The sequence below is a fragment of the Stylophora pistillata genome, chromosome 7, assembly GCF_964205215.1.
Source record: "Stylophora pistillata chromosome 7, jaStyPist1.2, whole genome shotgun sequence".
NCBI lineage: Eukaryota > Metazoa > Cnidaria > Anthozoa > Scleractinia > Pocilloporidae > Stylophora > Stylophora pistillata.
The window spans coordinates 25305485-25448502 of record NC_142525.1 but is presented as its reverse complement, the minus strand read 5'-3'; the positions used below and the strand labels follow the sequence as shown (position 1 = coordinate 25448502).

The 143018-nt window shown below is 38.3% G+C and overlaps 7 protein-coding genes, 2 long non-coding RNA genes and 5 pseudogenes across 30 annotated transcripts; 7 read left to right on the top strand and 7 right to left on the bottom strand.

The window, feature by feature from the left end:
• Positions 1-5607: 5607 nt before the first annotated feature.
• Positions 5608-18085, bottom strand: LOC148727244 (uncharacterized). 8 transcript variants are annotated; one of them, XM_088728294.1, is made up of 5 exons: positions 17927-18085; positions 11831-12507; positions 10386-11033; positions 9366-9554; positions 5608-5986 (listed from the first exon to the last, which is right to left on the bottom strand). In XM_088728294.1, exons 2-5 carry the CDS (start codon positions 12492-12494, stop codon positions 5916-5918), a joined length of 1572 nt encoding a protein of 523 aa, XP_088584420.1. In that variant the 5' UTR covers positions 12495-12507; positions 17927-18085; the 3' UTR covers positions 5608-5915. The 8 variants fall into 8 exon arrangements, with proteins under 8 accessions (XP_088584420.1, XP_088584424.1, XP_088584422.1 ...); XM_088728298.1 differs by having other exon boundaries at positions 10392-11033; XM_088728296.1 differs by having other exon boundaries at positions 10386-11027.
• Positions 18086-23722: 5637 nt separating this feature from the next.
• LOC148727243 (uncharacterized) lies at positions 23723-28499 on the top strand. 2 transcript variants are annotated; one of them, XM_088728136.1, is made up of 3 exons: positions 23723-24093; positions 24224-25624; positions 25960-28499. In XM_088728136.1, exons 2-3 carry the CDS (start codon positions 25473-25475, stop codon positions 27731-27733), a joined length of 1926 nt encoding a protein of 641 aa, XP_088584262.1. In that variant the 5' UTR covers positions 23723-24093; positions 24224-25472; the 3' UTR covers positions 27734-28499. The 2 variants fall into 2 exon arrangements, with proteins under 2 accessions (XP_088584262.1, XP_088584261.1); XM_088728135.1 differs by having other exon boundaries at positions 23723-25624.
• Positions 28500-34173: 5674 nt separating this feature from the next.
• On the bottom strand, positions 34174-37423 carry LOC148727242 (uncharacterized; annotated as a pseudogene).
• An 8182-nt stretch (positions 37424-45605) lies between these two features.
• On the bottom strand, positions 45606-46394 carry LOC148727241 (uncharacterized; annotated as a pseudogene).
• A 6935-nt stretch (positions 46395-53329) lies between these two features.
• LOC148727240 (uncharacterized) lies at positions 53330-61872 on the top strand. 3 transcript variants are annotated; one of them, XM_088728349.1, is made up of 4 exons: positions 53330-54326; positions 54511-55018; positions 60595-60751; positions 61022-61872. In XM_088728349.1, the coding sequence occupies exon 4, from the start codon at positions 61252-61254 to the stop codon at positions 61837-61839; it is 588 nt and encodes a 195-aa protein (XP_088584475.1). In that variant the 5' UTR covers positions 53330-54326; positions 54511-55018; positions 60595-60751; positions 61022-61251; the 3' UTR covers positions 61840-61872. The 3 variants fall into 3 exon arrangements, with proteins under 3 accessions (XP_088584475.1, XP_088584476.1, XP_088584478.1); XM_088728350.1 differs by having other exon boundaries at positions 54471-55018; XM_088728352.1 differs by lacking the exon at positions 54511-55018 and having other exon boundaries at positions 53331-54326.
• A 1345-nt stretch (positions 61873-63217) lies between these two features.
• LOC111318858 (uncharacterized) lies at positions 63218-65509 on the bottom strand. The gene is made up of 2 exons (XR_002693673.2): positions 65375-65509; positions 63218-65269 (listed from the first exon to the last, which is right to left on the bottom strand). It is a non-coding gene; the product is annotated as an uncharacterized LOC111318858 (long non-coding RNA).
• A 310-nt stretch (positions 65510-65819) lies between these two features.
• Positions 65820-68921, top strand: LOC148727239 (uncharacterized; annotated as a pseudogene). The gene is made up of 4 exons (XR_015989873.1): positions 65820-66057; positions 66944-67301; positions 67564-67674; positions 67969-68921. The product of XR_015989873.1 is annotated as an uncharacterized LOC148727239 (transcript).
• A 180-nt stretch (positions 68922-69101) lies between these two features.
• On the top strand, positions 69102-97939 carry LOC111318859 (uncharacterized). Of its 7 annotated transcripts, none has more exons than XM_088728238.1 (19): positions 69102-69218; positions 71803-72524; positions 76270-76917; positions 77366-77548; positions 78724-79899; positions 80824-80883; positions 81254-81373; positions 81590-81700; positions 82122-82244; positions 82427-82537; positions 84137-85312; positions 86237-86353; positions 86525-86644; positions 86861-86971; positions 87441-87518; positions 91204-91271; positions 92071-92202; positions 93071-95534; positions 96255-97939. In XM_088728238.1, the coding sequence occupies exons 2-18, from the start codon at positions 71816-71818 to the stop codon at positions 95501-95503; spliced, it is 7476 nt and encodes a 2491-aa protein (XP_088584364.1). In that variant the 5' UTR covers positions 69102-69218; positions 71803-71815; the 3' UTR covers positions 95504-95534; positions 96255-97939. The 7 variants fall into 7 exon arrangements, with proteins under 7 accessions (XP_088584364.1, XP_088584363.1, XP_088584368.1 ...); XM_088728237.1 differs by having other exon boundaries at positions 77354-77548; positions 82128-82244; XM_088728242.1 differs by having other exon boundaries at positions 77354-77548; positions 86297-86353.
• A 5411-nt stretch (positions 97940-103350) lies between these two features.
• LOC148727238 (uncharacterized) lies at positions 103351-105796 on the top strand. Of its 2 annotated transcripts, XR_015989883.1 has the most exons (4): positions 103351-104046; positions 104157-104257; positions 104575-104718; positions 105167-105796. It is a non-coding gene; the product is annotated as an uncharacterized LOC148727238 (long non-coding RNA). The 2 variants fall into 2 exon arrangements; XR_015989884.1 differs by having other exon boundaries at positions 104575-105796.
• Positions 105797-114394: 8598 nt separating this feature from the next.
• Positions 114395-118927, top strand: LOC148727237 (adhesion G protein-coupled receptor D1-like; annotated as a pseudogene). The gene is made up of 7 exons (XR_015990016.1): positions 114395-114415; positions 114978-115271; positions 115381-115545; positions 116216-116409; positions 116876-117035; positions 117322-117458; positions 117943-118927. The product of XR_015990016.1 is annotated as an adhesion G protein-coupled receptor D1-like (transcript).
• Positions 118928-124419: 5492 nt separating this feature from the next.
• LOC148727236 (uncharacterized) lies at positions 124420-126714 on the bottom strand. The gene is made up of 3 exons (XM_088728355.1): positions 126615-126714; positions 126242-126334; positions 124420-126017 (listed from the first exon to the last, which is right to left on the bottom strand). The coding sequence occupies exons 2-3, from the start codon at positions 126298-126300 to the stop codon at positions 125714-125716; spliced, it is 363 nt and encodes a 120-aa protein (XP_088584481.1). The 5' UTR covers positions 126301-126334; positions 126615-126714; the 3' UTR covers positions 124420-125713.
• A 2151-nt stretch (positions 126715-128865) lies between these two features.
• LOC148727235 (uncharacterized) lies at positions 128866-132998 on the bottom strand. 2 transcript variants are annotated; one of them, XR_015989879.1, is made up of 3 exons: positions 132008-132998; positions 131111-131213; positions 128866-129301 (listed from the first exon to the last, which is right to left on the bottom strand). XR_015989879.1 is itself a non-coding variant. In XM_088728353.1 (2 exons), exons 1-2 carry the CDS (start codon positions 131311-131313, stop codon positions 128917-128919), a joined length of 588 nt encoding a protein of 195 aa, XP_088584479.1. In that variant the 5' UTR covers positions 131314-131440; the 3' UTR covers positions 128866-128916. The 2 variants fall into 2 exon arrangements, 1 of the variants encoding a protein (XP_088584479.1); XM_088728353.1 differs by lacking the exon at positions 132008-132998 and having other exon boundaries at positions 131111-131440.
• Positions 132999-134249: 1251 nt separating this feature from the next.
• On the top strand, positions 134250-136571 carry LOC148727234 (uncharacterized; annotated as a pseudogene). The gene is made up of 5 exons (XR_015989889.1): positions 134250-134429; positions 134530-134719; positions 134800-134998; positions 135088-135314; positions 135935-136571. The product of XR_015989889.1 is annotated as an uncharacterized LOC148727234 (transcript).
• A 479-nt stretch (positions 136572-137050) lies between these two features.
• On the bottom strand, positions 137051-139857 carry LOC148727233 (uncharacterized). The gene is made up of 6 exons (XM_088728641.1): positions 139724-139857; positions 139143-139375; positions 138467-138642; positions 138323-138399; positions 138047-138128; positions 137051-137558 (listed from the first exon to the last, which is right to left on the bottom strand). Exons 2-6 carry the CDS (start codon positions 139367-139369, stop codon positions 137323-137325), a joined length of 798 nt encoding a protein of 265 aa, XP_088584767.1. The 5' UTR covers positions 139370-139375; positions 139724-139857; the 3' UTR covers positions 137051-137322.
• Positions 139858-143018: the final 3161 nt, after the last annotated feature.

The following is a 143018-nucleotide window of genomic DNA, read 5'->3' as shown; positions in this document are numbered from 1 at the left end:
ACAATTGACATGTGGAGCGAAAAATATTTTTTTCATGATCATCAAGTCATAAGGTTTCCAGGGATATATAGTTTGCCTAAGTTTTGAATTAAATCCTAGCCATGAAAAATGGTTGAAAAATGGGCATTTTTTCTGGTTTACCCCCGCCTTAAATCTACAATGGATTCAGCAGTATTGCGCCGAATTACGTGGCTTATGGTCGTTCCGAGGAACTTAGTTGGCTGAGGCTGGTTTCGCTCGATGTCATTTAGTGTCGACATGCCACCACTGAAGTACTATCTAACATCGACCGAAACAGAAACGGATCTCTGCAGTGGTTCTAAAAAAATAGTAATAAATAAATAAAAATTTAAAATCCTAAATAAAATCGAGCAAGAGTGTACTTATTGCCGTCGTTAGAGTCTCAAACAGTTGTATTTCAGCTTTTTCGACTTTCAGCTTAAAAAGTTTAGAAAGTTCGGAAAATTATTAGTAAAGTTCTACTTTAACAATCAGGTGTTAACATTTGGCACGAAATCTAAAATTTTCTGTGAGAATTGTTCTCTGAGAAGGACAATGGTGGGAGAAGAAACAGCCCATACATCGTGGGCATCTCTATTCTCAGTCGCTTTCGATCCTTATTCGGGATACGTAGAGGACGAAAAAGAGCAGAGGAGCTTATTAAAGCGTATGAAATTGCCACTACTACCCGTTTCACGATATTTAAACAGACGGGGATTTTCCAACAATGGTTAGCATTTTGTGCAAGTGTCCTCATTTTTATTTTCCACGAGTTTACAGTTTAAAAATCACGTTTGCCGACCATCGTTATTCTTTAATTCAGGCCAGAAAGGAAAGACTCAAAAGCCACAAAATCACAAAATTCAATCTGAATGGGCCGACTCGCAGGAAACGGCAGGGCTGCAGTCTGAGGTTTGATGGTATTCCATTTCAAATTGTTGGTGTAAAGATCCTGGAATGCCAAAATTGACCGAACCGAAACAAGGCACTAAAACGAAGAAGCGAAAAAGAAAATGGAAGAAGATGTAAGCACCGGCACAATCCAGGGGAGGGTACTTGACAAAGTGGCATAAGGAGAGATCTCAATCAAAAGCCTTCTGGTAGTTAAGGTCTTTGTGCATAGCCCCACGATATGAATGATTAGTCAGAAATGTTTTGGTAAACATTGACCTCAGTTGACAATAGCCATTAAGCAAAATATTCACTCCACTTGTGGGTTGGTATTTATTTCTGACTAATTATTCATATCGTGGGGCTACCCGTTGGGACTAATTTTGTTAGTGTCCAGGCTGACCGCGTCGTAACGAACTTTTGACTGCACATGTTTTGACGGATGCGCATTCTATCGGCGTTGAAATGGCGGTCAATTTGAGATTTTCGCTGGTCTGGTTGCTCGACAACCCAACTATGGTGGGATTTGTTTTGATGAACTCGAAGGGCAACTATTTGGTTTTCGTGCTGCCAAGTTTCGATTCAAGGGGAAGTATTTAAGTGTGTTTTTCGAGCGATTTTGGCCAACGTGTGCGAGACACAGATTTCCTACCTTCCCTTTTACTTGGTAGTAGTGCTAGGACGTTGAGCTAAAACACAGCGAAACGGCCTCAAATCGCGACAAGAACTGCACAGACTACTATGTATGAAGGTAAGACTTTATTTCTTTTATTATTTCACACAACTTTAGGTTTACGGAGCTCAAAAGCAAGTCCAACTAAACCACTATACAAACTCTATAATAATCTACCGTGAAAGAGCCTGTGACAGAGCCTGGGCGGCTTGTGCTGACAAAAGCAGTTCAATCGATTCGGCTCTGAAGACACATTTTACAGCTCGTAACCCAGCAAATCTAACCAAATTCGACAAAATGGAAACGAATAAGGCAAACAACATCACAAACTGCTGAATAAAGAGATAGCAAGTAATGCTATGTGCACCAATTCGCAAATGCTTCTAAAATACAACAATGTCTTCATCTAAACGTGCTTGCGCATGCCGAAACCCAAGTCACGAGTTGAAACGATTTGGCATTCAAAACACAATCATAGCTGGTTAGTAGTCAAGCGATTCCAGCCATATCCGGCAAAGTCGTAACGAATGAGCGAGTCAACATAAAAGATCTGGTGAATATAGAGTTATTAGTATAAATTTGAGCACCGATAACGAACATGTCTTCATCATGACCGAACAAAAGCTCTAGCACTAAGCCACGGGGATTAACAATTCAGCTTTTAAGAAACAAATTCCCCGCTAGTAGATATAGGAATCAAGCTGAAAGTTTATAGTGCATGGGTGAGTTTACCTTGGCAAGGATCAACCGCCTAGAGACGTCGAGTAGGTCTTTCAAGAATAGTTGAAACAAGACCAATGCTAAACTTGCCACAGCCCGATGAGCGACAGCCACGTCAGAGGGTATGCGGTCATCAACGCGGGCTCAAGTGTTACTGGTACAAGCTTTTCTCTTTCTTATACAGTAAAATAACAGTCAAAGCAAAATATATCAAATCGCTCAAATTCGCCATTTAGAACCACAGAAACGACAATACACAGCAACTGAGGTAGGTTTACGTTTATTTTGAGCCTTAACATAGACATTTCTCGATCTAAGTTTACGATTTTACAACTCTTCAATATTCTCCCAAACATTTCTTTATATTTCGAACAGACGACCAGACGCCCCGCTTTTGTGGGCACCCTGTGTTTCAAACCGAGGAACTTTGTTTTCGTCTAAGGCATTCTCCTATTTCCAGAGGTTTTAAGGAGATAATTAATTTTCGAAAATTTTTAGGGGATGTACCAAGCTCTTGGGGGTTGTTCTGTAAAAGAAAAGCGGCAAGGAAAACGACGCCTCGAAGCAACAGAATAGGAAACCAACCCTGCAAACTGCTCAAAAATTCGTTTTCCGCGGCAAAACCTGGTGCATGCGCATACGTTATTCAGCTCTGTCGATGTGGGCGACATCGTACTGGGGTTAGAGTGAGCGCTGAGATTGTAGGACCCAGTACCAGGTCGCTTCTGGGGTATGGTGTTTCCTGCGGCCTCGATCTTCGTTGCTGCTGTACAAGATGTAGGGCCAATAAAGTACCAAAGTATCGATAAAGTACTTTAAATTTGTTTGTTTGCAAGCCTTTACTTCTTTCCACGATGTGTCGAGGTGATCATCAGGAACGAGTCTAAAAATCAAACATCTTGGGAAAATTTTTAACCTCCCTTCAAATTTTGCAAGCCGCTAGGCACTCAGCGGGGATACACGTAAATGTCCTTTTTAAATTTAGATGTATACAGCATTTTTTAAGGGTATTTTTGGAAAACTAACTTTCAGATATTTGTGAAGGTGTAGTGTGATCGTCCGGGTGAGTGTAGTCCTGAGAAGGACTGTTGTCGGTGGCAGTGACTGACGTTTCGACAACCTGTGCGGAAGTCATCATCAGAGTCAAGTGAGTGATTGTTGTCAGTAGAATGTTCTTATTCCAGTTCGTGTGAAATGATCGGTTGGTTTTGCCGTGATGTTATTGGCTGTAAGACTCAAGTGACGTAAGTCGTTCGTGATTGGTCTGTTTCGGTCTGTCGGTAAAGCTAGGTTGTTCTTTTTCGGTCGTTTGTGATGTTTATGTCGTGAATGAGTCGTTTGTATGGGGCGGGTAGTTGTTGACATCTGTTTAGAGGGGTCTGTTCTAAGTTAGTAAACCAGCTTTCCAGAGTCAGTCGTTGAAAATAGTCAGTGCTGTAGGTTAGGCATTGCGCAGAGTCCCAGTCAATGTTGTGGTTGGTAAGTCGATGGTGTTCAGCAATGTGATTGCTGACATCACCTTTCCTCGTCGCCCGTCTGTGTTCAGTCAGTCTTGTTGTGAGGTTTCTGCCAGTCTCACCGATGTAGGAGGCTTGGCAGTCGGAACAATTGATCTTATAAATCGTTCCCTGTCTGTTCCTCGGTTCGTCTTTGTCTTTAACGTTGGTTAGTAACTGACGTAGTGTGGTGATAGGTTTGTGGGCGACGCGGATATTGAAGGGTAGTAAGATGCGCGAGATGTTTTCAGACATACCTTTTATGTACGGTATGGTTGCTGTAGTCGTAGGGGTTGCGGTGTCGTTTGTTTCGGTAGTGGTAGTGGGTCGGTGAGTGTTTCGTCGGATGAAGTCGTTGTTGTAGTTGTTCTTCGTAAAAACACGGTGAAGGTATTTGTTCTCGTCGGATAAGCTGTCTGTCGAGTCACATACTAGTTGTGCGCGTCGTGTTAGAGTTCTGATAGTTGTGGCTTTGTGTGATGTAGGGTTGTAGGATGACTCGTCTAGTAATCTGTCGGTGTGTGTCGGTTTCCTGTAAACTGTCGTTCGTAATGAGTTGTCGTTGTGGCTTACCAGGCAGTCTAGAAAAGGAAGTTTGCCATTTTCTTCGACTTCTCTGGTAAACTGTATGTCAGTGTTTTGTTCGTTAAGGTGGTTGTGGAATGCGTCAATTTCGTCGTGTCGAACGGCGGTGAATGTGTCGTCAACGTAACGTAACCAAAGCGGTATCGTTTGTCGGCAAGTCGAAAGGGCGCGTTCCTCGATGTTCTGCATCACAATTTCTGCTATAACAACAGAAACTGGAGACCCCATGGCAGTGCCGTGTAACTGTTTGTAGTGTTTACCGTTGTACTGAAAGTAAGTAGACGTTAGGCAAATGTTTAGCAAGTCCATGATGTCGTCTGTCGGTAGCGGTAGTGGGTCGGTAGATTGTCGGATTGCAGTCTCAGTGCATTGTAATGCTAATTGAAGTGGAATACTTGTGAACAGTGATTTCACATCAAATGACACTAGTTTGTAGTCGTCAGGTATCTGAACAGTCTTGGTAGCGTTAATGAAGTCTTCAGTGGATTGTAGTTTATGTCTGGATTTGTCGGTTAGCGGTTGTAGTATTGTCGTCAGGTACTTGGATAGTTGGTATGTGGGAGAGCCACAGAAAGAAACAATAGGTCGCATCGGGAAACCAGGTTTGTGTAGTTTCGGCAAACCGTAGAGTTTCGGTGGCTGTGGTACCGAGCACCTCAGTCGATAGTACCGTTGGTTGTCAAAGGCGTTCGTTTTCTTGAGTGTCAGTAGTTTACTGTTGAGTTTACGTTGAAGGGCAGGAGTTGGGTCACGTTTGAGTTCTTCGTAGGTTCGTTTGTCGTTAACTAGTGCGTCCATTTTGTCGTGATAGTCAGTTTTGTCCATAACAACAGTAACTCGTCCTTTGTCGGCTGGTAGGATAACTATGTTCTCGTCGTTTCTCAGTCGTTTCAGTGCGCGTTGTTCGTCTTTAGTCAAGTTGCTGTCATGTAGTGACGTTGATTGTATAGTGGAGGCAATTCTGCTTCTGATGTTATCCTTGGTCGGCTCAGATAGTTCTCGTTGCCGAGAACATGTTACCCCCGGGTTCAAACCATTTACTGCATTTCAGATATTTGACATTTTAAATTAAGCTGAAAAGCCTTTTAAAAAATGCTTCAGCTTCACGACCACATCACCTCCGCTTTAATTTTTATCGTGTTTAAATATATGTTGTTGTTGTTCAGCACTCTTGTTGCCATGGTAACATCGGCTGCTTGTTCGAGGCCTGCGGCCTTATTTTCGTACAAAAACATCGCAAAAAAAAGTGTGAAATGTTTATTTCTCTATCTCAAGTTAAATACAACATTACTAATTTGTACTTCTACCATATACACAGTAACATCATTCGCATTTACTTTGATACATTCAACTATCCCTGAAAATGAATGTGAACACACCCATAGATGATATTATTCGGTACTGTTTCAGTTATTTTTGTCAAACAGGGTGAGCGTCCATTGGAAATTACGAAATGTTTGCTAATTTTTGGCTCACAGAAAATGAGCACACATTCTTTCTAGGAAAGCCGATGAAAGCACGACTGAAAGGGTCCTTTAGGAGTAAATGACTTAGATAATTGTACAATTTGACTCTCCCCGTTTATGGTCAGAGGCTGTTGATACTGTAGAGGCACTTTCGGCTGAAAGATAAAATAGGAAAATATTTGATAAATAATCTGAACACGTGGAAAAGTCGTTTAGGTATTTTTTTTAAAAACTCTCTACTCTACGCTGTTTCGCTGTATTGAGGACAAGGTAATTCACAAGAGCTTTAGCTCTTGATCTTATTCTGATTGATAGCAAACGCTCATAGACCACTTTCATAAATGGCTGCCGGATTAATATTCTTTTGTTTAAATTTAAATTTGCCTGGGTGGCCTCGCTTGAGATAATGTATTCTTTTGAATTTTGTACTGGAGAACGAGGCCACCTAGGCAAATTTAAATTTAAACAAAAGAATATTAATCCAGCAGCCATTTATGAAAGTGGTCTATAAAGGCGTCTTTCGTATGGATCATTAACGACTGCATACCTTTTTCGTTATCACTTGTACACCGTGAAGTATTTTTCACAATTCACTTAGCCAGAGGTTTAATTTAACAGATAAAGAAGCGTTGCCTGTGCTGTTCTGTTGTAAAACACGCAGGAAGTGGCTTGAGCATGATAGAAGTGTAGGAAGAAACCCGAGACTTCACTGCACGAGTGATGTGTGCAAACAATATTTTATCAAGGAGTATAATAAACTGAGGAGATAACTTGCCCGGAATCAGAAATAAATAACGAAGTGTCCGCTTTCCATGAATGTCGTATGATTAATGTCTTATTTATTATTAAAACGGAAACCCCTGACGCCGGATTTAAAACTAGCAGGAGCTTGTGCTTGCCGCAGATTGGTAGGTATGCTGTTCCACATCACCGCACCACTATGGCTTTAACTGTTTTTTAGAAAATCGGTGTGGGGGAGTGGAACAGCTAGTTCGTCCTCACAATTCCTAAGAGAATAGGTAGATACTGCACTCCCATCGGTAAACATTGATTTCAAATAATCAAGGGCGAGACCATTAAGAGATTTATGGACCATAGTGGCTGTATTTAATTCTCGTTGAGGATTAAGTTTTTGCCAGCCTAGTCTAACAAAGAGATCATCCGCACTGGCATCATATGAAGAAGAGGTCAAAATACGCGCAGCGCGATTCTGTAGTTTTTGTAGTTTAATGGAAAGAGATTCATTGCGATTCCCCCTTACGACACTACGGTAATCGAAGAGGTTGAACAAAAGCATTATAGATGTATAAGAGCGTTTCAAAAGGAACAAAAGATCTGCTTGCTTCTCTTCAAGATGCCAAAGTTGGAGGCAGTTTTTTTGGATATATGTGCGATATGTACGTTCCAATGTCGTGATATGTCGTGCTGCTGTTTCTATTTTCTTCAAATGATGGAATTCCGTTGTCATCTAACTTCTTTTCTTCGTTCGATTTATCTAATTAACTTAGATCAACATTCGCCAGCCATTCCGACTCATCGTCGTTAGAAAAATAATTTAAATTGTCTGCCATTTTTTTTCGTAACTTCAATCCAATCCGTCGCTTGAACGATGCAAGAAAACCTGTCTGCCCGGTTCTCTGGGAGTACAAATATCGCGAGATATTTGTACTCGTTTTGGGCGTCATTGGTAATCAACGAAGCACAGTTAAATAATAAATACGCGGACATACATAGGAGTGATATACGGACACATACGAGAACATATAGCTACGTACGAGTAATATTCGGATACATCCAAGTACACACGGGTTAAAGTTTGCCATTTTTCTCTTTATCTTGCAAGAGAACCGTTAGAACTAGTTGCGTGCGAAGTATCTGTACAAAGACATACTAGTGCTCGGCATTCATCCCCACGACGACAACGCGCGTGATTAAAAATAGTGATACCTTTTTACTGAGTGGTATGAAAAGTGGTGTACGCATAAAAGATGGAAATTTTCGCGTTGTAGACCTCTTGTTAATCGCTTTTGTTTGGCCAAATTTGGTAGAATTGTCCATCGTGATCGCGGGATCAAAGAAAGTCGCACAGCGTAGAAACCAATTTGACATAATAATAATAATAATAATAATAATAATAATAATAATAATAATACTACTGAAACGCTTTTTATTTTTTTTTGGTGTGATATCACACCAAAAAAGAAAAAAAAAGAAAAAAAAAAAAAACGTTTCAGTATGAGCGTTCTACGCCCGGGAATAACGTTGAAGCCTTAAGCAACGCCAGCTAGCGAGAGGCTTGCAAGAAGTCATGCACTAATTATAGGTGCCAGATATTTTGGAAACCTCTTGCCAGTTCATTTGCTTCAGCAGATCATGGCCTTCTACTTCCTCGCGGGCTTAGAAATGCTCGTGCCACAGCACTTATGAGTGATAAACCTGTTTGCAGGCTAAAATCAAAAGTGATCTTGTAAAAGAGACTGTAATATATGAAATTCATATGTGTGAACTGTGGTTTAACAAATGAATATGAAAACCATCTTCGCAGGAATGAACAATACATACGCAGAAGTGAAAATAAGGCCTAAAAAAATTCAGGGCTGTACGGGATTCGAACCCACGACCTCCGCGATGTGCTTATGGGTGGTTTGCACGTTACGTCATTGCCGCCATGTTGGTGGACGTAAACAATAGATATCTCATTGGCTCCTTTTGTTCGTCGCATTTGTTCCTTTCACCATTGTTACTCGTGTCTCTAGAGATTGGTTGCAAACCACCACAAAATGACCAACACAATGACCACAGTGGTAATGGTTCAAATCCCTTACTGGCTAGAATTTTTTCAGGCCATATTTTCACTACTGCTTAAGTTTTGTTCATTACTTTATTACATTCATATTCATGCTCTTTTAAGTCACGACAAGGGCTGCCCTCATTACTTCTTTTGTTAACGAGCAAAAAACGAGAAAGGCCAGAGCAGGCGCCACAGGAGCGAGTATGTCGCAAAGTTGACGAGGAATCTAAGGACGTATTTGGAAAACTTTACACATGAAGCTCTAGTAACCTTGACTGTCCTTATTGTTTCAGTTTATAGACAAACTGATTCTGTTCACGTTTGCATGACTTTGATAGTATATAATCACATTATGACTTGTTTCACGCGATCAAGAAGTAAAGAAATACAATTTAGATGATTTCCTCTGAACTTTGTACATCGCCTCAGAATATTGCCACCATTTATGTGTCTCGCAATAAGTTGCAATTTTAAAACCTGAAAGAAGTACTGAGAGTATTGTCGATTCTTAAATGGATAATAATACATGGGCGTGTGAAGGAATTTCTCCATAAATGTTCCACTCAATAGCTCACGAGTTATAGAGTTGAACACGATTTACTTGATTTCAATTTGCGTCCTTTGTACAGAATGAATCAATCATCTTGATTTGCAATACATACAAGGATATTCTGTGGGAACTTAGATCTAAATCAGATCTATCCCTGTAAGAAGAGAAAACAATTTGAGGCAGAAAGTAATACCTGGGATAAAGTGTGGCCAATCTTGAAATATGACTGAATCATTCAGATTGTGGAATACAACCGATGCCGCCATCACACTAGCGAATTCCTTCCACTTCTCATTTGAAGACTGCTTTTCATCTACAAAGTCTTCGATGCCCTTGACCACCACCCATTCGGTTTTAAAGTCATGAGCTGCTATGAAAAGACCTAGATAAGAGAAAAACGTTTGTTTATATTTCTTTTTTAAATTTTTTGCAAGTGGCGAAATATTGTAATATTCAACCAGGAAATTCATCAATAAAAAACTATAGTTAAAAAAAATTTTAATAACGGTGACGTTTCGACGTTAGCATAACGTTATCATCAAGTCAAAATATGAATGAAAGGAGTATCTAGACAAATCGTGAAACAGAGAAAGCTAATTACACAATAGGTTATATGTATATACAGGTGACAATGAAAGATAAAAACAATGATATTAAACATAAAAGATACAAATAAATGGTTGGAAAAAGAAAGAATAAACGCAAAGTGACTCTATTTAAGTGACAGGAGGGTTCTTTCGTGCTTAGCAACCCCTGCGTGCATCCATAACTCAAAAGTGTACGCTGTGGTGTTCACTATTTGCTAATTATTTTTACTTTACATTTGTACGTTTAGGTAGATATTTAAGCCAAATGTTACAATTAATACTGATGCAACTTTTTATTCATCTACCTATTTATTCATGACTCCACAAACTGCAAAGCTTTAATCCTTATCTTGTGTAAAAAAAGGAAACAGTTATTACTATTATTATTATCATAATTAACAGCAAAAATATCTTGCAGTCTGACACAATCACTGTTAAAATACACATTATAAAGTTGTTGCAAAGTCTTCATTCTATAAAGTATGCAGTTTCTTGGACCAGCAGAGACAATTCCAGAACACTTTTTCAAATCACTTCCTTCAGGCTACATATGCGAAAAGTCAGGAAAATTTGACACACTGCTGAAATATCTTTGGCCCATCAATTATAACCATCGTGATTCTCACCTTCACCTTCTATTTCAACCGCATCTGCTTCACGTTGTTGGTTATTTTTGTCCTTGTTTGCCTCTGAGACACACAGAACCACTCCATCGCAGTGCACTTTGGCATTGTAACAAGCCCCATTTTTCAAAGGTGCCTCCCACCCATCAGCCATGCTTCTTACCAGATTATTCATAAATTTAGCGGGGGGGAGTTTATATTTAGCTGTAATCAGCATTGATGAAACAACAACATCCCCTCGCTTGACCCTTCCTTTCACACCACTGAAGGCACCAACAGAAAAAGTAGCCTTGGGTTTCAGTAACAAGATGGCATCTTTTGCAGCAGATAAAGAGCCCCCAGGAACATCAGAACCTTTGCTGCACCTCATCAATGCAATTTTCATTTTCTTTCCTTGACCATCACCCGTGCACCCAAAGTACACATGGCCAATACTTCCGTGGTAACTCCTAAAGGGTTCCTTCAGGTAGGCAAAGCAGCTTAAGAACTCACAGTCCTCCACTGTTAATAACAGAACATCAACAGGGAGTTCAACATTGCACCAAGGAGAAGAGGTTTTGGGAAGATCACTCATCTGTGGAAGCGTAACACTGAGCTCTGGTGGGTTCGCAATTTCTTTGTATGCTGATCTTTTTACCACTGGGTCTATTACTATCTCCAAAAAAGAAATAATGAGGTTAACATTTTCTATCATTTACATAAGGCAATAAATTAAAAATTATTTTGAGGGTGCACTGAATACCAGATGAAAAATTCCCAAGGAAGTGCATGGCCAATTTTTAGTTAACACAGTTTAAGAACTGTTTTGAGTAACAACACTAGTCTGACTGATAACTTTATTGACTTCTTGCCAAAAAAAAAACAATTTGGAGAAAGTTCCTTCACTTTAACTCCGAACTATGCCTAACAGGAATCAAGATAATTATGATTTTTATCTCCACTAATAAAAAGGATAGATGTAGATAAAAAATTTATACCATTTACCATGGTTTGAAATTTCAAAAAGTATCATTGCCATGCAGAATTTGTCTACATAGAAGCTTGTTGTTTGACCGAGAAGGTTTGCTATCTTAACCTCAAAAAATATATATTCTGGTTGAGAATAAGTTTTATGTGTAGCCCTTCATTGTTGAAACAGATTGCCATATCATGCAGAAATAAGGAAGGAGACTTTGTTACGAAACAGATAAGAAGCCATGTTATACCAAAGAAGGTTTCAGCACATTTGTAGACAACTCTCTAAAAGTTAGATTACTGTTTTGAATCTCAAAACAATGTTTGGTCGGTGTCACAATTTCAAACTCTTTTTTTAAATGGCAAGAAAAAGAACCCTCTGGTTTCTAGAGCAGACTTTGCCTTAAATACCTTTACTAAAATTGACAAATACTGTTGACACTACAGAGCAAGTTTAAGACTCAGTATCAACAAAAAAATTGCACATAGTGTACCTTTAATACCTGATTTTTTCCTCCAAATGTCACTGGAACCATCCATGTCCTTTTCCTTCCTTGCTTTTTTAACTGTTTCATCTTCATGTGATTTGTCTGTGAAGCAGTTATCATCCTTAAACCACTCTCTTAAGAATTCTTGGTGGTATTCAATGAGATGTCCATCCATACAATCATTTTTGATCTCATTGATAGCATCCTCACACCAGGCTCCTCCTATACGCAGAAAGGTGTCTTTGATGTCTTTCCAGTAGATACTAAAAGTTTCATTGTCCACTGAAGCATTAGTAGCAAGACTGTAAAGCCTGTCTCGGAGGTTCTTAATGCGAGTGATGTCAGCTTTTGAAGAGGTGTCTGTTTCTGAAGGAATGTTTTTCCCTAGAAGAAGTAGCAGTAGTGAAGTCTCAAAGTCCCTTGAGGAAACTAAAGATTTGATAACAGGATACAGTCTGCGCCACTGGGGGTGACTCAGGACTCTTTTCTTTCGCAATGTTTGTAATTCCTCTTTTATTTTCGAATCAGTCAGAGCTTTGTAAATTTTTTCTTCTGGACATACCTTGTCAAAGATCTCTCTTAACACCAGGCGTCCAACTCCAACAAAAAGTTTACAAAGTTTGGTATAATTTTGGTTTTCATTGGTAGAAGGATTGGTGGAACAATCCATAAAAACCTTTCTCCTGTAAATTAAGAGATAGTTCTATTTATTATAGACAACTTACTAAAACTCTAACTGTAACAAAGCTTTGATGACTTTCAATCCAAAATACTAAAATATCCTTCATCATTCAGCAAATGCATGAAACCTCAGCCAGCATATGTTATAGCCCATCCATTTAATTTTGTGCAACTACATTGGCTAACTTACATCATGTGGAGCAAATTCAAATAATTATCTTCTGATTATTTATGTGAAAAAGAAACAAATGGGAAAAAGCTAGCTCAAGAGTTCTCTTTTTCATCTTTAAGAGCTGCTGACTGTAAATATCGAGAATCTGCCAACAGTTGCAAAATTGTGTAGTTCATTTTCAATTTTCTACAGGACCCTTATAAGGAGCCTTTTTTGAAAATTATATAAAAAAGTTCTATCCTCCTTCTTTTCTCCAAAAAATTGCAAAGTTCAAAATATGCCTAGATGGTCCCCTCCCCCATAAAGCAATGAAAAATTATGCAACTTTGTATGCTACAACAATGCAATCCCGCTTTTTAATTTTGTGTGCTAGCAGATTGCCCTTTTATCTCTTGGAAAATATTAGTATCTTGTTATAATGTTGCATTAAGTCTGAATAGTGACACGTTGAGATAAAGTACTTCATGTCTTTTTTTTTCAGAGATAAAATAGAAGTCAACTTCAGTGGCCTATGAAGGTCTGCCATGTATATTAATTTTATAAATCATAATCTACCCCCCCTTACAGTCAAACTAAGTGAAGCGTACCCCTCAAGATTACATTAATAAATTGATCATCAATTGCATTACATTTTTTGTCACTTTAACCCAAACTATTTTAAAGCTGGACATGCTGCTTATGGCAGACCAAGAAAGAAACTTTGAGGAATTACACTACAAGGATGAAGCTTAAAGAAGATATATATTTTGATTTGTAAATATATCACACCAGACTTTTTTAGAGGCCTTTAAAAGGCTCATGACAGCTGTTCAGCAGTTCACATTGCATTTTTCACAAAGTAGCCCAAACTCTTTTAAACCTGGATGCACTGCTTATAGCAGGCCAAGATACAGACTTAGAGGAATTAAAATACAAGGATAAAGCTTAAAGATGTATATTATGATTTGTAAGTATATATGGCAGTCCCCTTCATAGGCCACCGAAGTTGACCTCTATTTTACCTCTGTGAAAAAGACGCAAAATACCTTATTTCAATGAGTCACTATTCAGACTTAACGTAACAATATAACAAGAAACTAATATTTTCCAAGAGATAAAAGGACAATCTGCTAGCACACAGAATTAAAAAGCAGGATTGCATTGCATTGTAGCAGACAAAAATGCCAAAGTCACATAATTTTTCATTGCTTTACAGGGGAAACAATGGCCATCAGATCTAGATGTATTTTGAACTTTTCGATTTTTCAGAGAAAAAAAAGCGTAGTAGAAAATTTTAATATAATTTTCCAAAAAGGCTCATTAAAAGGGTCCTTTAGAAAAAATTAAAATGAACAACAAAATTTTGCAACTGTCAGTGGATTTTCAATATTTACCGTCAGTGGCTCTTAATACTTTACATGGAAGAAACATAGACTTGTTTCACAGAATCTAGTCGTGTAATATTAAAAAGCTTACCTAAAATGCAGAAAGTATAGAAAACTTAACACTAATTGCTGTAATTCACGACACAAAAATTAAACTGTGGGGTAATAAAATAATTACCCTCACCCCACCTTTGGCTTGCTAATATGTTGGCTGATAATATCCTTTGCAAGGACGCTGTCCTCAAAATTTCACATTTGTTCTCAAAGTTTCCCCTCTTGGCCAAATATTAATTTTTTGGACTATACCTTGGCCATGGACTTTATCAGCCAGCATGCCAGCCACATAAAGAGGTCTATTTACAGAATGATAAACAAGTTGGAGACATTCTTCAACTGATAGTCATTAGAGGCCCTCAGTCATAACATTTACCATTTGCACAGTTTGGTGAGACCTATGCGACTAAAAGTTATTTATTATCCATCAACATCAACATCAACATCATTAGAAACTGTTTGGAAAAAAGGTGCAGCATTTTTATTTGAGAATAAGAAAAATGGTAAGTTTTGAGCTCAGTAAAGAAATATAGAAAGATGTTTTTTCATCTAGTCACGAGAGTGGGGCAAAGAAAAAAATTCTGTGTCCCCATGAGAAATTGAACCTCAGACCTTTGGATTCTGTGCTCCAATGCTCTACCAATGAGCCACAGAGACTCTATGGTGAGCAAGGCCCATCAAGAAGTATGTATGAGAAAGAAAGTAAGGTTGAAGACTCAACACAGACATACTCACTTGCTACGTTATCAAATGGTAAATTGCTGAAAATAGGGATACGAATAGCAATTCTGAGAATCATTTAACAAATGGTTAGAAAATAAGAACATCTCCAATATCCATGCAGGAAGTGCTGACAGGAGTACCAAGCCATGAGTTTGATTTATTTTCTTACTATTGCTCATGCAGAATGCAACATGAAAGTTTAATACATTTGGTCTATATATATGTTATAGTTTGCTTTATGTTTCAGGTCAAATTTGTTTCAAAAAGTTTTAATTTATAGCTTCCTGGAATATCTTAATTAAATAAATCTTCAACATAGCAATCATTCTTAAATAGAACAAGCTTTCCCTCTGTGTCAGAGTATTTACATTAAGCCAATTGGATTTCAAATACAAAGAATCTGGCTGGTGATATTTTCTAGGTCATTCAAGATCATACCAGTCACAGAGTCAAGACATGAGAGTATGAAAATACTCCTGTAGAGTAATTCTGAGGCATTGTCATAGGTGACAGGAATTTGCAGAAATATAACAATACCAAATCTTTGAGAGCACTTAGGCTAAGTTGACTTTGTATATACCAGTAATCTGTCCTTCTGACTGGTTGTATTTCCCTATCCATCCAAGACCCCACCAGCCAAAGAGAAAAGACCATAGAGAAAAGACCATAGAGAATGAAAATATTCCTGAAGAGTGGTTCCAATACAGTGAAAGACAAGAGAAGGATGTAGAAAAGTATTCCATCAATCCAAATGTTAGTGAAATTGGACTACATATGAGCTGTCCCTTTGTCCAGTATTAAATACAGATCAGCGCTCTAAGCTCAATTTTTCAAAATGTCGCCGTTTGGTCACACCCCTCCCCCTAGAGAAAAAAACACGGAAGGGGAGGACACTTCATGATACATTACACGATGGGCTAATGCACCAAACGGCACGTTTTAACACTTAGGTTTGCTACTGAAAGAGAAAGAAAAGGAAGAGACTGTCTAGTAGCAAATGCGATTTAATTCAACATTACAAAGCTGCTGAGACTGTGCAACATTGCCAATTGCCCCTTCAAATCGATTCAATTTGCCATTTTTTTACGCAGTTGAGTTTCTGAACGACGAGAGGCGAAAAGAGAAACGCAGGTGATGCCACCGCTTGTACTATTGACTAAATTTGTCCTATTGTTGATAATTTTTCAAGCAAGTTTCTCTTTGAATCTGTTGGTCGCCAACTGGCGACTTTCGCCAAAATTTTAGTTGCCAAATATTTTTTTCACTCGCCATGGCGACCACCACAGCTTAGAGTGCTGTAGATATACAGATCCTACCAGAAAGAGATAAAACAAAGGAACCTTTGATTTTGAGGATGTTTTGCAGCAATTTTGCAACAAATCAATGCACTCTCATGGTAATACAAAGTCTTGTTTATATTTGCAAGCATAAGTCCACACCTCTAGGGTAGTAAGCTAATGCTCTGAATATAAAAATTCCGATCTACAAATGTGAAGGAAACAAGAAAAGAATTAATTGATTATATCCTTACAACAGTGTGAATCCTCCCTCTTAGAAAAGTTACTGCCATCAGAAAATGTAGTGCAGCTCTCCATGAGGCCAAGTCAAATTAATTGCTTTCATTACAATTGAGATGTTACATTATTAGTGAAAGATGTCCATTTCACAATCTCACATTGTTAAAAGAAATTAGGGCAGTTTTCTATCTAGTGTTAATATAAGTCAAGGGACTGTGAGTCGAGTTCTTTCAGCATTTAGCAGAGCAATCAGAAGGAGTGGCCAACTTATTGTGAAGTGTGGTCTATGGTCAATCTCCTTGATGTGAGGTTTCTTTTAGATCAAATAATTCTCATTTGATATTGTGCAGTTTGGGATGGTCATTTGAGCTTACTGGTTCCTTAATGATGGGTAGCACAATCATGACTCCATTTTGCGTTACAAGGGCCAAAAATGCTTTCAATGCTAAAATGCTCTAATTATTGTTTCTCTATGTCCACTTTTGCTCTTAATGTTTGTTTCAAGCAAATTCATGAAAAATAGCCATTAAAAGCTGATATATTGGGATTAATAAGAAAGAACCCACAGAATGTAGTCATGACCATGCTACACATCAATGTAAACACCAAGAGCAAGGAATATCAGGTAAAACTCTGCAGACCTCATTGTGGGCTGAGAGGTTGTTTATATTCTATCATTACACTTACTCGCTCACTCAACAGGACAGTGTAATGGCTTTGCCTCAACAGGAGGCAGTATAAGCATAATCAAAGTAACTGTGAGCCACTGGACTTGAATAACGATTAATGAAACGCTGGGACTGGACTTTTTGTGTATTAATTCATAGCTCAAGGGGTCCACTTCCAGGAAATGTTTTTACAATGCCTTTTTTTCATTCTTTTCACAAGCACCAGCACAATTTTCTAGGTTTATTAAGGTTGTATTTTGACATTTTTTCAATGACAAGAGTGTTCATGCAACAAAAATTATCGAGGGGTTCTTCCTGATGCAGAAATTTAAAATAGGAAGATAATTTTGCTTAAATAACCATTGTCCACAGACTGAGATATCAATTGTCTGCGTATTGCCTCCATTTCAGTTGTTTAATTGTAAAATTTTCTTCTCTGAGTATGTGTAAATGTGGCACAGTGGATTGGCTAGTAGCCAGCCAAGAAAGTGAGAGGCTGTGAGTTCAAATCCTACAATGCACGATATCTATTTATTTTTTATTTTTCTTATTAACAGCGTCGTTTATGCATAAAAATATGGGGAAAAACAGCATTTGCCTTTCTAAAGTTTGTGTTTAAAAATTATCAGGAGTATATTAATTATTCGAGAATTGGTCCAGCAGCCTTTGTCGGGCCTTAAGTTATCACTAGTGTCATAGGATTACGAAGGGAAAACCATGACAACTTTACCTTACAACAGAATCGAGGAGGGAAAATCTTGAAGTGTTGCGCTTTACGAAACACTAGGCCACGATTTCTAACAATTTGGTTCTAAATCAGTCTTTCAGAGGAGAGATCTGCGTTGGCAGCCAAAGCGCACCGACCCTCGGGCCATGTTAAGCTAGACTTCCTGCAAATATAACACACTTAAAGCAAAGTTTACCTTCTTTTCCCACAATCACTTGCTAAAATCCATCCTTCGGCTTCTCTCTCACCCCGCTACCGGTTTCAGTAGCTTTGATTTGCCAAATCATCCACGGCGAGTTCCACAGCCGCCATGTCTCTCGGGTGATGCTATATCGAAGGCGCTCGTCGAGGGTCGAACTCACAAATTTATAGTACAGCGGTTAACTATAAAATATGTCATGTAAGCTGTACCACTTATTCCCAACGAAAAGTTCAAACCCGAAATGTGTAAGATCGCACTGAACAAAGTATAAAGATATACAAAAACTAATACAAATGTTTTCAGTGTGTTTGAGCTAATTTACAAGGTTGTCAATGCGCTAATAAACCTAACATTCACGTTTGAATTTTAGACGGTAGCTTCATCTCTTAAAAAGTAAAGTTTGAGAGAGATTCTCCTTGGAGCGTTAAGTCAAGTTTTTTAGTAATGTAATACGAAAAACTTGTCAACACTGAAACATCAAATGATTCGTAAAATAACGAACAAGATTTTCAGGAATTGTACACAGCCTAGCCTAGTCTTAAGTCAGTCCCACACTAGGAAGAATCTTCTCCAATATCAATTTACGTCACTAATCTGCAACGATTTTGTAAAATGAACTAAAATCTAGAATTAGGGTTTTAGATTTGCCATTCACCTTTCTCTTTTCAGTATAGTTTTAGATATGCTTTTACTTATCAGATTATTAGACTTTGCATCTGTTCAGATTTGACTCCGTTATTCATAGTTTTCCAGACACTTTGACAAAAAAAAAAGGAGTAGATGTGAGCCGAAAGGGAGTTATTTTGGATCGTTTTTTACGCTGTTAATATTTTGTATTGTAGAGGATTTTATGAAATTACTCCTAACAAGGGCAGACAAAGAAGTTAGAGAGAGTCTCTGAGAAATCCACTTTTATGCAGCTTGCGTGTGATTTAACTCCTTTGAGTGCAATGCCTTCTTTACAAAGCATGTGGAACTTAAAAGGAGAAACCTCTCGAGCATATCCTCGAACTCGTCACTTTTCCCATCGAAATAACCCAAAAAGTACTGGTTTTTAACAGAACAATTTTCAAGGTTTTCCTCAAGGAACTCAATCTCCGATTTGTTTAAAGACAATTGAATAGTCGCCGCCATGATTACGCATTTTAGTGTCTCACTGAAAAACTGTTTTCAGTTTTAAATGTCATCCTTTCGCGGGCTTTCGCAAATATTCGCGGGTTTCATAATTTCCCCGCTGACCAAACTTACCGTTTACTCTTACCCTCGACGAGCGCCTTCGATATAGCATCACCCATGTCTCTCGCATACACTGGAGCAATGGGGCATTCTGTCTACGCATGCGTTAAATCTTTGGGAATGAAGAAACTATCGACTAAATACAGGAATGGCTCCGACCTGTGATTGGATGATAAAAATAGTAAAAGTGCATTTGTGAAAGTTAATAAGTTACATCTTAACTCCTTGCACGTGAGTATTGTTTAACCGTGTGTCTCCAAGCGGAACAGGGAAATATCAATGCGACTGAAAACTCCGATGTGTCAAACAAGAAATGGTTACTTACATAACGAAGGGGAGACCTCTCTAGTTCAGCGGTATTCCGGAGAGGACTTAGTCATCTGCTGACTCGTTCCGCTGAGTAAACTCATTTAGTCAGTGCAGACTCAGTTCAGGTGGACGACTAGAGACTGGAGCCATTCCTGTATTTTACCGCTGGCAGGAATGGCTCCGACTCATGCGTTTATTAATTTTCTTTTTTTTTTTTCCTTTTGGCCAAATAAATTTTAAACTGAAATTTAAATCGAAAGAGCTTTTTATTAAGTTCTTCTTAAGTTGAACATTACAGTGCTTGTGAATGGAGCCCTCATAAATTAATACAGGGCCATCTGATGTCTAAAGTTTCATGCAGCAACTGCATGTAACGTTTCGAAAATCACGCAATGTTACGTGACGCTCCGACCGATATTTTTAATTTACAGTATGCTCTGCTGGAGAAATGTGGCTTGGCAGGAATCGAGGGAGTTTTCTTCGTGGAACATTGACTGGCAAGAGTACCATATCACCCCATATATTAATTATGCATTTAGACTAGTAGGCTTTGTTGTTGAGTTATTTAAAAAAAAAAAAAAAAAACTATATGTTAGCGTATAGATTGGTGTATTGTGGTGTGGTGTAATCTGATCAGCGCAATTTGGTGTATCTCTAAGCAATCTGATTGGCGCATCTTTTTTTTGGTGTATCTCAACGCAATGTGATTGGCCCAATCTTTTGGTGTATCACAAACCAATCAGATTGTAGTATTTTTCGATGTCGCACCAATCAGAGCGTTCTTGCTAATTTGTGGTTTGACAGGTCTTCAAATTTCAGCGAATCAACGCTTGAGTCGGAGAGAGCGGTTCGCGAATTAAGGAAATGTATCAGTCGTGTTGGGAAAGTGGTGGAGTTGTGATCGTTGTACGACTACGCTTATTCTTCCTTCTGAAGGAGACTGAGTGGAACATGAGAAAAATTTTGAATCAAATATTACTTCAGATGTTGATAGGAGCAACTTCAGGATATTTCATTGCTATATATGAGTTAATCAGCGATTCCAGTTTTGAATTTCGCTCAAGGAACGAGGTAAGATGACATCGACAAGAGTTGTAAGACCATCTATTCAGTGTAATGGCTCATGTCCTCCGTGAGGATTTTATCGCTATGATCTGTCTGGATTTGAAAGGTCGTCAGGGAACTTTTTCTACCGATTAGCGAGTTAAAACGTGCATGTTTTGTGTACCGCTCCTTCACTTACGACGCATACACCGTCAGCTGGAGGCCTAACACGAATTTAGCGCTATAGCGTGTTGTTTCGGAAAGGCTAGTTGAGTTATTTTTTTTTTTAAAAAAATAACTATATGTTAGCGTATAGATTGGTGTATTGTGGTGTAGTGTAATCTGATCAGCGCAATTTGGTGTAGCTCTAAGCAATCTGATTGGCGCATTTTTTTTTTGGTGTATCTTAACGCAATGTGATTTGCCCAATTTTTTGGTGTATCTCAAACCAATCAGATTGTAGTATTTTTCGATGTCGCACCAATCAGAGCGTTCTTGCTAATTTGTAGTTTGACAGGTCTTCAAATTTCAGCGAATCAACGCTTGAGTCGGAGAGAGCGGTTCGCGAATTAAGGAAATGTATCAGTCGTGTTGGGAAAGTGGTGGAGTTGTGATCGTTGTACGACTATGCTTATTCTTCCCTCTGAAGGAGACTGATTGGAACATGAGAAAAATTTTGAATCAAATATTACTTCAGATGTTGATAGGAACAACTTCAGGATATTTCATTGCTATATATGAGTTAATCAGCGATTCCAATTTTGAATTTCGCTCAAGGAACGAGGTAAGATGACAGCTACAAGAGTTGTAAGACCATCTATTCAGTGTACTGGCTCATGTCATTCGTGAGGATTTTATCGCTATGATCTGTCTGGATTTGAAAGGTCGTCAGGGAACTTTTTCTACCGATTAGCGAGTTAAAACATGCATGTTCTGTGTACCGCTCCTTCACTTACGACGCATACACCGTCAGCTGGAGGCCTAACACAAATTTAGCGCCATAGCGTGTTGTTTCGGAAAGGCTAGTTTTACTGACTCTGGTAAATCTTGCGCAAGATATTTGCGTAAATCATATTTGATTGATAATCTTTTTTTTTTTGCCATATGGTTGGTCTTTTAGCAGCGGTTGAAACGACCACCAAGTTACATTTACTTTCTGCGTCGACTGCCATGTCATATATCCGTTTCTTTGCTTCTAAAGGTCCTCCATGAATTAAATATTGTTTAAACGATACTTTCCCGTTACAATTGCGTGTTACTTTTTAATCGCCAGTATGGATTTGATTATTTTAGACGAAATGCCATTTTCCAGTAAACAACGCAAATTTTATGACATAAATCTACCTCAATAAAAAATATTTCACAAGGGACAGAATGATACGGTCGGTTAATTTTCCACGCAACTCTCACGTGCTTAGACGTTTTCTACCAATAAAATTCGCTTATAGCTAACCTGGACTTTACCCCATTTCGTGTCAATTTCCTGTAAACAACCTGCATTTTATCACGTATTTCGCACGCAAAGGGCAAAGTCCAGATAGGCAACAACCAACCAAGTGGCCCACCTTATTATCCTTTGAAGAATGATACTTTCTCTTGGTTCAATCGACTTTCACTTGTTCGAAGAACGGAGACCGGAAAATATCTTTGTTCAGAGGCTGTAAGAGATAAAATAGAGCTTTCCACTGCAAAATTATATGGAAGAGTATTTTGAGGCAACCATCTGTTACTGAACAAGAAGCTACACGGAGCCTATATTTGGGCCGGATTTGTGGATCAGCGGATTGAATTGAATTGGTTGGAATTGAAGGCTTTGCTGTTTTAGCAAAATCGCTGTCGAGTGCGTTTCATGGTTTGTTAACATGGAGAGTTATGGAGGCTAAGACTTCGGAACAAGTTGATACCATCCATGAAAATTTGGAATAACTAAAATCGCCGGAGGAAAGGCGGGATCACTCAATAAAAAGTTGTATTTGAACGCTATGACTTTATTTACTAGGATTTCTCTTGCTTACATCTAATAACAAACCTTTGAAGTATTTTTTGCCTCGGAACGATATATCACAGAAGGCATTTTATAGACCTCAAGTTTTTTGACTGATTGAAATTAAAGGTATGTGGCAGTGACTTCCACAAGTTTTTTTTTTTTTTTTGGTGAGAAAAGTACAATTTTTTTTTTCTCAATATTTATTTGCGGATGGTTTCAATCGCCAACGTTTACATAAGATGGTTGTATTACTGTTCCCAAGGGTTGTTGTTTTCATCAGTACGTTAACAATAGTAGTGATTTACAGTATTAGGCTTGTACTATAAATAAATATATTTAAGTTCACTCGAAAGATGACTATAAACTGTAACAAGTTTATCGTTGATGCGCGGCCAGTACTTCAAATCTGACTGACACTCGATGCCAAAACTCAACCTCGTTCCCTGGATATGCCACCACATTACTTAACGCCAATTAAAAACTACGCGCTATTGTGCATTTTCTTGTACAGGAAAAACCAAACAGAATTTCTGATTCTGGCCCTTAATGGTCAAAATAATAACTAGGACTTTGTCTCTGACGAAGGAACGGCAATAAGCACAATTTTAACCTACTAACAGGTTGTTGTTTAGTCTCGTCATGAGAGATAGCGTTGCGTGACAAGTTCAAATTAGGGCTGTGGAGGGGACTGCAGGAAGCGTTGTACCAGTGCAGTTTGTTTTTGCCAACAATTATTCAGACACCAGCATCAGTTATATAGTGTCCCATTTCAACCTGCGTATCCGAAAAAATAACTCCTGCATGCGTAGCATGCCTATGTTTTTACTGACTCTGGTAAATCTTGCGCAAGATATTATAGAAAAATTCACTGCCTGACGAGTGAATTCCACGTTAAATTTCACGCGAAAAACCGATATCGCACGAATCGCGAAGCGATGAGTGCGATATCGATTTTTCAAGTGAAATTTAACGTGGAATTCACGAGTCAGGTAGTGAATTTTTCTTGAATCGCATAACAGAATAAAAATAAGAAAACAAGAAATTAAAACGGCAATGTTATTGTTTGTTTTTATTCCGTACGCGCGCCCTAAAGAAAGCCATTTTAAAGTCAACTGTCAGAGCTGTCATTGTTAAGGGAATGGAAAGCAAGGTAAGTCGCTCACGTTTGAACCATCGACAATTTTAATTGTACCTCGAGAATTTTCCTTGCATCACATAGCTAAAGCCACCAAATCACTTGGCGAAACCAGATGTTTTGTATTTTTGTGCGCCACGCCAGTGCGCAAACAATGGAAACCCTTTCAAAGTCAGGTGTCAATATCTAGCGAATAGAGGGAACAAGATATTTTTAGAATGAAAACCACTTTTATTTCAAACTCGTGGAGAAAGCGGTGCCTCACATTTTACAATCTTCAGTAAAAAAACTTAAAGTACACAATACGGAGTTATTTAAGACAGAGATTTGCCTGCTACCACTCCCCTTGGCAGAATGTGGCGCCGACAATCAACAACTGAATGGTCAAATCCTCAAGCGAAATGAAAATTTCAAGCGTTCCGGTATCAAAGCAAGATCTACAAAAAACCGGTAAGTGCTTTACAGTTGTAAAAAAAGTGTATTCAAAATATAATGATTAAGACTGGAATTTCTCGGTAAACTCTGGCGAAAAACAGTTCAGTTAAAAGTCACAACTTTAACTGTTTTTCTTTCATCGCAGGGAGTCGCTCGTTGGTGTCAATGCTGTACTGAAAGTTTATGGAAATATTTACTGGAGAATTATTAAAAGTTACTCCAGTAAACATTCCGCCAACTGCTCCTGCCATCAGGTAACTAGAACGACTGGCATTGCTGTCAAGTTCACTAGTAGCTGCTGTGTTGCTTGGCGTGGCTGAGCTATTGAGAACAATCTCCCGTAAAGCATGACTTGAATAGCCGTTGGTAGTTGTCGTGCTTGGCGTGGGTTGAAACCGGCCAACTTATTCGACATTCGCCGCTGTTTTTCCAGAGGATTGTCGCTGTATCTGGATATGGATTCCGGATTGGAGTGGCCAGTGAGCTCTGATATCTCCACTGGATCGAAATCATCACTGAGCGCTTGGATGACAGTTTTGCGACCACTCGAATTCGTGAATTTGCCGTCTAGTGTTTTTTGAAACCACGTTGTATCTAAAAGAGGCCAGTTCGTCGTCTGTATAGGCTACAATGGTTCGGATTTCGGGAAAAGATGCTTGACCCTTTTCGGCATTGATACCTGTTTTGGTTTTCTTTCGTAACGCTTGACATGTTTGGTTTTCCTCGGCGAGAACTGTCGTTTGGCTTTCTTCCCTCGTCTCTGGCAGTTTGATTTTTTGCTATGCGTTTTCTCGTACTTTTGAGCGTGAGTGGTTTCCTCCAATTTTCTAAAAATTTCAATTTCAATTCAAAATTTGGGAGACATTCGTTTTCTATAAATTTCTTCATATTTGTTCATATTTTCGTAGCACTAGTTGTATTTACGTTCGTAACAATAATTTTTGCTCGCGACTCACGTCAGCTATATCGCTTTATGCGTTAGGGCGATTCCACGCTAAATACCCTCTCTTCCGGTTGACGTATTGACCAATCAGAGGGCGTTTTTACTTTAAGCTATGCGATTCTTGCGTAAATCATATTTGATTGATAATCTTTTTTTTTTTTTGCCATATGGTTGTTCTTTTAGCAGCGGTTGAAACGACCACCAAGTTACATTTACTTTCTGCGTCGACTGCCATGTTACATATCCGTTTCTTTGCTTCTAAAAGTCCTCCATGAATTAAATATTGTTTAAACAATACTTTTCCGTTACAATTGCGTGTTACTTTTTACTCGCCAGTATACACCGAATCTAAATATGGCGGACGGCGCGGGGAGAATGGGCCGTACGTCACGTAAACGAGGCTGGTCAGTCATCTAGTTTTCCCGCCGTCTTTGAAATTTTTGCTGAAAACATGGAAACTGAACTTGCTGAGGAAGATATTGTGGGAGCTAGCCTCTGTGGAAGACAGCCCTGTTCTCTGAAGAACGACGAGCTTCGTTTCTGGCTCAAATGTCGTGGAGATTCTTTGAAAGGTCTCAAAACGAAGGCACAACTTGTTAAGCGGTAGGTGAGACAGACTGATAAATTCACTTTCACTTCTTTTTAAGCTTTACTTTCGGAGATAGTTGAAACATTCGAAGCGATTGCAGTTTAATCAAAAGAAAAATAAAAGGAGATTATCACTTTATAAAAGTCAGCAATATTACAGAATTGTTATAGTTGGATTATTAATAAGAAATAGGACCGTTTCGCGCTTTTCGACTCGTCAAACTTGTCAACCTTCTCTTAATACGAGTTTGTTAGTTAGAAATCACTTAATATCAGCAGTCATTTCAAATGTGCAATGTTATTTATTGTTTTGCTGCTTTAGATTTATATAAGGGAACTTTTTTTTTCAGAGTCGAAGAATACATTAAATCCGGCAGAGATAAAAATGTGATCGACCCAGATGACGACAAGATATACACAAAACGTAAACGATTAAAAACAGCACACAACAATCCAAGTGACAAGTCAGATTTCTCTCTTACACCCTTGTATCCTAAAGATGGATGGGGTAAAAGTCTTCAAAGGATGCCGTTTTTCACACGAGCTGAAATGAATTTGCATATTGCCAAGACAGGGAAGAATCTTGACCCAAGTAAAAATCATTCTGTGCCGACATGTATCAGGAAAGCGACGACATTCGAAAAAGATCGCTATTTGAAAGACATTGAAACTGCTAGTGACTCAAATTTCTTTTATTTTAAAGCACGTTGCTACCATAGCTTTAGAAAAAACGACCCACCCCATGACATAAAAGTGGCTTTGTCGATCATTTCTGGAAGTGTTATCCATGCAATTTGCACCTGCATTACAGGAGAACTCGGATATTGCAACCACACATTAGCATTGATGCTTATAATCTGCAAATACAGTTTACATGAATGTAATCATGTGAACGATCTAGACAATGAGGATGAAATGAACCCTAAGGAAGCCTGCACTTCAAGATTGCAACTTTGGCATAAGAGAGGTAGAGGAGCTGTGATAAAACCGCAACCAGTGATGGATGTCTTTGTGTCTAAAACCAAAAGTGAAGCTAAAATATCTACTACTTCAAGGGAACCAGGAGTCAAGTGTCTTTTGTATGAGGCTAGAAACTCCATAAAGAATCAGATACAAGCTGAATCTAAACTTCAACTAAAACTTGAGGCTATAAATCCCAAAATGGCCCTGGCACAAATCATGGCATCCAATACTTCCAACCAACCAGATTGTATTGAATCAAAATTTGGCAGTTGTGCTCAGGGATCATATGGGAGCTACCAACTAGCTTTTACTGAAGACAACTTTAATGTGTACATGGACATATCTTCATTCTCAAGAGTACCTTTACAAGAAATCTATGAATATCCATTATTTCCTTTGATGGATAACCAAGATGATGTTTACACAATACCAGAAGAACTTGAGGAAGCAGAGCAGAGATTACTAAGAAACATTAAAGTGGACAAATCTCAAGTGAATGACATTGAAACTAAAACAAGAGGGCAATCAGGCAGTGAGGAATGGAAAAGGGAAAGGTTTAGATTTACTGCTTCCAATTTTGGATCGATTGTGAACAGAAAAAAACAACATGAGTCCCTTGTTAACAACCTTCTACATCCAAAACCTATAAATAACAGATTTACTAGGCATGGGAATCAGTATGAAAGTATTGCAATAAGACAATACCAGAAGTACATGCATTCAGTAAAAAAGCCAGTTTTAGTTTACAAGTCAGGTCTTGTTGTTTGTTTAACCTCACCATACCTTGGTGCCTCCCCAGATGGCAAAGTTGTAGACAAAGGCTGTAACTCACCTTTTGGGCTTATTAAAGTCAAATGTCCAGAGAGAAAGTTTATGGTAACACCCCTTGATGCCTGTTCTCATGATGGGTTCTTTTTAGAAAATTGTGATGGCCAGCCAAAGCTGAAACGAGACCACTCTTACTACAAACAGGTACAGGGCCAGCTAGGAATCACAGGAGCCAAGTGGTGTGATTTTGTTGTTTATACAAGCAGAGGAATGAGCATTGAGAGAATCCCATTTCAGGAACAGTTCTGGCTCAATCTACAACAACGTCTGAAAGATTATTACTTCACACACTTTATCTCCAAAGCAGCCAGTGAGTTTAGCAAAAGTCAATGACTTGTTTCAAAACCTTTTATGCAAAACATAAAAATGACATTCTAATTCATGGATACAGCAACTTTTCTAGTAAATAGGATAAAATCATGTTCAGAAAATATGGAATACTATTTTGCATAATAAACCATAAACTGACTGCAAATTGAAACAATGGGGTGACAATTAGTTAGGTTACATTTAATTTGGCCTGATTATATAAAGTGCCAGGGTTTACCAGTGTGTTTTGTCTCCCCTGCTAGTTAAAGGAAAAAGAAAGCAGCTTGGTCAGCCCACTTCATAATAATCAGGACCTTGTGTCACACTTTAATTAAGTTGTATCTTTCAATTGCACTGTGTTGTTCTCATTGTGATCTATCTATGATACCCTTGGATGGCTAATTTAATCACTTATATCAAAGCTGTGCAACTTCAGCAAATTACTGAAAAGAGTAATAATTGCACGATTTTCCTTCTAATTTGTGAGTGACATTTAGCAAAAGAAAACAATGAGTTTTAACACTAATGCTATTTAATAGTTAGGATATTCGTTTAATGACGAGGAAAAAGACACTGTACTTCTAATAGCCATGTATTGGCACTACATTTTAATTACCTTTGAAAGAAATGAAACTTAACAATTACCAAATGTACCTGTGTATCATAGTTACAGGCTTTAGTACAATACTTGATACAAATGAAATTTAACAAAAGTTTGTTTTTGGTTAAGGATGAAAAGTAGATTTCCATATGGGTATGTTAATAAAGGCATTATGGTTAACACATTGAATATGTAAAATGTGTACTGATTGTCATATTGATATACATGCTTGACCACACAAAGTATGGTTGGGTCATTCATTCTGATATGAGAGGGTCATGTGTATTGCATAGGAATGCACATACAGACCACATTTGATTAACCACTCCAAACATGCTGAGGGGAATCACTTTGTCCCAGATATGAAAGTTCTTTATTTTGTTAATAGCCCTCTCAACATGAATTCTTACGCTAGCTATTTGCTGGGTTTTGACAACATTTTCAGCAGACATTTGTGAATCACCTCCTAAAAATGGTGGGATGTTGTTCTGGACACCCAAAGGTAACAAGTCATCAATTTGAAACCCTTTGTCTGCCATGACCTGGTCACCACATTCAAAATCTTGAGCCAGGAACCCACTCCTCGTTACAATTTCTCGGTCACTGATGCTCTCTTTGTAAAGCTGGCTGATAAATGTTATTGCTCCGCTGGGAGCAATACCGATCAAGGCCTTTAAGATGACGTGATTTTTATACGAACTAAAAAGTTCACTGTTTAAAAGCAAACTGCTAGGCATTTCACATCTCACCTCTGTGCAGTCTATTATGACTCTCGTGTGAGGGTATTTTTCTTTGAATATAGCTGGCATAGTCTCATCAATAGTCCTCCTTGAAGGCCATATGCATATAGGAGCAAATTTAAGGTACATGAAGTTTATCCAAGTAACAAAAATTCTGCTAATGGTTGACTGCCCAACACAATACAGATGAGCCAGATGTAGTTCTGCAAAGCCTCTCCTGAGTCGGCATATTACAATGAAGAACTGGTCCCTTGGTTTGATTTTGCATTTGGGTCCCCTCTTGTTGTTCACATATTGTACAGTCTGTTCACTCCCTTCTTCATAAAAGTCATCTGGTAAGTCTTCAATTGCTTTTTCTTTGGGTCGTATGTTTTCACAATCTGTTCCTGGATCAAGGTATTCCAACATCGCGTTAAAGACGTTTATGTTTGGAAAACCAGTATAAAAAGCAACATCTTGGTCACGATCGAACCGATCAACACAAAATGTTCTCGATTCTAGGCTCGAGTTGGTGTCTTCGAGGCTCCTTACTTTTGATTGGAGACTTTCGTTTTCTTTTAAAAGTTCCTCGGAACGTCTCTTTTGTTCAGCTAATACTTCCTGAAGGCACACCAATTTGTCTTGTAATTCCTTACAAGAAATACAAGTGTTATCATCCTCCATACTATCTCCAGAATGTTGCTCTTCTTCTACAGCCGATTCAGCAATAACACATTTCTTCTCAGTACTATATCCAGAATGTTGCTCTTCGTCTACAGCCGATTCAGCAATAACACATTTGTTCTCCGTACGATCTCCAGAATGTTGCTTTTCTTCTACAGCCGAATCAGCAATAACAGATTTGTTATTTTCTGCTGTTTTGTCCAACTTTCGCTTCCTGGACGACGATGCAGTCGAACGCAATCGGTTTTTGGGCGGCTTTCTCTTCTTTGGAAACACTCCAGATAAATCTCGACGGAACTGACGTTTCCAATGGATGAACCCGTCCAGTTAATGTTTTTCTCAGATCAGACGGCTTGAAATGTAGTGAGCAAACTTTAGTTTTGTCAGTTACTTGGAAATCCCTCTCTTCGTCGCGTCGAATGGCGTGAATCCATTGTTTTCTCCTTGAACACTCCTTTGGGAAGTTGAAAAACGAAACTTTTTCGCCTTTTCCCGACTTGTAACCTCTCTGAGTGCAACCAACAACGCAGCAGTGTGAAGGCATAGTTTGAACGAGGTACAATATCGATGCAAATTAATAAAAAGCTTCGTATAAAAACTAGTTCAATGAATATAAACATTTGAGTTTGCAAAGCTGTCGACTGACCAGCCTCGTTTACGTGACACAAGGCCCAATCTCTCCGCGCCATTCGCCATATTTAGATTAAATTTTTTTAGATGAAATGCCATTTTCCAGTAAACAACGCAAATTTTATGACATAAATCTACCTCAATGAAAAATATTTCACAAAGGACAGAATGGTACGGTCGGTTAATTTTCCACGCAACTCTCACGTGCTTAGACGTTTTCTACCAATAAAATTCGCTTATAGCTAACCTGGACTTTACCCCATTGCGTGTCAATTTCCTGTAAACAATCTGCATTTTATCACGTATTTCGGTTCTGTCCTCGTGTACCGGTTAACAAGAGCCAATACAAAAGACCAAACAATACACAATAGCTAACCGATAACTCCTAAACAAAGAAAGAACAATGGTAATTCCCTTGTGAACCGGTACACCAGGACAGAACCCGTATTTCGCACGCAAAGGGCAAAGTCCAGATAGGCAACAACCAATTAAGTAGCCCACCTTATTATCCTTTGAAGAATGATACTTTCTCTTGGTTCAATCTACTTTGACTTGTTCGAAGAACGGAGACCGGAAAATATCTTTGTCCAGAGGCTGTGAGAGATAAAATAGAGCTTTCCACTGCAAAATTATATGGAAGAGTATTTTGAGGCAACCATCTGTTACTGAACAAGAAGCTACACGGAGCCTATATTTGGGCCGGATTTGTGGATCAGCGGATTGAATTGAATTGGTTGGAATTGAAGGCTTTGCTGTTTTAGCAAAATCGCTGTCGAGCGCTTTTCATGGTTTGTTAACATGGTGAGTTATGGAGGCTAAGACTTCGGAACAAGTCGATGCCATCCATGAAAATTTGGAATAACTAAAATCGCCGGAGGAAAGGCGGGATCACTCAATAAAAAGTTGTATTTGAACGCGATGACTTTATTAACAAGGATTTCTCTTGCTTACACCTAATAACAAACCTTTGAAGTATTTTTTGCCTCGGAACGATATATCACAGAAGGCATTTTATAGACCTCAAGATTTTTGACTGATTGAAATTAAAGGTATGTATTAATGACTTCCGCAAGTTTTTTTTTTTTGGTGAGAAAAGTACAATTGTTTTTTTCGCAATATTTATTTGCGGATGGTTTCAATCGCCAACGTTTACATAAGATGGTTGTATTACTGTTCCCAAGGGTTGTTGTTTTCATCAGTGCGTTAACAATAGTAGTGATTGACAGTATTAGGCTTGTACTTTAAATAAATATAGTTAAGTTCACTCGAAAGATGAGTATAAACTGTAACAAGCTTATCGTTGATGCGCGGCCAGTACTTCAAATCTGACTAACACTCGATGTCAAAACTCAACCTCGTTTCCTGGATATGCCACCACATTACTTTACGCCAATTAAAAACTGCACGCTACTGTGCATTTTCTTGCACAGGAAAAACCAAACATAATTTCTGATTCTGGCCCTTAATAGTCAGAATAATAACTAGGACTTTGTCTCTGACGAAGGAACGGCAATAAGCACAATTTGAACCTACGAGCTGGTTGTTGGTTAGTCTCGTCATGCAATGTTGGAGAGAGAGATAGCGTTGCGTGACAAGTTCAAATTAGGGCTGTGGAGGGGACTGCAGGAAGCGTTGTACCAATGCAGTTTATTTTTGCCAACAATTCAGACACCAGCATCAGTTATATAGTGTCCCATTTCAACCTACGTATCCAAAAAAATAACTCCTGCATGCGTAGCATGCCTATGTTTAAAGTTTTGCCGTGAAAGACAACGAAGTGGAATGCATAATTAATGTTGGGGTTATATGGTACTCTTTCCACATTGACTTTCTGGGAAAATTGTTCACATGAAAGACAAATCCATTCATCGGGCTCCTCGTCTATTTTTGCACAACATCGAAAGGAAGAAAGTCGCGGATTACTTTAATTTCGCTTGGCAATTTTTAACAACTCAACCATACCTGAAAAAAGGAAATACTCACGTGCAAGGAGTTAAGATATAACTTATTAACTTTTACTATTTTTATCATCCAATGACAGGTCGGAGCCATTCCGGAGCGACTAAATACAGGAATGGCTCCAGACTCTGATCGTTCGCCTCAACTGATCCCAGACTGACCAATTGAGTTTAGTCAGAGGAATTTGTCAGCGGATAACTTAGTCATCGCCGGATCACCGTTGAACGACCTTGCAGAATAAGAAAGGCCCTCCCCTCGTTATGTAAGTAACCATTTCTTGTTTGCCACATCGGTGTTTTCGCTGCATTGTTATTTCACTGTTCCGCTTGGAGACACACGGTTAAACAATACTAACATGCAAGGAGTTAAGATGTAACTTATTAAATTTTACTATATTTATCATCCAATTACAGGTCGGAGCCATTCCTGTATTTAGTCACTAGTACTGAAAGAATCATGGCGCCATTTTGATTTCTCGAGCTTGCGATTGGGGGTTTCTCTGGGCGATCTACCAATCTTCTAGGGGAGATCATGGAACGAGATGAAAGAAAGTTAAATACCTACATACATTTCTAACGCTCTGGGTACTTCTGGAGTTTCCTTCGACTTCCCATGAAAGGATTTTATACGATCAAACTGCCTAAAAACAGCTAAGAGATTGGCAAATTGGATTATCCACGGGATTTAAATTAACATCAGCTGATTTCCGGATGTTCCCACAAGTGCCTAAGCAATTAAGGTGAGTCTGAGGACCTTACAATTTGTGTTGTGATAAACTTGGTGAGTGTATTTTAAGACGATCGTAAGGCAGAAGGCCCCTTTTAACGGGGGAATTTTGATGTTATTCTGAATTTGCATTAGCTTTGGAGTCAAATTTCTCTAAATCCTACGGGTGCCCCAACTTAAAAATATTGCTATTAATTGTGTCTTCACCTTTTCTTTACAGCCGCTGGGGATTGCAGTCTTTAAAAAATGTACAGCAACGAGGATTAAAACTTTATTGCGAGCACTTTTGGTGCATTTCAACGGAGCAAATTATGGTAGTTTTTCCAAGTCAAAGATCGCAGCGAACATCTATGGGATATGTCGTTTAAGTCTGCTTTAGAGGTACTCCTGGAGTCCATTTCATTTGTGATAATAGTCTTACCCAGTAGATCTTCTCTTATTGTGTTGTATTTTATCATTTTTATTACGTACGGCGTGGATGATGTTTTTGCCCTTCGAGTGAGTGTCCCGGCAGAAAATTGACGAAAACTTTGTTTTGGTATTTTGCCCCAACTCAAAAATATGTGAAGCGAATACTTTATTTATCCCTTTCCGAGCTATGCAAGTTCCTTAACCAGAAAAAATGCGTGCTTTTCGCCGCAAATATTTCTATTAAACGTATTTGCGGTCGAAAATGACGTGTACGTTTCAGTTCTTCAGTGGAGTGTTCGAACGACCCCAAAGTACTGTTTAGTACACTTGTAGTACTTTAGGTCTATCACGCGAAATGATAGTTGTTTTTATCGAAAATCCTAAGCTTATAAGTTAGCGTCAAATCACAACAGCTGTATGACTGCTTTATTTTGACTAAAATCTCTATATAGTTTGGAACTTCACTTACTTGCAAAGAGAAGTAAATATTTATTTAATATATATCTGAAGCTGAATATGGGATTTGAAATAATTTAACCAGCATACATGTTCTTGGAATGTGTTGTACACCTTGCATTTCACTCATAATGTGTATGCCTGAGACCATGTTTTTTGCTACTTATTTCACCAAATGAATGAAACACTGCTGAGCAACTTACTTGGAAAATGTAGAACAATTATAATGTTCGATACATACAGTAGCTGTATCAGGTCTAAAGTTAAGTTTTCAGAGTTTACTTTAGACCTAATACAGCTATGTTTGATCCCTGCAACTGCGTTTCGCAGTCTCTCACTACCATCCTTTCAATGTATCGCACAAAATTGCGGGCATTTCCAGAAGAGCTCAAGGCTATAATGCCTCCTTGATGGCCATGTCTGTGACTTTCAAAGAGGCAAATACTTGCATTCCTGAAGCATAACACCATTGTCTTGTCTGGGGGCACAATCAGGACTGCAGCAAATGTTGGCTGCTGGCAATGGTAGCTTGTAAGATAAGATTCAAGGTCTTCAACAGTGAAAAAACCCAAGTCTGCATTTAGTTCAATTTTCTGAAATTCTTCATTGTTGTACTGAAGGACCTCTTTGACTTCCAGGTTTGGTTGTTGCATAGGCACATGAAACAAGCTGTAAATATGGTTCCCCTTGAGAATTATTTGGCTGTAGAGAGGAATTACCTATGGTAGATCTTGAAGTTGTTGAGGAATGAAAATTTTACCTTCAAGAAAATGGCATCCAGTTAGCATAGCAATAACCGTACAGGCATTACTTCCAATCAGACTCCCTGCTATGGTTGATTGGCAAATATTTGGAGGCAAGAGCCACTCAGTCACATCCACAGGCTGGTTTGTGGTTACAGTTATTTGGTATGCTGGAGCTGGTGGAGTGTCTCTCTGTGTGTGGTTTTCCCTGTGCCATGAACAGTTGCATCTCGAGAAACTATAGCCTGAATTTACTGTGCAGACATTGTTGGGACAAAAATCACATTTAACCTGTGAACTGTTTGACCTTTTGTATCCACAAACAGGATGGTGGCATTTTCTGCAGTGTGGAGGGACCTTAGTGGTAGTTTCACTGGTGTTGGAAGCAGCTTTTGTGAGTCTTTGGTTATTGCTGGAAATTGGTAATGGTTGTGAAGTCGGATTAAGACTTGCAATTTCATGATTAAGCTGTCTTATAGTATTTTCAAATTCATCCTGCTCCATTTCTCTTGCAGTTGTAGTTTCAGTGGGTGAATATAACCCTGAATCAGATCTTTCATTTTCATTGTCCTTTCTCACAGCTGGTACTTCAGTGCTTGAATTAGGATTAAGAATTGCTTGTTTTGCAGTTTGACCAAGTTCTTGAACTTTCTTTTTCAGGAAGTCCTTACATAAGGGACATGAATTTAAGCCATTCAAACAGGTATTGTGGAAGGAATGAAAGCAACCTGTTAAAACTTTCCACTCATCATTTTGGCCAGACGTACATTCAGGTAGATCACATTGCTTAGCTGCATCAGGTTTAACGTTACCTTGACACCCAAGAGGTAAAGCAGTACTCTTGATGGGATAGTTGGCACAGATTGTTGGAAATTTTACTTGAAAAGTTGTATTTCCATTTGACGAGAGTGAGCTTTGTCCTTGTGTTGAAGCAATTCTTCTTAACATAGAACTAAGTACTTGAGCACATTTGACTTTGAGAAACTGTAGTTGGTTCTGGGAAAATGAAAACTGTGATGGTGATGTGAAAGCTGATCTAAAGGTAGCTTGTTGTTCCTTTGATTCAAAAACTTGTTTGGCTTTATTTCTTAATTCATCGGCACTGTCAGGGCTTCGTTTGGGCACGTAGAATGCTGTGGGTATTTTTAACAGGATACTCATCAAAAATTGTTATGCAGTTACGAAGAAGTTTATAAAGTTGGGGTGAATGCTTTCCCCAGTGTGAGCACATGTTAAGCCAGACAAGTGGAGGTTTGTTGTAATGACGACGCTTAAGGCAGGTGAAAATAATCCACATTCGAATCATTGCTCTGAAGTATTCTGAGAAATTGTTAAGTTTAAAAGGAGTGCTGTAAATAGAAAGAACTAAGGGTATGTAGTTGTCCAGAAGATTAAAAAGTGTTCCATACTCCGGATCTTTAAATCGCCAAAACTTTTTCATCACAGATTCTCGTATTAATGTCCATTCTCCATAAACAATTTCTAAGAGCAAGCTGATCCTCCAGGGTTTTGGATTGTCTGCCAGTTTTGATAGAGTAAAAATGCTTTCATACACTGTTTTGAAAAATGGATGAAAGGAAGTAACAATGTGTTCTCTACTGTTCAAGGAGATGTGAAGAGGACCTATCATTGGAATCACAGAGAGAATGGAGGGCTGAGAAGACAAGTTTGATGGCAAACTTTGCTCATTGTCAGAACCAGTGAAGGATGGATAAGAATATGCCAAATGAACTGATGCAGCCTGAGTGTTTTCACAGTTGACTTGATGAGGTTGCTGATAGCTGATAAACTTCTTCACACACTGATATATTATTTGGCATGGCCAATCACCAGGCTTAAAAATAATGAACTGTTTTGCATAATCACCCAAACCAGCTCTAAGTGCTATGTTATATGCTGTATTAAAGTCCTCTTTGGACTTAAGTTGTAACTCCACAAAGTCAACAAGGTGTAGGTCATCCATTTTTCTCATTATTTTCACATTGTCATTTTCTGAATACTGATGGGTGTTGAGTCACTGGCATTGAAGTTCTTGGTTGAAAAAAGCCTCGGTAATCCAGTTTGGCATTACAGAAGCGTATGAACTGCTCATGTTTTGCATAGATGATGCAGATGTTATAATTTGTAGGCATGTGTTTATACTGATGCCATTTACATCATGCATGATACCGGCCTGCAGCACACTTACAGCAGGTATGTTCTTAAAAGCTTTAACGACTATTGTACACATTGACTTTGTTTCAGATGTTTTATCTCTCTTTGGTCTTCGTTTGGTGTGAATTGAGGTGAAATCATCTATAATCAGGACTAAAAGCCACTTGTTTTCAATGGCATCTTGAATGAAATGTTTGGATGATTTGCAATGATTTTCAGACAACAATTTAGCAATGGTGTTCACTGTCCTTCTTGCACAAGAGAGACCCATAATGTGTTGTGTGTCCATACCTTCTTAATTTAGATTACAACTCCTAAGGTAAAGGGCATGGTCAGTTTGAAGTGCATTGCATGCCTGACTCAAACAGTAGCAAAGGTTATAAATAACTGACACAGCCCTTCTCTTAATGAGATTAATATGCTCTGTGGAGTGCCTTGCTGATGTAATTGCATCAAGAATGGCATCAAAAATATTTGTTGCCCCTGCTGAGATGCAGAATTCTCTGAACATTTCAGGCTAGTAGATGTGGATTCCCTTGTTAGCAATTAACTCGCTGTATAGTTTGTTTTTGACCAAGCTGAGTTCTTGCTTTATGTCACATCCTACAGAATACATGGAAGAATAAAACTTATCTCAGATAAGTATAATGTTCAAAATGTGGCTTTCAAGGGTTAAATATTTGTGAAGAGTTGACCTTGTTGTAATGCATTAGATGAAGATTCTTGTCATGTACATGGAACTAAATTTACTTTTATGTACAGTCACTTTTTGAATTGAAACAGATGATAGCTGTTGCTTTTCTTATGTGAATCAGGTTGTCTTTCAAAAGTAGCCTTTGTTTTCATTAATTCCTCATGAAGGGAAAAGCGTTGTTGTGAGAACAAGGTCAAAACTAGGCTTACGTTCATCAAAAGCTAGTTTACGAAGCTCCATACACAGTCAACCTTAAAATAATACTGCAACTATTGGTTCAATTTATTATTTATTTCTTTGAACAGTGAACTATAGACTCTGGATGAATAATGCTTGTACATGTATGTAAGCTTGCTATTGTGTACTATTGTTTGTACCATTTTAGGGTTTAGTAAAATTATACATGTTTGGATTTTTATTCAAATGTATCTTTATTTATTTGTTTATTTCTTTGTTTTATCAGTTACTTTGAAGCTAATTCATCTGACTGAGCCTCCTCCATCAGTATTTCTTTATTTGAAATCATATCTTTGGAGACTGATGCATGGCTGGAAGGTTACTTCAAAGTGCATTCCGGAAGTAAATTGTCTGCCTTTCTGTTGACTGATTAATTTCCACTACTACTCCCCTGCTACTTATCAAAGAGGGCTAGTGATATGAATGGGACAGCAACAGTTTGCTTGGTGTGTGTGTGTGTGTGTGTGTGTGTGTGTGTGTGTGTGCGTGTGTGTGTGTGCGTGTGCGTGTGCATGTGTGTGGGGGCAATTCGAACATACTTTGAACAAAAGATAAATACCAAATTTTAGAAGGATTCTACTCTTCAAGCCCATGTTTGTTTTACATTTTCAGTGACTTGTTTACAAATTAAGTTTGGCAATATCAATGAAAATATAACACTTCTGTAGTTCTGGCTCCACGGGGCAGCGTTCGATCTTTATTTCAGCATCACAAAGTGTACGTGAGATAAGAGAAATTAAACGCGAGAAAACACTAACGCGATGACATGTCTTCCCATTGCTTCTGTACTGTTCGAGGACACCGCGGAAATACGTTTTGGTGACGTCACAGTGGTCAGTGGTCATCAACATTAGGCTGCCAAGGACACCGCGGAAATACGATTTTTAGGGCACGATACAGTATTTTACTGGTCAGCGGATACCTCAACAAAACCATGAAATGCCGAGAACTTTTACAATGTTTTTCGCCGTGAGTCAAATCGACAACGTAAAAAGTCAAAACTTAGAAAGAATACTGTAAACTTAGCTTTGAAACTCGGCTCACCTTTTGGATAGTTCTTAAGCTCAATTATATAATTTGCCAAAGCCGAACTGAAGTTTCACACGATATGAAATTGTTGTTTTTCGCTGGCGGCTCCGTGGCAACTAAGTTTTGTTTATAATAGAGCTTATGCACCAAGGCTAAAAATGAGACGATTTTTGAATGGTTGAAGCGGTGATCCGAGGACGCTGCACTATCAGGTTTGTAAAGCAGTGGCTTGAACCGTATAAATGGGCATGTCAACGGCATTTCGGTCAGATTCGCCGAAAAGAAGACAAAACATGCCCGTGTAGCACGGCCACCCTATCCCCACTAGTTACTGTATGTATCATAGTTGGCCAAAAAACCTACGACTGTAACATGCATAGGACTGAAGCCCCCAAAAGTACAAAGACTGGCTCAACTAGAGGAAGAATAAACCGAGGTATGCTTTAAGTACAAAATGTCCATTATAATGATAACAAAAAAGTTTTCACTTTCCATCTTAGTTTAATTTTTTTTCTGAGAAGCTGTAATTTTATTTCTGAGCAATAGTTTTACTTTCCCAACAAGTATTTCTCATTACAATTATGAATTATTTGTAGTATGTCTATTTTTTAAGCTGCTTTTCCCTCACTAATCATTTTATTTTATTTATTTTTGCTTTTTCTTTTCTTTCTTAACTAACTTAATGCCATCTGCAACATAAAATGTACTGAGCTAACAGAATACTTCTGCTTTATTTAACTCCCTGATTCACAAAGTAACATTACCATCTTGGTACTACTAGAAAACAAATTTTTAAGAAACAAAACTACGGTAAGGTACTGAATAATTATTATAATTTAATCGATGTGAATAAAGCACTGCATTGTCTTTTCTCATATTCCAACAGCCTTGAATAAATCAACTATCTTCTAAACTTGATTTCTTATATTCAGAAGCTGCATGCCTGAGTTATAAACAAAGAATTCTTGTTGGTTGTTTATGGAGGTGTAAAGAACATAATGATTATGATGATTAATCTTCCAAATTAGAAATGTCAGAGGGAAATTATCTGAAGTATTTTCTGAAGTCGAACAAATGAAGTTAAAAAATGTTCAGGAGAAAATTGATTAGATTAAGTCAGCTGTCAATTCCCAGTTAACAGTAAATCATGAGGAGTAACCAAAAGCTTGTAATTAGCCTTTTACTGCTGTACCCATCTAGTCAAATAAAAATCAGTGATGGGATATTCCCAAACATGAACAATGATAGCACCATGCAGATGTCCTTTTCCCAACTTATTACAGGGAAGGGGAGCACTGGTATGGCTACGCTAGTGGTAGTCAATAAGAAATTCTCAACAAGTTTCAGCAATATACATATATTTTGCCACCTTGAAAAAAAATGGTTACAAGTCAAATAGGAATGTTTCATAATGATGTTCTCAGTGTGGGGATATGATGTAATATTACTGATGGGGATCATAAATATATCTTATTAACCAAGTGGGAGGGTCATACTGGGAGAATATCGGCCCGAGGTCTTAACAGTACGGACCGGGCCGCGCTCAGTCCGTACAAAAAAGGCCGAGGGCGGATATTCTTCCAGTACGGTCCCAAGCAAGCTTCGTTAATAAGAGATTTATTATACGACTGAAGTTCAAAGGGACACAAGTGTGGTATCATTCGGGACCATTCAGGACAGTGCCCGGTCCAATACTGAGAGAATATTGACCGGCAATAGAGCATTTTCATTGGTTGATTTTAGTTATTGGCCCTCTCACTGCCCGAGTCGTGTAATAATTATCCTTACAGTGCTTCAGAGCATGTGATGTATATGATTCCTTAAGCACATGGAAACTATGTAAAGCTATGCAAAGCTAATCTAAAAAAAAATGAATTGAAGAAAAAAAGTGGTTGATTATTTGCATAAATTAATGCAGTGCACATGCAAGGTAGTGGAATATACTTCAGGTAAACATACATGTGCCTGTAAAAGTTTCAAATGACTGAGTTATAAAAATATAATAATAATAATCATAATAATCATAATAAAAAAGTGGGTTTCATTGAAAATGCATTCGTGTTAAACAAATACAGCTGTTTGGGAAATTAAAGTAGAGGTTGTAGTAACAAGTACAAGCAAACGTACGAAAGACAAGTAATGGAGATCTACAATCGATTAATATTAATAAAGACTTAATTCAAGATAAATTGTAAATGAACCAATCATGCTGGACGGTCTCAAATACAAACAAATCACAATTTCTTCGATTTCCACTCCCTTTGTAAACATCACCATTATATGAGCTTAAGTCAGGCGTTATTCTGTTCATGAGAGATAAGTTGTTGATAAAACTGCAAGTATATGAAATGAACAAATGTTTTCATATTTTAATTTGGATCTATCAACAAAGTTGAAATGGTAAATTGGCAACCGTAACGATTACAAAAGCTGACGTTTCGAGCGTTACGGACACTCGTTCTTAAAGGCACAGAAAATCAGAAAGGTGGAATGGCGAAAAATCACTCTAGAAAGGTAAATTCTCAACCAAGCGAATGATTTCCAAAAGGCAAAGGCACCGCACGTCGGCGCAAAGTGAGTGTGAATATTTTCACAACTCAATAATTACGTGTATCGCTTCATGCCAATAACACTTAAAAATCCAACCAGTCTTCAGACTCGCTGGAAAATTATCTTACAGAACTAATCTCTTGCTTTGTCTGGATAACTATGGATGTACCGCTGTTTGTTAAGACGTGGTTTTAGTATCATAACTCAGATCTCAAAGAGAAAGTGGAGATGGATAGGTCACATCCTAAGGAAACCGGCTAACAACATCACCCGGCAGGCACTACGTTGGAACCCTCAGGGCAAGAGAAAGAGGGGTCGTCCCAGGAACTCCTGGAGAAGAGGTGTAGAGTCCCAAATGAGAAACTGGGGCCACACTTGGGCCACTTTAGGAAGATTTGCCCAGGACAGAACCCGATGGAGGACGGAAGTGGTTAATGGCCTATGCTCCAACCGGAGCTAAGGGAATATATATTATGATTATTATTATTATATTTTTATAACTCAGTCATTTGAAACTTTTACAGGCACATGTATGTTTACCTGAAGTATATTCCACTACCTTGCATGTGCACTGCATTAATTTATGCAAATAATCAACCACTTTTTTTCTTCAATTCATTTTTTTTTAGATTAGCTTTGCATAGCTTTACATAGTTTCCATGTGCTTAAGGAATCATATACATCACATGCTCTGAAGCACTGTAAGGATAATTATTACACGGCTCAGGCAGTCAGAGGGCCAATAACTAAAATCAACCAATGAAAATGCTCTATTGCCGGTCAATATTCTCTCAGTATTGGACCGGGCACTGTCCTGAATGGTCCCGAATGATACCGCACCTGTGTCCCTTTGAACTTCAGTCGTATAATAAATCTCTTATTAACCAAGCTTGCTTGGGACCGTACTGGAAGAATATCCGCCCTCGGCCTTTTTTGTACGGACCGAGCGCGGCCCGGTCCGTACTGTTAAGACCTCGGGCCGATATTCTCCCAGTACGGCCCTCCCACTTGGTTAATAAGATATATTTATGATCCCCATCAGTAATATTACATCATATCCCCACACTGAGAACATCGTTATGAAACATTCCTATTTGACTTGTAACCATTTTTTTTCAAGGTGGCAAAATATATGTATATTGCTGAAACTTGTTGAGAATTTCTTATTGACTACCACTAGCGTAGCCATACCAGTGCTCCCCTTCCCTGTAATAAGTTGGGAAAAGGACATCTGCATGGTGCTATCATTGTTCATGTTTGGGAATATCCCATCACTGATTTTTATTTGACTAGATGGGTACAGCAGTAAAAGGCTAATTACAAGCTTTTGGTTACTCCTCGTGATTTACTGTTAACTGGGAATTGACAGCTGACTTAATCTAATCAATTTTCTCCTGAACATTTTTTAACTTCATTTGTTCGACTTCAGAAAATACTTCAGATAATTTCCCTCTGACATTTCTAATTTGGAAGATTAATCATCATAATCATTATGTTCTTTACACCTCCATAAACAACCAACAAGAATTCTTTGTTTATAACTCAGGCATGCAGCTTCTGAATATAAGAAATCAAGTTTAGAAGATAGTTGATTTATTCAAGGCTGTTGGAATATGAGAAAAGACAATGCAGTGCTTTATTCACATCGATTAAATTATAATAATTATTTTACCTTACCGTAGTTTTGTTTCTTAAAAATTTGTTTTCTAGTAGTACCAAGATGGTAATGTTACTTTGTGAATCAGGGAGTTAAATAAAGCAGAAGTATTCTGTTAGCTCAGTACATTTTATGTTGCAGATGGCATTAAGTTAGTTAAGAAAGAAAAGAAAAAGCAAAAATAAATAAAATAAAATGATTAGTGAGGGAAAAGCAGCTTAAAAAATAGACATACTACAAATAATTCATAATTGTAATGAGAAATACTTGTTGGGAAAGTAAAACTATTGCTCAGAAATAAAATTACAGCTTCTCAGAAAAAAAATTAAACTAAGATGGAAAGTGAAAACTTTTTTATTATCATTATAATGGACATTTTGTACTTAAAGCATACCTCGGTTTATTCTTCCTCTAGTTGAGCCAGTCTTTGTACTTTTGGGGGCTTCAGTCCTATGCATGTTACAGTCGTAGGTTTTTTGGCCAACTATGATACATACAGTAACTAGTGGGGATAGGGTGGCCGTGCTACACGGGCATGTTTTGTCTTCTTTTCGGCGAATCTGACCGAAATGCCGTTGACATGCCCATTTATGCGGTTCAAGCCACTGCTTTACAAACCTGATAGTGCAGCGTCCTCGGATCACCGCTTCAACCATTCAAAAATCGTCTCATTTTTAGCCCTGGTGCATAAGCTCTTTTATAAACAAAACTTAGTTGCCACGGAGCCGCCAGCGAAAAACAACAATTTCATATCGTGTGCAACTTCAGTTCGGCTTTGGCAAATTATATAATTGAGCTTAAGAACTATCCAAAAGGTGAGCCGAGTTTCAAAGCTAAGTTTACAGTATTCTTTCTAAGTTTTGACTTTTTACGATGTCGATTTGACTGACGGCGAAAAACATTGTAAAAGTTCTCGGCATTTCATGGTTTCGTTGAGGTATCCGCTGACCAGTAAAATACTGTATCGTGCCCTAAAAAACGTATTTCCGCGGTGTCCTGTTGGAGAGGCTTTCTGCAGGCTTAACAAATGTCTCCCGATGTTGTCTCGAGGAAACCAAAACAAGCTTCCAAGTCGGCGTTTGACTGCCTGTGTACACTACGAAATGGAGCTTTCTGAGACTTTTTCCCGCAAATTATACACCCATGCTTCGACCTTTTTACACTTTCTGTCACGTTTACGATAAAAATTAGTGCACACACTTGCAAAACGAAAAAAAATTTTGTTTGCACCGCCATTGCACACAACTTCGCGTCAGTTTTCGAAGAAAGGCGGGAATTTCGAGCGGGAGTTTGCGAGGGCGCGCATCAGCGGCTAAACTCATCGAAACTCAAATCATGTGCATGCACAGACAGAATGCCTCTCTGCTCTGGGGAGGGAGTTTGGAAAAGTCGACAGAGCAACAGTCGACAGTCATAGTGAGGCGCATCCTGACAGGGATGAAAAACGTCTGCGCGTGTGCCAGAGACCCGCGGTATGAAACGCGGGCTCAGACGCGCACTCATTTAAATTCAATAAATTTTGCGGGAAATGGACAGCCATCGCAAAAGTTTAAAAAATAAGGAAGCCGTGAAAAAGATAAAGTTTTAATTCTCATTTTTGAAAAGAAGAAAAGAATTTTAAAAAATTGAGGGGGAGTACAAATTGTAAAAAAATTGTTCTCGCGCCGAAAAACGGTCTTTTATGCAAAGTTCCAATACGGTTGCGAACTGGCTCAATTTGAGGCAACGTTTGCAGTGTCGTGTTGGCTTTTTTTTATCACTTTTTCGGCCGTTCATGCAAAATGTTGGTTCGTTGGTAAAACAAGGAAGAGTAAAGAAGCTTTTTACGGCACTTCTAAGCCCCTGCCACTTAATTTTGCAAGAGCTGAGAAGACTAGAATGGCTATCCATTTCTTGATATTATAGAAAGGTAGCAAATTCTCCTCAGTTATTTTTAAGACCATGAGTATTGGTCTGGCTGGGGCTCGAACCCTCGACCTCCCACACAACACAATCCGGCAATCTAACCACAAAGGTAGCTGGATAAAATCTATTGCACTTTTTTGAAAAAAGTTTTTCTTTCTTAAAAAAGAAAACAAAAAAACAGTCAATATCTAACCACATCAACATGGCAATGTCACTTTCTGGTTCTTTCTGAGCACCATTTTACAGTCAACAGTTACTGGCAGAACAGGAAGCAACTCATGTAAACTTATTGCCCTTTTGTTTAGCAAATTGTTTTATTCATCCAATGTGGATATTTCTGTAATAAGCAATGCACTGAGTCACTGACCCAATAGAGGTTGTTTCTTTGATTCTTTGGAATACATAGTCCAAAATACCAAGCTGTTTAGTGGAAAACCTATGACGCCACAATTAAACATGGCGCCCGTCTTTCAATCTCTTAGTTTTGTTTAGACCCAAATTTTGGTCGTCATGACAGCGTGACGTCACACTTTAGAACTTTGTTAAATACTTCGCATGCCTTACAGTGTTTTTGAGAAAAAGATTTCGGGTCTCACAGACCGGCTCGAACTGAAACGAACCGCACGTTTTTTTTAACTTTAGTCACTAACCACTTCTGTTACTCGAATAAGAAACGACTTCCTCATTAAAAACTACAAAACCAAAGGTTATGCGAGTGTGCCTATTTTTCTTATCATTAAATTAATTCGGATTGTATAGAGCTTTTACATCTTTTAAAAATTCTGCGAACAAGTCCTTGTCTTTGTTCACATGGCGCCAAATAAACTCGGCAAGATAGGAACAGTATTTGTCCTTGCGAGTGTCGAATACAGGCAAATTCACTTTCATATGTCGCCAGTGACCCTCCATTTTGTTAGTATTATGCCCGTCTTTATTTGCGAACTCCTTCGAATGGTTCACGGTTTGATGCGAATATCCATGTTTATTTAAGTTCTGGTAAGACTTCCAGCAGTCTGACACAATTAACGTTCCGTGTTCGATCCAGTCTTTTATGATAGGCAAAAGTAATGCCTCGCTCCTATCTTCCACTGCTACCGAAAAACATCTCCTTGAATCTTCCTCTATACCACCAAATACCCATTGTCCTTCAACTCTGTGCCCACGATGGTATTTACGCTTTCCCATCTTACTTTCATCAATTTGAACCACTTTGCCTTCACCACCAATCTTTTCACTTTTTCTCTCTATTGTAACTTCACATGTTTCTCTGCAAAACATATCCCAGTCAACAGCAGCGTTGGGATTAATGTGAAGCTATTTCTTTATTTGCTCTTGCTTCAGTCCCACCGACCACCAGTAGGTGAACTTAATAGTCTCTTCCAGGGTGAGATTACTCTGTTCGAACCAACTTCCTTTCCAGAGGCTTACTGTACTTTTATGGCGCTTGTTATTTGCTCGCTTTCTGCACTCCCACTTGTAACCGTCTGATCGGTCCGTACATTCTACCAAGTCCATGCTTTCATTACAAACTGGGCATTGGCGTTTGGAGGCAATCATTCCTTCATTCATTAACCATCCGATTAGAGTTCTCTATTGCAGAGAACTCTGTCTTTCAGCTCATCATACGTCCGTCCAGACCTGTTTTTCGCTGATAGCTTCCCGTTTCGCTTGTATACTGAGTACCAACGTCTTTCGTTTTTCCACTAGAACGAACCTGCACACTGATACTTCGATATACTTTTCCACTCCTTCCACACCGCAACATTTCTCTTCACTCTACGTTAATTTCTCTCCGAAATTAATTGAAAATAACATTACTTTAAAAAACCTTCCATTCATCAAATTTTGGCCATTGTTCCATTCGCGCGACATTCTCACATTTTCATTGGTTAATTCTTAATGAACTATAATCAGTTCAAAGAAGCTACTTCAATCACTCAAGCAAAACGAAATGACTTACATATTTCTTTTAGTTTTCCTCGAAAAAACGCACACGGCATCTATGTAAAGCAGAATTTCTTTATTTTTTTCTATTTCACTTTTAAATTTTAGATCATGTTTACATAGATTAAAGTAGATTGTAATTTGTAATAATAGATTGTAATAATATTATTATTTTATCTGATAGATTTACCGTGTCTAAATAAAAAATAAAGTTCAAAAGTTCAAAAAAAGTTCCTAATTTTCTTTCTTAGTCTCGGAGCATTCCTCTTTTTCATCTCAGCGCCTTTCTCTCTATTTCCATTCCCGCGAAATTCTCACTTTTCTCATTGTTTAATTCGTAATGAACTATCATCAGTTGAAAGAAGTTACTCCAATCACTCATGCAAAACGAAATGCCTTACATATTTCTTTTGTTTTCCTCCTAATTTTCTTTCTTAATTTTGGCACGTTCAGCCCTTTTTAATCTCCGCGCTGTGCTCTCTATTTCCATTCCCGCGACATTCTCACATTTTTCATTGTTTAATTCTTTCGCGTCAAAATGAAAATACATGGGCCTCATTTCATCGTAGAGTTTCAGGCATCGCTTTCAATTATGAGGAGCTGTTTTCCGACGCTGTGTTCAAGTTCTTGGAAGCCAAAGCAAAATCCATAGGTAGCTCCATTGGTTATCTGCTTCCATCACTCATGACGGCAACTTCATTTCTGTTAGCTAACAGTGACGCGCACTTCCTTATGGGACACATTTACAGCCCCTAAACATTTACACCATGTCTGTCGGCCACCCGGGAACTGGAAAATTGCCAGCGATAGAAACTGTGCTCGCTGCGCTGCGTGACATTGGCACAATCACAAAACAGACCCTTGTCAGCGCAACAACATCATCAGGACTGGTAAAAACCATTTCCAAGCAAGGAAAAGCCTTCGTCGCGTCGCCAGAGTTGTTTGGCATCCTGAACAAGTTACTTAAAAACGATGAAGATAATGCGACCGGTGACGTTCAGCTTTTATGTAAACTGTGGAGTGGAGAATCCGCCTCTTACCACTTCGCCACAGAAGCAACTCGAGAGACTGAATCAAATACGGCCTTCTCCCTTCTTGGATCAACCCAGATTCAAAACGCAGCTCTGCTGATTTTTAGAATGGACAAAGGTCATGGCCTTTTGGATCGCTTCCTCATTTCTGTTCCTAACGCACGAAAACCCACTCCGGAACAAGAAGAAGAAGCCACAGAATACCTCGAACGCCTCCAACTCAAACAATTTCAGCCAGTCTTTGCATCCTTGCACGCCGCGCACAAAGATATCACCAGATCGTACAGACTGAATGCCGCTGCTGCCGAATTGCATAAGCACCTCAAGACTGATCACGTCAACGCTGTCAACGCCGCCATTGAGAAAGGAGAAGTGCCTCCAAAGTCTAAAGGCACCGACCTTGTAACAAGAGTGGCTGTGACATTCAATGCCATAGATTATTTCATCGATTCATTGTTGAATGAGGAACCAGCGAAGAATCCTCCCGAGCACATAACGGAAGCATGCTATAAGAAGGCTGTGCAGTATGTGGAATACCTGCATGCACAGAAGGAGATGGTCGCTAACTTCATAAAGTAAGATGATAATTGTAGAGACCTCGAAGGAGAAACCGCGTACTCAACCAACAAAGCTTGACATAACAGCAGCTATTCTCCGCTTCCCAGGGCGACTCGTCACCTACCAAGCTTTCAAAAAATTTGCCTCGAGATGTCTTAGATCGGTTCAAATACAAGAATACCACCAGTGTACCCAACAGCTGCAACACTATGGCTGGGTTGTAGAATTAAGAACCCCTCGCTGTGCAGAAAAGGTGCATGTCTTCATAAAGAAAAAAGCAGAAGAAATCACCAACTGGCCAGCCGATGCACAATGCTCGCAAGAACATTACAACGGAAGAATTTCGGAACCATTGAATCCTCTTATTACAGAAAACATAAAGACAGCGCTAATAAATGCAGGTCACATTACAGACGCGGAACTTGTCTGAACGTTATGGATCATTACTCGTATACCAATGTAAGAACGAGAACTTTAGTTATTAAGAAATACATTTTAACGAGACAATGTTTGTTCATTTCTTGAATTAATTATATTTATAACTCTAGTATTCCACTTTTTAATTACTGGTTTAGTTCTAAATAAATGTTATACCGTTAGACCTAAACCTTCCTCGTTCATATTAATGCTAATACCATCCGGCGAGCCTCTGATCCACCCTCTTATATATTTACAATGTTCTTAAGGCACTCAAACCACTGCCGAGCCGACGAGCAACGAAGCCACTCTCTTATATACTTATCACGTTCTTACTGCTCAAAAACCACTGTCGAGCCGGCGAGCCGCAGAGCCACTGTCTTATATATTTACCATGTACTAAGGCACTGAAACTACTGCCGAGCCGGCGAGCCACCGAGCAACTCTCTTATATGTTTATGACGTTCTTACTGCACTAGAACGACTGCCGAGCCGGCGAGCCACCGAGCCACTCTCTTATATATTTACCATGTACTTAAGGCACTAAAACCACTGCCGAGCCGGCGAGCCACCGAGCAACTCTCTTATATATTTATAACGTTCTTACTGCACTAAAACGACTGCCGAGGCGGCGAGCCACTGAGCCACTCTCTTATATATTTACCATGCACCTAACGCACTAAAACCACTGCCGAGCCGGCGAGCCACCGAGCAACTCTCTTATATATTTATGACGTTCTTACTGCATTAGAACGACTGCCGAGCCACTGAGCCACCGAGCCACCGAGCCACCGAGCCACCGAGCCACCGAGCCACCGAGCCACCGAGCCACCGAGCCACCGAGCCACCGAGCCACCGAGCCACCGAGCCACCGAGCCACCGAGCCACCGAGCCACCGAGCCACCGAGCCACCGAGCCACCGAGCCACCGAGCCACCGAGCCACCGAGCCACCGAGCCACCGAGCCACCGAGCCACCGAGCCACCGAGCCACCGAGCCACCGAGCCACTCTCTCATATACTTATTACGTTCTTACGGCACTACTCTCTCATATACTTATTACGTTCTTACGGCACTAAAACCACTGTCGAGCCGGTGAGCCACCGAGCCACTCTCTTATATATTTACCATGTACTTAAGGTACTTAAGGCACTAAAACCACTGCCGAGCCGGCGAGCCACCGAGCAACTCTCTTGTATATTTGACGTTCTTTACTGCACTAGAACGACTGCCGAGCCGGCGCGCCACCGAGCCACTCTCTTATATATTTACCGCGTTCTTACTGAACTAAAACCACTGCCGAGCCGGCGAGCCTCCGAGAGACTCTCTTATATACTTATCACGTTCTTACGGCACTAAAACCACTGCCGAGCCTGCGAGCCACCGAGCCACTCTCTTATATATTTACCACGTCCTTACGGCACTAAAACCACTTCCAAGCCGGCGAACCACCGAGCAACTCTTTTATATATTTATCACGTTCTTACTGCACTAGAACGACTGCTGCGCCGAGCCACAGAGCCACTCTCTTATATACTTATCACGTTCTTACGGCAGTAAAACCACTGCCGAGCCGGCGAGCCGGCGAGCCACCGAGCAACTCTCTTGTATATTTGACGTTCTTTACTGCACTAGAACGACTGCCGAGCCGGCGAGCCACCGAGCCACTCTCTTATATATTTACCACGTTCTTACTGAACTAAAACCACTGCCGAGCCGGCGAGCCTCCGAGCAACTCTCTTATATACTTATCACGTTCTTACGGCACTAAAACCACTGCCGAGCCTGCGAGCCACCGAGCCACTCTCTTATATATTTACCACGTTCTTAAGGCACTAAAACCACTTCCAAACCGGCGAACCACCGAGCAACTCTTTTATATATTTATCACGTTCTTACTGCACTAGAACGACTGGTGAGCCGGCGAACCACTGAGCCTCTCTCTTATACACTCATCACGTTCTTACGGCAGTAAAACCACTGCCGAGCCGGCGAGCCACCTAGCAACTCTCTTATATATTTATCACGTTCTTACGGCACTAAAACCACTGCCGAGCCGGCGAGCCACCGAGCAACTCTCTTATATATTTATCACCTTCTTACGGCACTAAAACCACTGCCGAGCCGGCGAGCCACCTAGCCACTCTCTTATCTATTTACCACGTTCTTAAGGCACTAAAACGACTGCTTAGCCGGCGAGCCACTTGAGAGAGACAGGCCTTCAAAAGTGACCCTGTATTCTGTAGTTGCAGAATACAAGTGGCCCTGTGTTCTGTAGTTGCTCCGTAAAATTATTTCACAGTTTCTTCAAACTTTCATTATAGACCAAATGAAAAACAAAATTATTCTTCAGAATCAACTACAGGTAAGAGGTTGGATGCATTTCAGAAGGCGTTGTACAGACATGAAGCTTCCAACCCTGACTGCTGCTCTAGTTGGCTGGCAACTTACCAGAGAAAAAGGAACTATGGAAGTTTGGAAAATGCAAACAGAATGAATTCATATCCATCTTATACTTGATGATGTTGTGCCTCTCATTTTTTGTCAATAAAATATCTTTAGAAGTGGTGACCTCAAATCATTTGAAAAAATTATCGCACAAATAGTCATCATTTTCATGTGCTGGAAAAGGAAACATTATGACAAGTCTACCTTGTCCTTTTTGAGTGACTTTGCTTACCAATGTAGACATCTTCCAGAATACAGATGCTGAGAATATGCATCATAACATAAATCTAAAAACAAAAACAAAGTCAGTGAAGCTTGGGTAAAAATCGAGCGCATTTTCATAATAGCCGCACCCAAAAACTTAAAGTTTGCTTTATAAAGTGTGAAAATGCAGTTACAAATTCAGTTATGATTAACTATTCGTGATAAGAGAATGAAAAATACGCATGTGAAATGTTATATGTATTTAACAGCACGGTAAACAATTAGATCCATTTCATCATTGATTTCACGGTTTATACCAAGTCCGTATGCCTGCACGTGCCTGGAAATACACTTTGACATTCACTGAGTTTTTATTGTTTCCACTGCACTCACAGACGTGCCCTTTGGAATTTAAAAAAGAACAACTTTCCATTGTTCCGACCAGGATATTTTCCTTCGCACAACAATATGCAAATTTCCCTTACAGGGTTTTTGATCGACGACACAAATTTACTTCAGGTCACCCCTCCCCCCACCGAAAAAAAAAAACAGCAACAAACCAATAAACACCAACAACAAACATATAAATAAATAAATAAATAAATAAACAAACAGGAAGAATGCCAAAATTTGGGCAGGCATTAGGTACTGAATGTGAAAATTTATCGGCCTGAAGAAGACTTATTTATTTCTGGAGGAGATGTGGGTCAAAAATTACAACTTTGTAACTTCGAATTATGTGCACGCTAATGCCCCAGATCGGCGACGTATCTTATATCCAGGCCATCTTTAATATCCAATAAGCAATGAAGAAAAAAAACTAAACAAATAAACCCAGGAACATGGACGTCATATCAACCTCCTTCCCAGGGTCTTTTCCCTCAGTTGGGCCCCAACTGAAAGAAAAGGCCCTGGGAACGAGGTTGGCGGCTTATGTGGACAAATATGACGTTGAGTAAAACGACCAATGAAGCGCTTTTCGTTTGTCCTCTTTATTCACCACTGTAAAACAGTCATAAAAGCGGATGAAAAGTCGTCCTTTTATCCCTCTATCAATGATGTATTGTACCAAAAATATCTAAAGAGACAATGCCATCGTGACAATGTGGCTTTGTCTGAAGCTACAAAAACAAACAAACAAAAACAGACCTCAACCTCAAAACACCAAAAATCTGGAGACTGATGTAAAAATATCTGGAGATTTGTCGACCGGCAGACAAAACCAAGTAAACACAGGTTCTTAAAGTAAGAGAAAGTGTTTTTTTCCTGCTAATAATTTACTTAAAACGTGTGTGGACCTTAACAACACAGAAATAAACTTTAAATACTCATGAGGTTCATCAATTGCCGCCATTTTGAAAATGTGTCGTGTCAAAAGGCGAGAGACTGGTTATGGTGACCTGATTTCGAACAGGTGTTCTATATTTGGTCATGGACGACTCACGGTGTTTCCAGCGAACAGACGGATGAAGAACGTAACAGCTTGGTTTGTTACGGATTTGCACAGAATTGGCACAAAAAACTTACCGCCATGCCAGCAAGCCATAAATGAAATTATACAAAAAATTTATCCTTTCAGCTTACGCCCCTATTTATCGTGAGATTTGTCTGTCTCGTCGTGAGAACGTGAGATTAAACTGAAAATCGTGAGACTTGAGAGGTCTGCAAAAAGCGTGAAAATCGCATTTTAAGACTAGGTTTACACTAGAGGAGAGTTTTCCGGATTCGTAAATATTTCCGGATTCATCAATTTTGGAGTATTCGGATTCGTAAACGTTTACATTGAAAGGATATTCGGATTCCTGACCGTTTACACACAACGACAACTCTGGGAACATTCGAAATGAAATGGTTACCAAGCCCAGTGTTGTTTCGTCGTTCGATCGTCAAAGTGAAAATGCCTCCCCAAAAAAGGCTAGAGTAGATCCAGATGCCACAGAAAAAGGCTAGAGTAGATTCAGATGCCAAGCAGTCTACGTCGTCGGCGATTAAGTGTGGCTGACGCTAAACTTCCTTGCAATAATAATTTGCCTTTCTTCAGAAATACTGCGGTACACATGACAAAATTATCGCCTGAACCTGCAACAAGATTAGGCAACCGGAGACTGCCAGCAATGTTAGCACCAGATCCATTTTGGTTTCACCGCAAACTCAAAAGATTGCAGGTGGAAATAATATCCGGATTCGAGAAAAAAAGCGGTTACACGACAAAACTTTCCGGATTCAAAAGTTATCGGATTCAAAGTTCCCACTTTAAATTCCGGATTCAAAATCTCCGGAGACACGACCAAACCGGGAAGTTTTTATTTCGGATTCGTCCACTTTCGTGTAAACGGCGGAATAAATCCGGTGCTAAAACGTTTCGGATTCATCACGAATCCGGAACAATTTCCTCTAGTGTAAACCAAGTCTAAATGTACACCCGGTCAGCAGTTTTGCCCATCGCATATCTGGTCTACATACGTGTGGTCGTGAACAACGATTTTTTCGCTTCTCAGCCATGCACTACGGAATGTACGTCTCGATTTAGTCAAAGACTTGATTCAGAAACGTTGCAGACATGCATTTGCTTAGCTATCATCTTGATGCATCTAATAAACTGCCTGGATGGATTGCATGATATCGATGAACTATTTCGATACTCGACACACGACTGTGTTTGACCTGTCCGACTGTTCTTTATTCGGGTTAATACATGGCTTTCTCTGGTATAAAGTAGATTTTCTGTGAGGCTAGCCAGTTAGATTTGACCTTTCCGTTAGCGTCTGCAAAATTTGGTCGAGAATATGGAGCGAGCGAACTGAAGAGAGACCCATAATATACAACAAAGGCATCCTGAAGAAATTTCCAAAAGTTGCAAGGTAAGCTTTGTTTCAATTTATATTTCATCAAATTCGGCCATAAAGTCATTTCTGAACACCTTAAGACTGTCAGCATTACCGATGTTGAGGCCGAAATACATTTAATTTAGATCGAGCGCCAATTCTTAACACATCTTTCAACAGTCAAACTAGATCACCTGTTCCGGGCATCTCTGTATTTTAGGCGTTGGATGAAGGAGAGGGTCACAAAAATACCGTGTATTCTAGAAGAGTTATCCAGCCATGCTAAAGGAAAAATGCGTATGGCGCGCCGAAGTGGACAAAAATACTTGTGTATGGATATATGACTTTTTTTGTAAAATATACGACTTGTTGCGGAAATATAAACTTGTTTTGTAAAAACAAAAATTGTAAAATAAAAGACTTGTTGCGGAAACATGACACTTCCTTTGTAAAATATACGACTTTCTATAAATATACAACACGATCTTCTTCCCGAATGAAGGATTATCATAACTTTTCAAATGTGACAAAATGAAGTATAATCATTCAACATCGAGATGACCGTGAGGCCAGTGAACCCTGGGTACCAAATCTATTGAGAGAAGATTTTCCCGGGTAATTTCGATTTCTTCGGTGCTGTCGTAGGTGCCCTAATCGGTCGCTTGTGTTTCGCTTTCCTCGCTTTTTTCGGGCTATTATTTGATTCATGGCGTCCGCTGTTGTGGAAGGTAAGTAAACATTGTTTTAGTATAAGTTCTGAATTATTCAGACATAAGATGCTTGTGAATATTTATGAGTACGTGATTGCGAATGATACATATATTTTTCAAGCATTCCAATTTTCCAATTAACATTCAGCTTAAAGGTTCTCAACAAAATGAAAGTGTAGAGTGCCCTGGTAATGCGAGAGAAATACGTGAAATTCTCAAGTACTTAACTTGCAGTCGACGGTTTCATCTGCCGGTTTCTTCTCGACTGGGGTCGCCAAAATAGTCGCCGCAAAAATGACACTGAGATTGTCAACGTTATGGCTTTTGTATTCTTTGAACATATTTTCGAATTTTTGTTTGATCAGTAGTCCATATGTTTTCTATAAATATATAGAATACCATCTCCTTTTAAGCGCGGCCGATACTTCGGCGTCATTCCTACGCTAATAATTGCACACGTGGGAAAGCTGTCAATTTGAGTTCGCACTGTTTCACCTACAACTGATAGCAAGGGGTTTAAGGTTAATTGAATAAAAGGCCATGAGCTAATATATTGTTTTCATCAATGCAATTTCCATCTTTCTCCACCCTGATGCACGAGTGATAGGGCTATGTTTGCCAATATTTTCAATAAAGGCTGAAAGTTTCAAAAGAAACTGTGGTGCTGCGTTGGTGGGGGTAACAAGGTAATTTGGTTATATCAATTAAGTTGAAATTGTAAATTGGCCACTGTGACGAGGAAAAAAGCTGATGTTTCTAGCGTTGGCCCTTTGTCAGAGCGAATGACGAAGGGCCAACGCTCGAAACGTCAGCTTTTTTACTCATTACAGTGGCCAACTTACAATTTCAACATAGTTGATATAACCAAATATTTTCAATACTCTAGACATCATTTTTAACTTGGAAAATGGCAAAGCCATTAAATTTTGTACTTACATGTAAAAGGAGCTATGTGATTGGTGGGAACATGGCAATGAGAAAAACACGAATAAATTTTTCTCGTTGCCATGTCCCCACCAATCACGTAGCTCCTTTTTCTGCCTTTAAAAGCACACACAACCCACAATTCCTCTATTCGCTCCAACAAAGGGCTAGCGCTCGAAACGTCACCTTTTATAATCGTAACGGTGGCCCATTTACCATTCCAACTTTATTGATATATTCTGATTACTAAAGAATGGACAGTTGGCCGAGGTGTATCTTTTTAACACTGTTTAAAAAGGTACACAGATTTTACTTAAAAAGTTGGACCTGAAAATTTGACTTAGTTCGTTTGTTTTGTCTTGTCTATAAAATTGGGTGATGGATATTAAATCGAATAGGGTATATTTAGTAAATAAACCCCTTCGGGTTGTTGGTTTGTCGGCTGATAATGTCCGCAGCTGAGAGATTGTCCGAAAAATGAATATTTGGCCAAGAAGCAAAGCTTCGAGGGCAAATATGAAATTTTGAGGGCAATCCCCCAGCCAAGAACATTATCAGCCGACATACCAGCAAGCCAAAGTGGAGTTTATTTATTTTATAACCCTCCCATTAATTTTCATGTCGCAATTAAACTGCGCGTAAACACAGTAAAAAAGCCAGTGGTGATCTGATGGCGAATGTACGTGATTGACGCAAGCAAAAAAAAACGAGTTTGGTTTCCTTCCATGTGAATAAGAGAACGGAAAAGTTGAAACTCTTGTGTTGACTATGTTTCTTTTTCATGGAAAAAATTGGAGGATAAATATCAACACGGACAGGGGTCATTGCATGATAACTGTCTTGTGATTTTGCACCACGTGACGTAAAGTAACCAATAATGTAACCAAAACGCAAAGTAACCAATATGCCTGGTTTAATTTTAATTAACCTACAAAAAAGTATCACTACTAGTGTGGATAATGTCAGACAGAAATGCGTCAATGAAAAATCAATTAGGGTAGACAAGGCCAAATTAAATCCCTGCAATGACATGGTAATTTTTTTTGGGTTATTTCTACTCTATTTACTAGCTGGGTAATGGTTACAACAAATTTGCTAGGGTTCATATTACATTGTTTTCATTGTCTGAAATGTGGTCAGAAACTTTAGTAATCTTTATTATAATGGGTTGGTAAAGAGCTCTGTAGTCAGGCCAAATTTCATGAGCTATTAAATGAGCTATTAATCTCAGTTTTGGTGGCTTGAAGTGGCTTAGTAATACTGCTCACAACTCCTTATCTCCTAGATATAATGCTAATGATTTGCAGGTCACCTCCATCTGACATGTTGTGTTGTGCCAGGAAATATTCCTTCAATGCCTCCTTCATGGAAGATTTTTGGTTTGCAGTCTGGCCATCTGGAATATAGGCAATTTGAGGAACTCTTTAAATTACACAGGGGTTCTGTGCTACACTTTATATTGCAGTTTTCAATAACATATTATGCACACTCTGAAATTCAAACCTAAAACAATGGTTACATTTTTCACTGCTGACAATTATCTTAGCTAGCAGACCTCTCTGGAAACAAAGCTTCACTTCAACCAGGTCAAAAGGTCACATCTGTCAGTTGTGACTAGTAGTTTTCGATCTATTTTGCTTCTTTCTGTTTTTCAAGGTTTGTTACAAGACAGTTTTAATAAATGTTCAACTACTTTGTTTTTCTAGGTGAAAACTACAACATTTATGTACATTTGCCTGCCTAATACAGACACCTGTTAAATGAACAACAGACACTTTTCCTTGACCTCTGTAACATTTTCTCAGACAAAGTTACCCTCACCTAATTAGCAAACCTTCTATAGTAAGCTAATTTTTCTTTCTTAATAAGAGGCCATAATTGTCAACTATAATTTAAATAAATGTAGTTAAAGTTGCCCGATTGAAAATTTGTATTTGCTGAATGTAACTATTTATTTATCACCTGTGGTCACACTCACACACTCACACTCTTTGTTCCTGTGAGTGGAGTATTTAAAGGCTACACCTGTGATCACAAATGAATACTAAATTTATTATAAATTATCTATAGTTTATTTGCTATAACTGCAAAATTATAGCCTTCCTGTAGGGTGACTAAAATGGTCACAACTAGGGTAAGGGCAATCTGATTATATGTTAAATTCCTGTTAGAAAGACAAATCTTTCTGTATCTAAATGCAATTTTATTGAAATATTCTGTAGACTATTGTGAATGACAGTGTTGTGTCATAGATGAGCCAAATATATGTCATTAATAGTATATAATTTTCACTTTAGGTTTTTATTTTAAGAAACATGCTTTTTAATTGTATCATTTATCTTTTCATTACACTGTATGTTAATTCCTAAAAAGAGCAATTGCACAGCTGTTTTTTACCATGCAATTTTGTGTTTGTATGTATTTTGTGTTAGCAGTAATTAAATTTAAATAAAAATAAGAAAAAGTAAAAATTATCTTTTCATTCAGTTAAAACTCACCATAATAATAATAGTAATTAAGGCTGTGCTCTAAGGAAAATTGAATGGAACCCAGTGTTCTGAAACTGTGTAATCCAGGGTGCCCAGCATATGCTTTGTATGTGTGACCAGGCTCACAATTGTGCATGACATTGCAATATTTTTGTTATAATTTTAGAATTACATCTTCAGAAACTATTTCCTATGATAACCAAATTATCATACACACAGGATTTGCATCATAAATTTCCTTTAGAATGATCACACCTAACTTCCAAAATTTTAGAGAATTTCCTGCTATTGTTCGATTCCTTATAAAATAAGTACAGTTAGTTAGTTGAACTCAGTAGTTCAGAGTGTCAAGATCAGCACTGACAAGCTCAGAACCTTTTGGTCACAGAAAAAGTAACTCCAGTGCATGTAACCTCAAGTTAGTGACCTATTTTACTGCGGATTTGGTATGTATTGAGCTAACCGCCTCCCAGTTAGCTCAATTGGTTAGAGCGCTGGACTGTTGTGTGGGAGGTCGAGGTCGATGGTTCGAGCCCTGGCCGGACCAACACTCAAGGTCTTAAAATAACCGAGGAGAATGCGCTACCTTTCTTTAATAAGAAATGGATAGACATTCTAGTCTTCTCGGATAAGGACGAATAAACTGTAGGTCCCGTCTCCTGCATCTATTAATTAGATAATTTGGTTAGGCAGGGGACGTTAAAGAACCCACTCATGAGATCACTGTGATGTGGTCTGGCCTGTTTACTGGGAATTGGGGGGAGGGGGCATCTTCAAATAAGTTTCCTTCGATTGTTTGTAAACTGCTGATGCAGTCTGGCCAAAGTCCCCCGAACAGTGTTGTGATGCGCATTTGATCATATCGACATGTTAATTTGCGCAATATAAATATTAAATTATTATTATCATATTATTATTATTATGTCACATTTGACCTATTGTATGTCTTACAGTTTGAGTTCAAGAATACTATGGTTCATGTGTACTTATCTCAATCCACTTGTTTAGTCTTTGCTTGAATCCTTATATTAGTTGATTCATGTTCAAAATGTGTCAAGATTGCATTCAGCTTTCAGAACATTGCATTTATCTGTATACTTGACTTAAAGTTCATTGGTGAAATCAGATATTTCACCACAGTCTTCATTGTTTAGTCCATCAGTAATGACAGATGTTGTTCTGTTACTGAATGAGATTTTGCCAGTCTTCCTAGTTTTAAGTCGAAGGACAATATGAAATTGTGATTGAAGTTAGTCTTATCTAATGTTATGTTGTTTTGAGCTTTTGTTTTATCAGTACTGACTTGTTTTCAGTCACTTCATGTATAATTCTAAGAATAGCCCACCATTCAATAGTTCTATGTTTGGTTAAGAGGATTAAGTCTTTTAAGTGTCACACAATGATTACTGTTCTGTCATGCAATGCTTTTAAAATTGTCTTGTTAGTGCCTTGCTATTGTATGACAATCGATTGTATTTTTTACTAATTGTTTTATTTCATTATTTTAAATTATTTATTCGTTATTTGTCATTTATTATTTCTTTTAGCTTGCAATCACCCTTTCTTTTTATCAGTATTATTTCTTTTGTACTCTCCTGTATAAATAGATTTTATTGTGGCTATAGGTCTGTCTCGTTGTTCAAATAACAACATCAGAACCTGCCTCGGTCACATATGGAAAAACTAAAATTTCCGAGTTGTCCAAGAGCAAAAGTAAGGCGCCAGGGGCCAACGGGTGCTGCAAGAGCACAGCCTTGGTAATAATGATAATTCGTTCAAAGTTTTTTTAAAAAAACTTTTTTTTAATGTTTTCTGAGAAACCATTTTTTCTAGAACTTTCACAAGCCTTCATTATTGAATATGGCTACAGTGTCTGTTATTAGGCCAAAAATATTGCAATCGAATCCCTCAAATGTAATTTTCTCTGCCAAATATTATTAAAGCAGATCAATTATTAATTGATCTGTTTTAAACTTACCTTTAACTACCTTTAACTGTACTTAATTATAACATTCTATCAACATTTACTGATCACATTTGCACTCTGGCCTAAGAGCGGCAGGATAGGAGGATTCAATGCCACATGAAGAGAAAATTAGTTTTATAGTACACCTGTACTTAATTTAAAGCAGCAATGTGAAAATTAATAGAAATTTTTGTTATTTTATTATTATATTACAGAACTGTAGCATGTGTGGTGGCATGAATTACAATGCATCCAAAAGTTGCAAGATTGAAGGATGAGGGGCAGCATTCCAAATCAAACCATTTGACTCGGAAAAACTGGCACAAAAAAATAAAACACGTCACCCAACAAAGGAAGCTGTTGGAGTATCGGGTAATAAATAAATACTGCATTTAATAAATGATAACAATCATTATGATAACAGTCAGAGTTCAAATAAGTCCACTTATAGTTGCTATATTATAATTTTTCCACGCTCAAACAAGTAACAGTTACATGCATTTTCATTTTGGCCTCTGCTCAAAGTTACCATTGGCCCATTTTTTGTCCTCATTAAATGGCACACCTGGTGCTGGGCTAAAAATTGTGGGGTCGGATAAAAGCAATGCATCAAAATACTGTAAACGTTATTTTTCTGTGTAGACGTTCATGGCAGTGATAATACCATGGATGATGACCCTGACGATCCATCAGTTACTGTCAGTTTTGGAAATGATACAGTGTCCGTAATTTGTGCTGGTATCACACCATAAGGTGGGAATTGTACCACAGAGAATCCAGCAGATCAGACTGGGGGACTAGATGGGTGTCAGGCAGGTAGAGTGGGGCATGGGCAGTTGGCCAGTGTGGGTGTTGGTGCTGGGTGTGGACAAATGGCTGGTGTGGGAGGTGCAGGTCATGGGCAGATGGCTGGTGTGAATGTCGGTGCTGGGTGTGGGCAAGTGGCTGAAGTGGGGGGTGCAGCAATTGGCAATAGGAGTCAGGCAGGTGGTGCGCGTGGTGGTCAGGTGGCTGGTATGGGTGTTGCCTCAGGTGGCAATGCATGTGAGTCAAGTGGAGCTGGGTGTACCCAAGTGACTGATGTGAACACAGCGACAAATAGCAGTGGGAGTCTGGTAGGTGACGCTGAGGATGGGCAAGTAGCAGCAAAGGAGGGTAATGGGGTGGTTTATGTTGTTGATGGCGAGATTGTCTCTGTTGCTATTGTAGACGAAAATCGTGTGACGCTTCATGGCCATAAAATTGAAAGAGGGTTTGCTTGTGTTTTAATTACTTACATAAAAAAGCCAACTGTGCCAGCACCAGTCATTTTGGGCGATCCTGAAGAGAACAGTCATCTACAGAAAGGGATGTTCTTTGTCTTACCTATTTCCAACTTGTTTAGGTGCGAAAAGTATATCGCGGGAGACAAAGTAGTGTTACGTGCATACCACAGATCAAAAAATGTTAGCGAGAAATGAGTAAAGCTTGATTAAAAAGAGGGTCTTGAGTAATGAAGTAGTGATTGCTTGTGTACATCTCCGGGAATAGGGATTCCAACTCGCACACAAACCAAAAAGCCCTTTTTATAGCGTTTTTGGTCATTCATCCAGCCTCGATACACAGCATCTGGTTTGTATCCGATGGGAAACAATTAACGCGGTAGCTAATTCGCAGAAAAGGCCGTTTATTAACCGTCTCATTTCCACCGTAGATATTTTGCCAGCATTTGACCTAGATATACTACCTTTGAACTGCACAAGAGAAAATACGTGACGCAGTTATTAGCGTATAGGTTGTAAATAATTGCTATCATTTGACGGGGATCTGTTAGGTTCGGGATGCATAATCAAAAATGCAACATATAAACAACGCCCATTTTCAGCAAGATTTGCACTAATATTTGTCAACGGAAATTATCCATTCCGAGAAGGGAATGGTTTTCCCAGTGCGACGCTCGGAGAAAACGACTCCATGAGGAAGAAATGGTGTCCAAGGACAAATATTTAACAATTATTCCACGAGCGTGCGTTGGATATGAGATGATAGATAGCCAACGAGGCACGAGTGGAATAATTGTTTTATTAAAAAAAAAAAAACGCCCCCAAGACTGACAAATCTTCTCGACTTTATTTTGTAAGAAGAAACCTGATGTTACAATGTACAGATAACAGATTATGGTAGATTGGCTCATAGACCATAGTAGCTAAGCCAAAAAAAATTCTTCAATTCCATTATCGAATGATCCAGTTTTTAGTAATAGTGGATATGTTTTTTTGCCAAATTGAGGCCTCATTGTTTTTATCCTAGACAATTTTCTTATGCAAGACCGCTCCTGTTGACAGATCTTTACTTCAACCTCTCAAACGTCAAAGTTATACTTTCGGTGTTCAAAATATTGTTATTCTCTTCAAAAAATTTTAGCTCTCTTCAATGTTAATTAAGACAACCCAAATTGTGAAGGGTTTCCAGATCACGGCTGTGAAGTCAGTCTATTTTGGCATGTCTGGGTTCCAATCAGTCTGGGTCTAAAATGCAAAGTTAAGCAAAATGCTCTAGGCTCCTAGTAAGGTTAATTAGAGCCAACTTGCCAGGTTAGGAAGTTATAACAGTTCCCATGAGAGCACCCCTTTTCATGTCCGTCATCTTGGATTTTTTTGCCAAGGGGTTGCATTGGCCTAACCAGTCATGGTTAAGCCACAAAATTTTTCTCACTTATAGAAGAGAGTTTAATATATTGTTGCTGTAAGTATCAAGTTATGTCATAACATTTCCAGAGAGTTACAATGTGCGTAAAAAGCTGAAAAAAAGAGAAAGACTTCCAGGAGAGAAGGGGAAATTGACAACGAGGTTATTGCACAGTTTTGACGTGGGATTTTAATAAGCAACAACATATTATATACCGAACAACAACAAACATATGAAACATATGAGTGAACTGCGGTTATGAGACGTATATAAGAACGATCCTTCGCAGTAAAGCACTATTTGAGCAATAGTGGAAATCAGACCTGAAAAAAAAAAAAAATTTCAGGCCTGTACGGGATTCGAACCACTGACCTCTGCGATACTAGTGCAGCGCTCTACCAATTGAGCTAACAAGCCAACTGGGAGCAGGCCATCAAATTACTTCGATATAAACCCGTAGATGATAAATCGAACAACAACAAACATATGAAACATATGAGTGAACTGCGGTTATGAGACGTATATAAGAACGATCCTTCGCAGTAAAGCACTATTTGAGCAATAGTGGAAATCAGACCTGAAAAAAAAAAAAAAATTTCAGTGCTTTACTGCGAAGGATCGTTCTTATATACGTCTCATAACCGCAGTTCACTCATATGTTTCATATGTTTGTTGTTGTTCGATTTATCATCTACGGGTTTATATCAAATTAATTTGATGGTCTGCTCCCAGTTGGCTTGTTAGCTCAATTGGTAGAGCGCTGCACTAGTATCGCAGAGGTCAGTGGTTCGAATCCCGTACAGGCCTGAAATTTTTTTTTTTTTTTTTTCAGGTCTGATTTCCACTATTGCTCAAATAGTGCTTTACTGCGAAGGATCGTTCTTATATACGTCTCATAACAGCAGTTCACTCATATGTTTCATATGTTTGTTGTTGTTCGATTTATCATCTACGGGTTTATATCGAAGTAATTTGATGGCCTGCTCCCAGTTGGCTTGTTAGCTCAATTGGTAGAGCGCTGCACTAGTATCGCAGAGGTCAGTGGTTCGAATCCCGTACAGGCCTGAAATTTTTTTTTTTTTTTTTTTTTTTTTCAGGTCTGATTTCCACTATTGCTCAAATAGTGCTTTACTGCGAAGGATCGTTCTTATATACATATTATATACCATTAGAAAGCTCTTTAATAGAGCAACAATTTGGTATATTTCAAGTTTCCTAACCCTTACGTGGGCAGGCGCTGGAAGCCAGAAGGTTCAGAAAAAAAGAAAGCATATGAACCACGAGGGGAGTGGTAGAGCTAAGACAGCTCTAAAATCAAAAATGCTTGTTCAAATCATGAGAGAATTGCTGCACGTAATGATCATCACCCTGCAAATCCTCTCTGAAAATTTTAGCTCTCAACTCTTACGAATAAAGATTTTTAAAAAATTTTCTACATGCTGGACTTAGTGAAAATTTCAAGAGTGAGTTATAAGGACACAACTGGACTTTGTCAGTTGGTACTAATCCCAAGGCCTAAAAACATACACTCACTTAAACGCCCGTAACTTTGCAACCGTTCGTGATTAGACCACCAAATTTGGTCCACGTAGATATTAAGGTTTGATCTAAAATAATTGTTGTAAGTATGAAGTGATTTCATTAATGTTGAACAGTTAGCAAACTCTCTGCTCTTCTTTAATCTTACGAACTCTTCAAGAGCAAAACATAAAGTGGCAAGGTGTTTACAAGAGGCGAATGGACCTTTCCCTACTGGGCATGGACTGCAGCAGGCATAGGTGATCTCACCAGATTACTCTCCTGAATTGATCATGGTAACATTGAGCTTGTACTTCAGATTCTTTTTCATCTCTGGCAGACATTCACCTTTGATATGGATCACGTTTCCATTTTCACTCGTGCCAACTTCGATATTTTGTACGTGACCATGTCTGAATAGTCCAAAAGCCTTACTATTCAAATTTTTATAGTTAGTCTTTATTGCCTTCATTATCTCCCGATTTTCTCTCAATAAAGTAATTCAACATGTTCTCAATTGTGAACGGTAGAAATTCAGCACTCTGGATGGGACACCAGTTTTCAGCTTGTGGAAACTCGTACGGAGTGTTCGGAGAACTTGTGCTGGACGAGGAAACATCATCATTATTTCTTGAGTCAGATGCTAAGTGTTTCCAACTTTCGGTGAAATTGTTTTCCCATCCATTTTTTATGTAGCTCACAATTCTACAAAAAAAGATAACATTATATACGCTTAAAAGAGAGAAAAAAATACTGTTATTGCAGTACAAATATTAGGCAGGAGCAACGATCGTACATCCTACCGCTCACCTGTGCATTAGTTCGCGTTTGTTGGCGTCATTCAAAGCACTACCATCTTTTGCTGTTCCTACACGGTATGAAAGCCACGTTCTCAGCCAAGGCTTTGTTAAATGACGAGGACAGTTTCCACTGAGTAATTGTAGCCTCTCTTCTTGTGAGAAAAGTTCGAAATCTGAAGGGAAACTTATAATTATTTTTCTCTAATTTTCCTCGTTAGGCGCTTGCTTTCTCCTGAAAGAGTAACCCGAAAGCCTCGCTTTCGCGCACTCTGTAACTAATACCACTGTAACGTGGGCTCAACTGTAATAACAGCTATTTACCAAGTTGTGATAATCCTTCATTCGGGGACGAGATCTCAAATGTGACGAAATGAAGTATAATCATTCAACATCGAGATGACCGTGAGTCCAACGGTAGACTGGAGATACTAAGGTAGCGGAAGTCACAAAGTAAAAAATGGCAGTGAAGAAGGTGTCCAAGCACAAAGATGATCTCGATGCTCTGCTACAAGAAGCTACAAGAAGCAACAAGTTTGCTTGGAGAAAAAGAAATATCACGGAAGAGGAAAAAAGGCCGGAGTGATTTGGAATTTTATAGGGACTCCACCACTGGTTTGAGGAAATACAAGCACAAGTATCGGCCTCGCGAAAAAAAGGTGACGAATACGTCGCTCTGCAGTGCAACAGAAGAAGGTGAATTTACAATATTTTTATCTTTTGCAACACCATATCCCCCTAAAATTAACAAATAAAGTTAATTGTCAAAACGCCTTAAATTTATTAGAATGATTAATCCAATGTTCCAAACAAGCTGCTGGCCATGTTGCCTTAACAAAGCTCATGCAAGTTTTATTTGACTCAAATAAAACTTATTTGACTCAAATAAAACTCCCAAATCTAAACCGAGTTTAGATTTGGGAGATGATGATGTACAACCTACATGTCATGAGATGTCACCACCATCAATTGTCAAGCGTAAGTTTTGTTTGGGACAGAATGTACTTTTATCCAAACACCTACAATACAACTGTTTTTCACAACATCCCACTTTAATGTAGATCAATCACTTTAATGAGATCAATCGTTTCTCATGGAAAGGTAATGAGAAATTGCTAATAATGACTGGAAAAAATTGAGGTCCCTGTGCTCATTAGTGAGCTGTAGCCTCTTATCCCCCATTAGATCTCAATATCAAGGCAAATCTACTATATTTTCAATGTGTACATGCACGAGCATGCGCGAATGATGCTATCAACTATCCACAGTAAGGGTTGCACAAAATGCGAGGAATCACCTTAAGCTTATTTAATAAGGCATTCTTGGGACAACTTGATTTAATGAAGTAAGTGGGGAGTGTAAAGAAAGAGAGTTTATTTTTTATAGGGTTGTACATTTCATTTTCCATGTTGCCAGGTCTCAATCTTTGTTAGAAAGAAAGTTGGTGAAATCACAGACTAACTGGCATTTAAAAGAAGGGGTGCTAAATTATTTTAAAAAATTATGGTCATGAATAGAAGACTTGGAATGTACCAGTATCTATTGATGCACATTGTGACAAAATATTATTTTTGTTTCATAGAAGATGACCTCGAAGCTGCACTTGCAAAGTGTGGAGAGGTTCTTTCCACATTTCAAATTGCATCGTCCAAAAATTGGGAAACACGGATGTCTAATTTGACCTCTAGTTGGGACAACATCAGGAAGCAGCTAATAGAGGCAGTCCTTAGCTGTGAGGGCCTCCCCTCCAGAAATTTGCAGCATTTGTTTGGAAGGCAAAGTCTGTATGGATTGCCCAAAACAGTTTATGTGCCATTCATGCAGTGAAAGGGTTCACAAGTCTTTGCCTTTTCATGACAGAGATACATATGTAAATGGGTACTTTCATGCTATTCCCCCAACTGTTGGAGTTGATGGAAAAGGTTATCACCAAATAATAGGTAATCTCACAATATACAGTGTCCATGTTTTTGAATTATTATTTTCACTTCATATGCTTAATTATACATTTTTTTTTAACCACCCTATTCAAATTGAACTTAGCATAAGCAAGTAAAGGTGGATGGAGACTCATTCAACATGTATTAATTAGCTTTAAAGTCATAAGTGGTTTCTTAGAGAAATTTATGATGATGATGATTATGTTATATCACAATGCAAAACAACATTTTTAATGTAGCTTTACTTCTCTCTTTTCCTTAGATAACTCATTTCCAGTCCCTAGTATACCAGATCAATGTTCAAGTTCTAAAGAGGCTGGAGTCATACAACAAGTTCCATCTTCTGGTTTCTTAATAATAGTTAATGAAAAAGGTAATAGTGTCTGTTTGCTTAAACTGTCCTGGATTTTTACTTATTTCCTGTATCTAATTATTAAGTGAATTAATAAAAGTAATATGGCTTGCTCTTTATCTCAAATTACTTTTTGATGTCCTTTTATGGTAATCAATTTGATTGTAATGCATCATAAGAAGAGATTCATTTTATTAAAATTTTAATTAGTTTCACCTTAATTTATTGCTTATAGTTATGGGAATCCCTAGTTGAAGCCATTTTACTGCACTTTAATGTTATCATTATTCATGAAGTGAATAATTTCTTTTTCAGGACGATACGATTTGAACAAAGTCATAATCCAGTGTTCCAATTGCAACAGTATCATTCTATCCTGGTCTCTGATTGACGTTGTACAAGCAGGGTTTTGGTGTGGGAGTCCCACTGACACCAGTTATGTGTTTGACCAACAATTATTCAGGTTATGGGATTCAATCGAAAAAAGAATGCCTGGGACATCAGAAAGCATACATTTGAGGATGTATCAGTTATGAAAGGAAGGGTATGCTTTTCTTTAGTTGAATTAATTTTAATTAATTTTCCACTTATGTTTCTGCATAATTTTTTGTCCAGTAGTCTATTGAATGGTCAAAATTGTATTCTGACACATTCTTGCTAATAACACCCATCTTTGAATTGTAATATTTTAGAGACAATGTAGCAAATGTATGGGGTTACATGACTTCCTCTTGGCTCTGACATAATAATCTGATTGTCTATAGATTTTTCACATATTTTTAAGTTTGGTGCTAGAACATTTCAATATAATTTTTAGGTTTTATACCTTGTGAAATATCTGCCTTGAGAAAATCATGTCGATGAGTCCACTCTTGCATAGAGTTGTTGGAATAAAGTCTAAAATATGGTAGCTCTTTATGCTGAGCGATCAACAGGAGCTTTCCGCTTTGGCTTTTTCTCCGGTGTAAAACTGAATCTTGTAGGAACAGATCCACTTTTCAGATACCGTTTTCCTCCCACACAACGCTTAAAACAATCTTCAGGAAAGTGCTGACTGCAGAGGTAAGAATGTTTCGACACAGGAGGGTCTTTTCTCTTCATTCTAAGCAGCCAGGTTCGAAGAAGCTTAGCATTGTTTATAGGTAAAGAATGTCACGACAATTTTGAACATTCTGGCTTATTACTTCTGTTAACACATCCATAAGCGATGCAGTGCCTCACCATGATTTTCACAACAGAATTAGGCCGGATGAACAACCAGCTCTGCAATCACAAACGAAGAAAACACTCCACAGGTCAAATTGTCACACGAATGTTAGTTGAGGTGAATCCATTTGACCCAAAAGCCTCGCTTTCGCTCTCAATTGGCCACCATGACGATTACAAAAGCTGACGTTTCAAGCGTTAGCCCAATCAGAAGTCGGATCGATTCCACGTGATTACTCAGTCAGTGGACTCCATATGTAATTATAAAGCTCTTCCCCCATTTCTCTGTCGTATTATTCTCGATTCACTTCCTCAAGAAAGGCCTACACGACGTTTCTATGCAGGCGATCCTTGTCAAGGTAAACTCACCCATGCACTTACTCGAAACACTCTAAACTTTCAGCTTGATTCCTATATCAACTGGCGGGGAATTTGTCTCTTAAAAGCTGAATTGTTAATCCCCGTGGCTTAATGCTAGTGCCTTCGTTCGGTCATGATGAAGACATGTTCGTTATCGGCGCTTATACTAATATCTCTATATTCACCAGATCTTTTTATGTTGAATCGCTTATTCGTTACAATTTTTCCGGATTTGGCTGGACTCGCTTGACTGCTAGCCAGTTACGATTATGTGTTTTCAATACCAAAACATTTCAACTCGTGACTTAGGTTTCGGCAAGCACATTTGAAGACATTTTCGAATCATTTTCGAATTGGTGCACATAGTTCTACTTGCTATCTCTTTATTCAGCAGTTTGTGATGTTATCTGCCTCATTCGTTTCCATTTTGTCGAATTTGGTTAGATTTTCTTGGCCACCAGCTCTGACAGAGCCGAATCGATTGAACCATTGGCCTGCTTTTGTCAGCGCTTTCTGTAAGGTTGTAAGACGTTAGTACTTTCGATTTATATCGTCAACGTTTAATAATGAGATTTTAACAGGCCAAAGCTTGGGTTGGTCGGAAAGATGAGCGCGGATGCCTGTAATGATGAAAAATTTGTTTAACCTCAAATTCCTATTGATGGAACATTTTGGTCTCCGATCGACAAGTAGTACAGTTACAGTTTCATTGTAAATTATAATTCCTGTGAGATGAAAACTAAAATGGTATTTGTGCGAATACATCGGTGTTCTCCATTGCTGTCAATTGAATTGTCCTCAACTTTTTGTCTGAGAAATCAGCAGGAAATAACCAGGAATCCTGACATTGAGTGCATTCAAGCACTTTGCTGTATTTTTTCACCATTTATGACAAAAAGAACCGTGATGTCTCTCTCGCGAAAAAAAACAAACAATGCACAGTACTGATAAAAGACCATTAACCTGGGCTAGGTAAAAATTAATTGCCACAATAATTGTCAAGGCAATTTCAGTTTAATGAACAGAATAAAGCAGTCTCATTGCAATTTTTTAGTGACCCAGGTAATCACACTTGTTAATTATTAAAAAATAACTGCATTAATTCGTAGTGCAGGTGCAGCCAATATGAACAAAATTTTAACCCTTTGTGCAGAAATCACCAAGGTTGATTGTGAGATGTCATGATGCCACAGTCTTGTCCACTGAAAATTATGCACAGTCACAAGTTTATCAACAATTGAAAGCAATAGCACATTTCCCATTATCGTTTCTTTCTAACCTCAATATAAAATAAGAAAACTGAGAACAGAGTAAAATGAAACAGTAAGTGTGAAAATAAAGGAAATTTGCAACATGTCAGAAAACTGGGATCAAAGCTCTTCCATATAATGAAAGATGAAAAACATATAGGCATTAGACAACTTGAATGAAGGGGTTTCCCTTTCCTGAGCAATTACTTTTTTGGGCTTACTGGTAAAACAGTGAGAGTAACCTCTGGGCTTACTCATATATCACCAAGAGTTAGTTCACACCAACTTTCACAGTTTAAAGAAAATGGTCAGTTGCTGCCTTGGGAATAATGGGGGATATACGGATTTTTACACTTTGAACAGTTAAAAATAGGAAGCTGCTGTTTTTTTTTTTTTTGAAGTATTAATTGTGCAATAACTCGTTTGTTTTCCTGTCTGCTCAAAACTCAACTGAAATGTGTCAAAACTTGACACAAGCCGTGATCAGTTAAGTTTTTAAGATGATATGATGGCTGTAATATGTTTTTTAAAAGTAAGATTTAGGGCTTGAATGACACAGAATTGGCCATCACCAGGTCTCTTCCCAAGTGGGACAATTTAAATGCAGGGAGTCTACTATGAGTTTTGGGACTACAAGGGCCATTAGTTTCATCCTATTTGGATTGATTAATAGGCATTTATTCAGACACTAGTTGCATAAATGGGAGAAGGAAATGCTATTCATTTTGTTCAAAGTGGTAATTAAGTCTTGTTTGGGAATTGAGAGGAGGTGTCTTCAGTATGATAGAGGCAAATTCCATAGTCACTTTTCTTTTCACCCAAAGAAAAAAGCAGCTTGCAAAAATAGTATTAATGATCTGTGGTACACAAGATGGTCTCACGAGCCCTGTTTTGGCTGTGCAATTTGATACCACTTTTTACTAAGAAAATTGTCAAATTCAGAGAGCTATAAACTCTTCAGTTTTATTATTTGCAGATGAAATTTTTTCTTCTAGCTTTTTAAGACTTGAAGGTTTTATTTAAGTTAAAATACCATTGGTGTCATAGACACTTTAAATGAAATTATTCCAACAATGCATGGCTTCTTGGTACAATGGATGTCCGTGAAGGAACACAATTACGCTTGCCAGCAGGAATATCAATGATATTTATTCTCACAGGATTTACAGATGTAAAAAGGCATCAAATTGATATGCTACAGCTTTTTTGTTCTTGCTATAGGACCTTTTTTTCCATGGCTTAAAACAATGCCTCATGTGTTTATCATATTTAAACAATGCAAACATACTGGCAGATATTTTAGGCATTAATAATTTTAAGTATTTCTCTATAGGAGACCTGTTTTCATGGCTGTTTGTACCCTACATGTATGGTATCCTACCAAAGAAGAATGTAATTATGCCCGGCTGTGTCGCCTTCTTGTTGATATTGGATCACATGTGCTAAGGGATATCTTTGACAGGATATGTCCACCAGGAAACCTTCACACAGTTTTGACAGACCCCAAAATTCATGCAAAATTACAAACACTGCAAAAGAATAGAGTCCTGAGTACCTCCCAGTGGTGCAGATTGTATCCAGTTATCAAATCTTCAGTTTCCTCTAGGGACTTTGACACCTCACTACTGTTACTTCTTCTGAAGAATATTGGTGGTCTGACCCTCCCTACCTCTAGTTGGGTTGACCTTCCTTTGGAATCAGACACCACTCCAACAGCCAACATCATTCGTCTTAAGATCCTGAGAGACAGAGTTTATAGTCATGCTTCTGATGCTTCAGTCGATGATGTAACTTTCAGTTCTTACTGGTATGACATCAAAGACACCTTTCTGCGTATTGGTGGGGCCTGGTATGAGGATGCTATCAATGATATTAAAATTGATTGTATGGATGCACATCTTGTGGAACACTACCAAGACCTTTTTAGAGAGTGGTTGAAGGATGATGACTACATCACAAACAAATCACATAAAGATGAAACAGTTAAAAAAGCCAGGAAGCAAGAGGACAAGGATGTTTCCATTGACATTTCTGAGCTAAGATCAGGAGTGAAAGGTGTGTGTAATTTTTTTGTCGATACTGAGTTTTGAACTTACTTTGTAGTGTCAACAGTGTTTTTAGTAAAGGTATTTAACACATTGACTCCTGAACCGCCCGTAACTGCCCGAACCTCGCGATCGCCTCACGTGAGAATGCTTTCCCCCCTACCTCCCATACTAAGTGGAGCTTTGTCCCCAAACTTCCTCTATAGTTTGGAGATCAATAAGCCAATCAGAATCCGTTGTTTGCGCATATATTTTTTCGACTTTAGGGGGTACTAGAGGGGCATTACTCTATGCGTCTTCACTAAATGATCAAATTTGAAAATATGGTGTCCACGCGGCCGACCCTCAAAATTTTCAGGTCGGATTTTTCGTTCATTTGCGATCGAGTTAGACCTTGTGGAATTCAGAATGTAAAGTAACAATGCTCTAGAATACTCTGCTTGGAAAAGAATGGATATCCAGGTCTTAAAAGTGACAGAGTAAGCTCTCAAGTCAACGACACTACGATTCTCTAAGGCGATGCGAATTATGGACGTAAAGTGAAAACCGAACGTTCGGACTTCAAGCAGGTTCTGGCGACAATTTGACGATTCGATGGCCCGGTAAATATTATGTTCGAGTAACAATGTGTTCAAAAAGTATAGTTTAATAGAAGATTTTGCCTCAAATCGAAGTTTTTTCAGAATTTTCAACATAACGCTGCGCAATTTCTGGCCATGAAGGCAAGTAAACGATCTACGCATGATGAATTTTACCGTGTGGGCTTTGTACACGTAAGAAATTCGTATGTTTTTCGCTTATAACAGCAAATCAAAAACTGTTTTGAATAAATCTGATGTCCCGAAATATTTCTTGGCCATTTTAGTCTTGCTTCTTATTGATAGATTCCATGGAACTTGAGATCTCTTCACTCACGGACAAATTTGCATATTCCCTTTGAAATATGATCCACATGCCCATTTTCACACATGCGAAAATATTTAGCGATTTTTATCTTTCATCTTGATTTTTGAGTTAAAACATAATATACACCTATTGCTTTTTTTGCCGGAAATTAGTTCTTTAATTAGTCCTCTTTCACTGGAGCTTGTTTTTTGGAAAAGCTGATTTTGAAAAATTTACTGCGCATTGTGTTTGCCTTCTTGGTTTCTCCAAAATTTTGACTTTTCATCGGCACGTGTTACACGTAAGTGGCAATGGGTTAAGGAAAAGTCTTCTGGAGACCATAATATTTTTCTTTGCCATTTAAAGGGAAGGATTCACAGTTGTGCACATTAGTGAGTGATGACACAGCTCCGTTGTTTATTAGCCAATCAGAAAAAAAGGTAAAGACAGACTGGCAATGACTCCCTATGTGCCTTTTGTAGTCGCATCACATTATGGCCTCCCAATTGTATTTTTATTCTCACAAGGGTGTCATAAGAGATATCTGTTTTTGTAAGAGGTGATTAGATGTTGCATAAAATATGTTTTTAGCAAAGCCTGATTGTGTATCTAGGTAGATTGGGAGTTTGGGAAAGCAATTTTTAGTCCTGTCATCAATGTGTTTGCTCCGTTGCATTTGGTCAATGATCTCATTAACCCTTTCCTGTGTGTTATTTACTGTCAATGCTTTGAGGGGTTTGTAGTGAACTCTGTGGTTGAGTTGCACTTTGTCCTCTTCTCTTGGTTACTTTTTGGAGGGTTTAAAGCTGAGTTGTTTTTCAACTTCTTTTAAAGCTGTGACCTTATTGCATTACAAATTGTTTTATGGCCTGGATACAGTAATCTCTGCGAGTTGTGTTTTGACATTTTGCATGTAGCTCTCAAGGGCAATAGAGGGCTTAACTGATGGCATCCTGTTTGATATGAATTGGATTTGGTTCTTTTTTTCTGTCCGGGAAAGGTGTATTAAAGGGGCATTCATCTTAGGAACAGATCTCGCAAGAGTTGGCCTGATTTTGATGGATGCATTTGATTTCTCTTTCTTGTCACTGGTAGCATGCTGACTTGGCTGACAGAAATTTGATGTTATGCAACCACAAAAGCCAGATAGATAGTCTGTACCTGTCTGTCTTTGCCTTTATTCTCAGAATGTTTTGTGAAATCTTGAAAATTAATGCTTAAAAATATGCTGAAGTAGTTTGATGATCAAACAACTCAACAAGCACAGTCAGATTGAGGGATGGCCAAATCTTACAGCGAGTTCAGGTCATATATTAATTTAGTGTTGACCTGAAGGATTTAATTCAGAGGCTGTCACACCACACATGCTGTGCTTAACCATGATTTTGTGCCTCTGAAAAGTATGCATGAAACTGTGAGCTGACATACAACAGTTTTGAGGTTCAAATTAAAAATAAATAAATAGTTATATATGATTTAATTAAAAGAAGCGCAGGTAATCATTGTTGGAGCCCAGAAGATAGGGGAACTGCAAGGCTTTCAAGCTAGCCCTTTGAATTATGATTACTATTATCAATATGGGCCAGGTTGTTCAAAGGTGGTTTAAGATAACCCAGGGTAAGGGTGAAATTTGATTTCAGATCTGAAAGCTGTCAAAGAAGATTCAATTTAATTCAGTGCTAATCAGCCTTTGAATAACTGGGCCATGATTATTTGTTATCATTTAATTACTGATTGAATGTCAATTAGTCATGATGTTCTTGAATCATCTTTCTCCTGTGTAACAGGACACTCCTTAGAAATACCATATTTCCTCATGTATAAGTCAACCTTTTATGACCAAAAAATCAGCCCCAAAGATCACCCTCAAACTTTACAATGGGTCATATACAAAGACCTGACCTAAGCAGTCCAAGAAATTAGCATAATGATTGCCTGAAGTGCATTAGGAAAACTGAGTTTACAAAACCAGTTCTAATTGTGTTCAAGTTTTGTCAGTTTGCAGCGTGTTCTTCATTGACAAAAAAGTTTTAAATTATAATTTTATGTGGCTTAACTAGAAACCTACTGGAGCTGATTTCTGTCTTCTTATCTGTAGGGCAGAGATTTTTCCTTACAGCTTTGCTGCTGTTTACTGTGCTGAACACTTGTTTTCATCAAATGATTCCAGTAGCTTAGTGACCAGGCAAATGGTGACAAGTTTTCTAAAATGGCAGTGTTTTCATCAAGCGATCCTTCAAAGCTCTTCGGTTCTCCTTCAGTCTACTAAATCTCCTTTCAAACTCAACATTAAGATAAAGTTTATTTAAATACACGAATAATTCATTTTCAAAGGGATTTACAAAATATGGTAAATTACTTCTCCAGTAACTTGAAGGGCTCGTATATGCTTAAATTGTGAATCGTAGTGATGTAAGCAATTGCTACAAAACTTCACAGCACACAGTTACATTTCGCTCTACATTTTTTTTTTGTTTAACTTACTGTGTTTTCAATACTTTCTCAGAAATGAGAGATCAACCATTTGGAAAAATTCTACTGGTCTGAATTTTTCTTTAACTAGAAATGATGAAATATTGGATTTTTGACCTTGAAAATGTGGGGTCAACTTATACACAGGTTCGACTCATACACGGGTAAATACGGTATGTGTGAGGTGTGAATGCAAATATTTTGCAACTTCAACCTTCTAGCTTCATCATACACCTTGTTCAGTGCTATAAAAATTGTGGTATGTCATTAGCCACATGCAGTCTCAGACCACCCAATCTTTATTTACACCTGATTAGTATCAGATTGTTACAGATTAATTGTTAATTCACTGTCAGATATGAATGATAGAAAATATATACCACATTCTTCTTCTCAAGAACTATTAGTGAAACACAGACCAATGAACAGTGCCAACGCCAATCCACCAGAACTCAGTGTGAAATTTCCAAATTTGAGTGATCTTCCAAAAGTCTCTTCTCCTTGGTGCAATGTTGAACTCCCTGTTGATATTCTTTTGTTAACAATGGAGGACTGTGAGTTCTTAAGCTGCTTTGCCTACTTGAAGGAATCCTTTAAGAGTTACCACATCAGTATTGGCCATGTGTACTTTGGGTGCATGGGTGATGGTCAAGGAAAGAAAATGAAAATTGCTTTAACAAGGTGCTGCAAAGGTTCTGATGTTCCTGGGGGCTCTTTATCTGCTGCAAAAGATGCCATCTTTCTACTGAGACCCAAGGTTACTTTTTCTGTGGGTGCCTGCAGTAGTTTGAAGAACAGACAGGTCAAGCTGGGAGATGTAGTTGTTTCGTCAAAGCTAATAACAGGTACACACAAGACTCCCCCAAGCAGAAATATTGGTAACCTAATCAAAGATAGGGCCAATGGGTGGAAGGCACCTTTACAAAATGGTGATGAATATAATGCCAAAGTGCACTTTGATGGAGTGGTTCTGAGTATCTCAGAGGCAAACAAGGACATAATTGGCCAACATCCTGAAGCAATAGCAGTTGAAATGGAAGGTGGAGGTGAGAATCATGGTAATTAGAATAATAAATGAGTCAAGAATATTTGTACATGTAACATGTGTTTTCGAAAAAACTGCTCAGGAATTGTCTCTGTTAGTCCAAGAAATACCTATCATACAGACTGATGACTTTGCAAGGATTATATATCTTGTGTAGTTATAGTCTCTGTTAGCTATAATTGGCAAAAGTTTGTCTTTTGAGAAATGTAGAAAGTTACTATTAAACAAGTTGAGAGCTGAAAATTTATTTTATTGTGTTAGTTTACAACTTTATTTTTTTTAATTACTGGTTGAAATAATAGTCCTAGATACTAACCAACATCTTTTTGAGATGTGCATGTTAATTTACAGCTGGAGTGTGAATTGTTGTGAACTTTAAGTGAACAATTAATTTAGGATGCAAAGAAAATAAGCCTATATAGTTAACAGACATGAAGGTTTTTTTTCAGGAGAGTTTGCAGCAGCCCTTAAGACAAAGTGGGTGTTTGTCAAAGGCATCAAGGACTTTGCAAATGACGGGCAGTCTTCAAGTGAGAAATGGAAGCAAATTGCTTGCATGATGGCAGCATCTGTTGTGGCCAACATTTTGAGTGATCCAGTCATATTCCAAGGTTGGCTTCAGTTTAATGCAGGTATAACTTTCTGTGTGAATGTTCTCCCTTAACAGAGATAGGTCTGATTTAGATCAAAGCTTGTGAGATTTGCGATCATTTCCTTTATTCTCATGATCTTAATAAATGATTCAGTAGTATTGCTGTCAGGAGAAGTGAGATGCTGGTCACTCTTAGGATTTTTTAAATAATTACCATAATTTCTGGCTGATTACCCACACAGCAGATTACCCACACCAGCCAATTGTTGCATACGGCGAAAAAAAAAAGTTAACAGATTACCCGCACCGGTGGATAAGCCGCACCTTGTGTTCAGTGCCATGTTGACTTTTTGAACGAAAGTTCAAAGGCCAAAGAAATTCAGACGCGTGTACAATTCTATGTCTATATTAGCATGTATTTTATTGTTAAAATGATACGGTAAAAACCATTATGCAACACATCAAATTGCTTTAACCCTTTACTCCCAAGATCTCATTAGAAATTCTATATGTTCTACAACTTCTATCAGCATATAATCCCCTAATTGATATTTTTCTTTATTTTCATGACGTCTTGGCAACTTGTCATGTTACCAAGTTCACATCTGGATGATTTTTGATTGATCGTCATGTAATTAAAAAATTCAATTTGTCTGATGTGATAATCTGTTTCAAGTAAGACATTCATACCGATATTCTTCGTTCCATGTATACTATTAATGAGTAACAACATGATCTATTGAATGTGTAACTTCTAAGAATGACCACTTGGAAATCATTCAGAATACAAATTGCATGCATCTGCAGGGTAAATGCGGTATTTATAAGGCTGAAAAAATTTAGCTGTCAGTGTCCTTATTTATAATTTATACTTAATTACACAAAAAATCATTTGTTTACTCATTTATGAGATAGATACCTAAAAAAATTATGTAATCACCTACACATATAGAAACTTCGGGGAAAATTGCTCCAAACTCAAAGTTTTCCTTGAGCTTCACTCTGAGAAAACTGTGATCCTGCATGGGGAACAGGTAATGTCAGTGGATAATTATCCCTGCATATTTTATTGCCAAATGAAGGCTATTGTCTTTAAAGTCCTCATGTAGATACATGTAGTCCCTTCTATACTATTCCGCCATGATACTCCATACCTTTGATTTCCATTTATAGTCCCTTCGTAAATAGTCTCTCCTGTATTCTATCCTGTTACAGCCTCTTCATCACAAGAAGGCCAAGAAAACAGGAGACTAAAAATCACTCTGCTGAGCAGTGAGTGGAGATCATCAACTGATGGAGACCTGTCAACCATCAACAGAGAGCTTGCCATACAGTTGGCTAAACACCCCAATGTGGAAGTTAGTGTCTTTCTTCCGCAATGCAGTGAAGAAGACAGGAACAATGCAGCAAGTCATGATGTTCAGCTGGTTGTTGCTGAAACGCTGCCTGGTTTGAATCCAGTTGCAAGTCTGATGTTTGTCCCAGATGGACATGTCATGGATTGTGTAGTAGGACATGGAGTAACTCTTGGCAAACAAGTGCAGGTTATTAGAAAACTTCACCAATGCAAATGGATTCAAGTCGTTCACACTGCCCCAGAAGAGCTTGGAATGTACAAAAGCATTTCACAAGGTGACCAACTGCAAAAAACAGAAGTAGCATTGTGTGAGAAGGCTGATCAAGTTGTAGCAATTGGACCCAAGCTGACAGATGCTTACAAGCGTTACCTTCGTTGCAGTCAAAAAGAGCAAAATGTTTTTGACCTAACTCCAAGCGTATTCTCTGAATTTTTGGAGGTAAAGCAAGCCATTGAACAAAGAAGAACATTCAGTATTTTAGTCATTGGAAGTGGTGACAGCTGTGAAGATTTCATCTTGAAAGGTTATGATCTTGCAGCACAAGCAATTGCTGAGTTGAAAGATAAATCCTACCAACTCAAGTTTGTTGATGCACCAAGCGGGAAAGGAGATGAAATAGCATATAAGCTTCTTCAGCATGGTATTGATCATAATCAGCTAACTGTTCGCAGCTTCAGTGACAGGAGAGAAGTTTTAGCCAACTTATTTTGTAAGGTGGATCTTGCCATAATGCCATTCAAGACTGAAGGATTTGGAATTACTGCTCTGGAAGCCTTATCAGCGGGTTTACCCGTACTTGTCAGTGGTAATTCAGGATTTGGAGAAGCTCTGAAGAAGGTGCCTTTAGGATCACAGTGTGTGATAGACTCTAAAGCTCCTAAAGTCTGGGCAAGGAAAATCAAGGCTGTGCGGCAGAAGAAGAGGAGTGTGCGACTTGCAGAAACAAAGATTCTTCGTAAAAAGTACCTTGCGATGTACAGCTGGGAAAAGGCCATTAGAAGTCTTGTAGAGAGGATGTACAGTCTCATATTTGGTAAGCTACAGAAAATGATTTTTGTTGAGAGAAGTGAATTTATTGATATCTACTTCTTACCTACTTGTTCAAAAATTAGGAACTTTGTAAATTGTTGATCATTTCCATTTGAATCAAAGGTGGTACTGAAAGGAGAAATTAGAAGATAGTTAGTGTGATGGGTGAAACAGTTAAAGAGATTTATTTTGTTTAATGATAAAAGTGAGGTGCCTTAAGCCTAGGGAATACATTAAGCCTGTGGTCATCTGCACACCTGCAGGCACATCAGTGGTCATGAAGTGGTTGTTTGCAAGTGTGCATGTCTTAGATAAACTCTTGATGGCTTAGAAAGAAAACAAATAAACAGACAAAGTATAAGTATTGGTGAGTGAATTGCTAGGTTATTACCACCAGATCTTAAAAGAAGCACATTGTGATGATGTCATTTGTAGAGAGTCCAGAGTCCAAGTTTATTTTGCACTATTCAAACTAATACAGTATAAGATGACTTAAAGAACCAGGTGAAGAAGATAATGAGGAGTAGATATCATGCAGGTTTGTATGTGTGTGCACAGTGACCAAAGTAGCCGTAGCTTTTGTGTTGGTCACTGTCCCATTTAAGTAAATAGAGAGGTCCAAGATACAAGTGTGAGGTAATAGTAAATTAGGGTATTAAGAGAATAGTTTTTAATATAAATATATGGAATGAATACTAGACTTATTGATACAATGCAATAATATACTACATTTAGAATTTATAATAAATAAGAAAAATAGGAGAAAGAAAAGAAAAGAAGGAGAGTAAAAATAATCTAATTATATATACTACTTCTGCATTGTTCAAGGAGGACGGGAGGCTAAAGAGAAGAGGTTATGAGCTGTTTTCGTTATCATTGGCTTTGTAATAGAAAGGGTTTATAATTTCTTGTAATTTTGCATCTTAAGGTTTAGAAAGCAGACCTGTTATTGCAATAGAAGATGAGAGACCAGCCTCTCCTGTTTTAGGTGATGATCATTCTGGTTCTGTCCTCGTGTACCGGTTCACAAGAGCCAATACAAAAGACCAAACAATACACAATAGCTAACCGATAACTCCTAAACAAAGAAAGAACAATGGTAATTCCCTTGTGAACCGGTACACCAGGACAGAACCATCATTCTAAACAATTCAGAAGGAAACCGATTTACTATGATCAGCATGAAGGTAATAATTCAAGATATTAATGGATTTCAGTCTTCTTGTTCATTTTCAAATGACTCCCGAGCTGGCATGCCTGGTAAAGCTTACTTCTAGCCCATGATATTTTTCCAAACCATCCCTTTGCCTTTCCTTTTTTATTATTGTAATTAAGTGACAGGGCTGTGTCTCTTTCAGCTTTAAAAGGCTCCTCTGGTGGTCAGTCATCTCATTCCTCTATGAAATATGGACAGTGTCCTCTTCCTTCAACCTCTGTCACACAAGACAAACTTGTTCAAGAGGGAGGTCACACTGAAAGTTAGTGAAATTTGTGGTGAATAGTTATTACTACGCTTAAACTTTTCTTGTAAAGCATTGTTTATTATTATTATTACTATTATTGTATTTCCTTTTCTTATAAAGGCTTTGTCCTCAGAGACATAAACTTAACAGTTTTTTTACATATGATTGAACAGTGAAATCATGCGATGGGGTTGTAATTAACTGATGTGATGTTTGTTTTTACTTTAAAAGGCTCTTCTGGTAGCCACTCCTCAAATTCATATATGGAATGTGGGCCAAGTCCTTTTCCCACAGCCTCTGCGACTCAAGAAAAGGCTGGTCAACAGAGAAATTGCACTCAAGGTTAGTGAAATCAATGGTAAAGATGTGGTTATATAATTTGGATTCTTTATGTCAATAAGAAATATTATTGTCGACCAAATTAAAGTTGTAGATGAGGCTCAGCTTCCTTTTTTGGGTGTACTGAGCTGTAGTAACTGGAGTAGATGTTTTATTTTGCATGTAGATGCCTATACGTGTACATGCACTGTAAGCGTTTAAATTTGGTTGTTTTGAGAAAGTTGATGGGATTCAGTTTGATCTCTTGATGTTTCTAAAGGAAAACATGAATGGACAAAATTGAAGAAAATGAAGTTTTAACTTCAAATTGCACAATTAGAATCTTTCTGTCAACATTTAATATTCTCAATAGAGAAGTACCAGTTGACAAATATTAAATATTGACAGGAACATTCTAATCGTGTAATCTTTTTTTTTTTTGCAGCTTTAGGTTCAGAAAGCAGACCACTTATTCCAACTGGAGACAAGAGGCCATCTTTTTCTGATTTTCTTGATCATCATTCCAAACGATTTAAAGGAAAACTGATTAAATATGATCACCTTGAAGGTACCATCAAGATATTTAGTGATGCCAATAAAGTAGTTCATTTTCAAATGACTCTCACATCCCACACTTGCCTACTTTGTAAAGCTCGCTAGTGCTGTACATAATATATAATATTTTTCATAACTATCCCCTTAATCGACAGGGTTGTAATTAACTGATACTATATCTGTTTTGGCTCTAAGGCTCCTCTGGTGGTTACTCATCTCATTTACCAACTGAATATGGACAGTTTTCTCTTCCTTCAGCCTCTGTGACTCAAGGCAATCCTGTTCAAGAGAAAAATCACACTCAGGGTTAGTGACATTTACAGCAAGGTGTTATTATTATACTTTGTATTCTTCATGCAAAGCATTGTCTATTAATTCGTTATCATTATTATTATTGTATATTCTATTATTATGCTTTTTTCATGAAACCTAAACTGTAGTGATGTAAACAATTTTTACAAAACTTCACAGCACACAGCTACATTTTGCTCTACATTCTTTTTTTGTTTAACTTGCTGTGTTTTCAATACTTTCTCAGAAATGAGAGATCAACATTTGGAAAATTTCTACTGGTCTGAATTTTTCTTTAACTAGAAATGATGAAATATTGGATTTTTGACCTTGAAAATGGGGGGTCAACTTATACACAGGTTCGACTTATACACGGGTAAATACGGTATGTGGGATGTGTGAGCTGTGAGAGCTGTGAATGCAAATATTTTGCAACTTCAACCTTCTAGCTTCATCATACACCTTGTTCAGTGCTACAAAAATTGTGGTATGTCATTAGCCACATGCAGTGTCAGACCACCCAATCTTTATTTACAGCTGATTAGTATCAGATTGTTATAGAGCAATTGTTAATTCACTGTCAGATATGAATGATAGAAAATGTATACCACATTCTTCTTCTCAAGAACTATTAGTGAAACCGGTGAAATACAGACCAATGAACAATGCCAACGCCAACCCACCAGAACTCAGTGTGAAATTTCCAAACTTGACTGATCTTCCAAAAGTCTCTTCTCCTTGGTACAATGTTGAACTCCCTGTTGATATTCTGTTATTAACAATGGAGGACTTTCAATCTATGAAACAGATTTGAAGTGATTTGACATGAGTTCCAGGGCCATTATGCAACACATCAAATTGCTTTAACCCTTTACTCCCAAGATCTCATTAGAAATTCTCCCTACTATATGTTCTACAACTTCTATCAGCATATAATCCCCTAATTGATATTTTTCTTTATTTTCATGACGTCTTGGCAACTTGTCATGTTTCCAAGTTCACATCTGGATGATTTTTGATTGATCGTCATGTAATTAAAAAATTCAAATTGTCTGATGTGATAATCTGTTTCAAGTAAGACATTCATACCGATATTCTTCGTTCCATGTATACTATTAATGAGTAACAACATGATCTATTGAATGTGTAACTTCTAAGAATGACCACTTGGAAATCATTCAGAATACAAATTGCATGCATCTGCAGGGTAAATGCGGTATTTATAAGGCTGAAAAAATTTAGCTGTCAGTGTCCTTATTTATAATTTATACTTAATTACACAAAAAATCATTTGTTTACTCATTTATGAGATAGATACCTAAAAAAATTATGTAATCACCTACACATATAGAAACTTCGGGGAAAATTGCTCCAAACTCAAAGTTTTCCTTGAGCTTCACTCTGAGAAAACTGTGATCCTGCATGGGGAACAGGTAATGTCAGTGGATAATTATCCCTGCATATTTTATTGCCAAATGAAGGCTATTGTCTTTAAAGTCCTCATGTAGATACATGTAGTCCCTTCTATACTATTCCGCCATGATACTCCATACCTTTGATTTCCATTTATAGTCCCTTCGTAAATAGTCTCTCCTGTATTCTATCCTGTTACAGCCTCTTCATCACAAGAAGGCCAAGAAAACAGGAGACTAAAAATCACTCTGCTGAGCAGTGAGTGGAGATCATCAACTGATGGAGACCTGTCAACCATCAACAGAGAGCTTGCCATACAGTTGGCTAAACACCCCAATGTGGAAGTTAGTGTCTTTCTTCCGCAATGCAGTGAAGAAGACAGGAACAATGCAGCAAGTCATGATGTTCAGCTGGTTGTTGCTGAAACGCTGCCTGGTTTGAATCCAGTTGCAAGTCTGATGTTTGTCCCAGATGGACATGTCATGGATTGTGTAGTAGGACATGGAGTAACTCTTGGCAAACAAGTGCAGGTTATTAGAAAACTTCACCAATGCAAATGGATTCAAGTCGTTCACACTGCCCCAGAAGAGCTTGGAATGTACAAAAGCATTTCACATGGTGAACAACTGCAAAAAACAGAAGTAGCATTGTGTGAGAAGGCTGATCAAGTTGTAGCAATTGGACCCAAGCTGACAGATGCTTACAAGCATTACCTTCATTGCAGTCAAAAAGAGCAAAATGTTTTTGACCTAACTCCAAGCATATTCTCTGAATTTTTGGAGGTAAAGCAAGCCATTGAAGAAAGAAGAACATTCAGTGTTTTAGTCATTGGAAGTAGTGACAGCTGTGAAGATTACATCTTGAAAGGTTATGATCTTGCAGCTCAAGCAATTGCTGAGTTGAAAGATAAATCCTACCAACTCAAGTTTGTTGATGCACCAAGCGGGAAAGGAAATGAAATAGCATATAAGCTTCTTCAGCATGGTATTGATCATAATCAGCTAACTGTTCGCAGCTTCAGTGACAGGAGAGAAGTTTTAGCCAACTTATTTTGTAAGGTGGATCTTGCCATAATGCCATTCAAGACTGAAGGATTTGGAATTAATGCTCTGGAAGCCTTATCAGCGGGTTTACCTGTATTTGTCAGTAGTCATTCAGGATTTGGAGAAGCTCTGAAGAAGGTGCCTTTAGGATCACAGTGTGTGATTGACTCTGAAGATCCTAAAGTCTGGGCAAGGGAAATCAAGGCTGTGCGACGGAAAAAGAGGAGTGTGCGACTTGCAGAAACAAAGATTCTTCGTGAAAAGTACCTTGCGATGTACAGCTGGGAAAAGGCCATTAGAAGTCTTGTAGAGAGGATGTTCAGTCTCATATTTGGTAAGCTACAGAAAATGATTTTTGTTGAGAGAAGTGAATTTATTGATATCTACTTCTTACCTACTTGTTCAAAAATTAGGAACTTTGTAAATTGTTGATCATTTCCATTTGAATCAAAGGTGGTACTGAAAGGAGAAATTAGAAGATAGTTAGTGTGATGGGTGAAACGGTTAAAGAGATTTATTTTGTTTAATGATAAAAGTGAGGTGCCTTAAGCCTAGGGAATACATTAAGCCTGTGGTCATCTGCACACCTGCAGGCACATCAGTGGTCATGAAGTGGTTGTTTGCAAGTGTGCATGTCTTAGATAAACTCTTGATGGCTTAGAAAGAAAACAAATAAACAGACAAAGTATAAGTATTGGTGAGTGAATTGCTAGGTTATTACCACCAGATCTTAAAAGAAGCACATTGTGATGATGTCATTTGTAGAGAGTCCAGAGTCCAAGTTTATTTTGCACTATTCAAACTAATACAGTATAAGATGACTTAAAGAACCAGGTGAAGAAGATAATGAGGAGTAGATATCATGCAGGTTTGTATGTGTGTGCACAGTGACCAAAGTAGCCGTAGCTTTTGTGTTGGTCACTGTCCCATTTAAGTAAATAGATAGGTCCAAGATACAAGTGTGAGGTAATAGTAAATTAGGGTATTAAGAGAATAGTTTTTAATATAAATATATGGAATGAATACTAGACTTATTGATACAATGCAATAATATACTACCTTTAGAATTTATAATAAATAAGAAAAATAGGAGAAAGAAAAGAAAAGAAGGAGAGTAAAAATAATCTAATTATATATACTACTTCTGCATTGTTCAAGGAGGACGGGAGGCTAAAGAGAAGAGGTTATGAGCTGTTTTCGTTATCATTGGCTTTGTAATAGAAAGGGTTTATAATTTCTTGTAATTTTGCATCTTAAGGTTTAGAAAGCAGACCTGTTATTGCAATAGAAGATGAGAGACCAGCCTCTCCTTTTTTAGGTGATGATCATTCTAAACAATTCAGAAGAAAACCGATTTACTGTGATCAGCATGAAGGTAATAATTCAAGATATTAATTGATGTCAGTCTTCTTGTTCATTTTCAAATGACTCCCGAGCTGGCATGCCTGGTAAAGCTTACTTCTAGCCCATGATATTTTTCCAAACCATCCCTTTGCCTTTCCTTTTTTATTATTGTAATTAAGTGACAGGGCTGTGTCTCTTTCAGCTTTAAAAGGCTCCTCTGGTGGTCAGTCATCTCATTCTTCTATGAAATATGGACAGTGTCCTCTTCCTTCAACCTCTGTCACACAAGACAAACTTGTTCAAGAGGGAGGTCACACTGAAAGTTAGTGAAATTTGTGGTGAATAGTTATTACTACGCTTAAACTTTTCTTGTAAAGCATTGTTTATTATTATTATTACTATTATTGTATTTCCTTTTCTTATAAAGGCTTTGTCCTCAGAGACATAAACTTAACAGTTTTTTTACATATGATTGAACAGTGAAATCATGCGATGGGGTTGTAATTAACTGATGTGATGTTTGTTTTTACTTTAAAAGGCTCTTCTGGTAGCCACTCCTCAAATTCATATATGGAATGTGGGCCAAGTCCTTTTCCCACAGCCTCTGCGACTCAAGAAAAGGCTGGTCAACAGAGAAATTGCACTCAAGGTTAGTGAAATCAATGGTAAAGATGTGGTTATATAATTTGGATTCTTTATGTCATTAAGAAATATTATTGTCGACCAAATTAAAGTTGTAGATGAGGCTCAGCTTCCTTTTTTGGGTGTACTGAGCTGTAGTAACTGGAGTAGATGTTTTATTTTGCATGTAGATGCCTATACGTGTACATGCACTGTAAGCGTTTAAATTTGGTTGTTTTGAGAAAGTTGATGGGATTCAGTTTGATCTCTTGATGTTTCTAAAGGAAAACATGAATGGACAAAATTGAAGAAAATGAAGTTTTAACTTCAAATTGCTTAGATCAAAACAAAGGGCCAATACGATGTAGGTAGACAAGATCAGATCCTCCTGTAGGATAAAGTCTGGGTAAAAGGATTTATCGCCAACTTCGCAAGCTTGGTGTGTGCGATGAGCAAGTGTGAAAATATTTATTCCCGTACTTGAAAATACGTTTTAGGAAATTATCAAGAAGCTTTGGATGATGCTACAGTTTCTGTGCAGTTCGAACCAACTTTCATAAAAGCCATAGAAAACGGTAGGTTCTTTGCATTTCCTAAGATATGCAGAAGTTTTTTTCGCTTTTACTACTACGTATAAAGTTTGTACTTCAGGCTCAATGACCATGCAGGCTAAAGCCTCCAGGCAAGCATGGCCCTTCCTCCAAATGTAAATTGGAATTTTCAGCGCGAGTAAGTTTTTCAAAAGCTAACCAAATTACATGAGCCTGTAGTGCGAAAGAGATCTGTAGTCCTTAAAAATTTACAAGGGCCAATTTATCCCAAACTGCAGGAGAAAGGTCATGCGATTACTAATTAATTATGTACAAGCAAAAATACGACTGTTTTCCTCTTAAGTTGTTTTTATTTCGAGTCATGGCTCTCTGGTTCGGCCGCTTGCCTCTACTTTGTCGCCAGAGTAGGCGGGATTTTGCCTTAAAAAACTTGGTTCAATGTTCTAAATTCTCTATTACTAATAATCATGCTTTTGCACTCTTTCTCTGTTTGGTATTAGTCGACTGTAGTAACCATTACACGAAAGCTGTACCGCTCGTAATCATCCCCGTCTTCCGTACTAACTGTTGCCTCGGGCATCGGGTTCACACTTAACATAGCCGTTTTGGAAAGCCCAAGACTTCCAGACTTTTATCCAGTTGTTTGTCCTTGGCAGGATGTTTTTCGTTTTTTGGCATTCTCCCTCACACTGTGAATTAAAACGTGGTAACTTTCTCCTCACCTTTCCTCTATGCTGTTTTTCGTTCTTTCGCGACTTACCTGTCATCAATTTAACCTCAACTTTCTACACTCAACTTCAACTTTTTTTGCGGCTGCCGTCTCCTATAGAATAGTGATGATAAGTAACAATAGAATTCCGATCTTGACCCGACCGGACCGATACTCATGGTCTTAAAATAAGTGAGGAGAATTTGCTACCTTTCTATAATCAAGAAATGGATAGATATTCTAGTCTTCTCGGATATGGACGAATAAACCGTAGGCCCCGTCTCCTGCAGGGTTAGGGGTAGGAGACGTTAATTTCCCACGCACGAGATTACTGTGTCGTGGATGTCCTCCCCTGGGGTGGGATGGGTGGGAATTGACCCTGAAAAGCCCCCATGGGGAGGGGTCAACTAACGTATGTATGTATGTATGTATATTTCCCGATGCTACCTATTATTTTTTTTTTCAGAGTATCCTATTAGCTCGACATTCGCTGCACTCGATACACATTTGAGTTGCCTCCTCTTTTGATTTCTGGCTCATAGCTACTAGCGCAATATGTTTTCAGTTCCTGTCGTGACACTCCAAAAGACAATAAACATCTCAAAATAATTTTGATCTCGTCGACGCGTAATTTTAATTACCGAACAAAAAAACCCTTTTTGTTGCAGAAATATCTAAATAGGTGTGATCTGCACATCATGGAAACTTTGAGGACAATTTTTTTCATCGGAGAGAGAGCATTTTATGATTTGAATTAGCAACGTCTACCCAAAAGGACTGCTAAATTTGCGACGCGAGCAAGGTGCTAAATACACTAGCTTGAGTTATTAGATGAAAATAAAGGAACGGTGGAACTTCTGAACGGCAGAACGGCGGAAGATGCTTAAGCATGGAATGACGGAATATCCTAAAAAAGCACAATGACGGAATAAATAAAACGCAGAATGCCTTGTTCTATGAGACAAAAGTCTGACAAAAATGGAATTGCGATGAAATAATAAAACTATTTAATGGTAACAGGCAAAATTAAAATAATCGTGCTTAAATTATTATTGGAACCCCGAGGACAGAGAAACCGTGAAGTTTTTTAGCAGGCCTCTATAATTATTATTATTACTATCTGTTGCCGCCATGTTGTGGTGTTATTTGTTGTCAAATACGTATTCCTTTTTTTCTTTCTGTCGCATTTTCATCAGGTTCGTTTGCTTTCATTGAGTTTGTTTGTTTGTTATCGTCGCATTTTCATTAAGTTCGTTTGTTTCTACGCTCGATATATTCTACGGTATTCCGTTACCTTTTTTCGAATAATTTCTCTTTATTTGTATATCCGTATAATTTCTGTCGTGTAAAGTTTTAGTCATTCGAGCTTTATCATTAAACCGTGTCCAACCATTGCTTTTGGTTTTTTTTTATCGTCTCAAGTTAGCATTTCGCCGGAATCTCGTACAATCTACATACAAGTTTTTCAATTTCTTTATGTATAATTGTAGTAAGTTATTGTTTATAATTTTATTTTAGCAACCGCTCCGCTTCGCTTCGTTTTGTTGTATTTGTTATATCAAAGAGCGTGTATCAGTTGAACATGTGCGAGTGCTTTTGGCCGCCATACTATCGTTATCATTCTTACTATTATTAATATCATTATTTGTCACCATTTAATTATTGCTTAGATGTCAATTGGTTACTTCATTTTTTAATCGTCTTTCTCATGTGGAACAGGGTACTCATAAATATGAGAGATGCTTCAGGTTTTCTGTTTCCATGTGAACAACACTACCTTCTATCATTATTGTACAACCTCTATTTCTCTTCAATGCTATAGTAATGTGCTACATCAGTAGCCACATGCAGTCTCAGACAAAATGTCAACTTTCTGCATCATCACACCCCGCACTCAACTTTATCATGGAAGTAGCAATCAATGGCAAACTGCCCTTCATCGGAATCGAAGTTATGAGGATGGGTAGCCAAGTTAGAGCATGCGTCTACAGGAAAACAACAGATAAAGGTCTTCTTCTCCATTACTAAAGCCATGTGGACAATAGGGATAAACGATCTCTTCTAACGACTATGTTAAATCGTACACATCGACTCTCATCTTCACCTGACCTTTTCGCTGACAACCTGAAAGAGATCTTTCTAAAGCTTAAGTACCCTGAAAGACTCATGAACTGTGCAATCACCAGATTCATCGAGTCTCATGACCGAAAACAGGCGCTTGAGGTTAATAAGCCTGTTCGAATCATTATACCATTTAAAGATTAACGGCCAGCCGACATAGTACGAGGACAGCTGTCCAATCTCGCAAAGAAAATGAACTGCGATTTGTGCCCAGTGTTTACGAGCAAGAAAATTGATGATGAGATCAAAGTGACAGAATCCAAACCACCTCTTGTTAACGAACAATGCATTGTTTATAAATACAAATGTCATCTGTGCGATGCAGATTATGTGGGCTATACGTGCCGACGCCTACATAACTCAGCGCATCAATGAGCACAAGCATTCTGTCATAGGTAAACACCTTCGGGACGTACACAATCTAAGGAAGAAAGATCTTCGTGACCAATTCACCATCCTCAAGAAATGCCGTCGGAAGCTGGATTGTTTAACTGAATTTATGAAATGCTCTTCATCAAAGACAGAAAACCGACACTTAACACTCAATCTGACTCCATCAAAACAAAACTTTTTATCCGACAGTTCAAGCGCACCACCCTTGTATTTTATTAACCTATTTTTATCTTTTATTTATCGTTTTCTACTTCTTAATCATATGCATTGAGACCTTCACACGTACTTTAACTATATAATGAACTCGCAAATGCATTTTTTTTTTAATTTGAGATTGATGGCATAGAGCCGTCGTAACGTCACTCTTTAATGTCGCTGGTTTTTATCCTTAATTGCATATCGAAAACTTTAGTTATTGCAATGGGAAGAATTATAATTATTCGCTGTTGATTATAATTACAAATATTCCAGTTTCCTTTTCTTCAGGGGCCAGTGCATGTGAGCAGCTTCACCTCTACCAAGAAGCCATTGGCTGGTGTCAGAAAGGATTAGCAGTATCCTTTGACGAATATGAAGATTTTTGTCACTCAGGTACCTAAGTCAAAAAGTGTAAAGTAGACGTTCCTTTTACGCTGTTGACTGTGATGAATATAAAGACCTTTGGTTACCCGGTGACTTGTATTTTAGACGGCTAACAATAACAGATTTCATCTTAAACAAAGCCTTTGCCTGAATGGGTGACTTTTAAACACCTCCGTATATCTAAACCATTCTTCCTTCCCTTCTATTTACTGAGGAAATAGATTCAAGAGACAAACAAGGGTTTATAGGCTGACCACTCAGAATCACGCATGTATTTTTTCCCAAATGTGGAAACGGAGGTTAGAGAAATATTATGTCACGAAAGGTTATAACTGGGAATAACTCAGTTGATGAATATAGAAGCTTAAATGGTAAATGCGCAGATGACTCCGCACACTTTTTGTTGCAAGTTTTGTTCGTGGCACCATCGGTGAGGGTGGACTAGTTGACATTGGTGTTGACAGTTTCCTGGTGAGGGCATGTGAGGGCGGAGGACTTGAGAGCTTGCAATGGTGGGGGTACTGGTAGTTTTGCTCGAGGTCGCTACTCCCACTGCTGCTGCTTCTGTTACTACCATCATTATCACTACCAGTGATAGAAGTTGTAGAAGTTGGAATAATTCTGGTTGTATAACTTTTAGCTCTAGCGGCTAATTTCAATTTCTGTAGACTGAACGCTGACATGAGCCTGGTTGTGTTTGAATTTTTATTGTGCCAAAAAACGACCCCAAACTATTTTTACAAGTAAAGTCTTTGACTTGACCTTATAAAGATGGACCACAACAACAAGAAGTTACTTGATTTGTGGACCCAATGTGTTACTGAGTCAACTGATGGGACAGATGAATCAGGAAGTAAACAGGAAGTAAAGACTAACCGTGACAAAAACAGCGCAGAAAGCGAGGTACGTGAACAGTTACCACATCAAAATTTAATGAAAACCAATGCGCAACACGGAAAGGGGCGCTCGATTGGTGTGATTTCATGGAAGACGGACCAGTTCGACGTTTCCATAGATGTAAAAAAGTATTTCCTATGTTTGCGATGTCTGGAGTGTGTTTAAAATCTAAGGCATTTTGGCAGTTGTATTTTGTACAAGGCATTGTCCGAGCGTTGTTCACCTATTAATTTAACGCTGATAGTCTTTATTTGCTATTTATAATGATTTAATTTATTTATTCAGTTTTCATAGACTCTTAAGTCCTGTGCGTAAAGCTCGAAAAACGACTACCGGGTCAAAAGATTTTTCACCTTGAAATGCCTTAAAGAGAAATGTCCTCAGTACACGCCCAGCTGGCACGGTTGGATAAATTTAGCTGCACAACATAAGCTCGCAAGTCCGCCTCATATAATTAGCTATCTACAGAAGTAATTAAGGATAGGTCAGCCAAGGGGTAAACAGGCCTTATTTGCAATTTAAATTAGTACCTTTTAGTATGTAAGTACTATACTTCTATAGTTTTATTTAGCTCCATTACTAAATCATTTCAAACAGTTTTTTATAGTTGCAAGTTTACAGATCTTATTCGCAATTTAACCTAGTTTTGAGAGGTTTAATAGTTATATAATTTTATGCAGTTCCATAATACTACATCATTTTAAACATTTTTATAAAGCTTCTAGGTTTATTTATCTATCTTTTCTTTCCTGACTGACCTGTAAACTAGTTTTACACAGCTAAGTCTCACCCACGTTAGTAAAGTATGTCTGTATGTAACTATGTATGTTTGATGTCTGTTGGTAATTAAAATATTTCTAACTTCAAACCTTAGGATATAAAGATCCACAAACAACTATCTCAAACAGCTATCAAGAAGGTCCTCCATCACGAGAACAATTCGCATCTTTCTATCAAAGTAGGGGAAAGAGCTGGAGAGGGAAATAGTTACGGCGATCTCGGCAATGCTTATGATAGCCTAGGAGATTTCCAAAGGGCCCTCCAGTATCATGAGCATCGTCTAAAAATTGCCAAAGAAGTGGGAGACAAGGCTGAAGAAGGAAAGAGTTACTGCAATCTCGGCAATGCTTATAACAGCCTAGGAGATTTCCAAAGAGCCATCCAGTATTATGAGCGTCATCTAAAAATTGCCAAAGAAGTGGGAGACAAGGCTGGAGAGGGAATCAGTTACGTCAATCTCGGCAATGCTTATCATAGCCAAGGAGATTTCGAAAGAGCCATCCAGTATCATGAGCGTGATCTAAAAATTGCCAAAGAAGTGGGAGACAAGGCTGGTGAGGGAATGAGTTACTGCAATCTCGGCAGTGCTTATCAGAGACTAGGAGATTTCCAAAGAGCCATCCAGTATCATGAGCGTGATCTAAAAATTGCCAAAGAAGTGGGAGACAAGGCTGGAGAGGGAAAGAGTTACTGCAATCTCGGCAATGTTTATTATAGCCAAGGAGATTTCGTAAGAGCCATCCATTATCATGAGCGTCATCTAAAAATTGCCAAAGTGGGAGACAAGGCTGGAGAGGGAAAGAGTTACTGCAATCTCGGCAATGCTTATAACAGCCTAGGAGATTTCCAAAGAGCCATCCAGTATTATGAGCGTCATCTAAAAATTGCCAAAGAAGTGGGAGACAAGGCTGGAGAGGGAGTGGGTTACTGCAATCTCGGCAATGCTTATGACAGCCTAGGAGATTTGCAAAGAGCCATCCAGTATTATGAGCGTCATCTAAAAATTGCCAAAGAAGTGGGAGACAAGGCTGGAGAGGGAAGCAGTTACTGCAACCTCGGCAGTGCTCTTTGGAGTCTGGGAGACCTGGAAAGAGCTGCCAACTTTTATCTTTCTGGTATAGGAATCTTTGAAGCTATCCGAACCAGTTTGCGGCTCAATGATGATTGGGAGATTAGCTACCGCGATATGCAAAGGGATGCACATAACTGTTTGTGGCGTCTTCGATTAAAACAAAATCAAATTTTTGATGCACTTCTCTCTGCTGAACATGGACGTACACAGGCTCTTAATGATCTTATTTGTTTTAGGTATGGCTTGGGAGAGACACAACTTCGGCCTCACACCCCACGGATTTCTGATCTTGAGGTCCTTATTAGTGATGCTGTATCAAATACAGTTTTTATGGCGGTAGATTGTGAGGAATGCAAAATATTCTACTGGTTTATCAATAGCTTACAGGATATTCAATTGAGAAGTATCGAGATGAGTAGTTATTGCTCGTTCAAAGATGTCAATAACTTAATTGAAAGCTTAATAAATACAACGTCAAGAGAGTTTAACAGAGGTGTTATCAAATGCGAAAATCGTTCTCTTGATGAGCCCTACGATGAAGAATTGGTTAAGAAAAGGTCAGGTCATGCTGGTTACTCTCTTGAATGCTCACCGAATACTGCTTTGCGGAAGTTGTATGACGTTATCATTGAGCCGGTTGCTGATCTCGTCAACTGTAATGAACTCACCATTGTTCCCGAGAGCTCATTGTGGTTAGTCCCTTTTGCTGCATTGATGGATTCCGAGTCAAATTATCTCTGTGACTCTTTCCGAGTTCGAATGATTCCATCCCTGACTACTCTGAAGTTGATTAACGATTACCCGGAAGATTTCCATAATAAGAAGGGTGCTTTACTTGTGGGTGATCCATGTTTGGAGGGAGTTCTTTTCCAGGAGAGGAAGCTCAGTCCACTGCCATGTGCAAGAGAAGAAGTAACGATGATCGGGAGAATCCTTGGCGCTGATCCTCTTATTGGTAAGGAGGCAAAAAAAGATGAAGTATTGAGGCGACTTCCCTTTGTTGCATTGGTGCACTTTGCAGCACATGGCCGAATGGAAACAGGCGAAATTGCTTTAGCGCCACGAAGGGCCTGCTCATCACAGCCCTTTAGTGAGGAGGAGTTTCTTCTAACAATGAAAGATGTGCGGGATACTCAGATACGAGCAAGGCTGGTTGTGCTAAGTTGCTGTCACAGTGCTCGTGGAGAGATTAAGGCCGAGGGAGTGGTTGGAATTGCAAGAGCGTTTTTGTGTGCCGGTGCTCGCTCTGTTCTTGTGTCTTTGTGGGCGATTGATGACGGGGCTACTTCTGAGTTTATGAAACATTTCTATGAAGAACTGGTAACTGGGAAGCTGGCCAGCGAAGCTCTTAACCAAGCTATGAGGAGCATGAAAAAGTCTGAAAAGTTCAGCGATGTGAAGTACTGGGCACCGTTTGTACTTATTGGCGATGACGTATCACTGGAATTTAATTAGTTGAAGATGAAAGTGTGGGATGTTATAGAATGTAAGTAGGCAAGGTATATTTTTATGCCATATAATTTTAATTCTCTGAAAATGATCAAATCTGCGAGTAGCGAGCTGCAACGGCTCTTATGTCTGTAAGATGATTTGTTTTTAGTCAGTCAATCACAAAGTGTAGTTTGTTATGAGCAGCAGAATGATATTCAGCTTTAATCGAAGACTTCAACCAAAACGTTTCCAAGGATGGGCAAAGATAAACAGAATGACATGTACACTCTGTAACTTTCGGTTCGTGTACATTGTATATAAAAATGAATCAATAAATTGATATTACTTTAGGAACACATCCAAACCTGTGTTAAAATGAATATTTCCTATTTACGTTTCTGACTTTTTTTATCCTGTCTGTAGAAACGGTGATATTCTCGGTGTTGATTTTTTACAACCATTTGTATCCAACTTCTCCGACGACAGGAACTTTCTGAGTATCTTCAGTAGAATAGCAAGGTTTTAAAGGCGAAATGGCTTAGTTTTCAAACTTCCTAATTATCTCGGCATTCAACGATATTGTCTGTCATTGAACTGAATTAAGGTGTTGAGCTAGGTCTTTAAGTTATAAAGTTTTATTTCAAAATTTTAATTGCTTAATGCATGGTTTAAAAGACACCACAGTGTATTGCAGAATAGTGAGTGAAATATGGAAAATTGTATTTGTGACTTAAAACCGGATTTTTGATTTATTCTTGTTTTACTGATTACGAAGTGGGAGACAAGGCTGGAGAGGGAAAGAGTTACTGCAATCTCGGAAATGCTTACTGTAGCCTGGGAGATTTCCAAAGAGCCATCCAGTATTGTGAGCGTCATCTAAAAAATTCCAAAGAAGTGGGAGACAAGGCTGGAGAGGGAAAGAGTTACTGCAATCTGGGCAATGCTTATGACAGCCTAGAAGATTTTCATAGAGCCATTCAGTTTCATGAGCGTCATCTAAAAATTGCCAAAGAAGTGGGAGACAAGGCTGGTGAGGGAAAGAGTTACTGCAATCTCGGAAATGCTTACTACAGCCAAGGAGATTTCCAATATTGTCTGTCATTGAACTGAATCAAGCTGTTGAGCTAGGTCTTTTAGTCATAAAGTTTTATTTCAAAATTTTTAATTGCTTAATGCATGGTTTAAAAGACACCACAGTGTATGGAAAATCGTATTTGTGACTTAAAACCGGATTTTTGATTTATTCTTGTTTTACTGATTACGATTGAAATAGTTGAAGTATCTTATTTCAGTTGACGTACAACTAGGATTTAACTTAAGACGTACTGCGTGCTTCCTCGGGTAAAAAATTTTGGCGAATGTTTTGTTATTCAGGAATGAGTAGATGGAAGTTAAACTTCTAAGATTGTTGAAATAGTTTTTATTTTTCAAAGGATGATGTGCTTTATATAACCGCCTCCCGGTTAGCTCAATTGGTTAAGCACCGGACTGTTGTGCGGGAAGTCGAGGGTTCGAGCCCCAGCCGGACCAACACTCAGGGTCTTAAAATAATTGAGAAGAATATGCTACCTTTTTATAACCTCGATCAAGAAATGGTTAGATATTCTAGTCTTCTCGGATAGGGACGAATAAATGGAGGTCCCGTCTCCAGCATCTATTGATTATATAATTTGGTTAGGCAGGGGACGTTAAAGAACCCACCTCAAGAGATCACTGTGATGTGGTCTGGCCTGGTTACTGGGAATTGGGGGGAGGGGGGCATCCGTCATATTCGCCTTTATTTGATTGTAAACTGCTTAGCAGTCTTGTAAAGTCCCCCGTGCAGTGTTATAAAGTGCCATGAGTTCAAGATATGAGCGCTATATAAATACAAGTTGTTATTATTATTATTATTATTATTATTATTATTATTATTATTATTATTTGAAGGGCAAAGAAGCTTATCTCGCTAGTAGGTCGTGTAGGGGATGTTTTTCAACTTGAAAGCTTACAAATGTTTGACTTTCAATGTAAAATTTAATTCATTTTAGAGTAGCAATTCCCTTCTTGCTTAATTATAGCACCGAAGTAGTTTCTAAGCAAATTGAACTTTAAAGTCTAGAGTATCTTACCTTTATCATAGTATTTAGTTTTATCGAAGAGTTTTGAAATTATGTCAAAATTCTTATGTCTTTTTAACTTCTTTGAGGTGGATTTTTCTTTCACTGAGGCCTTTCTTTAAGGCCGGTTTTTGTAGCGAGCTAGGTACAGTGATTGGCTCGGGAAAATATTGTAATCTCTTTGATTTACTCTTTTATCTTGTAAAAATAAGATACACCTGGCGAATTTAAGGGTATAAATTTAAGCGTGTTCTTGGAAATAATTATCGAAATTATTCGTATTGCTCACTACTGCTAGCGGTAGTGGTTAACACTCTTGGTTAGATCGTTGAAATATAGCTGTGGCATCGCATTCTTTAAATGTTTTTGTCTTGTTGTTCTGCTCCACTGGCTAAGACCGTTTCCTTATAATTCAACAAAATGAAACTGTTAGGCATATTTCCTTTGCACTGCCTTTTTAGCTGGTAGTGTATTCTGATCGTCAGGGTGGGCGAGGAACTGAACAGAACTGTTAAAGGTGGCGGCAGCTTTAGGCGTTGAGAAGAAACGAACGCCAATGTTTATAGAACTCGACAAGAACAAAAGGAGTCATTTACGGCTTACATACACACTCGTGTTACAATTGGGGGGCAATGGAGAAATCCACCCTCTTAGAGCGTGGTGTCACTCAGAAAAAAAGGGTGTTGGTTAGTACAGATCACTTTCATTATTTTTAGAGTTATCCCTTTCCTTCCTTTTTTTTAACAAAATTGCGTTCATCACAAAAGCTATCTCTATTCCCTTTGCCATTTGACTGGTTATTGTTATGTGAACATTAGATCAAGGTTAGCCGATTGAGGAAAACTTACTTCCATTTTGAGAGAATGTCCATAAAATAACTTAGATGAAATTGACGAATCTCAAGGACTGAAACAGGAGCCTTCCTCCCTTTCTCCCTTTAATTTTCTCGCGATGTCACGTAAAAATTAGAGATCGAGAACGTTATTATCACACGAGAATGTTCGGGGTGCCACGAGCTGATTTTTTCAAAACCTGAACACCGATCATCATCGACTGACTCTGATAATGACCTCCGCTCAGGTTTTCCAATAGTTAGTTACTGCTACGAGAAATGACTTTCTCAAGTGCCCCATCCTAGAGACGATCACACTTCATGGTCGACTTTTTCATTCAGGGCTCAAATCATTGACTGTTGACTGAATAAGCTTGTTTCAAAAAGGATCTTGCTGGAAAGGAACAGATGTAGCTGCACTTTTCTATTTGTCAAACCAAGTAAGGATAACTAAGGGATCACGGGGTACCAGGTGATGGAAAACATATGTCAAGATCAAGGCTTGAGGTGAGATGAGGGAAAGCCTTCATACTTTAGTTATCGTACAAGGAGGAGGACGCCCCCGCCACAGAGGAACTGTCACACGTTAACCCATATTGATATGACAAAGTGGTCCTCAGTGTAATTCGAGCGTTATGCATGATTAGTTCTGAACTGGTTGGGATTTTGCCATACGAAAACGGTCATAAGCTGCATATTTTTAAACGCGTCCAATTCTTTGTGCCTGCTTTGTCTTTCTTTTGGGGCGTAAGCGCTATTTTCTGGCGTCGCATAGGTCTGTAAACCTTCCTCCAAGCTCCTCGCAGTTTTCATAATGGCGGATTATCGTGAAACATCCGTGACATCTCTAGTGACCAGTCCTGATTCATTATTGGTTTTCCTGGGTTTAGTTTATTTTTTTTCAGGACCTCACCTCTGTATCTCGACATTAATATTATCGATTTGAAAGTAAAACTACGTCGTCAAAAGTTCGCACATATGCGCTTACTCTGAACATATCTAACATATCTTTTGAAGAAAGATTTAAATCTAAATGGAAAAACCTACGAAGACTTACTTAGTGTCCTTGTTAAGTGTTATCACTTTGAATTTCTTGATTACTTTCCGCTTGATCACTAAGAGCAAAACCACAAACCTACTTTCTTCGATACTGGGATTTGACGAACGTAGTTAAACAAATTAGAGGTAGATCTTCCCTTCGCCGTTGAAGCGAAGACACGGGGGGTATAACGGTGCCCGTCAATCCTTTGTGATTCTAAAGCTGTCCATCGTAGAAAATAAGATGTATTAAACACGGACGTGTAATTAACTGGAAGGAAAATTTTAATGCTTATGGTATGGTCCTATTTCCTTATCCTTTCAGTCTTGCCGCTTGTTTAGTCTGATAAGAGGCTTACCTTTACACAATGACAACGCTTACTTCTACTCGGAGCTGTCAGCTCATGTCAACCCTCCTTTAATCCGCTGGTGTACGTGCGTTGCAAAAAACAGAACCGTGCTTCTATTAAGGAGCTCTTAAAAAAAATTACTGCAAACGGTGGTTAGGTGAGAAATTTTTACATGAAAGGTAAAAAATATTGCAGTTTATGTCTATAGTTCGCTATTGTACGTTAGCAATAATCCGCTCTTGCTATATCGGTCTTCAAACCTGACTGCCAACAAAGGCAGCTTGGCGAACTCCCTGAGCCAGATAGTTCTTCCAAATCACGAGCCGAAAGCGAGTGATTCTCAAGTGTCCATTATGTTCGATTAGATAGACATAGGTATTTTGGATTTTCTAAAACACACCTATACACTCGAGTCTTTGATTCTCCGCTGTTAGTTTCGCCCCAGTTCGGAGACGCCGGGAAGCTGCCTCACTGGTAGCTTCATAGATGAGGGTGTACTAGAATTGATTTCGACACAGAAGGTCTGTTCCTGGCGTTGAAATTCGGAACGTCGAAATTTCGCTTTGAACGTGACATCTCTTAAAGTAAGTCATACTAACGTTATTTTTAGCATATTTTTTCCAATTTTCCAAATGAATATGAGCGAAGCATAGACTTTAGAATGATGTCAACGTTTTCTACTAGAACACAAAGTATTATTTTGGAATAACAGGTCTCAGTTTTCCTTGGATATCGATCGTATATATCCCTCCTGGCTAGCAATTTAAGGAAACTCATGACGGAAGTGGGACCGAGGCAGCTGACATTAAATGGAAATTTTCCTGATGCGTTGAATGATAATAAAGCACAGATATACTTGTATTTCGAGCGTGGGCAACCTGTGGGACACTGTGGAATTACTTCGTGTTTAGCGGCTTTGGATATGTTATGCAACAGTCTCTTAGTATCGAAGAAGAGAAACAAAGCAGTTCTTTATGTTCATTATATAGTTTTGATATCTGTGAAACCACATTTATTAAAATTTTAAACAAGGGTGTGCTCATTATCTTTCACCTTGGATGATTGGAGGGGGGGAGGGAAGAGAGAAGGGCTTATGGATTTTGGTTACCTCACGATAAAATCTACCTGATCTCCCAAGGTTCTCTATTATTCTTATGTTCTCGCTCATTTGCAATCAATTTTATCTAAGTCTTCCCATAATACCCTGTTAGCAACCACTGATCCTCGATCCGATCCCCCAAAATCCTCCGATAAATTATAATAGTTTAAATTGATAATTAATGGTGGTCGCGATTTCCGCTCGAGTCCTCATTTCATTTTCTAAAGCTTTTAACTTTTTTTTTGAGACTTTAAAAATGTCGATTTGTTTTGTATGTTCAGTTAGGCGCGCGCAACCTGTCTATTTGTTTGTGAATAAGGAAATGCTTTGCTCAGCCAAAGGGCAACATCAATCTGTTCCAGAACTGTCAATGATGAAACAAAACTACACCAATACCACTTGAAGACCTGATATCAATAAAACAAACCATACAGCAAAAATTAACCTTCTTTTCACATGTGTTTATAGGTGAGGGAAAATGATAGTAAAGCTTACTATGGCATCTACGTAACAGTTATCCAGCTCTTGTTAATCCCGCGCATGAAGAAAACGTTGCATGGAGCGGACTTATAACTTTCGTAGCTTTTGGACAATGTCGGCGACGAAGTCACCAAAAGCGGCAGAAGACCGTCAAAAGAAAGAAAAGATAAAACGACCCTCTTGGGTTTACTGTGCTATACAAGCACAGTTGGCTTTCTTTCCCAGCTCTCAGAAGTCTTCCTTGATACTATTCATAGCGAAATCTCTTCGCTATATAATAAATCCTTTATTGAAAGTGCAACTGAACATGGAACGCAAGTCATCAAAAAACAATGCAACGCAACGTAGCGCACAACGTAATGCAAAAGTGCACCATTAGGAAACATATTTCGTTTCTCTTGGACAAGTCCTGATTTTTTCACTGTTGCGTGATCCTAGTGTTGCTTGCGTGACCTGCAACCTTTTGGGGCCGATGAAAAAAAAAAAACATTTTTTCACCCGAAGCTGCACCTGTCAAGGAGTAGGGAAAAAACCAAACCTTTAGGAAAACAAGATGCTTTTAACTTACACAGTAGCAAATAATAACAGGTTTGCAAAATGCCGAAGTCAAAATTTAATTACGTTGACTTTCCACGCTCTTGTACCACTCTCAACCCAGTCTTTCTCGCTGATTTGATCCTGAAAAAAACCCTAATAATGGCGCAGGCTGAAACAGGAATGCGATCGAGAATCACTATATAGCAGTAGATCAAAGTGAATGCAGCGAGCAAGCTTTTGAATGTGAGTACGTTGTTCCATTCAGCTGTAAGAAAAAATGTTCTTGCGCGCGTCTCATTCTATGTATTGCAGCTGAATATTACTGAAATTTGAATTAACCGTGGCTCCATATCTACCGAAAATTTTACTAGTTTTTGAGGCCTCGTACTTTTCAAAGGCTATATAATTAAACATGTGGTTGAGGATAAAATCTGAAGTGCAATTTAATTTTTGAGGCCTCATACTTTTCAAAGGGTATATAATTGTACAGTTGATTTAGCGTAGCGATGGTTTAGGATAAAATTTGTAATTTAAATGCAAACACTCAATTCCCACGTGTTCGGGAAAAAAATGTTCAATGTTTTTAGGCAAATTTTTACAAACCCCAAATTTTCATTTTTATTTCACGTAAATCCGTGTTATTTGCGTTATTTACTATGCTGTTGTCTTAAAAGCTTTTACTTCAAGATATTTGCAAGCTATTTAATATTTACATTGCTTCAGGTGGTTTAAAAGTGATAATCGATTCCAAATCGAGATTTTTATCCAGGTTGTAAAAGCTAAGATGTTTGCATAGATTGAATTTCAGTTTCTTTGTTTGTTTTTTGTGTTTAACCCTTTGTCCCTTTACAGAGTGACCAGCATCTAATTTCTCCCTATATTATCACCTCTGAATCACTTATTAGGGTCATGAGAATAAAAGAAATGATCACCAAGTAAAGAAGCTCTTGATGGTTACACAGATTCTCCATGTCAGCACCTTAAGAAATATATAGAAAACTGTATGGAGAATAATGTATTTTGATGTAAGGGTGTAAAAGGAGAATTAGTTTTTAAATCATTTGCTTGTTTTGTTTCACTATAAGATCAGATTGGCGAAGCCATTGTAGTGTCATAAGATCAAATCCCAGTCAACACACAAATGCCAAGATGTGTATGCTCATTTAGTTTCTTCTTTTAAATAGAGAAGTTATCTCACTTTCCCTTTGTGGTGCGGGCTGGGTATCTCCCATAATGGGTATATGGGAAATCTATAACAGCGACCCCTTGTTTAAAATATCCTGCTGCAACTGATATATTTATTGATTAAAGAACTTTTACAAGAGGAAAGTGTCAGAGTAATGAATAGTTCTTTTTGACCAAAACATTACTGTCATCTATCTATTTTTGTCATCAGAATATACTTTTAGGGATGGAGTAATGCAGGTATAGAAAAGTTTAGTCATTGTTTTTCCATTTAAAAAGTGAAAGGGGTATCATTTCAATCGAAAGTGAAAAGTCAGAAACTCCATTAACTGTACAGGCAACATTGTGGCCCAAAGCTGTGGACTTGTTATCTTTTTCACTGTTAAATCTTGAAATTGTCTTCTCATTCTTCAGCATTAAGATCAATGGCAAGAGCAAGGACCCTGAAATTACGATTCTTGGTACTTAGTTACACTTGTAACACTGTTAGTCTTGGTGACAGTGTCAAGAGAAACAACCTGGTTATGTTTACCATATTTCCTTGAATAAGTGCCCACAATCTAATAAGAACCTCTTAAATAAGCATCCCCCCTACTATCCTCACATACTTTCCCAAACAATAGGGATACAAGAAAAACCTGTTTTCATTGACACTTAATTTATAAATTTTTAAGCTTCAACTTAACAGCCAAATAAGTACAGGAGAATAATAAGTCCTCCCCTTAATTAAGCACCCCCCTCCAAAGCTGCTCCCCACCACCTTGAAGCCAAAATTTTGAATAAGTTCCTCTGCCTTTATTAAAGGAAGTACGGTACATCATAGCTATTAAAACATTTATGATTCCACCTTGTTTTCCCTTCAGGGTTCATGGAAAACATCTACATGGAAGGAGACCAAGTTATTCTATTAAGTGTTGTGGAGCAACCACATCTTCCATTTCTAGCTGGTACATATTTAAAGCTTTTTTTTAATCAAGGTCTGATTATACAATGTTTTTAAGTACATACTTGGTTATGAATTTTAGTGCCTTCAAAAATCATTCTTTAATTTATGCAGATGCTATGGTCATCAAGGAATGGAAAGATGAGGTCCACAGAATTCAGGGAGAGTTAAAGGCCTTGGAGAGGAAATATATTGATAGGTGTTCAGACCTGAGGGTATGGATTGAGTTAATTTTTAGTTGGTTGTTATCAAGATTAATTGCCCATATCTTTAGGATGGACCCCTAAATAGAAACAGTATCTATAATGATAGTGATGACAACCATAGTAACAACTTTATGCTAATGATAGGAATGATAAAATAAGACAAGAATGAAAAAGTACTGGCCAGTCTCATCCCTAATTTCTACCCTGATCCTTTTCCATCTTCCCTCCCCCCTTCCTTTACCCCCAGAAGTTTTCTTGACAAATTGTAGATAAATAATTATGTGCACAGTCAAAATAACTGAACCATCCTCCTCATCATCCTACAGGACACAACTCTTATCCACCTTCATCTCTCAAAACGTTTAAAGGTTTACCGGTAAAGATTTACAGGTAAACCTTACCGGGTTTAAAGGTAAACCGTCGGGCCAAAAAGGAATTGAACAACAAAACACAGCGCTACTTTACGCAAGGTAAAGCAGTGTAGCAATGCAACACAGTGTAGCTCACAAAGTAATTCAGAAAAGCACTATGGGAAGTATATTTCGTTTCTCTATGGACAAGTCCTGATTTTTTCTCTGTTGCGTGATGCTGTTGTGGCTTGCACGACCTTTATACTTACGGGCTGATGAGAAAAACAAACATTTTTTCACTTGAGGCTGCACTTGTCAAGGGGTAGGAACAAAACCAAAGCTTTACGAAAACAAGGAAGTCCAGAAAGGAATTCAGAGGGGGGAAAGGGGATCCAGGAGGGGGTCCAGGTTTCGTCTACGCCCCAGAGCTGCATTGGACGTAAAACCATACTTAATTACCTACGAAAGTCAGGTATCACAGGTCTTCACTCTCTGGTACAGTGAGCACTTGTCTCAAATCACTGAACTTCCCAATCGCTGATATTTCTACCTCTGATTCACTTTGCAGTTTCTAATCGGCAAAAAGATTAATGCAAGTTAACAACAAGGATTTCATGACATTGTAAACAACAAGGACTCAGAAGGACTCAAAATTAAACGACAGAATTGGATAACAACCAGATATCTTTAGCAGACGGAACGACATATTTACATTTTTTTAATTCAGAATATATGATGTGTAAAGTTACGCGAACAGACGAAAACAAAAACTTGTATTTGTAACAAGCAGGGCTTGCCTTTTCCTGCAAATACATTTGTTCTATAATTGAGAAATGGTTAACACCACAGCGTTCACGTAGAGCTGTGGATGCACGCGGGAGGTTGCTAAGCACGAAAGAAGCGTAACAGTCGCTCGAGACGATAGTCGAGAGCGACTCTAGCTTCTTCAGTAGTGTAAAGCTGTAGTGTTTACCATTTGTTTTATAACCCAAAAGACAATTTCTTGCGAAACATTAATTTGCTTATTTGGCAAATACTAGACACTGAATTGACCAATCAGAGCGCGCACTTTACGTAATTATACTATGAACTGAAATAAGAGAGTCATATCGTATTTTCCGGTGACTTGGTCGAAATACTCAACTCAAATAATTTAACGATAAAGCCAAGAATAGAAATAAACACGGTTGTTATTTTCGTTTTGTTCTTTTCGTTACTTTAAACAAACTTTTATTTGGCCCACCCCATATAATAAATTAAGTGAGATACAACGAGCGCCCTGATTGTTCAAAAACCTATCGTTTTACTTCACCGTCTAACTCATAGAAAATTGAAGTTTATTTTATCAAGGGACCGATTCGTTATTTACAAACTTTTTCTCGTGTTCTCCCATCATTACGCCAGTAAACCGATAACAAGTGAGGTATATTGCCTTTCAAGCGGAAACACCATTTGAAGCAACCACCAAGCAAAGATAACCGACAATCTGCATATGTCAACATCAAAACACGGAAAATCCTGTATCGTGCGTAGACGCTTCTACTTTTCTTAGTAATGCAGAGCCCCATCTTCTGATCAGCGGTAGCTATTGTTGCTTACAGAGCTTTTGGAAGTCACATATTTTGCAAAGGGTGTAAAACGAGGATGGAAAGCGTGACAAATCTGTCGATCAAAAAATATACTCTGCAAAGCTGCAAGATGTTTCAATCTGATCCTAAGCTTATATCCTTGGGTCAAAAAGACCCTCCCAGCCACAAATTCTTGACCAAAGAAAAGAAAAATCTCAATTTTTGCTTGAATGAGTGTGACTTAAAACACACATATGACTTCGAATTCTCCGGGTCATCCGTCACTCAAAATGTTATTGCTGGGAATGAAACCTTCTGTTCTCAAAAACCATATATAGTTTTGTACGCTTTCTGGATTTTTTTTCTTAGAAAACGGGTTGGTAGCTAGTCACCTCAGGGTAGCTAAAAAGAAGAAGAATTTTAGGGGGTTGTCCGGAAGAGAGTTGTTTTCGGCAACATTCACTGACACCGGTTTGGGTAAACCGAGTGGGAGTCAATCACAGTCATTTTTAAAATTCCTCTATAGTGGATTGTCACTCTTCCCAATCATCTGATGTTTGTTCCAATGAAGTAACTAAAACATAACAAAAAAGGACTTTTAAGCAAAATTTTCATGGGAAATGTTGATTTGTCGTAATGGGACATAAATCAATCCGCAAAGCATCGAATCTTCCAGAACTCACGAGCGGCAGTTTTAAAACTTCTTATCCTATTGAAGAGTTTTAAGTATAATATGATTAAATTTCCTTACAAAGGCCATTCAACTAGGTAAATATATAATTTGAGAGATTTACTCAGACTACTTTTTTTCAAGAGATTGCTACCGTCTTCCGCTTCTCTGCATAGAAGTCCAAAACATTCTTGAGAAAAAAGAAAAAATAGAATACGAAATGTAACTTTATGACGTGAGCATCTCGTGTTATTGACGTCGGTGCAAGGTTCCTCTGATGTAGCTCAATCTGCGGTATTAGGAAGGCCTCAATATCGATGAGAGGAACGACTTCTCCAAGTTTCCAATTTCTTCTCGGTAACGGTGTTACTTTCACGTGTGAAAATAACATGTTATTTTTACGTTTTCGCGAGAAAGCTCACCTGATAGAAATTTATCTAAATCGACGATGATTTTCAGCTGTTTTAGCTGTCGTCAAGACGTGCAGTTGCAGTGTTTCACTGCTACATAGCAGAAAAATTTTTTACGATAAAACGTTTCAGGGGAAAAATATTGTTCACCTTAGCCACTCGCGAGCTGATTACATTGTGCAAAATCGTACTGAAACACCTTTACCTGACTGCGTTACTTTTAATATTGGATTTTTTCACATACTTTGGTTTTATTCCCTCTAGTCTTCTCGAAAATTCAATAAACTTGCTTACACAGTGATGTTAAGCAATCAGTTAATCACTAAAGTCGGGTAACTATGATCACGCCGAGATTATAAAACAACTGAAAGCAGTTTTTTTTTTTCACAAATAACACTTTTCTTGAACACTATTCATTCATCAAATTGAGCTTGAGTTATGGACCACTTTGGGGGTGAAAGTGGATTTTCGAGATTCGTGCCTACTTTTCGTTCAAATTTTCCATCCAGAAAGTTATTTAGTCAAAATCTTTGAAGGGTCAGCTGCTTGCACACCACCCACATTGCCTGGTTTTCAAAAAAATTTCCATGGACTTAACCCCTCGTTGCCCGTCCGGCTAAACTTATGCAGTTATAGCAAGTTAACCTCAAGGTGGAAAAGTGTAATGATCTTTGAAGGAACTTTCAAATGATTCAGCCAGAATTTCAAGAAAAATTTTCAATAAAAGTTACAGCCTCCTTATCTAAACCCAGCTGAGTGTTTCGTGTTTGCTCAAATTAAACAATTTTTTATGAACTCCAAGGATTCCGAAGTTGTAGTGTTAGTAACAGTTTTAGATGACAATATTAACGATGACGTCATGGTTTGGAACTTCAAGTGCAAAAAAACCTTTAAACTTTTACTCACTATCATTGACGAGTGCTTTCGGAATAATTTGAAACATTAAAACTATCCATTGGAAACTGGATCATCAAGAAACAAATTTTTAGTTTTTTTTTCAGGCGAAGACATGCAAATTTTAACTAATTTTTCTGTGGCTTTCGAAACTATTAGCACTGATGGCTACATTAAAAGATTTTTTTAAATTAATACCGCATTGTGAAAAACATCTGTATGATGAAGTGAGGTGACATAAAATGGAGGCCTTTCAAGTTTTTGGATATGCAAAGTTTAGCCAATTTCAATTTCCATTTCTTTCCCAAACCATTACCACTAATAACTACAGTGAGTTTTCTGCCATTAAAATACTCTCTTTGACAAAGTGGTTTGAAAAACATCACGGAAACATTAACATGCACTGTAGATCCAATTCGTGCAATACCAAATCAAGCGGTTTAATCAGTGTTCTTTTCCATCATTTAGCAAAGTGTTGCATAACCTTTTTGAACATTTCAGGCGCAAAATACATTATTCATCCAATATAAGCGAGTGCAGTTCAGGTGAAACAGACCTTTCTGTGTCATGGATTCCTTGCTGAGCGTCTTATTTCTCAGCTTACAAATTCCTTCTGGAGCTTTGGGTATGTTTTATTCTTAAATTTACTCCAGTCGAAGCTATATCAGTCATTGTTTGTCCTGTAATAACGCATTTCCACGTTGCTGCTTAATCTTTATGCCAAATTCAACGCTTCGCTGAAGACGCCGTTAAGCACTCCATCACTAATGAATACAGCACTTTCACCGTGTAAAACAGTAGTGAAGAGATAAGAATTCTCTTTTTAAAAAAGAAGTGCTAAATGAGCTATGATCCTCCTTTAATTTAACTATAAACGAGTATTTTGAAATTAAATTATATCACCACTCTCATTCTCTTTCTTTCTCTACGCTCTTGAAAGAAACTAGAAACACACATAAAGTCATTTAATAAGCACTAGCACTGACAAGTTGATTTGCATCCTCGTAAGTAGAAACATTTTACTCTTTAGTAACAATTTTTTAACCAAAAATTTCTGTCGAATAAGTTTATCGCTCGAGTGGTACTGATCAGTGAACTAGACGAAGCGGAATGCCCCAAAAGTCACACAAATATTTGAACCTCATCTGACATAGATGACGAGCAGTATTTTGACGTCTTCGCCGATCTATGAAAAAAGAGAATAAACAGAAATCCGCATCTGAAACATTTTCTTAAAAGTATGGTTAAGAATAAAGAAATGCAATCTTTAATAAATGTGAAAAACATCCTCGACTCAAATAAAATTCTTATGATAATTTAAAAGTTGGTTCCCGTCTGATTCTCGATGTGTTTTTACTTAGAATGCTATTTATGGAGGAAGCTTACGCAGGTGTTCTTCTGACTTTTTTACTAAGCTATAAAATATGTCGAACTAAAGAAAAAGGTGTTTTGCATGTTATCCATGTCCTTTCGTGCTATGAAAAGAAATTTTCAAAATTACGTTTTGCTCTTAGTAAGCACATCCTGCGCTTCAGACACGCAGTGTTAACATACTCTTTCAAGTTTTTTAACTAAGGGAAAATCGAAAAGGGAGAGTCCCAATTCTACCTATATTTTAGTATTAATTACGATTAACTCAACTCAATTAAAGATTTTGAATATATTTATCCATACCTTACACAGACTCGCTGATTCGCTGACTCGCTGACGCGCTGACGCGCCGACGCACTGACTTATTGACTCACTGACTCACTTACTCACTGTGTTCAGAGCGCGCGTAATGACTGACTGCTGGGTAAAATGCTTGCCTGGCTTATTTCATGACTGACTGACCAAACTGGCTCTCATTGTAAGAATTAGTGACAGCTATATCATATGATTCCCACCGCGGGTGACAAGATAGGTTTAATATTTAATCCTCTATGATTTTGTGTTTGTGTTATTAAAGTTCGGTTGTTGATGAACAGCGAGTACGTTTTGGAGAGTACGAAACGATTTATGAAACGCATCTATCTCTTTGCCTCAGTTTACGGACTGAGTGACCATGTAATAACGGCAAATAATGGCGATCGACTTGTCCTCAATTGTAATGACAGAAGCCTAGGCCAGCTTCAAGGACACATATCTTTAACTTGGAAGAAATACGGCGTGACTATACCGAATGACGACCCACGATTGAAATGTGGAAGGGAAAGGTAACCTGTTACTTAAAGAAGTGCGGCGAAGGACGCTGGGTCTTACATATGCAATGTTACAACAGACAACTTCCCAAGATTTAGCAGTATGATTCTGTCTGTCATAGGCCAGTGGTCATTTAACAGAGTTGTAAATCAATCTTCATTACATCTAGATATTCAATGTATTTGAATTAAGGATACTTACCAAACAACTCTTATAGACAACAGGAAATTGAAATTAATAGATCCATCATTACCTGTCGCCTGGGGGAGGGTAAGAAGGTATTTGTTTTGTCACGTTAAAATCTACCTGATCTACCTAAATATTCCCCCTCTCATTGGGAGCTTGTTGGCGGCCAGTTTTCTACTCGTTCCCCCTTTATACTCTGTTGAAGACAAATGAGTCCTCTTCCCTTCCCCCGCTAAAACCCTGTGATCCCCTCAAAATCCTCCGATCAGCCCACAGGGAATAAATTGGAATTTAGTAGTAATTTACCTATGTGAGTATCAATGCTCAACAACACTTAATAAAGAAAAATAGCTTGTATCGGGGGAACTCTTGAAGAATTATAACATATCCCTTTTACATACAACTAGCCTGATGAACTGTACCCTTTTTAGGCAGTACGTCTCCGAACACACTTCTTCGTAAAGACAGTGTCTGAAAGTGACAGAAGGCCAAACGGGGTGCTTAAAGGAACTAAAGTGTACATGTATATCACTGAGTGCGCATCTGAAAACATTTAGCCAAGATTTCTCATTTGCAATCCTTGTTGACCTACTTCAAGGCATCTAGTAATGAAAAATTTGACTTTTTGTTGTATAATTCTTGTACCGCAGAAGTTCAGGTGATAGTGCAACGGATAAGTGATCTTTTTTTGTTTGTTTGCTTCAAACAAGGAACGATCCACCCGGCAACGTTACATCCACGAGTAGTGTTGCAGAAACTGCCACGAAAAGCCTCATAGCAAGTAATGGTAAACTTGCTTGCAGTATTACAACAAACAGCGCCACGATAATAAGCGTTATGACAAGTAGTGTCACGACAAGTCGTGTAAAAACAAATAGCGTCCCGACGAGTTATGTCGTAAAAAACAATACCGCAACAACTCGCGTCACCACAAACAGCGTCACGTCAAGTAACATAGCGACACGTAGTGACACGACTAATCTGTTATAACCGTTAGCATCACAGCGAATAATGTCACAAGAAGCAGTATCACGACAAATAGCGTCACGGAAATTGGTGTTACAAAAAATAGTGACACGACAAATTATGTCATCAAAAACAATGTCACGACGAGTCACGTCACGACAAATAGTGCAACGACAGGTGGTGTCATGAGGTGGGTGATAGACTTGTGTATCACAATTAAATACCGCAGCGGAAATTCTACGCCACGCCCGGCCGGTATAAGCGAACAGTTGGCATATTTGTGAGCATTTTCTTTGCGATCAGCGAGCGATCGACGTTGTTTGTACCTAGTGCAATCTGTAAAACTTTTTTTTCTTCTATTTACCTCGCTGTCATGGGGAGCATCGCGTATGGTCTTAGGCAAAAAAGACCCAGTTACCCCTAATTGAGTTGGTGTGTATTTAAAGTGGTGACACGACGAGTCACGTCAAGACAAATGGTGCAACTACAAATGGTGTCATGAGAAGTAGTGTCGCGACGAGTCACGTCACGACAAATAGTGCAACTACAAATGGTGTCCCGAGAAGTAGTGTCATGACCAGTCGCGTCACGACAAATAGTGCAACGAGAGGTAGTGTCATAAGAAGTAGTTTCACGACGAGTCGCGTCACGACAAATAGTGCAACAACAGTTAGTGTCATAGAAACCAGTGTTACATCAAGTCGCGTCACGACAAATGGTGGCACGACAAATAACGTGGCGAAAAACAATGCTACGCTAACCCGCGTTACGACAAATAGTGCAACGACAGGTAGTGTCATGAGAAGTAGCGTCACAACGAGTCGCTTCAAGTCAAAAAGTGCAAGGACAAGTAGTGTTATGAGAAGTAGTGTCTCGACAAGCCGCGTCATGGCAATTAGTGTCACGACAAATGATGACACCAAAAGCAGTGTCGCGATAAAATGTGTCACGGTAGGCCCTGTCACAATAAATAGTGTCAAGTCAAATAACGTCACGACGAGTAGTGCCATGAGAAGGAGTGTTACACCGTGCAGCTGAAGCATTGTTTCGTATGTTAAAGAGATCGTAACAACAAAACAGCCGACGCCCTCGCCCAGGTCTTTCACAAAAATACCTTCAAATAGGATTTCTGGCCTACAACTGAAGGTATTTGAGTTGTATTGATCATTAGGTATTTGTAAAAACTAGTCTTCTTAAGAAAAAGAAAACTGGACTAGGGCAGCATTTTCATCCAAAAAAATCGCCCAAAAGGTGTAAAGTGTTCTACTCCATCTACTACAACGGATTACGTTTGATAACGTTTTATTTACATGTTCGTATTTTGTGCCTCGTCATGATCCCCTCTATAATATAAGCTGTCTCACACTCAGGTTGACGCTATTTAAAACGGCGACAAGCTCACCAACATTAGCACAGTCCTTACCGAACTTGCCAACTTGACAAAGCTTGGGAACGAGCTGAAACTCAACGCAAAACGAGCTCTCCTCCTCCGTGGATATACTCGAAAAACTAGTAATATACAACTCTTTGGAGAACAACACCGCCATTACCACACCAGCCGTCCAAAGTAACATCTTGGAAGTGGCGAGTAATTTACTGGATGAAATTAATATAGAAACTTGGCTAACTTCACTATAGGTAATGCTGCTGGATTTTGCTAGATCTCACGATAGTATTACTCTATAGGTTTAATGACTGACCGTCTGACCAACTGAACAACTGATCGTTTAAATGACTGGATAACAAACCGATTCACCGAATAGTTGACTGCCGAAGTGACAAACTTATTCACAGACTAACTAAAAGTCCTAAGAATATGATATTGCATTGTTAACAGAGCACCAGTACAGCTGCCACCTTCTCTATAAGCAAACTGTGTAGGGCTTAAACTACTCTCGACAATGTTCTTGACGTAAGACTTATAAACAACCTTTTCGAATGCTCTGGAAACAACCGGGGTTATGTTTATTCCTCTAAAGTCACCATTTTCCTTGGGTATTTCGACCTTGGGAATGGGGGCTATATTAGCACTCTTCCACGAACCCGGCCAAACGTTGGTTTCAAGTGACAGGTTCCATATTTTGGTTACCAGGGAGTAAGAATTTCTGCATGGTCCCTCTATATCCAGAAAGGGATCTGATCTGGGCCAGTGGCGGTCTTAATACATGTTAAACCCAAGAGTGATCTCCATACCTGCATTTCGCTTGCGCGTGGTATTTCAGCGTACGATGGAATAGGTATGAACTCTGGCTTATGATAGTCGTTGTCAGTGCACAAATGACCGAAAAAGCAATTGAGATCCTCAATCTCTGTTTCACTTAGTGTGCAACGAGAAGAAGTTTTGTAGCTACAGATGGTATTTGTTTTTTTCCACCACTCAGAACTTCCGATAGTACCACATGAAGAATTTAAACGGACTCTATTATCCATGATAGCTTTAGAAATTCGCTCATTAATAAGTTTCAATCGGTCTTTGTGAGTACTTGTTACTTTGGCCTTGATCTTCAACAAATATTTGATTAGTGGGCTCATCCAAGAAGGATCCATGAGTGACTGACTGAACGCCTGACAGCCTAAGTAACTAAAAGACTGAGGGTGGACTGACAGACTGAGTCGGTGAAGACTCACTTCGTTATACTTTCAAACGATGTAACTATCCCTGTTTGGTAATAAAACTATGTTTTAAAACATCTGATGTCGTCAGCCATAGCCCGAACTGAAATATTAGATTTTAAATTGAGAATATAGAAATAGTGCAAGGAATAACACACGAAAAAGACTGCTATGCAATGAGGGCAAAGGTCTAACTTAATTAAATAGTCTTCAACTTATACTATGTTTATAATACTTACCGTCATCATCTTTGATACTTAATACGTGTTAAGAATCGCGAAAACATCATCGATGTACTACTTAAGACGATGGATGAGTTTGGTTCTCAAGTAAGCAGTCAGCTTGGTGGTTCAATTAATTCCACTTCCTTGGTTTTTTTTATCAAGAAACATTGCTTTCAGAGTTGATTGTTTAAACCGGAATGAAACGGTGAGTTAGCTGCATAGTTTTGGTCTGTTCTCTGTTTTTCCTGCCACTTCCAGTATTATTCCTTGCTTGAATGCATTATCACTAACCACCAAGAAATGGCCATGAGCTGGACTGCAAGGGAATCACTTCCCGCGTAAATCCAGTGTACTATTTCCGTAACAAGCGCGTCTTGTCTTACGCATAGATAGCGCTCCTCGATTGGGTGTCGTAAAACCACACCAAAGTAATCATAGCAGCCATTCAGAAGAAAGAAATATACCGTTTCGAGCAATTAGAACTCAAAGTAACCCAATCAAACTGCCAACCAAAGCGCGGAAAGTGAAGTCGTAATTGGTTTGAAGTTTTCATCTGATTGGTTTAAAGAATGGCGCGAGTGTTCCGGACCAATCACCGAGCGCAGTAAAGCAAAACAAATGCAATCCCGGACTGTTTTTGTCACTTAATTGAAAATTGATCCAACAGCTCATCTTCTTTTATTTCTATTTCCAGCTCCATGTAAACTTCGCTCAGCACGGTGCGACATTCTTCGCTCCTGGGTCAGTGTTTTCAGATGCCCCAGGAAGTCGTGTGTCGACCATTTTCTACAAAACACTTCATAACGTGTTCAGACCTGGGAAGGAGGGATCAAATGAGGATCAGAGGGAAAGCGGAAAGCTACAGACGAATGGTTCAAGTATCATTTCAGCTACAGTATTACCGCGCTTAAAATTCCCATTGGCAAAACCTGTCAAACTGGTTTTGAAACGTAACAGGAAGGTATAGGCAGTATGAGCACTGAGCCTGGAGAAAGAAATGTCATCATCATCATTATCTTTAGCATTTATTTGATGTGGTCTCATGTGCAACCGTATGATTTCGTTTGTAGAGCCGTGATTTCATCGGAAAGTGCGTCCTCTGGTAGATTGGTCAATCGCAGCGAACGTGGCTGACACGTGGTTGTACACGCGTGGATCATAAATCAAATGCCAATGTTACAACGTGCGAATGTGATCATTTGACCATCTTCGCTGTTTTACTGAAAAACAAGCCGGTTAGTTCGTTATGTACCTTGCAGTTCTTAATTCTTTATTTCTTTACACGGAGTTTACTGTCGACTTCCAACTCTGAAAATACAGTCAACCAAATTCCAGGATCAAAATAGTTACTTTTTCCCGTCCGACATGAGGAAGGTTTCATGATCAAGTGATCTTTCCTATATTTTCACTGTTTAATCTAGACATGTATCAGTACAAAACACTGCAATATAAAAATGAAAAAAATAACTCTCAAAAAAATAATAATAACTCTCCAGATAATGTACTTGAACTAACGATGAAGGGAAGGGTGAGTCAAAAATCTTAGAATGAATTTCAAACGATGCTAAACTTGGATGATATTTTCCCTAGAAAATTGAAGAAAAAAGCTTTAGGAACGCCGTTGAGAGGAGCGATATTAGGGGAGAGCGAATAGCCTTAGGAAGCTTTATTCATAGCTAGCCGCTGACAACTTGAAAATTTCTAACGCTTTCGTTTTTCTTAGTATACTTCTACGTAACTCTCTTTTCCTATCCAAGCTAATAAACTGCATTTTACTGCTTGTCATATCATCTAAAAAGAGGGGCTCTACGTTAAAATCGCGTGACAAATGTGACAGGGTAAACAAGACCTTTCTCTGCCATGTACAATCTTGAATGAAATATATTCAACCATTTTCCTAATTAGGTTCAAGATCAGCATCAATATTACCTTGGGTATATTTCCACGATAGGCTGCGCATGCTGTTGACCTGTGCGGTGATTATTGTGTGCTGGAAACAAGTAAAGAGTATTCGAATGATAATGCTACTGAACCTTTGTGTGGCCATTGCTGCTTCTTTTCTTTTGATCATCTTAGCTAGATATGCAGAAAAAACAGAGGTGATTAAAGATATGGAACAAACCTGTCGACATATTTTTGCATCGAGATAGTTGCAGGTTTTTTTACCTCCACACTCTTGGCCTAATCATGAACTGTTTTCAACGCAGAAAGTTGCCATTTTGAAACTACTAAGCCCGTTAAAGTCATTCCTAATTTTACCCATATACTGAGCGTGCGTATAACTCAAAACTAAGTTAAGTGGTAACCGTTTTAGTTATATTTTTGCAAAGAAGTGCAAATATCTGTTAGTATGTTCAGTCATTTTAACTTATAGCAAAAGGTTTCTCTATCATTTGCCAAAAGCCACCCATATACCCAAATGGAGGGCGTAACAGTGAAAGCACAGTATCACATCGGAACACAGTGACCGGGCCAGATCTCGATCCCAGATCTCTCTATTAGTAGTTCAGTGAGCTCACCTCCAGGCCTCCATGTTGGAAAATTGATCACTTTGTTTTTCCGTAGATGTTATGCACAGTCACCGCAGTATGTCTCCATTATTTTCTGTTGTGTGTATTTTCATGGATGTTGGGTCATGGCGTCATGTCATATTTCCTAATCATCAAGGTTGAGACGCAAAACACTCTAAAGCCAAGGATGAAATGGATCTACGCCTTCGGAATGGGTAAGAGAAATTGGTTGTTTAACTATCACTGGTGTCCTCAAGTATTGTTGAGTGTCGTCGAAACAATGGTAGACCTATGTAATAAATCACAGTCAGATATCGCAGAAGAATCACGTAAGAAGGGCAGGGATAGTTTTACATGAACATCTCAAAATGGCCTGGGCTCGAGGATTCCCGTCAGCCAGTATGTTAAGCGGCCTCTGCACGAGAATACACAAACAGTTGTAGCCGAGTTGATATTTCTTGGTTGTAGCTTAATCATTTATTTCATGATTTTTACTTCTAGTTTTCCTTCTGCTAATTGTGGCCGTGTCATTGGTTTTGACTTGTACCGACCATTACACAGCCAATAACTGCTGACTGACAACAGAGTATGGAATCATTTACTGGACCTTCGTTGCTCCAGTCGCGATAATCGTGCTGGTAAGTGGCGTTTTGTTTTAATAACTCTATTTATGACCCATCAAGCGTTTTACCCGCATGCGATTGGTCTAAACGCATCACTTGACATAAGTGGTCCTAGCTAAGACTTGAAATTATACTGCGAATTTCCCCAAGTGATGTACAGAGAATATTCGAGACGAACAAAATCTTCATCTAATACGGCTAGGGTGTTTGATATTGTTACCAAAGCGCTAGAGATAACTTTGATTGTTAATAAAGTCGAATCACAGAAGAGTGTCAAGTCGAAAATTCCCTCATTAGAAGATCATAAAAGTCGTTAATCATGCAATCCTTTCCTGCCGACGCAGCCAAAAGATTTCTTCATATACTCATAAACCTGTTTTAAGACACGGTAGGATATTGATCATATGGTCAAATAGTTAAAAAATATGTCAGCTATTTCGTAATTAACAACCAATACTAAGTAACAAATCATATAACATGTCTCTGTCCTCTTTTCCAGATCAACTCGATTTTGTTGATTATCTTACTACGTCGTATAAACAGAGCTTCTAGGTTCAAGAAAAAGATAACACGTGTCAAGCACGTGAAGGCTTGGTTACGACGCTCTGCCATGCTACTGCCACTACTGGGAGTCACGTGGTCATTTGGCTTTCTGACGTTCATTTCCTCTTCAGTTGTTTTCCACGACATTTTCACCATATTGAACTCGTTACAAGGATTATTCAAATGAATAGAGGCTGATAGTTTCGAAAGAAACTGTTTGCGGCTGCGTCGGTGGGGGTAACGAAATAATTTGGATATATCAACAAAGTTGAAATGGTAAATTGGCCACCGTAACGACGGTGGCCAATTTACCATTTCAACTTTGGTTGAATTGTCGTTCAATCAATGCTTCGAAACCAGCTTTCACTTGCGTACTCGTTTTCGCTGGGACGTTCAAGGACTTTTAATCTAGGGGTCATCATTCTGTTGGAACCACAACGGACATGACCGATGTATGTGGCTCCTAACCACATTTCTGAGACTGTCATCTTTTGTTATGTGTAAGATATTGACTCATGTTTGCATTACCTTGGGAACTTCCCAATTGCTGATGTTTTTACTTCTGATTCACTTTGCAGTTGCTAATAAACGAGAAGGTTAATGCAAGTCAGCATGAAGGATTTCACGACCTCGCAAATAACAAAGATTTAAAAAGACTCGAAATTAAACGGCAGACTTGGATGATAACCAGTTATCTTTAGCAAACGAAACGACAAATTTATATAGTGTTTTAGATTCAGAATATATAATGTGGAAATTTACGCGAACAGACGAAAACAAAAACTTATATTTGTAGCAAGCAGAGCTTGCCTTTTCGTGCAATACTTGTATAATTTGAAATATGGTGGTCGTATCATATTTTCAAATAACTTGGTCGAAATACTCAACTCAAATAATTTAAAGGTAAACTCAAGAATAGAAATAAACAGGTTTTATTTTCATTTTGCTTTTCTCGTCATTTTAAAAAAAGAGCTTTTATTAATCCTGCCTCATATTATGAAATAACGGAGATACTACGAGCGCCCTAATTCGTCAAGAAACTGTCGTTTCTTTCTCCAGTAAACCTACCGAAAATTGAAATTTATTTTATAAAAGCACCGGCTTGTCATAAACAAACTTGTTCTCTCAACATCCAGCGTGCGTTATTAAGCCAGAAAGTCGATAGTAAGAGCGTTCTATCTCTTAATTAAGTAGCTGTTCAAGCAGGAAAACTTAAGACAGGAAAACCTGAGGATCAGTTTTGCGATAACTTTTTCGGGGCGGAATCTTATTCTTGCGGAGAATATATTTCTATCGATCTATCGATCTATTCCTCTCAGATTTTCAAGTCTAAAAGGGCTAGTCGTTGGTTGATATAAAAAAATTTCTAAGCCGATTGCAGCGAATTCTACGCCTTATTTCAAAACAAGGGTTAAAAACGCAGATTAGATGTTCAGTAAATACAAAATTTAACCGCTGATTTTGGGAGAAAAAACTTCCGATTTTCCTTTAGACGGAAAGACTTCATTTCCGCTTTCAGTTGGACTCGCGAAATTTTGACAACCTGAAACATCTGAGGCCGAGATAACACTCGAATTAAAGATTTGCGATAGTTATTTGGCAAAATAAATTGTAGAAGCAAGTATAACTCGAGTACTGGTTAGTTAGAAGAGCTTGCTAAGGGGAGCAAATGAGATTGGCTTAAACAAGTCACATCTTTGGTAATGTTACCTTTAAAAAAAATTACCGAAAAAATGCTGATTATGCTAGCAGTGCTATTTTTATGAATAGAGAAAACATTTTCCGCGTTTTTCCGAATTATGCCAAACATTATCCTAGCAATATCCATAAAGGCCTAGTCTACACCCCTCACAAGTAATTAATCTTGCCTTCCCACAGCAATAACAACTTTATTCGTTCAACGTTCGCATTCTCCTCATTATCATACACTTATCTTGAATGACGCACTTCCGCCCACCACTAGTATTTGTATTTAAAGGAACGGAACAAGGTTCCATTAGAAACCAGGAATAGTTAAACTCCTAAAGTATTTTTATTACCCGAAGGACGGTTTTCATCGTTTAGACAAAATTTAGATTTCGTTCATCACTGCTGGGTGAAGTGTTCAGCTGAGTTAAAAGGACTTACACAGCTTTAGGCATAAAACCATACTTAAAATACAAACGAAGGACAAGTATTATTCACACAACAAATTTTTCTCCAAATATAAATACGATTTCTCAATATCATGGAAATTTCTGATGTAAAAAAATATTCTGATATTTGCGTCAAAGGTTAGGCGCAATTTTCGAGCAGTTTTCTGACCTTCTTGAAGACCGCGCAAACTTTGGAATTCTACAACCCGATTTGTGATGCCTGTCCACAGATCCCTGAACTAGACACCCAGACTGGTTTGGTCAACGGAACGTTTGGAAGAGTGGATGCCAATCATATTCGGGGCCTCGTGGCTGTAACCAACCAACATTAAGGCGGTGACACATCTAACGTAATAAAGATTTCAGAACTATCATCTATGTCAACCAACTAGTAAACCGTTGTGTTGAAGCTCTTGAGAAAGTCTGGTTTGCGATAGGTCACTAAGACAGCTGAGCGTATTTGCACGATAGACTTCAAAATTTCATGACAGTCATTGTTATTGTAATGTAGAACATAAACATCTTGTCACTTACACTTTTTAATGAGGGCTTCACAAATTCACGCCTAAAATGGATATTACCTGGCTACGATATTTTTTTCTATCTAAAAATTGAAAGCTTAAGTCTATCATTTTTCTTCTTTGAATTTTTGACTGTATAAATGCTCGTTTAATAGCAAGAATGTCTTAAGCCGTATGTTCTGTTCGACTGACAACAGCAACACCAACAAGCTGTACAATCATCAATTGAACTTCTTTGTTTTCCTTATCTATGAAAATAGGTCCAATATCCGAGAAGACATTTGAAGTATATTGCAATAGCAGAAGAGGTCATTTTTCATGCACTGTAGTGTCATGAGTTAGGTGTAATAAACTAAAATAGATCTATGCAAATTCATGAAGCTTTCTGTTCGGGCCACCCAGCTATTCGAACAGTTTGTTACTCGACGTTCACCGGTTTACCACAGAGATGTTGGTGTTAGCTGTGATCATTTTGATGTGTGCAATACAGTGTAAAGGTAATTTGCTTTGTTTTATGAAATCCATGTTTGAAAGATCTAACCCGTTAAAGATAACAAATTTGTTTGTTCGGGTTTAAACAATCCCGTTTCACGGCTGTACAGATTTATTGTTGGCACAATTTTTCGAAACCCGATATCTTTAACTTCAGCAATGTTGAAGAACACTGAGCGTGTTTACGAAATCCAAAACACCTCAACTCTGGGACATCACAGAGTAGGCAAATCGTTTGTTTAAACTCAATGTGCACTTGATGGATCACAAAGAGAGACCTATTTCAAATCTCGCCATGAACATAAGATGAACATAAGATGGCAATAAATCGGCCAATCTTGAAAGGAGTTTGATTTAAATGTAAGATCTGCCACTGTTTCACGATCATCTGTCATGTTCATCACGGCCCGAGTGCAGATATATTTTTTTTTTTTCACTTTTGCACCAACAGGGTGGTGGAGGCGATAATCTTTGCATTTGACAGTATTGTTTAACACTAACTTGTTAACGTCACGATTTTTTTTCAGTCATTTAAATTTATTATTCATCTCATTCTTATTTTTGAGCGGTTTTAAGTTTTGTCGCCTACCACACGCTAAGTTTAAGCAGCACTGGACAATAACTTGCGAATGATCATCAAATGTAATGATGCGTTATTAATGACCTCGGTTTCTGTTGCCAGCGGCAAAAGGAAAACCATGAATCGTCTGTAATTGCTCAGACAATTAACCATTATATTGATATTTTTCTGTGACTATGTTTTCTAAAGATAATTAAATCGTCATGATAATTTTAGGAAATCTGTCGTTACCCAGAATGCACCGTTTCATCATTTTCAACCTTGGTTTTTGAAAACCAAGAAAGCCTCTTGGTGCAGATGCTTTCAAAAAAGCATTTGTACTAAGAGGCTTTCTCGGACTTCAAATTTTATATGTCCCATACGGTAAAGCGCTTCCTTAGAGTACTCCGGTAAAGTTCAACTGGTAGCAATCCTACACTCGTACTCCCCCTAACGCGGCCAAATATGACAGTGGAAAGCGTAACAAGTCTGTCAATCAAACGACACACTTTGTAAGGCTGCGAGATGTTCCAACCTGATTATTATACCCTAAATTTATATTCTTGGGTCAAAAAGATCCCCCAAGCCACAAACTCTTGACCACAAGAAGAAAAAATTTCATTTTTTGCATGAATGACTTTGACTTAAAAGCACATGTATAATGTCAAATCTCCTCAGGGGGTCATCAAGGAAACCTTTTGTTCTTAAAAACCATTATATAGTTTTGTATACTTTCTGTTATTGTTTCCTCAGAAAATGGGGTTAGTAGCTTGTCTCCTCAGAAAAAACTAATTTTAGGAAATCTAGGGTTAAAATGGGGTTAGTAGCTTGTCTCCTCAGAAAAAACTAATTTTAGGAAATCATTGTATCTCAAGGAGAATTTTGGGGGAAGAGAGTTGTTTTCGGAACAGTTTCTGTACCGGTTTCAATAACCCGAGTGGGAGTCAATCACACTCCTTTTTAGAGACTTTTAAAGAGAAGTTTCATTGAAAATTTGATGTGATATAATGGAGCATTTATTGATCCGCGAGGCGTCGAATGTACTAAAACTCACCAGCGCCAGTTTTAAACCTATAATTCCTATCGATATGTAGAATTTTGACGAGACATTTAGTAATCAAATCCTCATTTATGTCAAAAATTTCACACCGAAAATTATTGCAAATTCTTTCCAAAACCGGAGATAATGACAAACTTTCTTAGCAAGCCATTCAGCTAAGTGAAAATAATTTAAGGAATTTCCTCAAACTATTTTTTTTTTGAAGGAGATTGCTTTCGTCCTCTGCGTCTCTGAGCAGAGGACGAAAGCAGTCCAACATATTCATTCAAAAAAAGAAACAAATAGTGTAAACGTAACTTTTATGTCGAAAGTATTTTGCGTTATTGATGTCGGTACGAAGCTCCTCTGATGTAGCTCCATCTGCCGTATTAAGAGGGTCTTAATCTCGATAAGAGGAACAGGAAGCAGTTCTCGAAGTTTTCAATATCTTCACAATTCTGGCCTATTTTGGTCAACGCGGCTGAATATTTCGATTTTTGTTCCGTGGGTCGTGACGAAAGCCGTGACCCGTTTAAAAAGCCTATGACGGGAAAAGATCAATATTCAATACCAAGACTCGAGATAAAAAAAATCTTTAAATTCTTCGATGGTTTTTTAGCTGTTTTGGCTGTCATCGAGACCTACGGTTTCAGTGTTTCGGCGCTTATTACCAAAAGAAAATGTGGGAAAACGTTTTATGAAAAAAGAAAATGCTGAACTTATAACGCATGTGCAAGCTAGCTAAGTGCATTTCCTCTTTCGGTTTTCTTCGAGAATTAAACAAATAATGTGGCTTTTCTAGCCGCTAATGAGCCATCCACATTGTGCAACACCGTAACCTTAAAAATTAACCGCATTACTTTGAATGTCGGATTTTTTTCACATACTTTAGTGTTATTCCCTGGTGTTGTATAAGTCTCTCCAGTCTCCTCAAAAATTTAATAACTTTGCTCAAAACTTGATGTTAAGAAGTTACATTAAACCGCTTAATTCGGGTAACTTTGATCACAGAGATTCAAAACAGCTAAAAACAGGTTTTTTTTACATAATGAGTCCTCTCCTTCAAGTAAATTATAGCTTTCTTGAACATTGTTAATTCTTCAAATTGAACTTTAGTCTGGGCCACTTTGGAGGTTGTTCGGAATAAATTTTCAAATTTCGTTCTTATTTTTTCGTTTAAGATTTCCATACAGAAAGATTTTCCGTCGAAATCTTTGAAGGTCCAGCTGCTTGCACCACTCGTATGGCATGATTTTTGAAAGACAATTTTCTTTTGTATTTATATTTTGATGCCTCTCCGGCTAAACATATGTAGTTATCACAAGCTAACCTCCAGCTGGAAGAGAGTAATGATCTTTGAACTGAATGAAAATAAAAAAAACTCATTTCGGCTATTTTCAATAAATGAACTCGAATTGAAAGATATTTCCCAGAAAAATTACTGGCTCTCTATCTAAACAAAGGCAAGCGTTTCGTGTTTGCTTAAATTACACAATTCTTTTATCAATTCCATGGATGAGGCGATATTTTTAACGATCTCGTGTTTGGAGCTTCAAGTGTTAAAACCCATATAAACTTTTACTCACTATCATTGAGGAGTGGTTTCGAAATAACTTGAAAAATTAAAACTATTTCGTTTATCAGGTAGTTCTTCGAGGAACAATTTTACAACTTTTTTTTTCAGGCGACGATATGAGAATTTTCACTAATTTTTCTGTTGCTTTCTAAGGTGATAAGCACTGATGGCTGCATTGAAATAAAATTTACATTACAAGTGCCGAGTGAAAAACATATATTCAATAAAATTAGTGACATAAAATGCTGCAGAGTTTTTCAAGGTTTTAGATATGCAAATGTTAACTAATTTAATTTCCATTTCTTTCCCAAGCCATTACGCTTAATAACCACAGTGAGTGTTCCTTTCCCCGTAAATCCTCTGTTTTGACAAAATGATTTGAAAAAACATCGCGTAAACATCAGCATCAAATGGCCATAGAACCGAATTGTGCTAAAACAGTCAGTTTAATGGTCCTTAAACTAAGCAAACTGTTGCATAACCATTTTTGAATATTTCATGCGAAAAAGTCATTATTCGTCCAATTAATACAAGTGCAATACATGTGGAAAGACACAAACCTTTCTGTGTCATGAATTTCTTGCTGAGCGTCTTATTTTTCAGGTTACAAATTCATTCTGGAACTAACGGTATGTTTCATACTTTAATTTACTTCAGTTCAAGTAATATCCGTCACTGTTTCTCCTGTAATATCACATTTGCCCTTTGCAGTTTAACATGCATGTCAAATTCAACTCCTCGCTGAAGATGCCTCATAAACATATCACCTCCCTAACAACAACAGAAGAGGCGGACAGATACGAATTTTTTATGAAAAAAAATGCTGGTACGGTGGGCTTTTTCTCCAGTTTTAACTATGAGCAGGTATTTTAGTTGAAAATTTAATCACACTGCCTCCGCCAGTTCTCTCTCTTTCTCGATGCTCTTGAAAGATCCTAACACTACTTGTTATTCCCTTCACAAGTTTAATAAGCACTAGGACAGATGATTTTTTTTAACTTTTTTTCCTAGAAGATAGAGGTATTTTACTCGTTGATACCACTTTTGTATTAAAATTCTATCAAAGTCTTTTTTTTAGTGTTATGTAACATAGGTCATCTATATCGAATCAGTTTATTGCGTGACTCACTCACTCACCAATTTACTGACTCATTGCGCTACCACTGGACAGAGATTTATCTAGTGGTTAGTGTTACCCACCCTTCGAACAACCGGAGCCTGTACTTAATATCATTCTCTACCGTAGACACCGGATGGTATTCTTTGGCTCGTTGACTCGCTGTACTTGATATCATTCTCTACCGTAGACACCAGATGGTATTCTTTGGCTCGCTGACTCGCTGACTCGCTGAATCAGCGTTTTGTCTGATAAGCTGACCACTAAACGACTGTATTACTGACGTCTCTAACTGACTTTCTGACTGACTGACTGACTAACTGATTGAACGATTTGACGATCGAAAACTGCCTTATGGCAGTTGATGTTTTGTGGCACAGATGAGATGTTTCTACTCATTGCTGAATGCCTCACCGATTTATAACCATTGTTAGTTTTCTTGGGATAGAAGTTGTTGATATAGAGAAGATTCGTCCACCAGTACATGTCACATTCTGAGTTATTTTGTGCTAAAAACCAAGAAGGCCCCTTGCCAAGAAATCCATGTAATTTATCATAGAACAGCACTACAAACATGTAAGTTGGTGCCAACCTGCAAAAAGATTGTAATCACATAATCTCTGAAGATAAATGATGCAAATGCCGTGATTTGTGATGGTTTTCACACAATTTATTTGTCGTCCTTTGCGCACCCTCTTTTACGCTTGTTTCTGCTTTTTCGCCTATTTTCTTTATTTGGCTAAGTATGACTTTGGAAAGTTAAAATTGAAACGCAACATGTTTTGTCTGAAGAAGAGGGAAGTAAGAAATACCCACCTCCAGAAGCGATGAAAATAGTAGTGAAAGAGTGGCAACTTTTCGTTGTTTTTGTCCATGCGACGCAGCGATAAATACGTTACTAGGAGGCCACTGCAAATTAAGGACATAAATCTCAAAATCACGATACCTCCATCAGGCTTCCAAAATGTTTTTCTAGTCAAGTGACTCTAATTTTAGGCATAGACTGTGTAAATTGGTTCTTTGAGATTCTTGATTTAGATCTTAAACCTAGCATAACGAGTCTAAAAAGATCAGCCTCCCCGCCCCCCCTTAATGAATTATATATTGACTTCATTAACAAAAATCATTTCCGAAAATTGATTTTCAAGAAATTGATGTCTAGGTACAAACATCGGTTGAATGTGCTCACCTCAAGACGAAAAAGGTGTCGACTGGAAATAATGAGTTTTGGATGGCTTGAAACGTGAAACGTTGAACAAGTTCTTGAAGTGATGAAGGGTTCGCTGAAAAAGTAATAATTATGGATTAATGGAATACCAGAAGAATAATTTGAATTCGTTATACTGCTTGCTTGGTTAGCGCGGGACCACTTGGTTGGAATTGAGCTCAGAACAATAACTGCATCTCTGTAGGACATATCTTGATCGGATGTTCTCAAGCAGTCAGGAAAACTTCGAGTAAAAAATTAATTTATACTTTTACTCATAATTTCGATCGCAAATGGCTGGATATATTGATATGTTTATTGTCTGTAACAGCGCCACATCTTAACTTTAGCATAATGTATGTGAGCAGCGTTCAGTTCCAAATGAAAACTTAAATAATTTTCAGTCGGAATTTCCGTTCTCAGACGAGCCAAAATTTGACGATTTCGCGTTGCTGTTTTGCAGAGAATGGCCTAGAGATGAACAAAGTTTTAAAACGCACGTGCTCAGCTATTGTTCTTCCCAAATTTTTTAATACGTGCTCGTTTCCGTCGTCATCGCGGTTTGATTATGGTCCCTCGATAACACGGAATGCATTCGTTTTAAACAGTAAGGAATAAAACTAATGTTAATGGTGATGTCACCTAATTATGCTCTCCACTAGATCATAAGTAAGAACTAATCAAAATTCGTGTATAATTTGGCTAATTAAGTAAACTCTGATAGATCATGAGCAACGTCCAACCACAGCGCTTAGTATTGAGGTCATGGGATAAAAGGTGGTTGATTTGGCGGATACTTACTCACTGGGGAAAACTGTAGCATGACATAACAATGTCCCAAGATAACCCACCACATGCTTAGTACTCTTATACCATGCAGTGAAGTGATATGATTACCAGGAGAGTTACTGGTGTCCATTATAAAACTCGTGTTTTTAATTAATGAAAAACACATGAAGAATCGAGTCATCCAGTCTGTGTTAGGGAATATTAAAAAAAAAAATTAAAAACCGTAAAATTCCTATATGATATATACAATATATACATAGGGCGTTAGTGGAACCCTCAGGCCAACAAAGGTGCACCGCGCCAGGAGGATCAATAAAGATTCGCAGTCCAAACCTCACAGCAAACATGAACGTAGAAAGTTCAAAAATTGCGAGGATGGACAGCTTCTGACGTCAAAAATATAAAAAATTTTGATAAAAAACGTTTCGGTCCGAGACCTTCTTCAGTTATTTACAACTTTTGAAAGAAAAAAAGAGAGAAACTAGGGGCATGTACATGATCAATGCATTGATCAGGTACAGGCCCCTAGTGGCTCTGAAGAGATCGAAAGGCTTTTAGTCACAAAAGAGGCTTATTGGAGTGATCAGTTGTTCTCTTTGGCACCCCATGGTTTGAATAAAAGAAAGGAATTTCATTCAAAAATAGAATTTGCTAAAATTAATTTTCCATCTTATATTAGGCGCTACTAATTGATCGTTCAAAGGCCCTTTTCTTGGATTTTGTTGGTCCTTTAGGTGTGGGTTGGGCTCAGAGGCCCTACCAAGGGATCTTATTATGATTAGTATCATTTAAGGGCCCCTCCAGGGATTTTGTTGCTAATTTGCCCTTTCGGGCTCCAAAGGCCTTGTTTTGGGATTTTGTTACGGTTTACAGTTTTAGTTAAAAGTGGGCCTCCCCTTTCTCTACTTGCCGCTTTGCTACTTTGCAATTAGTTAGGCCACTCATTTTAACATATTTAGTATTCTTATCTCTTAGTTTTTAGGGTTTGTTTTTTCTATTTTGTCCATTGCTTTCTCTGTAACTAGGTTTCTTGTTATCTTCTTATTAGCACCACTTCATTAGTCGTTATCTGTAATTACGTAATCATTAGCACTTCGATCTTATTTAATGCTCTTTTTTTTTATTTCAAAAGTTGTAAGTAACTGAAGAAGGTCTCGGACCGAACCTTTTTTTATTAAAATTTTTTGTATTTTTGACGTCAGAAGTTGTCCATCCTCGCAGTTTTTAAACTTTCTACAATATATACATATATATATATTTATTCGACACAGAAGTTTACAGTTTCTTTACATTATATTGATAATATACATATTTATATAAAATACATATATATATTATATATTATACATATATTATATATTATATATTATACATATTATATATATATATATATTATCTACATATATTATATATATGTATATAATTTTGATATTGGAGAACGATAAAAAATGTGGCAAAGACATGTATAAGTGACAAACTAGAAGAACCCTCAAACTCACAATATGACCCAGTCCTTTTTCCTTATTAAGGTTCTCCCGACATAACAGTAGTCAGATGTATTCCTTTTGAAGACCGCATGCAATGCAATGCATGCAATGTACTTACGTTGCCGGATCATTTTAAGTTGTGAACTTGATAGAGTTTCTAACGGACTTGAATTCGCTTCAGGGGAATGTCCGAGAAGGTAAGTGTCCTCAGTCACGTGATTACCTTCATGACCGTTAGGAATTTCATCATTATCTGTAACGGCATGGACACTCTCAACTAATGAAATAGCATCATTCTCGTTGACATTTGAAGAATGTGACTCTAAAAAGCTAAGGGTGCAGTCGACGATTGTACCCAGAGGGCACGGGGACAAGATGTAACCACAAATTGCCCTATTGAAAGAAGGAAAAAGAGCTTAGATTAAAAATGAGAATTTCGCCACAGAATCGTAGTATTTCTCTGGCTTGAAATGTGCGCCGCCGCCGTGTAAAGTTTAAAGTCTAACCGTTGTGAAATTGTCTTCCATTATGATAAAAATTCGAAAACGGACGCTCCCCATATCAAATAATCAATTGGGAACAGAAATCGAAACACGAAATACTTTTTAGTCAATTTGAGTCTTCAAGAATCCTAGTTTCTAAAATTATAATGAAACTAGCAGCTGGTACATTGGGGCGAGAACAAAATGTGGCCTCATATCTGGTTCACCGAAGTCGACCATCGGGTATTGGCCCGCAATGGTCGGTTGGTTGCCCAATATATAAGTGATTGGGGAATTTCTGAACTAAGTTAAGTAAATTCGAACAGAAAAATCAGTAAATGCATTTTTCTCTCCACCCCTTTTGGAAAAATTAAGTGAAGGGTTATGGATGTAGCAAAATGGGGCCTACCCTTTTAGGCTTTGCTTTTTCCATATATTGGCAATTATAATTAAAATTTTCTGCCTATTCCCTAACGAATAACATGTAAGTTCCCCTTCGTAAAAAATTCCTCAAATCTTAGTCGGTGTTAGAGTGTAGTTTCGAGACGTGTAGTTCGTATATCTTTCATTTAGGTTTCGTTCTGATTTGTTCATCAATCAAGCCTTCGTCAGTTAATGATTATTGTTTAAAAAGTTCGTTATAGTTCAATCAGTTTTATTCAAGGCCATGTTTTAGATACTGGATTTTATTTACATCGCTACAAGTTCGGTTGCTGCTTTCGCTATTAGCTTTTCCTGAATTATCTGCTTTCGTTCGGAGCTAGACCAAAGTAAGTTTTTATATTTAAAGTATTCTTTTTTTTTCTTTTGCTTTTGTCGTTTTTATCGTAATATTACTCGCGTTCAGTTCTCTTTATAATCTCTTCATTGTTAGTTAGGTTAGTGTACCCTGGCAGGACATTTTTCTTAGTTTAGTTTCAGCTGTATTTTCTTTACGAAATAAAAATTCAGGCACAACCCTCAATCATAACCTTGCAACTCCACAACTTCGCCTTTTTCACCCGAATAATTCAACGTGTTTTTCATACCGATCTCTTTTATTCCAATCTATAATTTTGATTATCAACTGCATTTAATAAAACTTTGATTTCTACTGTGTGTTCCGATTGTCTACTCTGCTCTACTGATAACCTTTGGAGGTTACATAGAAAAGGTTGGACTTTTTCTCTTTATTCCAGTTCGAAAGTAACAATTTATAACAAAAAGGACAATGGATAAACCCAAGGCGGTCCAGGTTCTCGATGGGAACGTTTATCCATGTGTTGAAAAAAAACAATAACGCCAATGGAAGATAATTTGGTTTTATCAACTGATTCTTTATCAAATAATGAACTTGATATTTCAAATGTCAGTAGTGTAGTTTTCCTGTAATGTAAGTAATGTAAATAGTAAACTATTTGTAGGATTTTATTGTGAACAGCTGATAAGTAATGTATCGTAAGTAATGTATTCGTAGGTGATGCGTTGTAACAGGGTTTATGTATTGTAAGCAATATATGTCGTAAATAAGAGTTTTAATATTAAAAACAAAACAAAACAAAAACCAAAAAAAGAAAAAGCAAACATATGAGTTGATATTGTAAAGACTCGTCAATTTGCATCATCGAGTCATTCATAAACAATACCCTCCACAATGCCCTGCACAGTCGCAGCATCACAGTTTCCTCAGGAGCCTACCTCCTTAAGATATTTATTTGTTATTAATGGCTGTTGTACTTACAAAGTGATGATGACACCCGTTGTGTACTCAGACTTTTTGTCGTAGACCACAGATATCTCCTTCGATCCAATTCGAGTAGGCTTCAAGCTGACCTGTGGAATAACTAAAGAAGGGCACAGGTTGAGTTTTTGAGTTGGAAAACAAAATAAGAATAGATTCCACAAATTTAGACGTTGGATAGGGGGCAGTAGGCAATATGCCATTTTGCAGTTCTGTACTTGGTTGCGAGGCCTTTGATTTAGAGTGAGGCTGAAGGTGACCCTGTTGTGACAGAGACCAGTATTTGGTTAGCATGATAAAGTTATTTACATTTGAAAAGCACCAACGTTTGTATCATACGGTCACCCTTAGCCTCACACCTGTTCAAAGGCTTGGCAACCAAGGAAGCAACTGTAAAATGGACTATTATCTGTTGCTATACGTATACCCAACAATTATCTTGCTACCGATTAGTCCATGACGAATGCATGTACGACCTCCATGTTGCAGCCCATCAAGACTCTGAGATAGAGTAGGAAAAATTATCATTCCTTACATTGATCGAAAGTTTCTCAAGCAAGGTATTTCTTTTAGAGATGACCCAATCACTCAATTACTCTAACAACCTTGAAATTAAAGCTTGGACAGAAGTACTGTGCACATTATTAAGGAAGTGTAAAGATAAAAACGAGAACGCGTAAATCGTTTTGGTACAGCAGTCTTAACCATTGAAAAACTGTTACTGCTAAGGTGGGAAACTTTGGGTATTTCGTAGACGAAAAAACCTCACGTTGCAGTGATCGACCTTGATGCCAAGTTTAAGGTCTCCAAACATGATTGGCTAGCCAAAGAAAAGACATACTCATGGGGAAAAGGGAAAAAGAAAAATGAACAACGAATATTACTGAAAATTCTTACCACAACATTATTTGGGTTGTTGGGACTTTCTCTCAATTTTATAATTTTTTTTTTAAAGTTAAACAAGTGTGTAGCACTGCCCCAAGGAACTGGATTAGCAAGGTCCTGAAATGAGAACAAATTGGAATACCTGTGAACTTTGTGCGGTTATCAGTTTTCCATAGATGGACAAACGGTATATAAACAGGTAACAGAGAAAAAGAGAACCAATCAAAACGTTAGAAATAGAATTAGGATCAGTGTCATTATCTGTTGCTAATCATACCCAACGGTCTAGAAGCAGGTAACAGAGAAGAAGAAAACCAGTCAGAACGTTAGAAATGTGCTAACCTTGGCGTAGAATTAGGATCAATGCCATTATCCGTTGCTAGTCATACCCAACGGTACCCGACGGTTGGGTTGAGAGAGAGGTAAGTGCGCGGTTTCTCTGACACTGACCCGATAACGATAATTTGAAAAATGGTTCTATCCTGGGTTGTTCATTCTGTTCTCTATTTAGGCATTTAATTTTGGACTTTAATTCATGCTCATGCAATATTGATTTGATATTTTTGAGTGGTAGTTTTTCTTAGTTAAACATGATTTGATAATCGGACAATCACATGACTATTGGAGGGCATATAGTTTATTTGTGGCCTGAGTAGCATCATTTGCGCCCGAGCGGAGCAAGGGTGCAAATTATGCTACGAGGGACACAAATAAACTATATGCCCTATAAAAGTCATGTGATCATCATCATTATCAAAACACAAGGCCAAATCCGTCGCACACGTTCATTTAATAAAATATATATCAGAGCAGCAAATGCCGTTTACAGGCCGCTGTTTGCCGTTTGGCTGAGAAAAGGAGCGTTTTAGAGAGGGCAGTTTGTCAATTGGCCGCGTTTAGTGGTAATAATACATAAGGCATAAACCAGAGTCACGCTGAAATTCGTGGCAAGCGCCGACACAATGTGAATGAAACGATTTCCCTGAGCTTTGAATCCTCAAAAAATCGACGGAAAAAACTGAAATGGTAAGAACTTCAAGAGGAGGACTTTGATTAAATAAATTGCACCATGGTTGAAAACTTTTAAAAGTTACGAAAACTTGCACGACTTGGCAGCCCGAAAACATGGTTGATAAGTAGAGTCGCTCATTGTGCTTTGTGAAGTTTTGCTGGCTAGCAAAGTTTTACTTTCCCATTCTGAATAAAAAAAGCTATCAAATATTCTTGTCAATGTCAATGTATTCTTTTACACCAAGAACCTCTAAGAGAAAATTACATTTTATGAAAAATTTGAAAGCCAAAACGTGCCAACCAGTCGTCTGGTAGAAGATCTTATCGCAGTAGTTAAGTGTAAAAATTTCCTTGGTGAACGTTTACTGCGCATTTTGCCGTACATTTTGTCGTCCTAGACTGAGTTCCTTCGTGGTCGTCCGTCTCACAATCTTCAAAGGGGGCAACGCATTGAAGTTCTTCTTTCTTATTCTTTTTTCCTTGATGGCTTAACCCCAAATCAAAATTTGGAAAAATTTTCTTCATTTGTTATAATTGTTATTTGTCACTGAAATGAACTTGCAAAAGCTTTGAGTTTAAAAATTTTCAAATTGTGCTGGCAAACACAAAAATGGTGACGTCACAACTGTGCCTACATACTCTCATTTAAACTCACCAGTTGACCAATGAGGGCGTGCGCAACGTGTCAATTATTTATAAAATGGAATAAAAGCCATCTACCTGGCGTTAGACCTACCCTAAAAGGAGATGATATCGACAAAAGGCCGTGCAATAATGGGCATCAGCGATGGTCTTCGTGCATTCACTGTATGATCCAAACATGGCAAAATTACCAATTAGCTGTCAACTTCCAGGTTTGCCAAGTGCATCCAGGTCTGCAAAGTAATGTTCTTTGAGTGTGAGTGACTGAAAACGGCTTTTTTTTACCCTGAAAACGCACAAAAAGCTTCCCGGGCTGTCCACTAACGATGCATATACATATACACGTAAAATATTTTCCATATAACGCTGATCGCTCAACTGACTCCCCGTTGACCTTTTGACCTCCCCTAATAACGCTCTCCAAAATTCACCAAATATATTAATACCATGATAATAATAAAAAAAAGGTAAACATAACGAAAATTTTATATTTGCAAACACTGCCCTTCGGAAAGCTGCACCTTACACAAACAATCGCATGATCTATTTTAACAAATAGATTCCGTGTTGCCCTCCGTGAGTCTGTCCAGCAACATTAGAGACATTTAGCACCAGGGTTTTCGAATTAACGGCAGACCTCAAACGGCAATTCCAGGTTAGGCGTTTGACGTTCGACGTTTATGGCTTCTACCACTTTAGCTACACTTCTCCAACCTCAAGCAAATTTACGTAGAAAACTAGCGAATTATGGGAACTTCCAGAAAATGGCGGCTGCTGCAAGGTTAGTTTTTCTAAGCTGATGTATTTCAGGATTTTTTGGAGTTCTCAAACCTTCATTTATCTGTAAATAAGAAAAAAATGTTTTATTCTCCATTTCTAAGGCATGATTTTGAGGACATCCTTGCTGTAGCTCTGGCCTATGACAGCAGTTCTTCAGATGATTCGAGCGATGATGACGACCTGGATCTTCTCAGTTCTAGTCGATGCCATGTTCCCTGAAACTAGCAAGCCCGACTATATACGGCTCAATTTGGAAGACTTGACTGAAATTCAGTGTGAGACGATGTTTAGGTTGGTTTTTTTTTTCCCGATTTTGGACACGATAGCCTTTCGTTGAATTACAAATTAAAAAACATTAACTTCAATGACAGGTTCCAAAAACACGACATGCAACGCCTCCTGACTGCATTGGAAATCCCAGAGTATTACATTTGCGTTCAGCGAACACACGCAACTGGGATGGAGGCCTTAATGATCTTACTCAGGAGATTGGTCTACCCAGCAAGATGGTGCGATCTGGTACCCTTTTTCGGAAGGTCTGGGTCTGAGCTCAGTCTAATATTTAACACGGTATGTTTTTATGTAATATTAAGTTATTTTGCAATTAAAGACGAATAACATGTGCAAAAAATTGACTAAATGAATATTTGCATTTCTAGATAATGGATGACCTCTATGACCGGTTTCAACACTTACTCGATTCGTTAGATCTAGTGTGGTTGGACCCCGAGTTTTTCTCTCAAGTCATAAACAATAAATGAGCACCGCTCAATCAATGCTGGGGTTTCATTTGATGGGACAGCGAGACCTATTGCACGTCCCATCCGCAATCAGCGCATCATGTTCAGTGGACATAAAAGGGTACATTGCTTGAAATTTCAGGCAAGTATTATCACCGTTCTTTAATTCGGTCGGATGCATCTTAAAAATTCGTAAGAAACCTTAATTACTCCCCACCCCCTTCCAGTCTTGGTTAAGGCACCTTAGTCATGTAATTAAGCCTCCACCCCCCCCCACCCACCCACCCACCCACCCACACACACACACACACACACACACACACACACACACACACGCACACACACACACACGCACACGCACACACACACGCACACGCACACGCACGCACACACGCACACACACACGCACACTTCCTGAAAATGTCATTTTTCTAATAGAGTCAAGTATCATCAAATCTTGGTTTTAAAACCTTGGCTGTCACAACTTTGAAGGCCTTTTATTCTTAGAACAATTAATTTTTACATGTGCAAATGGGCATTTGGCTAATGAGTTTGGCAGGTTGGGAGAGGAGTTGGGATAGTAACCAGGATTTTGCAGTGCCAGCCCAGGGCTTATACAATTTCCAAGTACTTTTTTGTCCTAAAGAAATAAAAGCACAATGGAATCAGGAGAAAATGGGAATGTAACCAGGGGCTTATAAGGATTTTGTGGTATGTAGTAAAAGCTGTGAATTATGGTGTTAACATGGGTTATTTTCTCAGTCAGTTGTGGCACCAAACGGCCTGATTGCACACATGTTTGGCCCAAGAGAGGGACGTCGACATGACGCATTTATGCTTGGTGTAAGTGGACTGACAGACAAGCTTAGCAGATTCCAGACACCCACAGGAGAGCCATACGTTGTGTATGGGGACCCTGCCTATGGTTTAGCACGCAACATCATTGGACCCTTTCGCGGAGCCCATATTACTGATGATGAACAAGCATTCAATACAGAAATGAGCAAAGTCAGGACATGTGTGGAGTGGGGCTTCGGTAAAATTTGTCAAAATTTTGCCTACTTAGACTTTAAAAAAAATCTCAAGGTTTTGCTGCAGCCTGTTGGGAAGTATTACTTAGTGGCAAGTATCTTAATTAATTGCCATACTTGCCTGTATGGGTCACAAACCAGCACATTTTTTTACCTTGATCCCCCTTCATTGGAAACATACCTTTCTAATCTCTAATGCAAACAATTTTTTTTTTGACCATTACTATCTTTTTTCGGTTTTGTAACCAAGCTTGAAATGGCAATGCATAGTGAGTGGGCCTTCCCATACTGTAATTTTGAGGAGGCAGCTTATAAAATGGAAAATCTTTAATGAAATAAACTGAAAAACAAATAAACAAGCTAACAAGTCAAGTTGAAGGCTTTTTGCTCGAAAATCATCCATCAAAAAATCTTTTAAGCAAAGATCAAAGCCAACCCAGCCACATACAGCCTCAGATGTCTTGCACTAATTGGCGACCAGAAAATGCACTACCGAGTCTGCAAATTTTGCTTGCACCTCATGTTTGCATTGCTAGAGAGAACCCAGCTATAACCCTGTCTGGACAAATGTAGAGTAAGTAAACAAATCATTATATGTAACTGTAACCAGGGCTTGACACTGACGATAGCCTTCTGGCCAGACTAGTAGAAATTCAGTTTTGGTTGGTGGTTTTCAATTTCAACCAGCCAGTTTAGCTAGTAAACTAACTGAAAGTGTTGTAACATCTAACATGCCACTAGCCACTTGGCTAGTAAGTTGAAAAGATAGTGTAGAGGCCTGGTAACTGTCTGAGTCTGTTTAGTCAGGAGGTGGTACCAGGAACCCCCCTTCCCCCTTACTCCAAACAAAATTCAAATGAAGAGTTGAAATTTAATTGTTACTTGGATGAAATAATTATGTTGTGAAACACAACAGCTGCCATATGCAGGCACACAATTTAGTGATAAACATTCTTTGTAACATGCCTTCACAATATTTTGGCCCATGTGAATAAAGTTGACATCCATGAAGTGAAAAGTCCAGTCAAGGTAATGCCCAATGGTTTGCTCATGGTAAAACAATGGAACATGCAGTGGAAAAATGGACACAAAGCTACAAAACATTTTCTTTCCCCTTTTTCTTCTAAAGACGGTCTTTCAAAAGGCTAAGAATTGCCCTCCTTTCTTGCATTTCCATTTCTAACTTTGCCTTTCTTTCTTCTGCCTCTGCGGCATACTTTTCCTTGGCAAATTCCAACTCCATTCTTCTAAGTTCTAGCTCATCCTTTTTAATTTCAGCTTTCTGAGAGTATTTCTCTGTCAACATATCCATTGCTGAACATTTAGTTGCACGCTTCTGGACCCTTTTTCTCTTTGAACCTATAATGATCAAAGTTTGTTGTTGCCTTAAATTTCTTTCAACGAAGTTTGATCTTTTATCTTATCCTATCTTACACTTTATTACCAATGCAATAGAGTGAAAGTAGTATTTCAGAGAAATTCAAATAACAAATGTACAAACGTTTGTGCAATTTACTTGAAAATTGTTAAAGTAATAACAACCATCACACTATTTATAGGTGTTTCACTAAAATGCTGTTTGCACTTTTGAAGGGGTTTAAAATCAAATTGGTTTGAAAATTTTTGAACCCCCGCAAAATCAAACCACAAGTGACAAATGTTGTTTCATAAAAATGCTTTGAAATACATGTCTCAGGCACTCACAAAAATACTACTGTTTGAAAATAGCTGGCCATTGTCTATTTCTTTATGTAAATGCACTATCAGCCACAGCTATTACACTGTAATCAAACAGAGGTTTTAAAAGATCAATCAGCATTGAATATTTATACACTACAGTAATGTACCTCTCAAAGAAGTGCTTCCATCACCACTATCGGACCCCCCATGAATCTTCATCAGACTTACTAAATGTATCACTGCGACGCTCTAAGAGAAAAAGAGTTGAAACTAAATCAGCTTTCAACAGTGACAATTTGATCAGGATTCATATATGAGCTACTTTTGGCTGCATGTTGTACAATGAATGTGTGAATGATCATCGCAGTTATGAACACTAATTAAGCTGTGGTGAAAATATAGCCCAAAAGAAATCTGGCTTGAGCAGGAGTTCACCCCGTGACCTCTGCATTCCTGGTGCAGAGCACTGCAGCAGTCATGCAGAGGTCATGGGTTTGACTACCGCACAAGCCTGAATTCTCTTTTTGGAACAGTTGGATGATTAATACTTATGGTAATACAGCCATCAAATTATCATGTATATTAACTTGCTAATCTTTCTACAGCTGCCTTTCTCATTTCCTCAGCTTTCTGTCTGTCATCTTCCTCTTTTTTTTTCTTTGCCTCCTTTTCTGTCTTCCTCATCTCTGCCATATCTCTTCTGTATGTAATTATGTCCTCACAGAGCTGCTGCAGCTCAGTCAACTCCTCTTCTGTGCCTGACCTTTCAAAGTCAAATTACAGTCAAACCTGTGTAAAATGGTCACCAGTAGCTTTGTACTGGTTGATTGTTTAATGAAGGTTCAACATCTACAGTATAAAGAATTTGACATTGTTCAGCCCTACCTACATTTTTATTGATCACTGTAAGAAATTTATATTTCTTGCTCATTTGTAATAAACTAAACTACAGCTTTTGAGTACTAATTTAGCTATAATTGATTGCACATTCGGATGGTACCTTCTTACTATATGAAGTGATTGCTTGATACAATAAAAATACACTCGTTGGGACCAAATTGCATTGTAAAAGGTGACCGCTTAACAGAGGTCACAATATTTGGAATAATAAGTAAGGGAGAAATTTTCGAGGCTATCAAAATTGACCGCTTAATACAGGTTGACCATTAATACAGGTTCGCTTGATACAGGTTTAACTGTAAATGTAGAACATCAAAGATGAAACCATGTGCCTTTAGCGAATGAAAGTGTTGGGACAGTTACCTTTTCAAAGCTTTGGCGTCCTCCGATTTGTATTTCTCAAGTATTCTATCCATCTTTTCTCGACATCCTCTCCCTTTGACTTCTACTGGTTTATCATCAGTAGAAAAAGCATTGCTGAGTATTTTTGCTACTTCGTCCCACTCTTGGGGCTTTTCAGGTAAATACTTTGCCACCTCCTTTGCAAGGGCTAACTCGTGCTTCATTTCTGGCCATCGGAATGGAGCCATGATACCCTGGAATTATAAAAAATTTTAAGCTTTCTCAGATACCATCTACTGCTGCTTGAATAATAAACCTTAAAGGTGAGGAAAACCTCATTTATGAGCTCACAAAAGGCCACTAGCGACCGAAAACTTCGACAAAAACATGAAATTGAAGAGGCCGCCATATTGAATTTCCAGACAACAGCAGTGTTTGATTTTCAAAGGGCAACAAGAAGTCCTATTTTCACTCATTCACTAAAAAATATGTCTAAACTTGTTCTAAAAGGACTGGTTTACATAAATTTCTGATTTATACGTGGCATAAAAACAAAATCAGGATAAAAAACGTTCAGGTAAATCACTTACGTGAAATCCTACCTCTTGCCGTTGAAAACGCGCGTTGAAAACTCCGAACGTGACCGCAGGGCTTGTTCACGTGACCTCCACCGGTTTGCCGTTCGAGGTTTCCGCTGAAAACCCTGGTGCTAAATGTCATTAATAATTCAATAATTGTTACGATTTCATGCAGTTAGCATCAAAACTAAGGATCTCGCTCTAAGGGATATGGCAGTTTCGAATACGAGCGCGTCAAAACTGAATCATGCCAGTATCTTGCTGTCATCATATGCAGCATGCATGACATGAAACATTTTCGCAAATAAAATGTACATTCTCTAATGGGCAGTAAATTCTGAACCAGGGAAATCTCAGTTTAAGGTATTGTGTTTCCGGATTTGAACTAGAAGAACATTGAAGCGACGGATCGAGCAAAAGAGATAGAGCAAGTCGCTTGTTTTGAAGACCCCTATTCAGCTCGTTCTATGTACAATACAGAGTCTCTCGTGACCGGCAGGCGTTTTGGGGCTTGACTGTAGTTCTGTGAAAGACTTCATTTGCCTTATTGGTTACCACTCTTATCAAATTTCTCCCTCAACGTATTTCCGGCCGTGTGTCTCCTCTGTTTTTTTTTTTTTTTTATTTTATTAGTTCATTCGATTTCACATCCCTGGACAGGAAAATGTGGGAGCACACCGAAGCCGACATGAATTCCAAAATGAAACGATATTTACTCGGTTAGGCCTTCCGTCCACAACACCCCGGAGGAATTTTTCACCGAAAACGAAGCTTTTTGAAAACGGCGGTTAGATTGGATAAATTTGAAAACGCTGCCAAAATCTTCTCGTGTGTACGGAAATCTTTTTGAAAATGGAGCTTTTCGAAAACGCTGACGTCACGTACATTACAGACTTTCAGCCCGAGGCCTTCTCAAACGATAATTTCAACAAGGCGGACAATGTGGTTGCTACTGCTTCGTTTTTTTGTCTGTTCCCAGTTGACGTTCTGCATCGTTTGCGATGTTTAAATGTCATTTAAAAGCCGGACGAACTGTGCGCGTACTGAGTAGTTCGATTTACACTTTACATCAGTGTTCTTCTTTCGACCTTTTGACGACATGCTGTTAAGATTATTAAAGGCTGATAGTTTCGAAAGAAACTGTTTGGGGCTGCGTCGGTGGGAGTAACGAGATAATTGAGATATATCAAAAAAGTTGAAATGGTAAATTGGCCACCGTAACGATTACAAAAGCTGACGTTTCGAGCGTTAGCCCTTCGTCGGAGCGAAGATTATTGCCTACAACTGTTCGATTAACAGACAATACAACACAAAATACAAAACGTCGCTCACAAGTGGCGGGTAAAGCGCCGGCCATTAGCGCGTGCTCAAAGACGCAATAGAGCGTCCATCAGACGGCCCCTCGTAGACATGGATATTTTTTTCCGTCTTCCCGTGTAGGCGCAGATCTTTAAAATCCATGCGGATAAATCTAAAAACGCCTTTTCCATATTTAATCGGCACACTGTGGACGTTTTGTGAATCACGCATGGACCAAGGCAGGTCACGTTTTGTGGTTGCGATTTCCGACCTGTCGCGCAAGAGCTTGACACTACGGCATTTTTAAGAGCTTTGGTCCGTAAATATTAATATTGCCTGTTGTCATAAAACGGAAATCTTCCAAGAGCCTCAGAATTTGCGAAATATAATACCATTACAATTAAAATAATACTAATTCAAATACACAGTCAAAGAATTTCCATGCTATGCGGTAACAGAGGTTGAAATTTATTGCTGAATACTCAATACAGTAGAACCAGTGTTAAGGGGTAACCCACGGGAAATGGTGGAATGACCGTTTGATACAGGCCTGTCACAGGTTAGGAGTGTTATCAAAAACGATACACAACGCCACTTGATGTCATAATTGACCACTTTATGCATGAAATCTCGCTCAAAGTAATACTAACTTTGATTTTGGGATAGAAACATGGATTAAAAATAACTTGAAAGATTATCCTTAGTTTTATGTGGATAGTTCTACTTTCAGTGACGTTGAAGACAAGTAGAAAACAATAACCACGACCGCTAAATATAGGTGACCGCTTAATGTTAGTGAAAAATACAGGTTCGACTGTACTCACAACGAGCAATCGTTAAATCGTCCAGCTTCAGCACAGCGTCCCAACACTCCTTGGAGACCTTCGTTTTCGCCAAAGAGACATTTGGAAGTGGTAGTGGAAGGTCAAGTGGATTAGCAAACTGGTCGTAGTATGCTGAGAGATTCAAGGCCATTATACAGGACGTTTGAAGGTTGAGAAACAAGAAAACTTGAAAGGCTTTAAACGTGTTAGCCATTTTAGAACCAATCAGGTCGAACGATAGGTGCGACTGATCATGCGTTTATAATTTTACCGTCGTCAACCGAAAAGCTGATCACGAGTCGAGTTTAGTTTTATATATGTTAGCTCACACAAGCTGATTAGCCTGCAAAGCAAGCCCTGGGGGAAAGGAGGGGGATTGGGGGGAGCGGAATGTGCGGAGGGGAAAGGGAGGGCTTGTCACAGACCCCCACTAACTAACAAAACGCCCCCTATTTTCATATTCATATCGTCTTGCATGTGTCAATCAGCGCCTCTTAAAATTAACCAATCAGAAAGCGCTATTAGCGAGAGCTCAGGGAACCAGGCAAACTGTCAAAACAACAACTAAAACTTGCTCCACGTGAGCGAGAATGTCAGACGACAAGGAGAATCTGGTATCAAAATCTAAAAGAGGGATAAGGCCAAAAGTTAATCCAGAAGGCTTAGTTTGCCGGTTTCGTGGAGTAGATTTAAGAATTAAATTTGGAAGTGGCTTCAAGAGTTTTGTAAACATTTTTAATCAGATTTAGTAATACATAGACAGGTAAAAACGAACGATATAATATCCCGACGTTTCGGCGACTTCATGACGCCATTATCAAGGGTACGAATGAAAATAAAATTAACAAATGCGAGTTCAAGAGTTACAACTAATTTGCATAGGGGAGGTAGCTACACAAATACTTTAGCACGGATAGAATCCGTTTGCACGTTCAAACTCGGTGTTAACTCGGTTTTTAATCAGATACGATGAATATATGAAGTTCATATATTTTGAACTGCGGTTATAGATACGTATGATGCACGACCTCGCAGTAGAGAGCGCTAATTATGCAATAGCGAAAATCAGACCTGAAAAAAATCAGCCGCCTGTACGGGATTCGAACCACTGATCTCTGCGATACTAGTGCAGCGCTCTACCAATTGAGCTAACAAGCCTACTGCGAGGATCGTGCATCATACGTATCTATAACCGC

Excerpts from the sequence above, each read along its gene's own strand:
- LOC148727244 (XM_088728294.1), bottom strand. The coding sequence starts at position 12,494 with ATGGATTGTTCCACCAATCCTTCTACCAATGAAAACCAAAATTATACC. Across the intron at positions 9,555-10,385 it reads GGTTGAAATAGAAGGTGAAG|GTCTTTTCATAGCAGCTCAT; the intron begins GTGAGAATCACG and ends TCTCTTATCTAG. Across the intron at positions 5,987-9,365 it reads TTGGCCACACTTTATCCCAG|CCGAAAGTGCCTCTACAGTA; the intron begins GTATTACTTTCT and ends TTTATCTTTCAG.
- LOC148727243 (XM_088728136.1), top strand. The coding sequence starts at position 25,473 with ATGGAAACTGAACTTGCTGAGGAAGATATTGTGGGAGCTAGCCTCTGT. Across the intron at positions 25,625-25,959 it reads AAGGCACAACTTGTTAAGCG|AGTCGAAGAATACATTAAAT; the intron begins GTAGGTGAGACA and ends TTTTTTTTTCAG.
- LOC148727240 (XM_088728349.1), top strand. The coding sequence starts at position 61,252 with ATGGCTGGTGTGGGAGGTGCAGGTCATGGGCAGATGGCTGGTGTGAAT.
- LOC111318859 (XM_088728236.1), top strand. The coding sequence starts at position 71,816 with ATGGCTGTTTGTACCCTACATGTATGGTATCCTACCAAAGAAGAATGT. Across the intron at positions 76,918-77,353 it reads AGTTGAAATGGAAGGTGGAG|GTTTTTTTTCAGGAGAGTTT; the intron begins GTGAGAATCATG and ends ACAGACATGAAG. Across the intron at positions 79,900-80,823 it reads GATGTACAGTCTCATATTTG|GTTTAGAAAGCAGACCTGTT; the intron begins GTAAGCTACAGA and ends TTGCATCTTAAG.
- LOC148727236 (XM_088728355.1), bottom strand. The coding sequence starts at position 126,300 with ATGGACAAAAACAACGAAAAGTTGCCACTCTTTCACTACTATTTTCAT. Across the intron at positions 126,018-126,241 it reads TATTTTCATCGCTTCTGGAG|GTTGGCACCAACTTACATGT; the intron begins GTGGGTATTTCT and ends ATCTTTTTGCAG.
- LOC148727235 (XM_088728353.1), bottom strand. The coding sequence starts at position 131,313 with ATGGCATATTGCCTACTGCCCCCTATCCAACGTCTAAATTTGTGGAAT. Across the intron at positions 129,302-131,110 it reads ACGGGTGTCATCATCACTTT|GGCAATTTGTGGTTACATCT; the intron begins GTAAGTACAACA and ends TTCTTTCAATAG.
- LOC148727233 (XM_088728641.1), bottom strand. The coding sequence starts at position 139,369 with ATGGCTCCATTCCGATGGCCAGAAATGAAGCACGAGTTAGCCCTTGCA. Across the intron at positions 138,129-138,322 it reads TCTGCACCAGGAATGCAGAG|AGCGTCGCAGTGATACATTT; the intron begins GTCACGGGGTGA and ends TTTTTCTCTTAG. Across the intron at positions 137,559-138,046 it reads TGGAAGCACTTCTTTGAGAG|GTTCAAAGAGAAAAAGGGTC; the intron begins GTACATTACTGT and ends TGATCATTATAG.